The following is a 144179-nucleotide window of genomic DNA, read 5'->3' as shown; positions in this document are numbered from 1 at the left end:
TTAGAAAATATAGACTTCTATAGTACGCATATGCAGTATAGGATATAGTACACATGCAGTATAGGACATAGTACACATGCAGTATAGGACATAGCACACATGCAGTATAGGATATTGTACACATGCAGTATAGGACATAGTACACATGCAGTATAGGATATTGTACACATGCAGTATAGAACATAGTACACATATGCATTACAACTATGATCCTCCAACCTGAAATCATAATTTTAATTATGATCAAATGTTTAACACACATAAATGAGTAATTTTCTTGTTTTACTGAACAGAGAGAGTTGTAAGAGAAATGCTGAATTTAGTGTCTTTAGAGTTTCCATTTTCCTCTTTCATTGCAGTCAGACACCAGGCTTTATCTCACCTGAACACCAAAACACGACACAGAAATAAAAATCAGTAGAATAAAACACAAGTTTCTATTCCTGCATATCCTTGTCTTTCTCTTTTCCTGCTTTTTCATTCTATTTTTGATTAATATCCAGGTAATTTTTGCATAATATTTAAAGCTTTTGTGTTCTGTTTGTATTTCACGCTCTTTAACAAACTCTTGATTCCCATCTTCACACCAGACCTTTGTCAAATATAACAGAAAACAAGATGCCAAAACGAGACAAGCTTGTTTAATAAATTTAAGTTTTTGTACTTTTTTATTGTAGTTATGACCAATAAAAAAACACTCCTCAATGCATTTCCTCAGTTGGACGTGGCACTTGAGTACTTTATAAAGTAGACTGTGACTCTTTTAGTACTTTCACTGTCCAAACATCCACGTATTCCTTCCTAGAGCACAATATCCTGAACGAGTCGTGTTTCCTCAGTGGCGTTAGTCACATTCCTAGTGACTTGTTCTCATGCACACTTACAATCGTAGCTGCCAGCTGTCCTCCTCTCGTTAGCTCTATCCCGACCACACACAAACAAGTCTGCTCCATCATTGTTTCTAATATTACCCACACAGGCCTGCTGTGGCTTAGAGCGAAGGGGTCATTTTGACCCTCTGCAGCTTCCGTAACTCACCACATAAAGCCATGCTGGGGCACATAGAATAGTGGGAAGGGGAACTTTTGCTGTAAGGACACAAAGTGAGAGAAAGTAGCTTCCTTGAACATTTAAAAGGGTACTTTCAGGTAAAATGTCTTATTAATATGAGAAAGGAAGGTTCCAGAGTAAATATTTGTCTCTTTGGCTGGAGTTCTTGAGTCCTACAATGCTTCCTCAGGTAATACTATTATCCAAGCAGAACTGTCGTCTTGTTTTGTTAAATTTAGTCAGTTGAAAATGTTGTTAAAGGTTGCTAAAACTGAAAGCAAAAACATAATCGAACACCTCTGCGTTTGCCCGTTCTTTAACACGTCCTTTCTGTGTCTATATTTGTGGCTGTCTCAGGAGAGACAGCGGCTCGAGACCATCTTGTCCCTTTGTTCTGAGCTGGGACGGACTGAAAGGGACGGAGGTGGAACGACTCTGAGCTCTACCTCGGCTGTCACAAACCTTCAGAAGATCAACCAGGAGCTGGAGAAGCTCCAGCTGATCGACGACGACGACACGCCGTCCGTTTTCTCAGACTGTTCAGCTGTTAACGGGACATCAGGAAAAGGTCACATGACCTGCCCCGGATTGGAGAATGACTGCTATGATGATGATGAGCTGCAGGTACAACGAAGACGAAGCAGTGGACCTAGAGACTACAGAACTGAATCCCCTGCTGCCAGTCTGCGAAGCTTTGCTCCCTCCCCATCTCCACGTCCACGGAGGACAAACGAGGTATAAAACACTTACTCTGATGCTTAGTGGGCTCATTCTGTCCGAATATCTTGCTACTAATACAGTTTATCTACATTTCTAGGCTGATAAAAGGATTTCCGTCTCATCTTTTTGTACACTTTGACGTACTTTATCATTCAGGATGAATTCAGGACGTATTTATGCATCTTATTCTCTTGAAAGGCTACAGGGTTTGTTTGTGTTACCCCATGGAAAGTATTAATATCATTTACACACACACACACACACACACACACACACACACACACACACACACACACAGAGGGTATTTACAGCCCATTTATTAGATTACGGCAGTGATGCCGTTTATATTTGACAGCTGGTTCTTGTGTACATGGGAGTATTCTAGTTTGCACCAGCTTCAGGTTTGTCTGGGAACAGAAATTCATCTTGATCAAAATAAACTGGTATTTATTAATACTTGTAAATATCACAATATTTTTCCAATACAAGTAACTACACCCTGTTGTAGATTATTATAGTTCACACCCATCATGCAAACCTTTCACCTAAACTGCCTCTTTAAGTTGAATAAATCAGTAAGTATGTTGATGTTGTTGTCGTCATCAGGCTTTACAGGATGCAGGTTCGCGCTCAGTGCCGACAGAGGAGGAAGTGAGGCACGTGGAGGAGGAGAGGATTCAGGCGCTGAACAACATCGAGGAGCTGGAGCAAAAAATCAAAGACCTGGACAACCAGATGGAGGAGTCTGCCCAAGAGGTAGAAGATGGAGAATTTCGTTTATGGTCTTTATAGAGGAATGAGACTTCCTCTGAAAGTCTGTTTTTGTTTTTTTTGCAGGTAGAGGTAGAGCGAGCTTTGGTCGAGGCTGAACAGGACTCTGAAGTTGCTGCTCTCGAGCGAGAAAAAGAGGGTTTGGAAGCACTTCACAATAAAATACAACACTTGGAAACAAAGTCCCAGCAGGAAAAAGAAAAGGTATTTAGTAGGCCACTGTTTAATGGAAATGGTATTGTGAACATGTAAATAAATTGATACGGTTACCTGAAGATGCTGATTCTGTGAAGTAGAGTATTCTTGTCACACAAATGTCCAAAAACTCAAATTCAACCCTAAAACCTCAACAGAGTTTTATTTGTTATTGGAAAATGTACAAAGGCATCCCAGAGATGTTCACATATTCAGGAGTCATGTGACTAGCTAGCAGGTGTTAATCCCTCTCATGCCCTCCCCGATCCAAATATATATTTGCTAATACTACCCAGGGTGCATCCGCCACACGGTGATCCTATCTGACACACACTACCACACACACACACACAGGACATCCATAGATGTATGCAAGCAAGAGTGTGCTTTTAATGTTTAAAACCTTATTGGTAACAACAACAAACTGACTGTGTGGACTGGATTTTGATATCAACATTGAGAGGGAAAGGTAGAATGTTCAAAAAACACCCAGAACTGCAGAAACAGACCAAGCTTGTGTCCCTGTTTATGTCCCCCTTCCTCATTCCTCCAGTCATTCCCATTTAAACAACTGCAGAAACAACAGAAAACATCTTCCCAACCCTGTTAACCAGCTGTCCATCACTCCACCAGGTTTCCCTCTGCCTCCTTTTCCCTCCAGGCCAGCCATACTGACCCGATCGCCATAGTAACTAACTGTCAACCCCCCACTCCCTCACTAACGCAGCCATCCTCTCTCTGTCCTGTGTGTGTATTTGTCCTTGTCTTTGTATTAATATGTGCACATGAACACATGTGTACATGGTGTGCGGGTACATGTGCATGTGTGCGTGTACCAGGCGTGTGAGTTGCTGCTGGCAGAAAGGGGCAGAGTAGAGAGGTTGGCTCAGATTGTGTGTGAGCAGCGCTCCCAGCTGGACAGCTGCCCTGAAGCCACCAAGGAGCCCCTGCAGGAGCAGCTAGCCAGGGTCAGTAACCCACACCCACACACACACACACACTCAGAGTCATGCAAGACAATATTTCATGTCCAGGGAGCTTCAACAGAGCTGCATAGACACATAGTAAACATGGGCAGGTGTCAACAAGGGGGATTTATGTGGGAAAATAAGACACGTGATGTGTACTTTAACATGCATGGAAACACATTTCCTCAGCTATATTCCACGTAACTTCCCCACGGCCATTCTGAAGCTTCACCTTATTCCTGTTCTCTTTTCTTGCTATCCTAACACTACTTTGCTTTAATTTTTTATAGGAAGATAAAATCAGCAGTAAGGAGAGTAACACAGTTTAGTTCTTTTGTTTTTGTGTTTAAAATGCATGTTGAGAAAAAAATGTCACATTTTTTTTGCTCGTAAAAAATTAAATATTTTGCATGTTACCTTCAGCGGTTACTGTGGGCTGGTGGCTGCATGAGATGGAATATATGCCTCCTTTTTTTAGTTATTTAGTCATAAATAAGTGGTATGATGATAATGTTAGAACACTGATGTCTATGCAATAATCATTCTGTAAGAATTTACAGAATTTATTGGTCATCAAATCAAACCGGAAAATGCTATAAAGTCATTTATATGTCATGAACTGAACTAGAGGACCCATGATGACACTAAACACAGTAAGAGATTTAAACAGTCTTTATTAGCCAGAGCTATGAGGAGGTGTTACCTGAGGAATACTCAGGTAAGAGCAGAATCGAAGGCAGGAGTGGGTCAAAGCCAGGTCAGAACTAAGCAGGTACAGGGAGGAGGCTGGAAACGTGGTCGTAGACAGGCTAGGGTCGTGGTAGCAGGCAGAGTCCTTGGTGATGGTCAGGTGTGGAACAGAGGTCAAGAGACTGTGATCAGGAAGGAAGGAAGGAAGAGACTGTGATCAGGAAGGAAGGAAGAGACTGTGATCAGGAAGGAAGGAAGAGACTGTGATCAGGAAGGAAGGAAGGAAGGAAGGAAGGAAGGAAGAGACTGTGATCAGGAAGGAAGGAAGGAAGGAAGGAAGGAAGAGACTGTGATCAGGAAGGAAGGAAGGAAGGAAGAGACTGTGATCAGGAAGGAAGGAAGGAAGGAAGAGACTGTGATCAGGAAGGAAGGAAGGAAGGAAGGAAGGAAGGAAGGAAGGAAGGAAGGAAGGAAGGAAGGAAGAGACTGTGATCAGGAAGGAAGGAAGGAAGGAAGAGACTGTGATCAGGAAGGAAGGAAGGAAGGAAGGAAGGAAGGAAGGAAGGAAGGAAGGAAGGAAGGAAGGAAGGAAGGAAGGAAGGAAGGAAGGAAGGAAGGAAGGAAGGAAGGAAGGAAGGAAGGAAGGAAGGAAGGAAGGAAGGAAGGAAGGAAGGAAGGAAGGAAGGAAGGAAGGAAGGAAGGAAGGAAGGAAGGAAGGAAAGCTGAAAGGTTTACTGGCAAAAGCGTTGAATAATCTGGCACTGAATAGTTGGATGACTGGTTCTTAAGTAGCAGGGGAAGCAGGTGTGTGTGATGAGCTGAGGAGTCAGGAGCAGGTGAAGTGGATGAAGCTGATGAGATGCAGGCTGGGATTGCTGTGGAAACAGGGTTTGGCTGGGGCTAGATGAGGGGACCAGGTGTGAAGCATGAAGGCTGATTAGGTGAATGATGGTGCATGGAGGTCAAGGCATGGTGGCAGGATCATGACATTATATTGGTGTTTGAGTCTTCCATTGTTAAAGCAGCAATGCAGAGCTTTCCCCACTCCAGGAATTATTAATGATAAAAAAATGTAAAAGTGAGAGTCTTACCCTGTACTGTTATTTAATGTTGGCAATACATCCGTTTTGTGTTTGCTAAGCCCGCCCCCGTCCTGTAGAGCCCCATGAAGTTTGAACTGAGTATTGCTCAGCATTAACCAATGACATTAGACATCTGCTTACATACAGCTATCAAGCACACAGCATGCACGCTCAACTGTGGATGTATCTCTAGACTGTTGCACAGTTGGTGGCAAGTGAGTCTTTGACAGAAAGAAAATAAAGAAATATATGGGCCGGGACTCGATTTTTATCTAATTAATTAGAGGCTTTGTAATTAATTAAATTAATCGCATTTTAATCGTTCAGAAAAATGTGCCCTCAAAGCAAAACTTTTAATTAAAATTATGAGAAAGAGAATCAAACATTAGACATGGTTATTACTGTAAACTAAAGCTTTTAAATAAAAAAATGCATTTTAATTATTCAAATGTCACTGTGTGATATGAAACAAGACCCAAATCAACTAAAATCAGAGTAGTGAGAACAGGAGCGTTCTCCCAGTGGCAGCCAGGTGCCTCTCGTTTGTCTGACTACTTTCATAAACTACTGTTGGGGCAAATCATTATTCTGTCTGGTGCTTTCAGCGCTGCACAGGTGTCACGTAAATGTTTAAAATATAGATAACCGCAACTTTTGTAAAGGTTCCGGTGCCACTGGGCAGCTGCAGCAGAGACGATCTCTGAAAAATGTCCGCGACACGGACTCCGTTGTTGTCTGGCAGTTTATTTTTTCATAGTTAAGAAAAGAGGCGGACGTGTTTTCTAAATCCAGCATCAGTCCAAGCAAGGCGACTTCTTTCTGTTTTTATTCCGTTTTAGTAGCCATTAGCGCTGTGCATTGTTGTGTGCGTCAGTGATATTCGGTCTACGAGGAAATCGTGCAATGACAAAGGTTCCGCCTTGCTCGAAATACAAGCTGTGCTTAAATGCGTAAAAAATTTTTAACGCGTCTTTTTTTCTAATTACGTAATCAATTAACGCGTTAAAGTCACAGTCCTAAATATATATATATATATATATATATATATATATATATATATATATATATATATATATATATATGTGTGTGTGTGTGTGTGTGTGTGTGTGTGTGTGTGCAATCTGAATACACAGCATAAGGTGAGAATACCTGTAAATCATTGTATTTTAGCTCTGTTGATCGGCCAGAGGTGCTCATTCATGAGACATTTCTTTCTGCCGTAATCACAGAAATAGGGGGAGGGGCTTAAAGTGCAATACATTTTTCCGCCTCTAGATGGTGCCCTTTGAGAAAAACATCCATCTGCTCTCTGAAATGAACCCATGTGCATTATAGTAGAACTTGTTAATTTAAATCAGAAGACATTTGTTTTCAAAAATGCAACAATTATTCATAGTTTTATGATTTGTCCTGTCACTGGCAGCACAACAAATTCTGAATTATTACAGGTAAATCTGAGGGAATTCTGACCATGAGCATCATTAAGTAACTAAAATAATTAACAGTTTGATATTTTGTATTAGTTGTTTAGTTAATTCATACCAAACTGAAGTTTTTTCTAATAGAATCTAAATCTAAATGTTGTCGTAATTATGCATAAATATAACAAAAGACTTTCAGCAGCTGTAAACTTCCTACTTGTGCACTCAGTGGTATGTTTCTTTAACTGTTATATTTCTCTTTTGAATATTTTTGATCACTGTGTGATTTAGGACTGTGAAGTGCTTGAGGCAGAAACGAAGCGTTTTGAAGACCTGGAGTTTCAGCATCTGGAGAGGGAGAGCAGGCAGGACGAGGAAAAGGAGCTGGGAACGCAGCAGCTCCTCCGGGAAGTGGCAGACTACCAACGCAGCACCCTCACTCGCAAGGTCACACTTCTGCTTTTGCACTTAAAAAAACAACAGAGCAACAAATGATTAATAATTCAACTAAAGATAAAATAATTAGGCTTATTTATCTGAGTTTGTAGCACAAGGGGGAACTTTTCTGTCCAACTTTGATCCGTAAAGGAATGTAATCTGTCTTATGTTCACCTTCAGGAGCGGCTGCTCACTCTGAAGAAGCAGGTGGAGCAGATTACCCAGCAGGCCCAGCAAGAAAAGGATAGCTTCTTAAAGGAAAGGAGCAACCTTGAATCCATGCTGCAAAGAGTATGTGGATGATTATGTTTGCATTCACGTGTCTGAACAAAATGGACGTTTCTGGTTTTAACTAGAATTTTGTTTTCTGTCGGTTAGGAGAAAGAAAACCTCGCCACACTGGAGAAAAAATATGCCGACCTTACCGGCGGCCGGACTTTTTCCCAGAGGGAGGTGGGTGTGATGAGCAGCTTTCAGACAAAAGTCGAACAGTTCTTCTCTTTGAACTCAAAAGTGGTCGATTATTCGGGTTTCCTTCTCTGCCTGCTAGGACTCAGCCTCTTTGGCTGATGCGTGCCATGCCCTCCTTTATTCTGTTTTTCTCAGGAATGCTGAGGTACTTTTGTCTTGTTGGACCTCCACACGCCTCATTCCCCTCATCGTTCAGATGCACTTTTGAAGTCTTCCTTCCTTTCTGTCTCTTGTGAATTATTGCTGCATCATTAAGATGTCTGTTAATGTTAATAATCACGAGCACAGCTTTAATAACTGGTGTCATTATAAATGTGTGTTTTAACAGTTCTGTGTCGGATTCTAATGACTAATATGCAAAATGTGGCCGACCCACTTGATGCTTTGCCTCACCCTTTCTCTCTCTCCCCTCTTCTCCGCCTGACACCCTCCAGGGCTATGTCACTGTCAGTGAAATCACTGAGCTTTACTCACGGCAGGGGCAGGACCCCAAACCTGCCCCTGCCCCCCCGCCTCTGACCAAAGCCCTCCCTGAGTCCCCGGAAGACGACACTCCCAAACCAGAGGACGATGAGGTGTGTGTACTGATGTGAGGTTGTTTTTTTATACTTTTTTGCGTGGATGAGATAATCGGAGTACTTCCCCCTAAACTTTCTTGGTATTTCCCTCTTTCACACTTTTCTGACGGTGTTTCTTTCTTTTTTCCCCCAAAAGCTCTGTCACTCTTCTTCACCTGCCGACTGTCACTTTTCCTCCTCCTCTTCTTCCTCTTCCTCCCATGCAAACCCCCATCCCCTCCCAAAACCACCTTCGGTGCACTGGCCGGAGATCATGGTAACATATCGAGATCCCTCCCCCCTCCCCGATTCCCCCCCACCCCCTCTTCCTGTCAAAAACCATCATCAGCGACACAGGCAGGTAACGTGTGTGGTTATGTGTATGTCACTAGTTGTTTCATTTACATTAAAAACAAATTGAATAAATTTTATTTATTTAGAGATTACTTTTATCAGTGTGGTGGCAACTGCTTCTACTGCCACTAGGTGGCACTAGAGTGAACAAAGATATCAATCAGAATGAAAGACTAATAACCATTTACATTTTTTTGCTTGTTTGAGCAGCATTTCTGTTTGCTGGAGGAGAAGAGGCAGTCTGAGAAAGATGACGGGTCAAATCTGAGTGATACTTTACCCAGGAAGAGAGCCGTTCCTCCTCTGAACCCCCAGTTCATGTGTGCAACTCTTGGCCGCAGCCTCCAAAACAAGGTACCCACAGGTGCATGACAGAACAAGCCCTACTCAATGACAGCATCATACTTCATAGCTCCTCGTGTTTGTACACAGACCCATCCGCCCTTGGTACAGAGCACAAGCTGCGGCAGCATTCTTCCCAGAATTATCTCTTTGTCCAGCAAAGAGTGCGAAGCTCGACGTCTGCCAAAAGGTACCAACACAAACAAACAGATTTACAAAGTAAAGCTAAGTACCGTTGTTGGTTCTTTTTTAAAACACAGATAAGGTTTCTCTTTACCTTGCTGATGGCTTTGTTCGCGGCTGCAAACATTCTCAGAGCTGACGCTGATGTTGGCGTTGCTTCCTACTCCGTTTATCCGCGGGCAGCAGAGGACGTTGTTGCCCTCTGCTGCCCGCTCTCCCCTCTCCGATGATGCAGTCCCGTGCACGATCCAATGAGTAAATGGAGTAGGAAGTGACGCCACCATCAGCATCAGCTCTGAAGATGTTTGCAGCCGCAAACAAAACTGTCAGCAAGGTAAAGAAAAACCTTTCCTGTGTTTTAAAAAAGAACCAACAATGTAATTAGAAGTCAAACACAGCAAGAACGTACCAAAGATGTTTAAAGCTATGTACACACATAGTCGGGTTTTTGTGAAAATGAATAGTAAGAAAGTTCACACCTCCTCGTTTTCTGCCTGTAGGTGGCAGTAGTTCCCTGAATTGTCTACGTCTGTGTCGAATAACACTCCTTGGATGAGGAATAACGAGGTCGTGGGCATTAACCATCCTTTACATCATCATTTTTGACGTGGGTGATAGCATAACCGTAAACCCTGATAATTTATGTGCACAGGAACATGCTGACAATAGAGGCGTTTATCTTTACTTCTGTGGATGGCAGGCCAAAGCATGGCCCCTGACCTTTCTATGGATACCCACCTACGTGTGTAGGGTCTATTAAAGGCGCACTTGGCAGTTTTGGTTTGCTTTAAGAACCCACTAGTGTCTATTTAGTAGAACCAAAAGTGAAACGTATCTCCTCGCTGTGCGTTTAACACCTTAAAAATGCTGAAATGTCTCCTCAGCCTTCATTAGTTTCTATAGGAGTGGTTCATCACTAAATCAAACAAACTGACATTGCAAGTGCGATATTCTGGCCACAGAGGGCATAGGGGTCTGAGTGACATTTCATTAACCCTATAAAGGGTCCTTTTAGCTTACATTGGCTCAGGAAAATGGTTTAAAAATATGAAAAAGTATGGCTACGTAGTTTCACACTTAGACTGAAGGGCTGACCTTTCTTCCTGAGGCCTTCGACATTTTTGCAAAACAAACTCAGCCTTCTTCCTCAGATGGTTCAATCAGAGCTGATCATATTATGACAAATTCACAGTGAGCCAAAATGTCTATTGCTGCTTTTTAGGCTTTTCCTTTGGTCAATGTTTCATATGCATCCATAAACATGCAGCAGATAATAAAACAAAAACAAGGTTTTACCAAACAGTTTGCTTTTTTACAGTGTTTTGAATGTTTTTAGGCTCCACGCTTGAGCTGTTAGTTGTGGGTGGTTACTTGACATGATTTAGGGAAATTGTTGCTCATTTGTTTATCAGTGGATGGAGATAGTGGAGGAATGCACGTAGAAGGGTTTCTCTTTTTATACAAATGTTTACGTTGAAGTCGTTCACTCAGTGGTACATGTCTTTAGCTGACCTATCACTAAGAGAAGTTTTGTTCATTTTAGAGTAAATTCTGTGTGCACTCGCTTTAATCCGAACCAGAGACATAGCTATTATGATCAGAACCCAAGATTTGACCTTTTAGAAGGTCACTGCAGATATTTTATACAATATAGAAAGCTGGTGAGTGTTGTTCTTTCTTGTGTCTGGTCCCAGAGTCCCTTTGGTCCCTTGATCAAGCTCATCTGATGGGTGTGTCTCATGCCTGGGTCTGATTGTATCTCTGTGTGTGTGTGTGTGTGTGTGTGTGTGTGTGTGTGTGTGTGTGTGTGTGTGTGTGTGTGTGTGTGTGTGTGTGTGTGTGTGTGTGTGTGTGTGTGTGTGTGTGTGGCTTTTCCTGTATCAAGAGGCAGAATTGGAGTTTGGTCATTTCGGCATCATCCTTTTCCCTGGAAATATCCCGCTTTTTATTCTGGATACAATTAAACCCCTTTTGCCAATTTTATTACTTTATTATTGTTTGTACTTCATCTACTTATCTATAGTCTATTTTTATGTTAAGGCGTGTAAATATTGTTTTTGCGGAATCGTGTAGAAGGACAGGTTACAGTGGCAGGGCTTTGTGAGAACGGGAGGCCGTCTGGGTCTCCTGTCCCAGAAGGAGCAGCAGAAACAGGTAACAAAGGTGCAAATGCACAGAAAGTGTAAATAATCTGTAACGCTGTTGTTGCTGTGTGTGTGTTCAGGCCAGTCAGGCTCCAGGGCAGCCTCCCAGACCAACGTTTACCTGGATGCCTTTGGTTACCGTGACAACCAGGCCTTTGATACCATGAGTGTGGACAGCAGCGACTCCATCGAAACCAGCATCTCCGCTTACACACCAGACAACGTCTCCAGGTGTGTTTGTGTTAGATTGTGTCTGCTGATGTAAAAAAGGCAATAAACAGGAAAATAACAGAGAAGTGTGTTTGCAATATTAGAAACTGGACTCTGGGTCTGGATGGGAGTCATCAGCAGACTAGAGAGGGAGTTAATGTAGAAAGCATGTGGAGAGGTTTCCCGCCTTTCATGTTCGCTTTGGAGAGTGTGGAACTGTGTGTGTTAAATGGGGGGCTGATTGGTGCTCATAGATCAGGTTACAGAAGAAATGAAGGTGTGTGTGTGTGTGTGTGTGTGTGTGTGTGTGTGTGTGTGTGTGTGTGTGTGTGTGTGTATGTGTGTGTTGTAGTGCAGACATTTGGACTAAAACCATGTGTGCTTGTTCTCCCTCTCCTTTTACAGTCCTGCATGTTTTTCCCTCTGGTTTTGTTTGTCCCAGCGGTCTGGGCCAGATTCAGCAGATCTGAAGCCGTTCTGCAGAAGGACCCGTGTTGCCTCTGCAGTAGGATCGTACCTGCATAGAGAGGCCATGCTTCTGGACGTGTATCGGACTAAGAACTTATTTAGCGATGGAAATTAGTTTTTATTCAAGGATAATTTTTGTTTTTGAAAATGCTGCGTTGGAGCGAGATAAATGAATCGGTTAAAGCTCTGAGCTGGTCTGCTTCACAATGACTATGAGTGCAGTTTCCTCTCATCGAGTTTGGTAAGATAAACAGAGCGTTAGCCAAAGCTAATTAGGAAGATTTGCTGTAGCCAGCTAATAAGGAGTTATTTGAAACGTAAATGATGTTTGAGTTCATTTTGCATACATACTTGGAAAAGTACAATTTCATTTTGAAGCTAACATGCTGATTTCTTGCTTGTGTCTGGTCTTCAGACCGGAAACAAAACAGTTGTAAAAAATACCAAAGAGCAGGAAAACACATTCATCTGTTTTCTGCACGCTTTTAATTTTGCCTCGTTTTTCCCTTTCCTCCCACTCAGTCGTTCTTTCGTTTCTGTTACTGGTTTTCTCCCTGATTTGTGTAAACTTGAGTCTCTAATGTGGACCATTCCTCCTAACAGGGGGATGACATCATCACACATCAATACAGAGTATCCATTTCCTTCTGGCTCCAGATTAGAGAAAACTGTGTGTGTGTGTGTGTGTGTGTGTGTGTGTGTGTGTGTGTGTGTGTGTGTGTGTGTGTGTGTGTGTGTGTGTGTGTGTGAGAAAGCCCCTCACACACTCAGATATGCAGACAATCTCCTTGTCTTTGATGTCTGTGAGAAATGCCTGTCATATGCAGACCATCTGCAGACCCAGAGACTCTAAAATGAGACTGTTTATCAGGAAAAATGAAACGGTACACTCTTGTAATTGCTTTGACATCCTGACTTCCTCTGCCGGTGCATTTGGAACACACACACACACACACACACACACACACACACACACACACACACACACACACACACATACACACACACACACACACACACACACACACACACACAAGCATGCATAAACAGTGAATAATCAGGGTTAATCTCTGGAGAGGGAATGCTAAACAGAACTATTTGAAACTAGAACTTACTATGACTGGACTATATTAGTTTGTTTTTTGGTGTTTTATGAGTCAATTTCCAAGCTTTTGGTCTGCAGAAGAAAAGTTTCTTTTGTAACTTTTGCTTTGTTTCCTTTTGTTTGTGTGCTGCAGTGCCAGCACGTCAAATGTGGCCAGACTGGAGGAGATGGAGCGTCTGCTGAGGGAAGCGCAGGCTGAGAAGAACCGCCTCCTGGAACACAAGGTTCATAAAAACATGACGTACAGCTGTTTATTTCCTCTGTTGTTAAAGATTTAGTTGTGACTTCCTCCTTGGAGTTCATGTCAGCATGTGTCATTTTCTCCGGATGGTTTGTATTTATATGATTTAGCTTGTATTTAATTTTTGTCTTTTAGGAGCGAGAAATGGAAATACGAAAGCAGGCCCTGGAAGAGGAGAGGAGAAGAAGAGAGGACCTGGAGAAACGGTTACAGGAAGAGACGAGCAGACGCCAGAAACTCATCGACCGTGAAGTAAAACTGCGGGAAAAACAAAGATCACAGGTCAGACAGAAAAAACTGCCTGCTTGGTTCTAGTATAATGAATGCCTTGTGAGTAATTATCTGTGGGAAAAAAGCTCTGGCGCTTCTGTTTCTGGAAGTAGAAGTTAGTCGGAGGAGCAGGGGGTCAGATATTTGAACATCTAGCTTCTGATTAGCTGATGGCAATGCAACTCTTCCGCTGCCTCCATTTGCTTTGCAACGTTGTTTTATCTCCGTAAATAACACAACCCAGATGGAGTTCTGTCATGTTGTTGCTAATTCTAACAGTTAGCTTATCCTAGCTGAGACACGCTCTACTCTCTCCTGGATACTTAATCACAGTGGTGGAATAAGTACTTGATTATTTTTTACTCAAGTAAAAGTAGAAGTATCGAGAAATGTTTTGACTTCAGTAAAAATATTAAAGCAAATGTACTTAAAAAATTTCATGTATTCAACTAACATTAAAATATGCATTGAGTGAGTAGAACTGTGCTGTTGGAATGGGGGTGGGATTTAAACAAAAAAGCTAATTAAAGAACTTTTACTTTTGAAACTTTTAAAAATGTAGTTGAGTAGAAAGTACTGATAATAGCATTATAATGTTGTAGGCTAAAGGTAAAAAGCAGGCCTCAAGGAAATGACCTAACGTAAAGCACAGATACAAAAAAATTGTATTTACGTGCAGTAACAAAGTACTTGTATTTTGTTACATCCCACCACTGCTTACAGGTAAAGTCAAAGATACAGCCCAGTAGAGCAGAAGAAGCTACAATGATCTGTGGTAGCCTCATGGAGGGGCCATCATCATGAACACTGTTGCTAACCACTTAAACCAGGGGTCCTCAATTACAATGGTCACAAAAAAGACCCAGAAGCAAGAGGGCCGGGGGCTGGCTGTAATGCACATAACACACAAGCTTGCAATATAAAGAAGGACAACACCTGTCCCCCTCCAGCTCGGCTGTGTGACTGCACTAACCAGTCCTGTGTGACCCTCACCATGTAACCCTCATGTCCATGCTGTCTCTGGAGGAGCAGATGGGAGACAAGATCTCCTGTAACTTAAAATGAACCAAAGCTTCCTCCCAGTTTCTCTTTAAGCTGAATTTAACATCAATTTATCATCATGAAACAAAAGAATGAAGTGGAACAAGAACTTCTATCTTCTATTTCTCTCTCCTTTTAACTTCTCCGTGTCCCTAAATAAAAGACACAGATGATTACGCTGCAGCCGCCGTCACTCACCCCGCTCCCTCCCCAAGACCGGATCTCCCGACATCTCAGCACTCGGTCTGACTGAGCGCTTCCAGGAGAAACAATAATGAACTTATGAAAATAATAACGTGTTTGGAGGAGCGTCCTCCGATCCTCTCTCTTGTGTGAGCAGACTCTCTCTCTCTCTCTCAGTCGCTGATCGAGCGAGCGGAGCGCGACAACCCGCTCAATTAACATAATTTACAGCCCAAATCCAACAGAACCGATCGGGCTGATTCGATTCGGGTTCGGTCTCAGGTTATAACTCCAGCGCTCAGGCCTGCAGTACCACATAAAGGCAGACCAAAGTTTCCTACCCGGTAAATGTGGAGAACTGACAGATGTGGATGCTGCGCTGGTGCCGCCATTAAAATAACACAACTACATTCCACTATAATTGATTAAGGCACTTTCCTATGATGCAAAACCATTTATGCCCGCATCTCATGCATTGATTATTTGATTATTTTCCTCATCTCTATCTAACCTACACCTCCCGGTCGGCCGTTGGGGGTGGGGGTGCGCGCGGGGTTTGGGGGCCACAAAGAGAGGGCCCGTGGGCCGCTATTTGCGAACCACTGATTTAAACATTCTCCCTCTCCTGATAATATTAACTTTTCTTGACATTGACTGGTGCTACTACTAGTTTACCCGTTTAATTATAGATTCACTAGGATTAATACAATAAAGTTTATTTCTCGCCAAATAGAATATTTACTAAGAAATCACAATGTAACCATAGAAACGTTACTTGGTGTGTGTGTGTGTGTGTGTGTGTGTGTGTGTGTGTGTGTGTGTGTGTGTGTGTGTGTGTGTGTGTGTGTGTGTGTGTGTGTGTGTGTGTGTGTGTGTGTGTGTGTGTGTGTGTGTGCTCTGTCTTCTCGATCCCCAGTGAGTCGTGGAGGATGGCTGCTTATACTGAGCCAGGATCCTCTGGAGGTTTCTTCCTGTTAAAAGGGAGTTTTCCTCTCCACTGTCGCTGCATGCTTGCTTAGTATGAGGATTGCTGTAAAGTCACTGACACTAGTCAGTGACTCGATGCAACCTGCTGGGTTCCTTATATAGGAAACTTTTTTCTGATTGGCTTAATGAACTGACCTGTATCGGAATGTTTATTATGTGAAGGGCCTTGAGACGACGCTTGTTGTGATTTGGCGCTATATAAATAAACTTGAATTGAATTGAATTGAATTGCATTTGACCCACGCCCTGGAGGGGAGTGCTCGGGAACTGTTTGGTGGTTTAACCCCCCAATCAAATCCCTCAATGCTGCGTGGAGACATTGGATCCTGTTTTAAAAGTCTTTGGTCTGACCTGATCATGGATTTGAACCTACGATCTCCCAGTCTCAGGGTGGACACTCATTAACCTAGCCCACTGAGCTGGTATAATCAACACAGCTTTTCTCGTTGTGATCCAAGATGGGTGACTCCATGAATTTTCAGTGTGACGTAGGTCTTTGGGACTTTTTCTGACCCGAGCCTTTCTATCAGCAGCTGACGCAGGAAATACGGTAGAAGACTATTTTCATGTTCAGCCAGCATGTGAAACTCTTGAGTGGCCGATCGTATTTCAAAACTAAAAACTAAAAACCGGTTTCTGGGTGAACCTCACTTGCAAATGTTTGATTTTATTCCTACAGATAACCTCCTCTCCCTATTTTCATCATGTGCTTTCTGTTTCCACTTGAAGAAGAAAGACTCACACAGCTTATTATGAAACTTGTATACGTTGGCTGAATTTCAGGAAAACCAAAAGTTCTAAACAGATGGCCGCCATTAAACAAACCCTCCTCTCGTTGGCCTTTCCACTGCTTTCCCTCCAGGCTCGGCCGCTAACTCGCTACCTGCCAGTAAGAAAGGACGACTTTGACCTGCGGGCTCACATCGAGTCAGCGGGCCACAGCGCGGACACCTGCTTCCACTTATCCATCTCTGAAAAGACCTGCCGAGGCTACCTGGTCAAGATGGGAGGCAAGATCAAAACCTGGAAGAAACGCTGGTTTGTCTTCGACCGCAACCGACGCACGCTCTCCTACTACTCAGGTGGGATAACTGTTTCATTCATGCATCGTTTAATGCACACAAAGAAGAAATGTCTCACCTAAAACTGCTGCATCTTCTGCAGACAAACATGAAGCCAAGCTGAAAGGTGTGATTTACTTCCAAGCTATTGAAGAAGTTTATTACGATCATCTGAAGAGCGCTCATAAGGTCTGCGCCATGCTGCGTTTATCTGATTTAGTCAGACAACTTGAAATTCTTTATTACGATTTTTTGTTTTTCTTTCATCTTACTTTTATCCTCTTGTTTTCCTCTAGAGCCCAAACCCCTCCCTGACCTTCAGTGTGAAGACTCATGACAGGGTGTACTACATGGTCGCCCCATCGCCAGAGGCCATGAGGATCTGGATGGATGTGATTGTAACGGGAGCCGAAGGGTACAGCCAGTTCATGGTGTAGGGAAACGCCGCTCCGATGGACTGATGCTCTAATACACTCAAACTGATCTTAATTTTATTGTATTATTAGGAAACTGATGGAATTGCTCAAAAACAAACATGTCCGATGTCTTTTTGTGACTTTAAATTCCTTTTTCAGCATCTTAATTCATACTTTTATTTTTTTAACCAAAATTTTACTCTTGTTTGAGACAAGTCCTAGATGAAAGAAAGAGGATAATATTTGCTAATAACATATGTGGCCATTTTTCTACATGAATAATTCTAGAAATGACAAAAATAAAGAGAATATTTTGGTTTTTAAATAATTCTCGCAATAAATGACATTAAAAATGTAACTTTTAGATTTCTAATTACATCTTTTATGTGTTCATGTTTATTTAGATGCTCATCTATTGCATCATGCGATACTTAAGTGCCTCTTTTCTGTGCCTCACAGAGGTAGAAGCGTGAGTTTATGCTCATCTTTTGCATCATGCGATACTTAAGTGCCTCTTTTCTGTGCCTCACAGAGGTAGAAGCGTGAGTTTATGCTCATCTTTTGCATCATGCGATATTTAAGTGCCTCTTTTCTGTGCCTCACAGAGGTAGAAGCGTGAGTTTATGCTCATCTTTTGCATCATGCGATACTTAAGTGCCTCTTTTCTGTGCCTCACAGAGGTAGAAGCGTGAGTTTATGCTCATCTTTTGCATTATGCGATATTTAAGTGCCTCTTTTCTGTGCCTCACAGGTAGAAGCGTGAGTTTATGCTCATCTTTTGCATCATGCGATACTTAAGTGCCTCTTTTCTGTGCCTCACAGAGGTAGAAGCGTGAGCTTATGCTCATCTTTTGCATCATGCGATACTTAAGTGCCTCTTTTCTGTGCCTCACAGAGGTAGAAGCGTGAGTTTATTTTGTTGCAATTGATCACTATTGTCTTTTTGAAATCAATCCAAAGTGCTGGATTTGTCACCAAAGAACTGTTCAAATTTAACAACTTTATCTTATCGACTTGAGTTACACAAGCACAAAACGATACTTGTGCATGTTGTTTCATTGCTGAAGGTAGTTTTTTATAATATAATGACATAAGATCCAGCTTCAATAAAAAGTTCGTAATTTTTGATGGTGTATTAGTATTTTTATGTGCTTTGGGAGCTTTGCGCTCCATGCTGATGAATTTATGGTACATTTATTTAAAATAATTGTTTATTATGCAGTTTTTATCCACAAGCTTTCAGTATGTGGAATTTATTACCACTAATTAAATGTTTGACTATTTTACCGTGAGCAATAAAGCTGTAAATCAGCTGATAAAAACATATATAATCTTGTCTTCTGTGTTATTTCTTGATTTTTTTAAAATATGTACCAAAATTTATGTCCTGGTTATATAATGTATATCTGAGTTGAATATAAATGCAAATCATTTTTGTTTTTACCATTTTATGAAATTGTTACTGTGGATGTTTACCTGAGTTTCTTCTTTGTTTTCATTTGTTTATGTTTCTGTATTTATGTTATCATCAGTGCATGTATCTTAATTTTGTATTTTCATATATATAATAAACGGTATATCATACCTTTTTATTGTGCAAGTCCTAAAATGTCAGTTTTGAGCTGATTGAAGACATTTTAACCTCACAACAAACTAATGCCACTATTAAAGAGCAAGTCACTCCAAATCAACATTTTTTTGCTGATAAACTATAAATGAGTGTCTGATCATGCTGTAGACAAATGTAGTCAATAATTCGGCACTTTAGTGCATCTTAGTTCAAATTTAAATTTTCTGCCTAAAACTGTCTGCGATGCACCGTCGTCAGGCAAAAACTCAGCACTGCATTTGAATTTAAATCTGCCATCGCTATTGGCTAAAAGGTACCCTATGATGTTATATGGTACATTATGATGTCACAATGTCGTGAGTGTGTGTATTTGTTAGCAACTCCACCCTCTCGGTCTGCTAGGTTACAGCATTTGTTGCATTTTTCAAACAGGAAGTGGGAGTTGAGTAAGAATCTGGTCGGGGGTGACTTGCTCTTTATACTTGGCACAAATAAACAGGTTCTTTTCTTAATCCAACATGAACATTTCTTCATTTTTGTCGTATTTTTTACACTTTCTTAGGAAGTAGGTTGATGCCACAATCTCAGCCGTGTGCAGAGCAAATCAAATTTACACTATAAAGTAAATATATTCTACCTCATTTAGATTTCTGGCTGTTTTATTAATAGAATGACAGCTATAATATGTAAATACACAGTTTAATTAAGTCAATGTTCACATCTTGACTATTTTTTTAGGAAATAAAACTTAAGCTTGTTCCAAACAAGTAACTCATGATTTATCATTTTATTTTCTTGTGTCTTTGTTTTTCTCTTAAAATAACTCATGCTTCACTGTATTTTTGTGCATTTATATTTTAAAAACAAAACAAACATAATGCATCATTTGTTTTTTAATACAGCTCATGAGATAACAAACGCTCAGATTCAGATTTGGTGGCATCTTGCGCCTCCACATGGCAGTAACTGGTAATGTCAGATGTATCACAAACTGTGTGAAAGTATTACTTTGTCACTTTGAATAAACTTTTTAAATTACATTTGGCGTCGGCGTCGTCTTCCTCCGCTTATCCGGGTCTGGGTCGCGGGGGCAGCATCCCAACTAGGGAGCTCCACTGTCCTCTCCCCGGCCACTTCCACCAGTTCCTCCGGCAGGACCCCAAGGCGTTCCCGGACCAGATTGGAGATGTAACCTCTCCAACATGTCCTGGGTTGACCCGGGGGTCTCCTGTCGGCAGGACATGCCCGAAACACCTCCCCAGGGAAGCATCCAGGACCAGGAGGCATCCTGACCAGATGCCCAAACCACCTCAACTGACTCCTTTCGATCCGGAAGAGCAGCGGTTCTACTCCAAGTCCCTCCCGAATGTCCGGCCACCCTACGGAGGAAACTCATTTCGGCCGCTTGTATCCGCGATCTCGTTCTTTCAGTCATTACCCAAAGCTCATGACCATAGGTGAGGATTGGGACGTAGATCGACCGGTAAATCGAGAGCCTGGCTTTCTGGCTCAGCTCCCTCTTCACCACGACAGATCGGTTCAGCGTCCGCATCACTGCAGACGCCGAACCAATCCGCCTGTCGATCTCCCGATCCCTCCTACCCTCACTCTGAACAAGACCCAGAGATACTTGGCCTCTGGCCTCCCTGTACTGGCTTCCGATTTGCTATCGCTCACAATTCAAAATCCTCGTCTTTGTTTATCATTTCTTCCAGGGTGGTGGTCCCCCCTATCTGGCCACTCTCCTGAACAAACATTCCCCATCACACGCTCTGCACTCCTCTGACCAAGGCCTGCTCGTTGTCCCTCGTTCTAGGTGTCGTACCCGTGGGGACCGGGCTTTCTCAGTCCTAGCACCGTTACTCTGGAACCAGTTGCCACCCTCAGTTAGGCTGTCCCCATCTCTGCCAGTCTTTAAGAGTCACCTAAAAACACACCTCCTCCGCTTGGCGTTTCCAGAACATGTTTGATTTTGGCCCTCTATTATGTTGAATTTATTTCACAGTTTTCATTGGTTCACTCAATCCATCCACTCAATCCAAATGTGTTTCACACATTTGTCCTGTACCAGAATGTTTCATCTATCTTGTAATTTGTATTTTGTAATTAGTATTTTGTAATTTGAATTGATTTTATTGTTGATTTACTCAATATATTTACCTACAACTGTACCATGTTCAGCGCTTTGGGCTTCCTGACAGGGTTGCGGAAGGCGCTTTATAAATAAAGCTTTGATTGATTGATTGATTGATTGTTTGATACTTAAACTCCTCCACTTGAGGTAGGACCTCTCTCCCGACCCGGAGTTGGCTTTCCCAGTCGAGTACATTTGGCACAATGTAAATTTAAATAAAGCTGTTTTGTTTTATCTGGAAAAATACAAATATAAATCATTTACTTTAGAAAAATACGTTTGTTGGACATAAATAAAAAACTGAACAGACAAAAGTGAATTAAAAACCCTACAATCAAGGAAAGTGTCTGGAGGCTTTAACAAAAACAAACTTCCTGTTAAATAACGTGACCATATTATCGTAAATCTGATTGGTCAGTGTAGTTACCCATAAGCCACTGCGTGCAGAAAGACGACAAGCTACATCATAAAATGTGGAATTTACATGCATTACACGCAGTACAACGGATTTTAAGGTGCACAAATGATTATGTATGATACAGTTATGAACGTAACGACACCCAAAAAAAAACGTAACACCATCACTTGAAGAAGACGAGTCTGCTGAGGCATATATATCTGTAAACGCCCCGTGCACCACCGGTTGGTCCGATGGCAGTGGGGCTTCAAACGATTGTTTCAGACAGTAACAGTTTCTCCTCTCTCTATCTCACTACCGACCTTGACTAACCTTTTGATTTGCTATGTTTTGAACGCAGCGGAGGTCAGTTTGTGTTATTAAATTTCCTCAGTGAGCGAAATAAGGTGACAGCTGCACCACTGCAGCATCCTTATGTAACCACAGCATCAGTGTGCACTTTTGCTTGGTAAGAGTTTGATCTGATGAGCAGCACTGATTCACCTAAATATTTTTATGGGACACAAAAAGCAATGTGTTCCAAAATGCACATAAACAGGGGTTTATTTAAAATTTTACCTACAAATACTTCTTTTTCACCTATTCATTACATTTAATTGGCTGAGATGGAAACAATTAGCTATTATTCAATTTTTTGAGCTTTTTCTCAAATCCCGGTGTGTTTATTTCATTTTCATTTCATTTATTTATAAAGCCCCCTCTGCGACCAATGCAGACGCCCAAGGTGCTGAACACAACACAATAAAAACCATCAGAATAAAATATAACAATCATAAAACCAACATAAAATCAATTAAAAGAGGAGTGTAAAAGCAAAAAATAAAATCCTGAAAAAGATTAAAAGGCCGGGGCATCGAAACCGGGTAAAATTTGCTAATCCTGGAATGCCTTGACAAAAAATGGGTCTTAAGGCGAGTCTTAAAAACCCCCAATGAGGGTGACTGACGCACCACCAAAGGCAACTGGTTCCAAGGTGCAGGTGCCAACACACAGAGAATGCACAGTCCCCCCGTGACCTGCACTTAGTGCGTGGAACGATCAACAGCTCCCTGCCGGCTGAGCGAAGGGCCCGCGAGGGGGCATGCCTATGCAAAAGGTTGCCAAGATATGCTGGAGCAGTTCCTTGTAAGAACTTGTATGCCAGTACCAAGACCTTGAATTTTGCCCTGTATTGAACAGGCAGCCAAAGAAGGGATGCCAACACAGCGGTGATATGTTCCCTGCACCTAGTGCATGTCACGAACCTAGCGGCTGAGTTTTGTACAAACTGCAAGCGTGCTACCGCACCCTGACTAAGGCCAGCATACAGTGCAATGCACTAGTCGAGTTTATAATTAAGTATGTCATTTTAGATTACCACAGTGACACTGATCTGTCAGCATGTTGGCAAACAAGTCAAAAACCCGATAGACCTGCAGGTTTCTGACAGGATGTTATCCATAATGCCACGTGTATTTCACTTTGAATAGCTAGCTCAGCAGCTTCTACCATGTACAACACACATATTTCTCATAAATGACCATTCATTTATATTTTTGCCTTCTTTTGTTTCATATGTTTTTTAAACTCATCCTGTTAAGTGACGTTCATGGCCCTGGATTACATTAATGATAAAGCTACATCAGATCCCAACCCTCATCTAAGTTCACACATGTTTCGGTTCGGCGCTCCACAGTATTCTTTTTGTTTATTTACAATATGGCTTACATTTTTTACACCTTAAACTGACTCTGCGTGTGTGTGTGCGTGCGCGTGCGTGCATGCGTTTGTGTGTGTGTGTGTGTGTGTGTGTGTGTGTGTGTGTGTGTGTGTGTGTGTGTGTGATAGAGAGAGAAAGAGAGAGAACGAGAGAGAGAGAGCGCGCGCGCAGGAGAGCGTGCATAACATACATTTTAGCTTTGTTATTTTATTTTACTTATTTTTACCTCCGTATGTGAGTTGTCTTTAACCCAAAGTCAATTTCGTTGTGTACAATAACAATACAATGATATTGAATCTTGAACTAGTGAAATCAGTGTTACAAACAGCTGATTTGAGCCACCATAGACTCAAAAACTCAGCTGCGCCTCTGACAGAATGTGTTTTAAGGCATCTTAAGGAGGCTTTCAGGCCCCTTTCGTGGGAAGTGTTTGATTATTCCTGCTTACAAAGAAAACATGATTTCTGTAATAACCCTTTTTCTTGATCCGTAAGTTTACAAAGGTTTAAACATGTGCAATCAGAATAAACATTCATTCATTCAAAATTAATCTCCACACAGGGCAGTGGTGCTTCTAGGTTGTCCGACAAACACTAAATAGGAATGTGTGTTGGTGAAATTTTGGCGATACGATACGTATCATGATACAGGAGAGACGTTACAATGTATCACGATATACATTCAGTCAGACGTTAGCAATTTTTTTAGACTGAATTATTGTAGGATAATTCAATAAACAGTCCAAACTTATACTTAACATGTTTAATATCTGAAGTTCATAACAGAGGGATTTACATTTCAATGGTGGAAACAAAACCCACTGTACGCTGCTGCCAACGAGTGGTCGGCATTTGAATTGCACCAAAAGAAAAGAAAATACACAAATGTTTTCATGTAAAATCTTCCAAAAATCAGATACAAAGCTTTGGAATATAAATATAATATTGCAGGAAAAAATATCACAATATATTGTCATATCGATATTTTCTTACATCCCTATAGGAAGCTACCTTTTCTTTGGGATCAAAATCTGCCGTTTGATTAGATGTAATTTGGCCTGAGTGTGTGTGTGTGTGTGTGTGTGTGTGTGCGCGCGCGCGCACGCCAATGCGTTTCTATCTAGTGTAGCTTTAAGAACTGAGATTGTAATTCGAGCTCAGAGAACCGTTCAACTCCACCCCCCTCTGCCCGTTCGACCCCCCCTCATCACTTGTGTAAATCGAACGTCGAGCTGCACGATCTGCACCTCTGCAGCATTTCTGCTCGGTTCCTGTCGGTCGGGATTCTCGGTAAACACAGCGGCAGAACCCGCCTCAGGCTCCGGACTACATCCTTCTGTCGGTTCACTGTTGGCGGTGTTTTCAGAGCTGCCGCGGAGGAGAGAGAGAGAGAGAGAGAGAGAGAATCGCTGGCTCTTCTCTATAATTATCTTCATAATAACAATAATAAAAAAAGATGAATCGAGATGATGGTTGTAGCTTTGACTCAACGCACACGAGCAGCCCTGGAAACCATAATCAGCTGTGAGAGCGAGACGCAAATTATCTGAATGAAAGTCACAGGGTGAGTGTGTGTGTGTTATATGTAAAAATGTGTGTTTTCACATCAGTCCCTGTTGTGTGGGTTGCACACAGACCCACTAGGCCAGCCTGATTCCTCCAGAACAGAACCATACGGCCACTGCGGCGTGAACTGTACCTCCGCGCGTCTATTTACACCAGAAATAAAAGATCAGAGCAGCTCCAGCGACCAGCAGGTAACGCGGATGTCTAAAGGTTGACACGTCTTACACAAATCATGAGTTATTTTCGTTCAACTGTCGTTTCCTCGTTGTGAGATCCTGCGTTACGCAAGCGCACTTCACCTTTTTCTCGTAACCACATATGAAATGTCTAAAAGGCGGTGCTGGAGAACAAACTAATTTAGTCATAAAACACAGAATCGTCTTATTTTGGGTCATTTTAATGCATTAATGTGCTTCAAATGGATGCATTGTGGATGTTTTTACTCAGTTTGCACCGTTTCACTTTTGAAGTTTTATCCACCAATCACAAAATAATCCACCTTCAAGAAAGTGATTATTTTATTGAAGCATTTCCTGCCTTCACTTTGATTTGAACCCCCCTCAGGCATCTGTGTTCACTTGCTCCTTGAACCTCCAGGACCAGGCTGTTTTCTCTCTCTTGTACCCCATGTTGACCTTTGTCACCATTTACCCTTGGCAACAAGATCCTGTGTTGCACTTGTGGGCTTCAAACGTGCAAACGTGTACGTAAAACAAGTCCTGCTCATCTCAGTCCCTCTGCCAGTGAGCCTTTAACATCTGAATCACGCTACGTTCAAATATATGCAGATGAAAAGGACATCACTTTTAAAAAATATGTTGCATCTGCAAATTCAAGTCCTGGCAATTAAATTTGATTTCATTCACCAGTGAAATGATGCAAAAACCAGAGCAAAAACTCCACAGAGCAGGTCAGTGGACTCTGTGGAGTTCAGTCTCAGGCTTACGTTTACTGACCACCAGCCAGAGTTCACACAGCTGCTAATTTTGGATCCATGTTGTCATTTGAAAACTCGCCTTTCACCCAGTTTTATGTGGTTTAGACAGGTTTCTGGTGTGCCACAACAATCCCTCCACACAGAGCTGAATTATATTTAATGATTGTGTTTTGTTGTCTGTTTTCAGCTCACTGAACACACACACACACACACACATGCTCGTGCACACACATGCACTCACCAGAGAGGATTTGCAGCCTGGCTTCTGAGTAGGTTGTTAAAATGTAACTTAACCTGATCTGTTTTATTCGTGCTCATGTACGCTCATCACAAGTTTCCTGCCTAGTTTTAAAAGACGTAAAACTCCAACTTTAATCCACACTTTATAAAGTCAATTAATAAACTCACCATACTTTTTATTGTAATTAGCTTTAGAAAAACAAACAAAAGGTCTCGATTGTGCATCGGAGCAATTAGAAAGTCATGACTTAGTAAACGTTTTGTAACACCTCTCTGCTTTCTCAGATCCAGGGCAACGAGTCGTAACCATATTTGGAGTTAGCAGAGATGGAGCAGCTGCTTCTCACTAGCATTCTTGGAAACTCTGTCTGAGCTTCTAGGAAAAAAAATGAACTAAATTTGTTCTGTAAGCCTTGCAGTTTGACGTATGTCTTGGTAAACATTTCATGACCAGTGTGGAGAGCAGGCTTAGTCGTTGTTCTTAGTTTTAGATGAGAACATCAGATAAAAACTTTAATATTCAGCTGAATGATTGTTGTCCCTTTTCCTTCTCATAAACATCATACCATGATTCATTTTTAAATTAAAATAATTATTTTATCACGATTATTTGTGTTAACTTCAAACTTGAGGCTGAAAGCAGAAAATGAGTTGTACCCAACAATTAGCAAACTCATGCTAACACACGCTAGTAATGCTAGCATATTACCAGCTGGAAATTAACCAACCTACTGTTACATTATGTTAACTCGTGATGCACCGATATTAAATTTTTGGGCCGATATTGATATACTGACATTAATGCTTCTAAAATCATCAGATTTTTTGTGGAATGAAAATTATTAAAGCTGAATTTACGTTATTATGTACACACACATTTACGCTTCTGAGATGATGACAATCACTGTCACATGACTAAACAAATACACACACACACACCCTCTGAAACAGATAAACAAATGGAAACAAGATGGAAAAAATATCGGTTATTGATATCGGCCCAAGTTTATTTATCGGACCGATACATAAAAAAAATGACTAACATCTGCCGATACCGATATTGATGCCGATATATTGGTCATCCCTAATGTTAACCCACTAAAGCAACAAGTAATCACATTAAAGTGATTAGGTTTGGAGTGTGTCACATGTAAAATGGTCCGGGTGGAAACAGCTTTTCTCCACTTATTAAGTTTGTGAATTATAAAAATTTGAAAACAAAGACTGGAAACAACAGTTGTCTTTCACACTGTCTCTGCATGCAATTGGACAGCACTCTGACCAATCAAAGCAAAAAACAACGTGAAGTATTTATAGCGAAGAAAATATACACTTCTGAAAAAGCAGATGAAGTACCTCTCATGTCTCAATAAAAGTCCAAGTCTAAATCATCCTCTGTTGATGCCAATACTGTTTCAAACGATCCCGAGTTGCTGCCATTTTTGTAGTTTTGCTGCACTGCAGGTCTGTCGTAATGGTGCTAATCCAGCCCAAAATCTCGCTACAAACATAGTGCGCTGTTACTGACCCAGCCTAAACGTACAATGGAATGTGGCTAGACCAGCCTGCAGAGCTAAATCTTTTGCTACTGCTATGGTTTGTCTAGATTTCTAGGCTAACGGGCTCAAGCAGTCAATGACTAAGAAAAATAATTGTTAAGCTCACCAGAAAAAAGTTTTATATTTTGTAATTATTTCACGGCATCAGGTTAAAGAGCAAAACTGACTTGATTAGACTTGAACTCTCGCCTCTAAGCATGACCTGGTTTCTCTGTGGGGTTGAGGTGATCCTTCATAGTGGTGACTCAGTGACACTCATAGCCGATGACAGTGACTGAGGCCAGATTCGGAAGGAAGAGGATTCACCAGCAGCTCCATCTGTGGCTCGGAGAACATTTTGGTGACATGTTGTGTTCAGGCCATCTGTGACTACACCAGTGATAACGCATTCCATTGCTGTTGTGCTCTGCTGGCAGACAGGAGCGATCACTTTTGGATTAAACTGAAAGCATCTTCCTGAGTTTACCAGCTTGTTTATAATTTCCTCTTTGTCCTCTCTCAGAGGGGTTGGGTGGCCATGGACCCATTCAGCCAGCTCATCCTCGCCATCGCGGTGACCAGCTTCTTCACCTTCCAGTGGCTCTTCCACAGAGTCAGCCCCTGGATGTCCACACACATCAGCACAGGCTTCTCGGGCCTCAGCAACAAGCAGAAGGTGGAGTGGAACTCCAGGTAAACGCACATGGGCGGAGCACCAGAAGGGGGTCCGTGTTGGCTGGGTCCAAAGTTACGCGCTGTCATTCTTCCCACAGATTTCTTGCGACACCCGTGTCTGACTCATGTGTTGGACACAGAGCATGTTTTTGCAGTGTTAGCACAGCGTACCGCTGGAAGCATGAAACCCGGTGAAGTCATGGATGCAGGATGGGAAACATTAACTAATGAACTTCTGATATTTTTAGGTGTTGCCACATTGCAGGGGAGTCACAAACGTTGCAGCTTCTTGAGTCAAAGCTGCGACTTTAAGGCCACATAAGAGTGCTCAGAGTTAACCAGCATGCACTGCTCTCCCTTTTCCTTATCTCAGTTCATTACTCATGAGAGCACTTGTGAAACTGAAATAGTCACACGGGTTGCGAGCCAATGAGAGCGGTGATGGATCCCAGCTTTGGGGATCCCTGTAGAGATGAATGGACTTGGAGTCGGAGAACTGATGGACTGTCTCGCTTCGTGAATGACTGACTCTGGGACTTTGTGCCACTCTAACTGACCCTTCAGCAGTATTTAATCTCTCTTGTCTTAATTGGTCTGAATCTGTGTGCAACCGTGACAAGCAATTAGTGGATCCACAGCGTGGGCTGAAACAAAAAAAAATCTGCTTTCAAAAGCATGAGCAGCTCCGAGGCACATTTAAAAATAAATAAAACATTTTATTTAAAAGTTATCTGACATGTCAGCATGTGTAATAGTCCCGTCTGTCATTTCAGGACAGTGTCGACATTCCACGCGCTTTTGGTGGGAATATTCTGCCTCTGCATCCTGCTCTTTGACGATGCCGTGAATGAAGACCCAGTCTGGTGAGAGTGTTTTTGACTTCCCAACATCACCTTGATCAGAATTTGATCCGTTCAATCCCAAACCGCAGCTGGTTTGGTCCAAACAGAGCGATTCATAAAGGTTATTCAACAGCTCTCCCAGATTTTAACCTTATTGTAGCGGTGTGGGCGCAGGGTTAAAGGTTAGCAAAGAACTTGGTGGTTTACATTTTATTTTCTAACTCTTTTGAAACCAAGACCTTCAGTAGATATGAGTGATGTGTGTATTTAATGTGAAATCTTACACTTTTAAGCTTATTCCCTAAAGTAAAAGAAAATGAATTTCTTTCTTTCCCTTTTCCTAACAGGGGAGATCCTACATGGGTGAAGACTAATGTTGCAATCACAACAGGCTACCTCATATCCGGTAAGTCAAACAGAAGCCATGTTTCCACTGTATGAGTTCCGGGAAATTTCTGGAAGGGACAAAAGTGACTGAGAGACAAGACGGCTCGGCCCTCTCAGTCGTTATGTCTCTATACAAAGTCGTCCTTTAAGGACTTTGCTAGGATGTCGGCGTATCTTCACTGCTTCAGCAGTAAGTGATGCACTGATCAGCACTGAAAGGCGTCCAAGGACATCAACAACATGAAAAGTTTTATTCTGTCAGAGTGCGCTGTAATTGAATCCATTCAGGGGACGGGGATCTTTGTGAGACCACACGGCTCTGTAAATAACGGCATTGGCGGGATTTCTGCTGTTAGAAGTTTAAGAACAGCTATTGTAAAGCAGTATAATTTCTGCTATTTTATTTTCCTCCGTCTCCGCTTCACCAGCAGCTTTTTCGATTTTCAAAATGCCCGCTCAGAGATCCCACCGGGCCTTTATGATTACATACCCTGGTTCTGGTGCCCTGCTGGTTCCTGAAATGACCCAGAAAAGGATCCTTTCAGACCGTCCCACTGAAATGGATACACGTGCATGCCATGAAAGTCCGGTAAAATTACCCGGGAGTTCCAATAGTGGAAACAGGTTTATACAGATTAACCAGCTATTGTGATTATAGTCACATTAAAATAACAACAGCATGTTTTTTTTGTCCTGTTTGTCTGTTTTCCAGACCTGCTGCTTATATTTTACTATTGGAAGGCGATAGGCGACAAGTTTTTTGTAGTTCACCATCTGGCAGCACTGTATGCTTACTACTATGTACTGGTGAGTGCCTTATTGTCCAGTAGCAGAACGGGCAGGCAAGATGGGAAGGAGACAACCAAGGGTGAACAGCTGTGTCCTCTTTACCCGGGTGTCTTAACTAACTTAGTCACCACACATTACTAGTCTGTGACATCATAGGGGCTCTAATCTGCGGGTGCAATGAACTTATACATCCTAGAAATCCTGTTGATGATTCATTTCACTTTAATAATTGCTCTTAGGTCAAATGCTTCAGAGTAAACCGCTCTGACAGGAAGGTTAGCATTATTGATTGAATGCAGATGAGCTAAAAACTAGCTTGAATGCAGCCAAGACCAAGGTGCATCTTAAAACGGCTCCAGTCTTTGAAGTATTACAAAGATTCCTGTGAATTGTGTTTTATAAACCTTTACGTCAGTTTTACCTGAGTATTTAGGCAAAAATAAAACATTATTCCAATGTGAAATTTATGACAGTGTAAAAGTTATAAAAGAACACCCGCAACAACCACAGCAAGCACTAAACCAGAGCTTTACTAAGACAACAGCAGGACGCTTGGACTAGCCATTAGCTCATTACTTAAATGCAATTTCTCACAACATGTGAAAAACTGGGGATGGGGATATCCTAGACTGAAGTCAGTCTTCTGGATCCTGCAGATTGTGAGGTCATGTTTATTGATTATTGCCAGATGAAGATGTCAGACAGGTGTCAGAGGTCAAAGGTAACATCCATGTGATTGCAAGGTCAGCCAATGCTGCGTTTAAAAAAATGACAAGAAAACAATGTTGATTCTTCTGGAGGTTTAATGACAGTGTTTAAAGTTAAAGTCCCATTAATTATCACACACACAGGTGTGTGTGCAAAATTTGTTCTCCGCATTTGACCCATCCCCTGGGGGAGCGGAGAGCTGCAGACACAGCCGCACTCGGGAACTATTTGGTGGTTTAACCCCCCAATCCAACCCCTTAATGCTGAGTGTCAAGCAGGGAGGCATTGGGTCCCATTTTTACAAAGTCTTTGGTATGACCCGACCAGGATTCGAACCCCTGATCTCCCAGTCTGAGGGCGGACACTCTGCACTAGGCCACTGAGAAAGGTTATTGTTATAAAACATGGCTGACACACTAATTAGTGAATCACAAGCGTTTTCATCATCGTACCTGGGCGTGTTAATGCCAGTCTAGTGTTAGCGGACAGTGCTGTTCACTCTCGGTTCAGTCTGACGCCCTCTGGGTCGATAGGATCTGTTCCATAATTAAAAAGAAATGAATGGTAATTTTTGCATGGAATGCTCTGTGATGTCACTGGCTGATGCCCCCTCCAACCCACCACCTCTATGACCCTCCTCCTCCCTTCTCTTTCACCTTTACGGTCTGTGCTTTCTGTTTGTTTTACTGACCCCCACCCCCCCACCCATGCCAGCTGAACTTTTCTGAGGGCTGAGCTGGAGCCACCGTGTTGCATGCTGAGAGCTCTGAAGCATTCTGTGCTGGCAGGGTTCCTTCCCTGTTACTGTGCATGCCAATAAATGGTTGTTAACTTTCACACGTACTCACCTGCCTATCTACAGTACCTTACACCCACTTCTCTGTTTTTGTGCCAGAGTCTAGTTCTGCCTCCTAGTTCTTCGTATTGCACCTTCTAGTCAACAATGGATCTATTCAGTTAGCTTTACTCAACACATAAATCATGCTTCTAAAGTATTTTTCATCAAGTTATTTTTGGCTTCACTATTTAGTTCAGTTTGTTCAGAATCTTTTTCGTAGAAAAAAATGCTAATGGTCTGCCACTCGCTTCTAAGACACATAGCTGTGTCCAGATCTCAGGGTATTTCAGTAATTTGTCATTTTACAGAATTCAAAACCATGAAATTATTAACATTAAAGTACACAATCTTGTGTCTTTTAATCCAAATAACAATTATTTCAATAAAATAAGTACTCAAAGTGGTCTTTAAAAGGACAGTGCAGCTCTTTGACGAGGGGTTCTGTGGAAAGTAAAGTGTCACTTGTTGAAGTTTTTTGGACACCTTCATTTAGGAGAACTAGATATTAGTTTTGATCAGACTGATGAGCTAAAAGCTAGTCTAAGTGTGGCCAAGAACCATGTTGAAACAGATAATGTCTCATTGGGATTATGTCTATGGTGAGATGTTAGGGCCAACATTAAGACTACTAGCGGTGATATGTCCTTGTAGCAGAAGGCTATATCCGTTCTGTAGCTACTGTTCTATTAGTGACACGCACACTGGAGTTAGCATCGGAGATGCTAGTAAAGATGATGCATTGGCTGGTTGCCCATTGGATTGCCTGCTCCCTCTGCTATCCATTAGCACAGAGAGGATGTCTTAGCCCAAGATTGCTCACTACTAGCATGCTTAAGCTAGTCACCTGCTGAATTAGATATGCATTTTAAAAAAGAGAAAACTTAATGAAGGAAATGTCTGACATGCAATGTCTGTTAGCAACATGCATGAAATGCAGAATTTACTATAATCCATAAATATGTGACTCAAAACATATAGACAATATTATTGTAAAGCTGACGGCCTTTACCGAGATTCGTATGTTGCTTTGGCTATCACCATGTCAAAGCTAATAGGAAAAACTGCTTCATTGGTGCTTTCTACTCTCTTCTTTCCTGTGGGATGATGAAATACCTTTTCTTTTTGTAGACAGGTTTATCAGCCTGTCAATATTCAGATCCATAGCTGGCCTTGGAGTTAATATGGTGTACTGCTACCAGGTTACAGCTACTACTGGGCAGACAATGGTCACGAGTTTGCCCCACTACTGCGCCATGCAAGCCACTACCAGAAGTGTCTGAGGAACATATAATTATTTGTTAATAACTGCAAATCATTACTCTAACAAATCGCAAAGATATTTTTAAGGCTGGAGCTGTTTTAGAACTTTTTTGTCCTCACAAAGACCAGCTTTTATTTCATGAATTCAGTCAAAACTAATCTTTATTCCTCCAAACGGAGCTAAATGTAACCTGTAAAATACACTGCCTGGCCAAAAAAAAGTCACCACCTGGATTTAACTAAGCTAGGCACGAGCCTCCTATTGGATAACTACTGCATGGGTGATATTTCACCTGGCAACAAGTTATTTAACCCCAACTGGTGCAGTGAGTCACTTCTCATTTCTTAAACAACCATGTGGAAAGACACCTCCGGTGGTCGTGAAAAAAAATGCTAGTCTGTTTGAGAAGGGTCAGATGATTAGCATGCATCAAGCAGCGAAAACGTTTGAAGAGATTGCAGAAACCAATTGGTCTAAGATCTGGCTAATGCAATATTAAAAACAGGAAGGTTAGTGGGGACCCATTATCTTCAAGGAAGAAATGTGGCTGGAAAAAAATCCTGAATGATTGTGATGGACGATCACTTAAAAGTTTGTAATCAAATTGAAGAAAAACAACAGTAGTACTCAGGGCTGTGTTTGATAGTGAAAGTAAGAGCATTTCCACATGCACAATGCAAAGAAAACTCAAGGGATTGGGACTGAACAGCTGGGTAGCCGTAAGAAAACCACTAATCAGTCAGGTAAACTGGGAAAAAAGACTTAAATTTGCCAGGGAGCATAGGACTCTGGAGCAACGGAAGGAGGTCATGTGGTTGTCATGTGGTTTGATGAGTCCAGATTGACCCTGTTCCAGAGTGATGGGTGCATCGGGCTAAGAAGAGAGGCAGATGAAGTGATGCACCCATCATGCCTAGTGTATGAGCGTGTGGGGGCAGTGCTATGATCTGGGGTTGCTGCAGTTACTCAGGTCTAGTTTCAGCAACAGTATGTGCTCCAAGAATGAGGTCAGCTGACTACCTGAATATACTGAATGACCAGGCTATTCCATCAATGGATATGGTCTTCCCTGATGGCATGGCCATATTCCAAGGTGACAATGCCAGGATTCATGGGGCTCAAATAGGTGACGGCCCCCGAAATAGTTAGAGTGGTTTAGGGAGCATGAGACGTCATTTTCACACATGGATTGGCCACAGAGTCCAGACCTTAACCCCACTGAGAATCTGTGGGATGTGCTGGAGAAGGCTTTGTGCAGCGGTCAGACTACCATCATCAATGCAAGATCTTGGTGAGATTAATGCAACACTGGATGCAGATAAATCTGGTCACATTGCAGAAGCTTATCGAAACAACGCCACAGAGAATGTGTGCCGTAATCAAGGCTACAGGTGGTCCAACGAAAAATTAGTGTGTGTGACTTTTGTTTTTTGCCCAGGCAGTGTGTTAATTGTTCCTAATCTTTATACAGAAGCCTCCTTCAAAGGAAAATGTAGAATTTTATTAATAGAAACAGATCAAATAGCTATGTTTAAAACACTGAGGTAATGAGAAAAAGTAGGCCATATTGTTACTGGACACTCGTGACTCTTTCATCAGATCATATCTGAAATTTATGTGGAATTTACTTGTCAGCTCTAAAAATAAAACACTAAAAACAAATTTTTTAAGTTCAAATGAAATAATACCCAATTGGCTAACTTCGTATGTTCTTTTAGGCCATGTACACATGTATTCTGGTTTTTGTAAAACCAATATCCTCCCCCGCCCATCTATGGGTATACACTGACTCGTTATCAGCGAAAAACTCCAGTGCATTTGGAAGCACATTCATTGGGATGCCAAGCTAGTAGATGGCTGCAGTTCCCCAAATCCTCTGTGTCTTTTCCCAGAAAACAGTCCTTGGATGTTTAATAACTAGGTGGTGGCCGGGTGATAACCAACTTAACACCGTTATTTGCCTGTGGAGTTCCTCACAGAGCAGTAATCGAGCTTGTCAAAACAAGCCTAAGTAAATACATGTCACACAGGGGATGTCAGAGTATTTTTGTCAGGGGCAGTGACGTTGCAAAACCTAAAACCTTAGTTAATGATGTCCATTAACAAATGCTGACACTTTGGTCAGAGGTTTTTAAAAAAACCGTTTTTGGTGCCATTTATCTTCACTTTCAGGTGGATGACAGCAGACATCGTAGAAAAATGTCTTCGTTTTGTGGGATACCCGGATACGTGTGTACATAGTCTGAATTTCATTTAGTTTTTTTACCCAGTCAGATTTGTCATTTGTTGTCATATTAGTTAATACGTTGAGTGTGTTTATGTTTGAGTGTTCATGGTCAAATAACTTAAACATAATAAATATGGATAATTAAACCAAAATGCCTTGATAAATTAGGTTAATATCAAGATATTCAGTCAGTAATTATTAGCATCCTATTCTGTTTTTTTTGTGTTTTAACTGTCAACGTTAAATTAGATGTTTTATGCATGCTTTTCATTCTCAGTGTTGTTCCTTATTTGCTTCCAGTTTGTTGTGGCTCTTTGTTTTCTTCTTCTAATCTATATTTATATATATAGAGAGATGTCTGTCTGTTTGTCTGTTTGTCCTTCGCTGACTTTAACACAAGCAGCTCCTCTTTAAATCCTACATGCAAAAACTACCAAAGAACTAAAGTCGGGTGGTGTGGCCTTTGTTCATGCAAAAACTACCTGGTAGAAGCACAGAGCAGCCCTCGATCTAGATGGGGATTTCCTTTTTCCTGTCTTGTCTGCTGTAATTGCTGTTGTGTTGTACTGAGCAGATATGATGCCCAGTCACAGTATGGACTTACCAGTTCCTAGAGGTACTAGCATGCTAATGCTAGTTGGCTATGCAATCTTTTTAGGATGTAGTAAGTATGTTTCAATGACCTGCTTCTGTTTCAGCGACGGTGGTGAGTATCCAAGGTGTTGTTGGTGGATGTTGTGGTGAATCATTGGTATTTTTAAATTATAACATTGATAGAAGTCCTGAAAACCACCCAGGAACATGAATTATAACGTTGGATGGGATGCAGTTTTTCAGTCACAACTAATAATTTTATTATATTTAGTTAATTTAGCATTTTAACACAATTTTTTGTTTAATTTCATTTACTGTCAGAGGCTAAAGGTATCAGGAATTGATACGTGATGTTGTGTATTTTGGCTCTTTACTCTGCATGGCTTCTGGTTTGCTTCCTGAACTAGTGGCTGGCTGAACGTTTGTATTCTTGTACAATACATGTATTATGTGCTGTATTATTTGCAAAGAATTTGATGAAACTCAGATAAATTGTATTTTATACATGTCTCTGATGGCTCTTTTATGGATAAACAACAAAATCTTTGCACATTGGAAGATATTCTGGTTTTCTTCCTAATATATGCAAAAATTACATTTTGACTGGCATACTTGAATGCTACCACTTGGAATAGGGAGCCTAAGTCATGCCCAGCACCACTCGGCAATAAAAAAAAATTAATGCAAGTCAATAAGCAATTTTCTAATCCCGTTTTATATGTGACATGGATTTCACATTTGATGATGAGAACTGACAAATTTTGATGCAGAGAAAGCGCTTATTATTATTATTATTTTTTTTTAACGGCAGAAAGTTATTTTGTTTTGTGTGGAAAACGTGTAGGACTACAAATGCGTCTCACCAAACTGACGTCATCGAATGAGGAAGAAAATGCCTGAGTTTAATGAGCTTCAAATTGTTCCAGGATGACAGAAGGAGCATTAAACGTGAAGGAAACAGAAGCAAACTATTTGGCCATGTGGTCACATCATATATGAGATGTCTGATTTGTCTTCATATTATTTACATATTTTCACAAGCTAACAAATAGTATGTGACAGAGTCGAAACTTGCACACTTTCTTTTCATTTAAATTGAAGTACAACATATGTGTGATTCAGGGCATACGGCAAAGCGGATTAGAAATAACTTCATAGCCCCCTTCACTTGCATTTATTTTCGTTGTTTTGGGGACCCATGAGCCGATCGGAAGGGGAGGAAACTTAGGCTCCCTATAAGGTAAAATTTAAGTTGCTAATTAGTTATGAAATAATCAAAACCCAGAATAAGGCAGTAATCCTTATTAAAGTGCTAATAGATTAACGTTGGATTAGATTTTCATTTATTTGTCTTATTGTTCTTGACTTGTGATCTTCTAGGCTGAAAATGAAAACCGATCAGTCTGCAACAATAAAATAAGAAATATAAATATTTAAAACAAACTCACAAAGAAAACAGTCACAGGTTGGTTTTGAACAAGCAGTCATATTCTAGTTTTGCAGGATTGTCATTTATTATTTCTTACGTATGCTCCATTTTTAGTATGTTGACAAATGAGGAAAATCAATTATGAGGGTAATTTAGTCTATTTTAGCGAGCCCTGGGGGTAAGACTATTGTTAGACCCTTCCTACGTGTAATTAGAGTAATGGGGATCGGAATGTGGATTTTCCAAGCAGGATTCTAACAGGAATTGTGGTTGCTGGAGGAGGTCTTGCATCAGCATCATGCATGCCCACTGATGCATAGCACTTCCTGTTTTGTTTTTGTCCCTTTCATGTTTTCTTGTCTTCTTGTGCCTACCTTGTTTTTTTTTCAGGGCCAAGGAATGTTGCCTTATTTTGCTAACTTCCGTCTGCTTGCTGAGTTTTCTACACCATGTGTGAACCAGCGGTATGTACTCACACTCTGGGCTTCAGATCACGCAAATATTATTCAGTCTCTTTAAATTCAGCTTTGAATGCTGGTTAAAAGGTAAATGTTGGCGTTATTATCAAATATCTTTAATCTCATCCGCATCAGTATCTAACAACTCGAATAATAACGAAGTTTAATACACCGTAATACACTACAAAGGGTAGGATGATCTGCTAATATTTGGAACAGTTTATGATTTTTGGAAGGGGCGGGGCATAATTATTCCACTTATAGCAACATTTTAGTAATCATAATCATCATGACCAATGTCACTATGGCTCAATTTACTACAGATTGTTATAAAATGGCAAAAAAAAAAAATGAAACACAATATTGCGGTCAGCTGGTTTTTTCTTGTCTTGTTATTGTTTATGAGCAGGTTACTGACTTACCCAGCCTGTTTCACACCTTCTTTGTTGAACAGCCAATCAATAGTGAATAATCATAAATCAAATGACTAAAGGTGGATAATTGTCTTTACTCTTGAATGATGCTGGTACATAATCTGGGCTGGAACAGTCCTCTTTGGCATTGCGTGTACTCAACAAATTGTATTTGCGTCTGAAATATTCAAGCACACACAAAAAATATAAATATAATTTGTATTGTCAGATGTTTAAAGTGGTCTGTAGTCTTTGTCAAAAAGATGGTTTTGGGTCCTACAAAATTGTTTCTAGTTCTACTACTACTACCTTTGAATAACTCATTTATTTCTAACTCAGTTTGAAGTGTAATCATGTTCTTTGTAATTCAACGGGGTTTTAAATGAAGGCAACTGGACTTAAATGGTGTCTTGAAGACATTTTGCTTCTCATCTGAGGAGCTTTGTCAATTCTGACTAGAATATGGGAGGGTCAAATTAATAAGCTGTAACTGTCTATTGTTGCTTAAGGAGCAGAAGCTACCTATGAATACCCCTCCCCTAGTCACTGATGAGTAGTTGGCCTCTATTGCGTGGAGGTCATAGTATTGATTAGACATAGGAGGGTGTGATCTAGACTCAAACTGTTTGGAAATTACCCCTACTGCACACTGGATACATCAACGTCATGGAACAGCAGCAGAAAGGTTTACGCACGATAATGTCTTCACTCCAGTGCACACAGAGTCTCAGTCGCGAAGCAGATTCTCTGCTGTGCTCCTCGCTCAACTCGCGAGATCACAAAATCCCTCGAGTTTATGCCACCCGCCAATAAACCAAAAAGAAGGGAACGGCGTTTGATATCGCTGTTTGATGTCATATGTGATGTTGTTCCTCTCCAATGCCAAGATTAAAGCCATGAAAAACACACCGCAGTACTTCTGGCACGATGCAGGGAGTAAATAAGCTGTTAGGTCACTTGTATTGACGTAATCTACAGAGATAGGAAGTTGCATTGTTGCAAAAGACTTTTATTATGAAAATTACCGCAGGTTTTACACTGAAAATGTGTGTGGTTTCCCGTCTAACCCTATGGTAACTGCGGGAATTATTGCGTCCCAGAAGCAGCTAATGGCAAAAATACAACCCGAACCTATCTTTAGCGGCGTGCCGCTACTGGAAGGCATCTGAAAATTGCGGCGTTGCGACTGGTTTGAATCACCCCCATAGACTCTAATGGATTCTATTTGAAGCAGTGACGTTCCACTGCCGTTCCGCGCTGCCGATGCTTCCAGTGTGCAGTAGGGGTAAGATTCAGAGCTGCATTGTAAAAGAGGTGGCTCTCCTGTGTTGTGCCATGCACACAGGAACGCCACCTCTTCAGATCAAGACTCTGCAGTCCACCTACACCTGAAGGACAAGGGACACACTTTTGAAGATGACACATTCTGGTTAGACAAGATAGATTGTTTGACCTGGATGACTGAGAACCATCACCAGCATACATGTTCTTTGTAAACTGTCAATACAGTGATCCCTCGCTACTTCGCGGTTCGTTTATCGCGGATTCACGACTTCGCAGTTTTTTTCTTTGGAGCCTTATTCAAGGGAAATTCGCCGATTCGCGGTATTTTTCACCGATTCGCGGTATTTTTCCTGTGCGAAATATCAAGAAATTCCTGTTTTTTTTATCAATTTCATCATAAAATGCACTTTTTGTAAAAATAAAACTATAAAACAACCAAGTAAAAATACAGTACTATGTAAAGGGAGGGTTTTAAAAGTCTGAATACTGAATACGTACCTGTTAAATAAATGCTGTAAATATGGTGTCCCTACTTCGTGGATTTTCACCTATCGCGGCCAGGTCTGGAACGCATCTACCGCGATAAATGAGGGATCACTGTATATTAGTTGTACATTTACAATGCTCTCATACACACCTGTTTTGTTACAGTTGGTTCTTTGAGGTACTAGGATATCCCAAGTCATCCCGGCCCAATATGGCGAATGGTGTTGCCATGGCAGGAGTCTTTTTCATGGTCCGCATCGCTGTCATGCCGGTCTACTACGGTCGCATGTATGCAGTCTACGGCACCGAAGCTTTCTACCTAGTGCCCTGGGGTGGCCGTGTGGCCTGGATCGGCTCAAGCATCTGTTTAGACATTATGAACATCATGTGGATGCATAAGATTGCACGGGGTTGCTACAAGGTGCTGCAATCTGCACGCCGGGAAAAAGGCACGACCCCTCAGGAGAACGGGAAGATGGATTAAGGGAAACCTGGGTGTCTAGAGTGGGGCGGAAAACTGCCACAGTGCGGTAGAGGATTGGACCCTCACAAATCAGGTTGCTACTACGACAAAAACTTACACGTATGACTTAAACCTGCAGGATCGAATGTAACGTGGAAAAGCTCTTTCTTCTTTTTTGTTTTCCTGGGAAAGCAGGCAGTCACTTAGATGTGCTGATGGACCAGAAACCTGGTCGTTCTTAAGCCATGATTAAGAAGATGAAGCAATACTTTGTGTGCATGACCAGTTAATGTTCTTATTGACTATTTCCAACAAGAAAAATGGTCATAGAGCCAAAAGGACTGTTAGCCCAACCCTAAATCGTCAAAAGGTTTACCGATGTTGAGATAGTTCTACTGCCCAACATAGGACTTTGTTCTTTGTTTTGTTTTTTGTATTAACAACTGCAAAAAAGTCAGTCAGATGTTAAATTTTTTAAAGTGCAAACATAAGAGGGAATATTTCAGATACACCAATGAATTTTAACACTCATCCGCAGACATTGAATGAAACCTAAGGTTGAAGGTCACGCGTTTATTTCTTTTGTCTTGCTGGAATCAAGGCAAAACGGTTTTAAAGATTTAGAGAGCACTTGTAGAAATGTAACCCAATGTCAGTGACATCCACCAAATCCAGATGAAAAGATTATTTATTGACGCCAGACGGATCTGTTAAACCAAATGGTTTGTGTTAACAGCCAGATGTTCTATAGGATGGGAGGTAAAAGGGTACTGTAATGAGTCAAATGTCGATGATGTTCTAGATTGAGACACTTTTTATCTTCGTGACTTTGTGTTCATTGGTGTTCAGATTATATTAAGGATTCTAAATTTACCCCAGAAGGAAAGATAATATAATTATTTTTGTATCTATAAAAAGCTGTAATAAGAGCTTCATTTGGTAAATGTTTTTTAAATTGTAAACTAAGTATATGTTTTTTTTTTTACTATAAGTAGTTTTTGCCTCATTGTGTGTATAATTTCTCCCTAAACTGTTAAACAAAGTTTTTTTATTCATTTTTTGGTCTTTTAACTGCATGTATCGCACAAAAACAATAAACAAAAATCTTCATTCTGATGACGAAGCAGCTTCACATAAGATCATCAGAAACTGGAGCGATTTAGAGAAAAGGTGGTACCGGGTCACGTAAAACTAAAGAATAAATACTTGAATTTAGCTCTTGAGAAACAAGGATTGTTTGTTGTTTGAAGTTATGCCTTTAGATTTTGTTGCCTTTGTAGAACCAACGTCTGATTGGATATTGTTCTGACACCTGAAAGAACAACAACAACAAAAAAAGTTTCTTATTGAGTTACTTGTGTGTTTATCCCTTTAATGTGATTTGTTTTGCCTTTGGAAAACTGAGCGTTTCGTGAAGGCTGGAATAATTTTTCAATGATGTATGTATTCATGGTAAACATACACGCACTATAGATACACACTGCCCCTTATCCCTTTTTTTAATGTTTGTTTTTCTCTAAACTTCTCTCTCTGCATGATGTAGTCTGCCTGTGTGCAGGTTCAGTTTTTTCCCATGATCCAACAGCGTCAAACGCTTCTTTTTAAAAGCTTTTTTGTTTGTTGCTGGCAGAATCTGAAGAACGGATCGCCTGTCAGCCTTCCTACTTGGATTAAACAAAATTCTCCAGACTGTTTATGGACTGCGGGCTTCTCCGGATGGAATCGGGCACCGCTTCTTGCAATTTCTACAACTGCATGTGGTATTGCATGGGGATTGCATTGTAAACAATATACATTTGCAAGGTTTTTTTTATGTTATTTTGTAGATAATGTTTACTTAAACTTTATTCTTGTACTGTGCCACAGTATTCCATAACTGATAACAGTGTGATGGTGACAGGATAAGGTGGGTATAATGTTCAGCACAGAGAAAAGGAATACTTGAAAATATATCAGCACAGTTTCAAAAATCTGGGCAGTGCAAATAAACACTTCTTATAAAAGTCTTGCATATTATATGCTGTCTTGAAGCTATTAAGTCCAACAGAAGCAGATGTAAAATAAAGAGGAGATTGTCGTTTCTCACGCTATTTTTGTTCTTAATGCCATTAGAAGAAGTCATCGGAGAAGGCGGAAGCTTTTGTGACATTCTATGAATGTATTGGAGATAGAAATGTGTCATGTTTTCATTTATTTTGGACAATAAATACCAGATTAACTCCTTTGATCGATCTCATTTATTAAAAAGAAGTCTGATCCCTGTACTTTTCGTGAAGCTGTTAAAAGTTTTGAATTATTTCCTCGCTCCATCTTTTTACTGAGAATTTATCAGTGTTGGCAAGTATTTAAAAACAAAATGTTTAGTAGAGTTTTTGTTTCTGAAGTCACTAGAGGGCAGTGTTGACCAACAATAAAAACCAACAAATTTAGTTTGAAAAAATTAAAACAGTTCTGGTTTCAGGTTAAAGCGGAATTTTTTTTACCCATCCATTTATATGTAAATCCTTTCTTCCTTCCAACCATCCATCTACCCTTTTAGCCACCCACCCTCCTATCTGTCCATTAATCTATCATCCATCCGTCTATCAATTAATCCGTCTACCCATCCATCCATTCATCTGTCAATCCATCCATCCACCCACCCACCTATCCATCCATCTGTCTGTCCATCCATTCATTCAGCTGTTGATTTATCCGTCCATCCATCCATCCACCCACCCACCCATATATCCATCCATCCATTCATCTGCCAATCCATCCACCCATCTATCCATCTGTCTGTCCATCCATCCATTCAGCTGTTGATTTATCCGTCCATCCATCCATCCATCCATCCATCCATCCACCCACCCATATATCCATCCATCCATCCATTCATCTGCCAGTCCATCCACCCATCTATCCATCCGTCTGTCCATCCATCCATTCATCATCTATCCAGCTGCCAATCCATCCATTCATCCATCCATCTTTGCCAGGTGTCATTAGAATGAAAAATACATTAATTTTATATGTAAAGCAAACTTTATCATTTGTACACAATAATACTTATGTTAGTATACCTGTGCTTTTTAAAGTGTGTTTTAAGATCTGTATGTTTACTGGAGAAATATTCACTCCTGTGTAAAAATGTGAAAAATCCATATTTTTTATTTTTGTCTTCCAGTTTCTAGAAATTAATTGATGTTAATTTATATTCAAGCACAGTTTGACACAGTAAAAACATATTCTATCACTATCACAATGATTTCAAATGAAACTATTGTTTCCTGCTATAACAACAAACATAACTTTTTGGTCACTTTTGTGTTTAGTTTTCTATAATTAGTAATGACAGAGAATGGAAAGAAATGTCAGAAATAAAGATATATTATTATTTTTAACTCACAAGAGTGAAATTCATTATTGCATGTTTTGGGCTCTGCTAAAGAAGTTCAGCGTTTCTGTTTGTTCTCAAAAACAGCTGGCACACTGAAATGCCCTGTCCTTCTGGTTAAATCCTCACTGGGTTCATCCACTTTCTTCCTACTGCACCATCTCAAAACATACCCTTGGCGAGAGTCTGGCTTGTCAGATGTGGTGAGATGAAACACTTAATCCTTCATCAAGAAACAAATAAAAGTGAAGTTACAACTTTTCTTCATTTTGCCTGCAGACCCAAACAAATAGTCTTGTGGTGGTTTCAGAAAGCGTCACGAGTTTAGAGCTGAACATGAGCAACAGTAGGTCTGTGTGTTGCCTCTGTTCACCAGAGCAGAACCCCGTGAAGAATGTTCTTAGTGTTGAAAATCAGTCGTCTCACTCAGTCACCTTCATTTAGTCCTGAGAAATTTCAAAGTCAACAGTCACATATTCACATCACAAATGTATGGTTTGAGCATTCATAAGTCTTCTCTTTATATTTATCTATAATATTTTCAGCTTTCCTTTATTATTTTTAGGAGGGATATTTGATCAGTTATTGCACTTTTACCTTGTTTAAATAAAAATAAAAAAGATACCATAAACATTGGTTGTTTTGGCATCTTAAAAGCTAGAAAAGCATCACATTTTTCATCATGAATATTTTTGACAAAAACATCTGAAATAAACAGTTCTATTTTTACGAACGTTTAAGGGGGCATGATGTGACTTTTTAACTTCAGTTACAGTAGTTCTATTGTCCATACAAAACATGTTCATCTCTCGCACATAAAGCAATTTCATCAGTTTTATTCTGCCATTTTCAGTACTTTCCAGAATGAGCCGTTTTAAGGGCTCTGTCACTTTAAAGAAACAAGCCGAAGTTGGCCACACCCACTCACCCCAGGCGGGAGCCTAAGTCGCGCCCATCTACTTCCGGACCACGGGTCCCCAGAAGAATGAAAAAAAAAAATGAATGTTAGTCAATGGGGCTATTTTCTAACTTCACTTGTTTTGTGCCATGGATTTCACATATGATGTCCGTGAATTTTAAAGACACATTTTGATACCAAGAACGCGCTTATTTTTGAACAGTGGAAATGCTATTTTAGGTTTTGTGTGAAAATAAGTCCAGGACTACAAATACGCGTCACGAAAGTGACGTCATCAAACCAGACACGTAGGAAACTGAGGGAAAATGGCTGTAAGTTCAGCAAACTTCCCACAGGAAGAAAGAACCACCATGAATCTGCCATTTGGTAAGTAGCAGCTATGTTAGGCAAGAGAAGATTATGTGGTGACGTAGGGCTGAGCAATATGGCCTAAAATCAATATCACGATAAATTGAGGATTTCACCCCAATAACGATAAATGGATAATAAGTACAGATATGTGCAGAAACAAAAGTTGTCCACTAGATGGGGCTGTCACATGTATAATGTTGAGTCACACTCAAGGTGGTACAGCTTCTTAAAGGGACATGAAGTTGCCAACATACACACATCTTTTCATTTTTTTATTGTCAAATTTATTGGCAATAAAAGTGGATCTCGATAGGAGTCAGAAATTTTGATAACGATACTTTTTCCTATTTATTGCCCAGCCCTATGGTGATGCCACATGCGCGAGGTGTAATTTCTGGTGTGTAGTCATACCAATTACGAACTTTTACAAGCTGATAAATCTCGAAGTACGTGACTGGCGTGAATTAGAAAATAGCGTTTTTAGCCCCGTTGGCTTGCATTCATTTTTGTGTTCTTCCGGGGACCCATGAGCCGACCGGAAAGGGAGGAGACTTAGGCTCCCTATAAGCTGAGAAGCACCGACATCTGGGAGGAACTCAGAGTAGAGCCGCTGCTACTCCAGCAGTAGCTCTCTCTTGAGAGTTGGTTCTATTCTAATTTCCCCATTTGTGACATCGCAAACAGGGATTTTACTAAACACCTAATTTTAGACACATAATTCCTGATATTCCTCAAACACTGGTGTGGTTTGCAAAATATGTCCCCTTAAGACCCTATTTGAAACAATATGGTATATATTGAATATTATTTCTGTTTTTTGAGATTCAGTTAACTGATCTTGTGTGCGCACACACACACACACACACACACACACACACACACACACACACACACACACACACACACACACACACACACACACAAACACACACACACACACACACAGAGCCATACTGAGTTACCCATTTTTATGAGTCACTGCAGCCACCTGATTGGATATAAAACACAAATTTGACTAGGAGATTACTTCTTTCTCAGATGTTTACAATGACCAATGGGCATTATCTGTAATAAGGTCAAGGTCAATTTTATTTATAGAGTACATCTACAGCAGCAAAGCCACACCCTAAGCGCTGTACAAGGTAAAACAAATCAACAATAAAAACCTAAAATAAGATGAGCACACAGCAGTCACAATTTCTAATAAAAACTGTTAAAAACTATTAAGATGCTCAAGTCAACCTGCTTTAAAAGCCAGGTCAAAAAATGCGTCTTAAGAAGGGATTTAAAATGCTCTAGATTCTGTGTGGTCCTGATGTTGAGGGGAAGCTTGTTCCACAGTTTGGGACCAACCACAGAGAACGCTCCGTCGCCGCGAGTCTTATGGCGGGTTTTTGGAACTGGTAAAAGAGCGTGAGAGCTGGACGTCAAGGTAAGCATTATAAAGATATCAATAAGTAATCAAATCACAAACACCTTGCACTTTGTCTTTGTTGTGAAAGCATATCTGTAGCTAGAATACTTAGCTTTAGTTGTCCATGTTATCCACGGGGAATGAAGATTATTACTGGAAACATCTCTTGCTGTAGCTGACTGCATGAAGTAACCTTGGATTTAGTGGGTGTTTGGAGACTGACAGGATGTTTTCCATAGAAGGAAATCCAAAATGGCACCACAGAGAGACCAAAGTGCATGATCATTATCAGAACAGCAGTTTGACGCCAGCACATCTTGAACCTACTGCCCTTAAGGGTGATAAAGTTCATTGACATTTCACCTAATGGTTCAGATTTTTAAACCTTCTGTTTTATCCTTGAAGTTATTGTCCCGTTTTAATGCCGGATGCGGAAGGATCTTAAGTTGATGCCTGAGAAAAAGAGGAAAATGTGCCCCCACAGGAGGCAGGATAATGAAGACAAACATCTGCTGTTGCCATTGGTGAGCAAACAACAAAACCATCAAAGAGATTTTGTTTTTGTAGCAGGATATTCTCCTCACACACATGCAGAAGGTAAGGCTTTCACCTGAGATGGATCTACGATTGAGAGAAGTTCTGAACATCCTGTAACAGTTCAGTTCAGCTGGGATTTCACGCCGTCCCAAGAAGAAACTCAGTTGTTGGGATTCAATTACGAGATCTAAGGTCATAAAACAGATAAGGCTCAAGGCTTTATAGTTTGTTTTGTGATTGCAAAATAGCAAAACAGTCTAGTTCGATTCAGAACTGATTTGTATTCAAATAATATAAAATATTCATGAAAGAAAATTAAGTTATAAAAGCTGATGGGAAGTAAATACGAGGGCCAAAGTTGATCTCAGCAACTGAAAATGATTCAGATTACATCAGAACTTAGTAATGGATTTATTCCAGTTTTTTCTACTTCCTCTTCTTCTCTCTTATATAATTGTGAATTTGCAGAATCGAGCTGCAGGATTTCCTTGACTTCTCCTAGGAGGAGGGCCATAAGGTTTTGTTGCCAAGCCTCCAAGGCTGGAGCTGTAAAAGGGAGAGATCAGCGCTGACTGTAGCAGTTCTTCTGACGCCGCTGCTCAGAACCCAGCATGAACCCCGACTTCACCAAAAATGCACAGGAGAGGCCCGAGCCCTTTAAGGCAGATGTCAAAGGTGAGTTGGTTTTAATCACAGTTACAAAATTCCTTATATTCAGCCTAATTACTGAAAAAATTCTGATTCATTTGAAACAGGGAGCATTCCCAGCTGGCTACAGGGAACTCTCCTGCGTAACGGACCTGGGATCTTCTCCGTGGGGGAGACGCGCTATGAGCACTGGTTTGATGGGTTGTCACTGTTAACCAGTTTTACATTTAAAGATGGTCAGTTGTGGAAAAGGTTTCACTAATCACCCACAAATTCCACCAGATTTTCTGTAATGAATCTTTTTTTTGTTTTGTTTTTCTGTGCAGGCGAGGTGACACATAGGTGCAGATTCCTCAGGAGTGACACCTACAACGCCAACATGGCTGCAAACAGAATAGTTGTGTCTGAAATGGGAACAATGGCCTATGCAGACCCAAGCAAGAACTTTATTTTCAAGTAAGCATTTAACTGAAATGTGCTCTTTAATGAAAATTTACTCTCAAATTCATAAATCCCTCAGCTTGTTTGATTTTAATGGTCATTTAATTTTTGTGTTTACAAACGTTTCATAGAAGGACCCACAGTTCAGATAGTTTTGTATTGGATCAGATCCTCTGCCTGTGATGTTTGCTGTCCTATTTCCTTTCCTGATCCACTTTGACCTCAAATTTGCTTTTCTCGAATGCAAATATTGTCTGAAAGCACGTTTTTCCCCCCAGGGCAATTACTTTTCTGAACCACACCATGCCAGACTTCACAGACAACTGTGCCAGCAACATCATTAAATATGGAAACGACTATTATGCCACTTCTGAAACCAACTACATTCGCAAAATTGACCCTGTTACCTTGGAAACTCAAGACAAGGTAAAACCTAGTGAAGGGTTGAGGTGACTTGCCACGTGAAGCTAACTGAAGAGCTCTTTTTTTCATACAGGTGGACTACATGAAGTACGTGCCCGTGAACTTGGCCACGTCCCATCCACACTATGACAGAGAAGGCAACGCTTACAACTTTGGGACATCAATAGCTGAGAAAGGCCGAACGAAGTACACACTGTTCAAAGTCCCAGCTGTTTCAGAGAAAGGTAGGTTATTGTTTAATAAACTACAAATCTGGGCCGGCCCAAGCATTTGTGGGGCCCTAAGCAGGTTTTTCTTTGGGGCCCCCATACCGACCCATCACCAGATAATTCATAATTCTTAGGCTTCATTAAGTGTTTAACATCACCACTATTAATAGCCTATTTTGTAATTAGCTTACATCATACTGGTTTTATAATGGCTATTCACCTTACATGAGTATCAAACCAACAAAAATGCTCAAATGAATATACCTTTTTTTATGGCTTACTTAAAGCTGTTTTCAGTTTTCCTCTTTCAGAAATTATGTACGATTTGACAAAAATCCTTAAAAGTGATTATCTCAACATGTACTGTGATATAACATAAGCAATACGTCTTTTTTATTTATTTATTTATTTTTTGCTAAGCACTCCCCCTGCCTGGCAGAGCCCCGTGCAATAGGAAACTGAACACCGACCAGAACTAACCACTACCGCTTAGACCAGGGGTGTCAAACTCATTTTAGCTCAGGGGCCACATTGAGGGAAATCTAGTCCCAAGTGGGCCGGACCGGTAAATTAAAAAAATACTTCAGATTGTTTTCTTTGTTTTAATACAATCAATATAAAACAAGGCTGGAGCCTGAGGACAGTGTAGTACAAGTACAACACCTGAAGTGTACTTGAAAATTTGAAAAAAATTAAAATAAAAAAATCAACAAATTCCTTACCCCCAAATTCCGCTCCGCTCCGCTCCGCCCCCGCCTTCCGCAGCCGCTCGCTTCCGAACTCAATTTTTACTGGTACCCGCTCTACAACGGCTCCGCTCCGGTGCGGAGACCTGAGGGGGACAAACAAGCATGCATGGGATTTTCGAGATCTTGCGATACAGTCCGAGCAATAAACGTGGAAGTTAGATCCAAACACCCGTTGTGTGGGAGAAGCATCGGCATGAACTGTTTAATCTGCCCATCATTTGTGTTGAGAGATCAGCAGTGTTTGGATCAACAAAGGGTGACTACTTTGATAGTAAAAACTGTATTTATGGCTTATTTTTGTGCATTTAAACTTCAGCCGCCATTAATAGTTGTTAAAAGCTGTTAAACCTGTGCATATGAAACAAAAAAAGCATTTTGTTTATCGATTTATTGTGAAAAACGGAAGTTGTGCTTGCTCCTTTTCCTGTTGGGCAGTTGTGATTTCTGTCCATTTACTGCAGAGGTGCTCCTGCGTCCGGCGAAAATAGGATCGATTCTATTTTTGCCGGACGCCAGAACAGAGGGCGGCGCACGGTGCCGCACTGCCGGAGCACGGCCGCAGTAGTGGAATTGCTCTGATTGACTACAACGGGACCGATTTTGCTCCGGCGTTCGTGTCGGAGCGGAGGTAGTGGAATTTGGGGGTTAGTGATTCAAAGAGCTTACAGATCACATGGCTAGATCAGTTTCATGCAGCACTTAAAGTATATTTGACTCATTTTACTTTACATCTTTTAGCTTTCACCAGCACATCAATATCAGAAGTCACATCCTGAGTGGCGGCCAACTTCAGGATGTGATTCAAGTTCTTGTGTGAGCCTTGGGTGCAGCTTTGTTTTATTTATACTCATTCCAGAGAAAACTTGCTCACACTGATAAGTTTATTTTCACTCTACATTGTAAAGTATGAAAATAAAGTTTACACATCCATCTCGCGGGCCAGATTTAACCCGCTTGCGGGCCGGATCCGGCCCGCGGGCCGCATCTTTGACACCCCTGGCTTAGACGCTTCACATTTAAGGTATACCTCGGCTGATGCAGAGTTGATGAACTTTTCACGGACAAGAAAGTCTCTAAAATATAAATATATGAGAACACAACATGACAGGAGAATATTACTCGTAAAACAACGTGTTTTAACTCCGTTTGTCGGCTGCAGAAGCACATTTATAAACAGAAACGTGAAGTCGCCATCTTAAAAAAACAGAGGAACAGCGGTTTTGTGTGATACGCTTGTCAGCCACTAGATGGTGCCATTGGATAAGAGAAATACTCCGGAAAGAAGCTTTAAGTGTGGTTTAATAATTCAAAATTTGAAAGTACCATCCGAAGAAAGAAAAAGAGTGAATTTACAATAAACAAGTTAAGCCTTTTGTTCTTAAAATTTGAAACAAATATATAAAATGTTAAATCAATCAACCACTAAAAAGTGAAACAAAATTACACTAAAAAACATCTTATTATTAGTTTTCCATGTGATTTAACTGTATAAGCATTGTTCTTTCATGCCACATTGGTGCTTTTGAGGACCCCATGGTGGTGCGGGGGCACCAAGAAGTCACTTAACCCTCTCAGGCTCAAATTAAGTTTTGATAAAAGATGAACAACTAAGCCCGTCAGGGGTACTGCTGAGTTAACAAATGCTCATGAAAAAGGTATGTGGAGTAACCAGGTAGGTAGGTGTTAACTTCAATTCAATTCAATTCAATTCAATTCAAAAATACTTTATTAATCCCAGAGGGAAATTGATTGCTGTAGCAGCTCAGAATAATAATAATAATCAAGTCATCAAAGAGTTGTTGTATATTACAATGGCTGTTGGCAGGAAGGATCTCCAGTAGTGGTCAGTGTTGCAGCCAAACTGAAGAAGCCTCTGACTGAAGACACTCTTCCGTTGTTGGACAGTCTTGTGAAAAGAATGCTCAGGGTTGTCCATAATTTTCTTGATTCTCTGGAGAATCCTTCTTTGCATTATCTCCTCCAGCGGTTCCAAAACTGCCAAAACTCTGGCTGAGTCGTTGAAAGGGCTTGAAGTTCCTCCATCTTGTTGGCCAGTGATCTCACATTGCCCATTATGATCAATGGAAGAGATGGTTTGAATTTCCTCTTTCTCTGTCTCCATTTTGCTCCCGCTCTGCACCCACGCTTCTTACGTTTTAGCTCATTTGGGATTTGTGGCTTCAGTTGAGGTATTATTTCAGCCTTTCCAATGTTAATCAGCTTGTTGCCATGGTTATGCATCATAACAAATGCTCAAAAAGTGAGAAAAGCTAAAAAATAGCAGTAAAAATCCTCAGAGCTTCACAGCACCAGAAACAGAAAAGTAAAGTGTCCAAAAAAAAAAAAAATACAGTTTTTCTTGAGAAACTAGAAGAAAAAATGCCCAAGAAAAGGCAAAACTTACGTTCTGCAAATCTGCAACGCCTGCCTCCAGAGGGTTAATTGTGTATGCCTTGGGCCGGCTCTGGTACAAATCCTTACTGTACAGTATTTTATTCTTATTATTTATGTTGTTAATTACCTTTATGGGAACACGCAACATGCTATGATCCAGAACACACACAAGCTTTCGTTGTCTTTTTCTCAGATAAAGGAAAGCATGCTCCTGCTCTGAAGAATGTGGAGGTGGTCTGCTCAGTTCCCTGTCGCTCTCTCCTCCAGCCCAGCTACTACCACAGCTTCGGAATGACCGAAAACTACATCATCTTCATTGAGCAGCCTTTCAAGCTGGACATCCTGAAGATGGCCACGGCCTACATGAGAGGGGTGAACTGGGCCAGCTGCATGAAATACGCCCCTGAGGAAAATGTAAGGAGTCGCAGTGATTTAGTTGGTTGTATGAAGCAACAGAGAAAACCTTAACTTTCATGTTTTTCCCTTTCTAATTAGACTTTGATCCACCTGGTTGACAGAAAAACCGGCAAAGAGGCATCCATCAAGTACTCCACCGGATCAATGGTGGTCTATCATCATGTAAATGCTTTTGAGGATGAGGGCCACGTGGTGTTTGATGTCATCGCCTACAACGATACCGACCTTTATGAAATGTTCTACCTGAACAGGATGAAGGAAGATGCTGCTTCTCAAGGCAGGGACTACTCTAGACCAAGTTACAGAAGATTTGTCCTTCCGCTTCACTCCGACAAGGTGGGATTGGAAAATTACAAGACTTTTAAAATGAAAGGATCATCAAAAAGACATTATGGCTTATTTTTAGTTTTTGTGTTGGGGATTTGTAGAGCAGTGCAGTTGGGGAAAACCTAGTTAAACTCACGTACACGACAGCCAGCGCTGTGAAGGAAAAGGAAGGGAAGCTGACCTGCCAGGCAGAGGTGCTCTGTGGAGGTAAAAACAACAGTCTGCAGATTTTTCTTGGCTAGAGCGCTTTCTATTTGGTTTATTTGTTGTTTGTGGTTCCATGACCTACATCCACACGTTTGTGCTACATCACTTGATTGCCCACACCCTTTTCTTTGCTAATCAGCTCATTTATTTGTTTTTATTTCCTTGAACTATGGATTCTACCTAGCCCTGCTTCATGTGCCCATCTTTTTAACTTTGAACCTTTACTTAGTGCATATAGCTCACTTCATTCTGACATATTGTAGTTTCCTAACAGCACAAAAGCAAAAGCTGTGATTTATATCCAAATAGATTTGGAATTACCCAGGATTAATTACGACTTCAATGGCAAGAAGCACCAGTTTGTCTACGGAAACATCGTGGAGAAATCTGCATCAACAAAACAGGTGATCCTTCCGTATTCCTTTGAAATGTGATTATTGCATCATTGAACTTGTGGGAACACTTGTTTTTTAATTTCTTTACAGCCTAATAGGTGTCAGTGTCTCCTCCTTTCTTGACACAACAAAAGTTTAAACGTGAACATAGTCTGGGAAAGATTGTCCCTGTCTTCATTGTTCCACAGACTCACAGAGAAATTACACACAGATGGTTTTACACCTCTGAAGTTTTAATTACCTGTTGATTAAAAACATTTTTTTAGTTACAGAAGTGAGTTGAAAAATGAACCCAAAGACCTCTGGCAGAATAGAACTAAATATAATCGTTACAGAGGCAGTTTATTACAGGGCGTCCGTGTTGGACCAAGATATTCCTGCTTTATAATATTTCAACACTTTCAAAGTTATCTGAGTCATTTAGAGTCACAAGTCCATCTCCCAAAACGGGAACTTGTTTGCAGATGATGGATACTTATTGGTTAAGTTGCAATACATGAATTGTGAAATTAACAGAGGTGTGACCAAGTCATTGCTTTGCAAGTCACAAGTCTTTCCAGTCAAGTTTCGAGTCAAGTCCATGTCAAAGACAACCAAGTCCAAGTTGAGTCCAAAGTCAAAGATCTGGAAGTCCAAGTCTAAACTTTAAAATTTCAAGTCATAATCAAGTCATCTGTCCAACTTCAATTTAATGACAACAATAGTAAATAAATTCCAGAAATAAAGCTTCTTAAAGCTTCATTTATTTGCTCAAACAAGCAGAAAGTGCAACTGAAACTGATTATAAAACAAAGTGCTGCTGCAGTTAGCAGAACAAGAGCACACTCAGAACGAAAAATGATTTATGATTTCTGTCCATGTCGGGCCACTTTTGTGCTGAAATATCAAATATGCTCAAGTCATCATCAAGTCAACAGATGCAAGTCGTTTCAAGTCGCAAGTCATTGGCGTTCAAGTCCGAGTCAAGTCGTAAGACTTTATAGATTGTATCAAGTCAATCAGAAGTCATTAAAATAATGACTCAAGTCCAGATCATGTGACTTGAGTCCACACCTCTAGAAAATAATACACACATAGGCATATTTTTACTAAAGGGTTGTATGATTTTTTTTTTCCTCTGGTTAGTCTGCCGTAGTTTATACATAGCTAAGGTATGTAGCATGCCTCCTCATACCTCAGAGGTATACAGGCAACGTGGAGTCAGCAGAGTAAAAACTGTTGGATGTAGCACAAGGTTGAATGCTACACTTATCACCTAGCTCCAATAAACAAAAATACATTTCTTTTTTGTTTCCCTACCTCCTCTTCCACAGTTAGCTTGAAGTTTACAAACTGACATCAATTCAATGCATGTCGAGCTAGCATTCAAGCTAGTGCCGTATTCGCCTACGGTAAATGCAGCGCACAACAATTATCTGAACAATTGTTTATTTTATTTAAATTCAATTTAGGTAAAAATTCTCTAACATACATTAAATTACTTAGTATTCACCCGCCCAAAAGAAAACCTGCCAACACTGCGTCAGTTTTGAGCCCTCATAGATAACGAAGCTCCCTCTACCTTTTAAAAGCGTCTCCGATGTAAATTCTACTTGACTTTCATAAACATCTCATCTGCGAGTTTTGAAGAGGCACTTTTAAACTGTTAAATTTTTCTTTGGGAAGTAGGAGGTAGTTGACGAATCTGTAATATATCGGTCTATGTTCTGCTTTTTCCACCCAGGAAGTGCGAGCTGAGACTGGGTTGCGTTCTCGTTGATTGACAGCTCCTCTTGTGGATCACAACTCTATTGGTCAATGCTCTAGGCTTGCGTTAATTGTTCTTTTTGCTTTAGAGGTTAGGCTTAGCCTGTATCCAGCATGCTTTTGTCGTTCCTCTACTCCAACACACCTGATTCAGTGGTTGAATCACCTGTTCAGCAGCTCATCAGGCTCTGCAGAAGCCTGTTAATCACCTGCTGATTGACATCAGGTGTGTTGAAGCAGGGTTAAAGCTAAAACATGCTGGATACCGACTCTTCAGGACCAGGAGTGAGTACCACTGCTGTAGCTTAAAGTGTAAAAAACTATTTATTGTAAACTAAACTAACTAAATGACTAAAAATGTGGAGGGTCGGTTACTTTGAACAGTATGAAAGAGTTTTTCACAGGCAGATTTTATTTTTCTAGATTGCAAAGTTTGACACGGAAACCAAAACCATGCTTCACTGGGAAGAGACCAACTACTGTCCATCAGAGGGAGTGTTCGTCCCCAGACCAAACGGAGAGTCAGAGGATGATGGTGAGTGCATCATAAGATGTGTCTGCAGAATCTTTAGTTTAAGTTTGTGTATATTTTATAATACCAACCTCTACTTTCTAGGAGTGGTCTTAAGCTCAGTCGTCAACTCCAACCCAGGCCAGCCTGGCTTCCTCCTGGTCCTTGATGGCAGGACATTCAAGGAAGTAGCTCGAGCTTATGTGAACACTGAGCTCTACAAGGACGTCCATGGACTTTTTATTCCACATGGTAGCAATCACTAGTCTAGCCAATAGTTTACTACCACTATGGGAAAGATATATAACAGTACAACAACAAACATAAAACCTATGTACTCCGGCTACGAAGCCTGATTTTTACTGTTACCATCTCAGCTCTATGTCTATCCAAGTTTGTATATAAATCACAGAAACATTTTTTCTTATAAATGAAAATATGAGCCACTGAAGATGTACATGCATATTTACATAAACCGAAGGTGTTTGCTTCTTATTGTATTAAAGACTATGTTAAATTGAATCGTCATTGTGTCATGTCAGTTCCTGATCAGTCAGAAAGAGGAGAAGACAGCTGTTGTGGAATTGAACTGGTTTAGATCAAACTGAAAAATCATCATTTTATTTAAATCACATGTCATCAGATGTTTGAGTCAGTGATAAAAATCTGACACAGGAGAAAACTTCAGTCAGCTGAGTTTTATTTAGGAGAAAAGGAACGACAGTCATGCCCAAAGGGCATCTTTGCATCATTTTCTCACGATAAGACAGCTTACAATTACACTAATTAGAAACATCTAAAGGTTTTCTTTTTGGAACATTGTCTTCAAAATGGCACATTTAATAAAATGCATTTCAGCAAGCTGTTGTATGAAAAAAATCATTAAAATGATTTCAAAACAAAGGATTGACAGATGCTGCAATTTCAGCTTTCTATTATGAAAATCTGCATACTATTTACTTTAAGAAAGTATCTCCATGCTTTGCTGTAAGATATTCTTAAAGGAAAAGTCACATATTCAATTCAATTCAAGTTTTTTTATATAGCGCCAAATCACAACAAGAGTCGTCTCAAGGCACTTCACATAATAAACATTCCAATTCACATTTCATTAAGCCAATCAGAAATAATGTTTCCTATATAAGGAACCCAGCAAATTGCATCAAGTCATTGACTAGTGTCAGTGACTATACAGCAATCCTCATACTAAGCAAGCATGCAGCGACAGTGGAGAGGAAAACTCCCTTTTAACAGGAAGAAACCTCCAGAGAATCCTGGCTCAGTATAAGCAACCATCCTCCACGACTCACTGGGGATCGAGAAGACAGAGCAGACACACACACACACACGCACGCACGCGCGTGCGCGCACACACACGCACGCACACACACACACACACAGACAAGTAATGTGTCTATAGTTACATTGTGATGTCTTAGTAAATATTGTATTTGATGAAAGATAAACTTTATTGTATTTATTCTAGTGGATCTATAATTAAACGGATAAACTAGTAGTAGCACATCAAAAGTCAAGGAAAACAAAAAGTTATTATCAGGAGAGAGAGAATGCATTAGTGGTTAGCAGCAGTGTGCTAGTCGATGGCCCCCTCCATGAGGCCACCACAGCTCAGCAGAACGTCATTGTCGCTTCTTCTGGGGAGAAAAACATATAGCTCAAAAAGTTGAAAATTGCTGCTAATGGCATCTGCAATCCCATTGTATGAGGCCAATTAATTTTGTAAACTTTTTTTGTATTCTGAGTCTAATATAATATCCTATATTCATCAGGGAGCGTGAACCTCTAATAAACACAGAACATGGATTCATTACATTTATAATTACTTTATTTGATCAGACTTACAAAAAAGATTTTGTCATGTAGCTAAGTGTAATGTCCACTAGAGGGCGCCAACAGCTACCCTGATTGAGGATCCGTTTTTCCACCAGTGAAATTTGAATTGCACATCAAAACAAAAGTGACAGGGATCCAAACTGCTGTCATTAAACAGAAAATACACACTCATGTGTCAAGTGCCTGAGTTACTATGTAAAATACAACATGAGGATGCATTTTATTACCATCAATGTAACAGTGCAGGTCAAAAAATACACCACACCTGAGTGACAGTAGAAAATAGTTATCTAAATACGCTGGCAAAACTCCTCTAACCTTTCTGTTAAAAACACAAGTGAGATAAATAAAACCCAACAAAATAAGCTGCTACTGTGATTTCACAGGATAAAAAAACCCACAAATACATCAGTTATCCTGGATTCATCAAAAACATTTTAGAGTGTATATTCAGTGATTTAGTGCAGCAAAACAAGGCAGGTTTCAGTATTCGTCTTTTTCCAGGAAAAGGTTCTCGAGCAGCTTCCAACTCTCATGCCACACACACGACACACGATATCTCACACACACACACACAAGTAAACTCGAGTGCTATCAATAGTGCAATAATTCTAACATCCAGCTTTCAAAAGGTGTATTTCTCTTAAGTTCCATGATGATCCATAATTTAAACAAGGGCACACATGTTTGGATGTGACACAACAGGCTGACTGTAGAGACACCAGAAATGAGTCAAATCCAGGTATAAAAACAAGATTATTTCATTTAGCTGAAAAAAATACATTTAAACAGAATTTCAGGTTGTCTAAGTAAATCCATGACTTTTTTTTTACAGTGTAAGAGAATAACGTGTAACGTGTACAGATTTAATAGAAAAGTTCAGTTTCTGACTCTCAAAATGGGAAAATTTGACTTCCGATTGTCTACGATGAGATGTAGAAGCTAATAAATAAATGACTAAGTAGTTATACACCAGCTGCGGCTGAGATTTCCTGTAGTAAGAGACAAAAAAAGGACATATTTAGAGGGATTCGGCATGATGGCTGAAAAATGTCAGTTGACAAAAGTCCTCTCTCTGAAAGGAGGTGAAGGAGCTCTCTAGCCTGGATAAGAATAAGCAGGAAATGAGTGAGAGAGCTCTGAAACAGGGAGCAGTGAAAAGATCAACGTGCTTTTAGGCAACAGCAGAAGTCGCTTTCACAGAGAAGAATTTAAGGATAAGGAACCAGATTACAGGAGGGAGACCGCACTGTGGTTTCCATGGTGTTTTAGTGGGATGGAGGCAGTGGAGGACTTTTCTGCTTTTTGTCCGTGGATGCAAACAGGTGCACCAAAATGTTCAGGGATCATTTCCACTCACGGTGCTCGCTGGTATTCAGCTGCTTTCAACTTGAGCTTCCTCTTCCTTTGCTGGAGAGTCCGGGCTTTTCTCAGCATCTCCTTCACCTAACAGACGGGGACCAGTCTCATGAGAGTAATCAGGTGAATTCATCAGAAAAATAAAAACATTCCATCTGGTTTTGTAGATGTAGTTTGTTGGACCTTGGCCGTGCGGAGCGGCAACTGTAGCATCTTGGGCTCTGACCTATATTAATGTCGATGGCTCTGACCCACAACAAACAAAGCCAGGGCTTGATTTGCTCTATTTTATTGATACATCCTGACTGTTAGCCTAGAAGCAGCAGAAAATGTCACATTGATCACACAGAAATGAATCCTGGATTTAAAACCTTTACATGATTCAGATTTTCTTCTGCTTTACAAAGATGTCCAACGTCAGTTCCCAATAATGGAAGCTCCATAATAAACAGATCTATGACTGACTCATGAGTGGAAACCCACATAAAAGACAGAAAATGTCCAACGGTTTGTCATAATCAGGAGTTTTAAAGTCTTTATTATGAGACACAAACTCAGAATTATAAGCTTGGCTAACATAATTATAATACTGTATCTCAAAAAATGACTTGATCTCATAATAATGACTACTCTTAGAAAAAATGTTGTATCTTATAATTAATTTTTAAACCATGTTTCTAAAGAAAAATTTGTGTCTCACAAAAATGACGATCTCACAACTGACATATTGTGGGACATTTTCTTTCTTTTATGCGGCGCTAATGGGTTTCCATACATGAGACCAGAACATTGGGGTTGTTTTTTTATTGTTTTTTTTTTTTACATCTGTGTATTTCTCAGCTTTGATTATTTGTATGGGCAAAGCAAGGACATGCATTATTTTCAGGTTTTGAAAAAGGTTTGTTTGCACAATAAAATCATTAAATTATAGAAACATCGTACAACATCGTCAGCAAAGAGGAAATACAACATTCTTGTGTTATTCAGTCTCACAGCACCTGCTTTATTTAAAAAAAAATGCTAACTATATTGTCAACGTGGACTTGTCAGATCCCACATAGCGCACACCTGAAATACACCATCCAACAGATGACTGTAGGTCATCTCTGCCCACCTTAAGCCCTTGCCTGTTTTCACCATTTTCTTTGTGCAAGAGGAGTTTAAAATGCACACTTTTGTTTGGTAAACACATTAAAACAACAAAGTCACTGGGTTGACAAAGATCACAACTTAAATTTTACTGCAAATGAAACATTTACGATGGAGTTGGTGAAATGCAACTGTGCCGTTTCTCACCTGATTTGTTGATACTGAGCTGTGCCAGACTTTGGGAAAGGTCGGAGGCTCCCTGCACACCCGAGCTTGCCGGGAGCTCATGGATGGCGTTTCTGCGGCCGGATCGTCGAGACGCAATGAAGTCCTCGTAGGTCGCCTCCACATCCGTCATCTCTGCCACACCTCACCATAGCATTTGTCTGTTGCACACAGCGCTGTAGCCCAGGTGCACGAAAACACAGACATGCACAAAAACTATTTAGAGAATTTGTGCTGCTTTTTAAAAAGTGTCTACGCAACAGACATATGAGAAAGTGACACTACGCAAGAGCTCTGTGCACTTATATCATACATCCCTCCCTTCTCTTATTTTGCAGCCTAATCCCTGATTAATCTATTTTAATCTCAGTCTGGGATATGGGTAACTCAGGAGACACAAAGGAGATTCATTCTGTGGAAGGAACACAAAGGAAGGGAGTGAAATCAAAGCGGTGGGTGCTCTTGAGCTGGTGCAGACAGCAAACAACAATGCACCCTCAAAGGGGTAATTATGGCACAAAGGAGGAGAGCACTGTCATCTGGAGCAGATAGGGAGCTGTGCTGCCCTGAGATTTAGGTTAAACCCTTCGGTTGACATTCTAGTTCTCCGTCTCAGTCTGGGACGATGAGGTTGCCCTTCAGCAATGAGCAGGCTCAGGCTTTGTTGTCCCATTTTCATTAATTAAAATCTGTCAATCTGAGATTTCCTCCTTCTGCGCCAGTTTGGAACTGTGAGAAAAAAAAAAGAGTCATGCTTTCCTGATCCGGTGTGTACGTTTAAAAATGATAAATAAAAGAAAAGGCCTCAGCAATTTCAAACTCATGTAGCTATTTATGTTTATTTATTTGGCAGACGCTTTTATCCAAAGCGACTTACGATTTATAACCTATAGGGCATGTTGTGATCTGTGGGGGAAACCGGAGTACCCTGAGGAAACCCACGCATGCACGGGGAGAACACGCAACTCCACGCAAAGGCCGTAGCCGAGTTTCGAACCTGCAACCTTCGTGCTGCGTGGCAACAGAGCTAACCACTGCGCCACCATGCTATTTCCATAACCGCACTCGTTGAGGTTGACCAAAGACATTTTTGGGCGTCTTATCTGTCGCCGCTTGAGCGCACGCCCACTCAGCTGTCATTCTTGAAATGGTGTCAGGATGGGAAAGAGCTAACAGATGCTGTCCATGTCCGGCTGACAGATTTAAAAACAAGAGCTGCAATACAGAGAATTGTAGCAGCATGGACCACTCAAACATGCCCAGATCTTTTCTACGGAATATAAAACATTAAAAATGTTACCAAACACGGGTTTCCTACAGTCACACCAAGAATTATGAGTTCATCATTCATAATGAGGCAGCTGTCTGCATATTACAGTAGCATGGTTGTACTCCCACCTGGGATCAAGAGCCTCAGCTGCCGGGGACAACAACGCTCTGTAGCCTGTGGGCTAACCAAGCTCCTGGAGTTTGGAAATATTTGATATGCTGTGCTGCCAAACTGGAAATTAAGAATGCTGATACTAAAATGTGTATAAATAATTACATCATTTATTATAAGATACATGAATGCAACATTGCCAAGTAGCAATAAAAATCCTGATTTCTTTCCTTGTCCATGAACTCACCATCAGCAATATTCTGGGTAGCAATAAAAGATTTTCTAGACTGAGATTTTCAGTTAGACGTTAAAAAGCAAAGATTAAACCATCAATAACATATATTCATATTCATTTTGAACGGAAGATTTTTATGGCCTGTATGCCAAAAACATTGGGATATTTTTAGCTCTTGCCATCCTTTCAAATTGATTTATTTATCATTAAAATGATCATTACATGGTTTTGTTTCGCAGGGTCTGTAAAGTCATGGACTTAATCATGTTTTTGTAAGAAATTGAGCAGGAGAGACGGAACAACTGCTCTCAAAACAGATTTCACATGTAATTAAATGGCTGAACGTGAACGCCTCTAGCTGATGTCGAAGACCCCAACAGAGCTGCTAGGTCAGAGCCAGCGAACAGCCTGCGTTACGTCCTCTGTGTGAATTACGATGTAAAATCTCTCTACGGCTCGTTTATACCTTTAAAAAAGTACCTGGTCGGGCTGAATGGCTTCCGAAAATTCCCAACAGTCAGTCACCTCAGCTTGAATCCGTCCACTTCGGCATTCTCCGGTTGTTTACGGAGTCAAGCAGAACAGGACTGGTTTTACTTCCGGAAATACATTTCAAAATAAAGGTCAATCCATGTGAAAGCTGGAAACAAATTTTTAATTAGCTGTTTTGTTATATTTTACTGATCAACTATTGTGTCATTAATGTGTTGCTCACATTATGTGTTTTCTTTTAATTTTTTGAATGATTGATGGTTCAGTTTTTAAAATGTTTAAAACCATTCAACTGATCAATCTTGTCGTAAAAGACAGAAAGTAAATGTTAATTTTTTGAGCGGACAAATACAAAACTCACCTTTATGTCCTTATGTGCTGCCATGTGGGTCTAATGCCTGTAAAAGCACTTCAAATGTGAAAAAATCCATCCATTTTATATGTCCCTGTTTGTGATGTCACAAGTAGGAAAAGTAGAAACAAACACCTCTCACTTGCAAAAAAAAAAAAAAAAAAAAAAAAAAAGAGCTCCCCACTTTTTTCAGATTGTAGTAGTCTGGGCAGGGTGTGTGTGTGTGTGTGTGTGTGTGTGTGGGGGGGGGGGGGGTCAGGTCCAGCTTGTTTACTTGCAGTGACAGAACCCTTAAATGCTCATCCTGAAATATTGAAATGTCTAAAAATAAAACTGAAGAAATCACTTTTTAGAGGTATTTGTGCAACGAAATTCATGAACAAGTTTAGTATTAACCATAAAACGATTATACCTTAAGAAAAAAGGTAATTAAATATCCTCTTTAAAAGTTTGGAATCAAGAGGTGTCTGCAAAACAGAAAATAAATAGAAACTAAACCAAACAAAACAAGCAAACAAAAAAAACAAACAAAAAACATTACAAATCTATCTACTTTATTTAAAATACAATAAAATGTGACACGTGGCAATCCATTTCAATTCCTTATGTCACTAATGTGTTTTCCTGTAGATTTATGTATGTACTGTATAAGTGAAACAGACAGAGTGGACAGTCAGAATGAGAACAGTAATGTTATTGTGATGAAAACAAATCCAGCCTTTCAAGGACGCCTTTACCAAGAGCAGCTGTTTGTGAATCACACCATTCAGATGACACATGTTACCAATCTGGGACACTTGTGAACTGCTGAGTGTTTGCTTTGGGCATGCTTGACCTAACAAAAGTCAGCCAGTGACCACAGAATTCAAATTTTAATGTTTGATATTCAGAAAGAGAACTTTTTAACACACACGGTTAATAAATTATTCCATTTATTTTGTAAGGAAAGATTATGAACACATGTTTGTGCATCAGCATTTCATTAACATATAGTGTGGGTGTGTGCACACATGGTGAACTATGAGCAGGAATGAAGCTAATTCAGTTTCAGTCTCTGAATTTCGAGTTTGTTGCTGTAAAACACAATACTATGTTACATATGTTATGTAAAACATGTATGAAAAGATAAATAAACAGATCTCAGGTGTCAGAAAAGACAGCTGTCAGCTGTAGCCAAAGATAAATTAGGTCAAGATGGTACATATCATGAGGGAGGGTAGAATGAATTATACATAGAAAAAACTGTTCAACATTTACATTTGTCTTTAAAATTTGAACAATGAAATAAAAATCTTAAATTCTGACTTACGTCTTTGTTTTTGTTATTTTTTAAATCAGAAAACAATAAAAACAAATTTCTGCTAGCTTGAGTCATAACGGTGAAACGTTACCGGAAGTGTAAGAACGAACGTTTTGCCGCTTTGGAACAGCACAGCAGCATCAGACAAGGGAATGATGGAAGAATTTGAAGGTAATTTAAACTGTTTTTTTTTGTTTTGCTGCTTATTATTTTAGATATTTATTGGTAGCGTTACGCCGATAGCTTCTCTTTTCAGACGATACCTGGTCAAAACATTACGAGTTTATTTGTTGTGTTTTGTTTCCCAGTTTTTTGATAGCGACCTCTTTTGTTTGGGATTTAGCCTAAGTTATGCTAGGTAACGTAAGGGCCAGGCTGAAGCTAGCTGGGATTCCTAGCCGGTGTAGTTGTCCTGTGTTAGCATTAGTGCTAACCAATAATCGCACGTAATGGATGAATAAAAAAAAAAACCCATTTTCACGCAAAACCTCTACCTGCTGTATTCTTTGCTGTTTTAAATTGGTTTGTTGTGCATTGAGCTATCGTTCGGACACTAGGACATGAGCTTTTATAATTCACACTCTAGATTTAGGCAACCTAAATTTACAAGAACAAATCCAAATTGATGGTGTGAGAATTGAAAGAGTGAAGGAGATCACATTTCTTGGTGTAATAATAAAATGAGTCAGCTGGAAAGCTCACATTAAACATATAAACAAAAAAATCTCAAGAAGCATCTCAATATTAAATAAAGTCAAACACATTCTGGACCAAAAGTCACTCCACATTCTATACTGTTCACTTATTTCCACATATTTAAATTACTGTACAAAGGTTTGGGGAAACACCTATAAATGTACATTTCATCATCATCTGTGTTACAAAAAAGGGCTCTAAGGATCATTCATAACACCGGTTACAGAGATCATACAAACACATTATTTTTAAAATCATAGATCTTAAAATTTCCAGATATAGTTCAATTTCAAACAGCACAGCTAATGTATTAAGTAAACAATAAACTACTTCCAGACAACATATTAAAACTATTTCATAAAAGGGAGGGGAGGTATCAGTTAAGAGGGGTGTTAAAATTCAAATATGCTCGAGTCCGAACAACATTAAAAACTTTTAGTGTGTGTGTGTGTGTGTGTGTGTGTGTGTGTGTGTGTGTGTGTGTGTGTGTGTGTGTGTGTGTGTGTGCGTGCGTGTGTGCGTGTGTGTGTGTGTGTGCGGTGTGAAACTGTGGAACAGAATGAGTGATGAATTGAGGCAATGTCCAAACACGATGCTGTTTAAAAAAAGGCTTAAACTCATGATATTTACCAAATACAAGGAAGAAGGTCCAAAAGTGTGTGTCTAAACACAAAATGTTTGTATTTATGACATGATCTTGATAAACCATGTGCCATTTGTGTGAATATGTTGCAAAGTAATTTGCCAAAAACTACCAGACAACATCAAATAACTATTAGTTATTTGATGTTGAGAAAGGGGTCGGATTAAATAAGCGGATGCTTCTTCCTACTCCCTTTTAAACATGTGTTAAAAAAAACGAGAAGGAGAACTTACTTATGTTTTGTGTATTGCTATGTGTATGTACACATGTTCAAAATAAAGACAAAGACAGTAAGGGTGCATTTTTTAAGCACCCTAACCCTGCACCTGTGCATGATCACTAAATTTCATTTAATCTGATACTCTTGCAGATGGTGAAGCCCATCTGTCTGATGATTTGACCCAGTGCAAGACCTGTAAAAGATGGTTCTTCTCCAAAGTCCTGGTAAAAGAAAAACGAATCTAAATATTCTAAATAACTCTGAAGATGTGGATTTATCTTCTTCTTAAAATGGGTATTTGTTTGGGTCCATCTTGTACTAACTAGTAGTAGGAGCTGCTTAGGATGAACCATGTTTTATCAGCTGACATGGCATCAGCTGTTTGCAGCAAACCCGATAATAACCACAGCAGCAGCTTTGTGAAAAGCAGGTGAAGGTTTTAAACCCATTCGTTTTCGGTTAATGCTTCAGATTGAAGAGTAGAAAAAGTAAAATAGATGAAAGTAAAATACAGATTTGTTGCTTATTAATAATAATATACTTATTTTTGCATTTCAAATTAGCTTTTATGCAGCATTAAATAAAAGTACAACCCTGTTTTTGCTAATTAGCCTTTTAAATACTTTATTATGCAGTTGTCTTCATAGCAAATATACAAATAGGGGTGTGTATTAGCAAGAATCTTGCAAAAAAAAAAAAAAAAAGGGAAGCAGCTGGGATGAGAATCAGCCCCTCTAAATCTGAGACTATTAGCTTGAGTCAGAAATGGGTTAAATGCCTTCTCCAAGTCAGGGATGAGGTCCTGCCCCAAGTGGAGGAGTTCAAGTATCTCTTGTTCACGAGTGAGGGGAAGATGGAGCGCGAGATCGATTGGCGGATTGGTGCTGCGTCTGCAGTGATGCGGGAAATGTACCGGTTTGTCGTGGCGAAGAGAGAGCCGGAGGAGCCCCAGGTTGGGCCAGCTTCTCCAGGTGAATCTTAAGGCAAGGGAGAGGGAAGTCTTGGCCCTTCAGCTTAGCTAACCCTGATCCCCAAAACAGCATGGTGACTACCTTTAAGCATTTAAACAGACAGACTGAATACAAAATAGAAAAAGTTGGTGAAGAATTAGTGGTATTTTTGATTATTTTTGTGATTTTACCAACAGGAGAGGCATGCAAAAATTTGCCAAAAGTCAGCAGTTAAAAGAAGGAAAGTATTTGACTCCAGCCGACAGAGAGCCGAGGGGACAGACATCTCCACTCTGAAACCGATCAAACCAAAGGTGAGTCTTCAGCTGAGGTGGAAATCCAACCCCACAAAAAACCTTCAAGAGCGAAGAATCAGCAGTTAGAATGCACTCGGTATCTTCACTCTGTTGAACTATGTGAGATGATTCTGTGATGCTTTATTGTGAAATTGTAAATCACTGTCGACTTTATTTCAGTCACAAAGCTCAGCAGTCTCAGAGAAAGTAAGTGGATTAGCCTTTTCTGTTTCTTTGCCCTCTCTTCTGTCTGCCATCTTTTAGCATTACAGAAAAATTTTGCCAGTGCACTAAAGGCGGTTTCTCACTGTTTTTGCCTTTTGTAAGTAGTTTGGAATCAAACCAACTCATGCTAGTAGGTTTAATCAGTCTGTTCTCCAACTGACAAATCCTATTGCTAATCCTTCTCGATTGCACCGCTGCACCCTTTTCACTCATCCAACAGTACAGATTACACGTAGAAGACTCCTTCTTAAAACTTCCATGCAAAGTGTGGGACTGAAAAATCCCTTTTTGTTTCCTTTGCTTTCTACTAACATGGACAACCTAACACTTTTTAGCACCGGTGTTACCAGGACAATGTGAAATGATCACACCGTAGGCAGTTAGGCAACATAAATGGATCTGTATTTTCTATACCGATGCCTTTTATCAGACCAACAGAGGTAATGAACCGGGACAATGCGACTTGGGTGAAGTAGGAAGTTGGTGGAGCTGTCACGTTGCTACGGGGAAGATCAGACAGAACTCTGTTAACTATCACCGGCTTTAGATAAGGCTCAGACCATCACAATGAAGTATTTTTTTTTAATTTCCCAGTCTTCACAACAGGAAGCAGGCGCTCTATAATCAGTGAATCAAAAGGCTTCAGTTGTATGTGTTCATGCAGAGATAACAGACTGGATAGATCCAAGTCAAATTTGGGCATCCAGTTGGCCCAGTTATGTGTTCATGACATCAGGCTGGTTGTGTTTGAGTTAGCAGCTACCAAAGTAGACTTGTGGTGTTGTCCTGTTAGGCAGAACCTCCGAAGAAGGCATCCAACTGGCGTAAGAAGCATGAGGACTTCATCGCCACCATCCGTGCCGCCAAGGCCGTCACTCAGGTGATGAAGGACGGGGGACCCTTACCCCCACCTCCTCCTCCTTCATACGATCCAGGTAACAAAAATCAATAGAAATGGACTGAATGAGTGTTTATCATGTTTATTTTTTTTATTTATTTACAGAATAAAACAGGTGTGTTTTCATCCCCACCTGTTTTGCAGATTATATTCAGTGTCCTTACTGTCAGCGGAGGTTCAGCGAGAGTGCAGCTGACAGACACATCAAGTTCTGCCAAGAGCAGGCGGCTCGCATGCCCAACAAAAACAAGCCAGGAGAAGCCAAGAAGCCTCCTGGCCGCACACAGGTACACACATGCACAGCCGGCTGGCTGCAAATGAAAACAGCTTGTTGTTAGAAAATAACACACAAGTCTGATGGCGCATAAACGTGTTCCATACTTGGCTACGTGGTTAGCATGCCAGTTGGGAGTTCTGTGTTATTGACAGTTATTAAGAGTGTTTGCACAACTGCAGACAGTGTTCCTGCAGGGCTGTCATGGCGCCCAAATCGAAAAGTGTTGATGTCCAGCGCTGACTAGGAAGCGTGCTGCCGGGTTGTAGGACTCGAGCAGGTGCTATACCAAATACAGACCATTTACCTTTTACCATAGACACTTGCAAAATGCCTAACCTCTCCTTCATGGATGACATCCCTTTTCTTCTCTGATCATTGGATGAGGTTAGAATTATAAACCCAATAAATCCTCTTTTATTGGCCAAATGACTTAACAGTTTACTGATTTTAAGGAAGTTGTCAAAATGTTTATTACTGTAGTTTCTGTTGTTTGGATGCATCAAGTAACACAGAATATGTAACAGGTTAGCATAACCACTCGCACGGACACACAATGTTAGTAGATGAAATCAACTCCAGAAATCACATATTAGATGTATGATGCTTTGTGTTTTTTTTAAATCTTGCCAGTAGGAGACAACGTTTGTTTTGATCTAGAGATAAAGATTTTTAAAGGAGTGGGTCACTTGCAGACAGTACTCAGGGCAGAAAAAAAGCCTACACACCCCTGTCTCAGCAGGCCAAGTCTGCGACGTCCCAGCTGAGCTTCAGACGGCAGAATTTGGAGTGCAACGTCAATGTTGTATCTCCACAAATTACACAAGCCAGGAGGACTTCCGTCGTGAAGTGAAGTTGCTAATGCTAACTGTTAGCGTAAACTAGCTGAGACGTTCTCTGTTGATTACCAGACGTTAAAACCACAGGAGCCTTCCCTGTCGTGAGTCAAGATTGGTGAGTTCATGAATGCTAATTCACGGTGTGACGTAGTTCTGTGAGGATTTTCTAATCCTAGAGTTTCACCATCTATTTTCTATCAGAAGCTAATGCAGGAGTTAGGTGTAGGAGACTATTTTCATGTTCTGCTTGCATGAAAAACTCAGAGTGATGAATTGTAATTAGAGAAAATATTTTAAAGGTGGTTTTTTAGTGAACCACACCTTTAACAGTAACACCACCGTTGCTGTTGTCAGCAATAGTAGTCTACTAACGCTACCATAAGGTTTTGTAAAATAACAATTTAAATGTGTTATTTTTATCCAATCTGGTCCTTTTATTGTGTTTTTTCTGCTTTCAGTACAAACCTTCTCCTGTAAAGAAGGTCAACTCCTCTCCTGTGTCACCCATCCCCTCAGCCTCTTCTCGTCTACCCCAGAGATCAGCAGGACAGCTCTCCGGTGAGGCGCCGTGGCACAGCTCCTCACTCTGTTTTAACTAAAGACATGGGATGTTTTTGTATTGTGTTGGTTTCATAATAAGAAAAAACAAATAAAGCTGTGGGAGTAGATAAGCCAAACGCCACATTGGTGAATTCAGGCAGTAGTAAACTGACCCACAGCATGTCCAGTAGGTGTCAGCAGAGCTCTTACTGGTGCTCTACAGTACTCCACGACTGCCTAAATGTTAAGGTTGGGGTTGTTCTCAATGTGTTGTTGTCATGGCAGCAAAATAGGAGGTGTTTCCTACTGCCCTGCTACTATTTTTTTCTGCAAGACACAGTTTAAAAATGTATATCTCTCTCTGGCTGTACCTTAAGGAATCCCCTCGGGTAAGGTCTTCTCATCAGGCTCAGTCAGGACTACTCCCTCTGGCCTCACCAGCCCACCATCATGGTGAGACCGCACACGTACATGCTTCCACCTATGTTTGTTTTCCCTGAGGAAGTTTTGAGTCTGATTCTTAGATGTTTAGCTGAAACCGAAATGAAATTGCATCTGGAGAGATTTCAGATCATATTATTACTTAGGTGTGTCTAGGCAGGATTATAGAGCCACAGTAACTCAATACCACCATGACTGCACTTTGCTCTGTGATCTATTCATCTAAAAGCAAAATCGTCTAGTTTAAACGACTGTGCAGACCCTCATCTGATTTAAAAACCTATCATTTAAATAGTAGTCTTGAGCCATCCTGATTCGTTCCGCTGATTACTGTGAGCATTGTGCTGATAGCCTAATAAGCCTGAGATTGGCGTCATGCTGAATATATGGTTGCTGAGTTCAAGTAATATAAAAATATTAGCTTCATCTAAACCTTCAATTTGCATTTTAGATCCAATCCCAACCAAATTATTTAAAGATGCATTTCCGTTGGTTACTGCCCCCATTCTAGATATAATCAATCTATCCTTAGTAAATTGATATGTACCACAGGATTTTAAGGTTGCTGTAATCAAACCTTTACTTAAGAAGCCTTCTCTGGACCCAGATGAACCAATGAATTATAGACCAATATCTAACCTTCCATTTTTATCCAAAGTCCTGGAGAAAATAGTGGCCATCCAAGTATGTGAGCATTTAAACACTGATGCTCTGTTTGAGGAACTTCAGTCTGGTTTTAGAGAGTATCACAGCACTGAAACTGCATTAGTGAGAGTTACAAATCATATTCTCATGGCCTCAGATAAGAATCTTGTGTCTGTTCTGGTCTTGTTAGATCTCAGTGCTGCTTTTGACACAGTTGATCACAATGTTCTTTTAGAAAGACTTGAACATGTTGTAGGGATCAAAGGAACATCACTAGGCTGGTGTAAATTCTACCTGTCTGACAGATTTCATTTTATAAATGTACATGACAAATCGTCTTCATACTCCAGGGTTACTTGTGGAGTACCACAGGGTTCATTGCTTGGACCAATTCTTTTTACTATGTATATGCTTCCAATTGGTAAAATTTTTAGACAGCATGGGATAAACTTCCACAGTTATGCTGATGATACTCTGTTATATCTATCCATTAATCCTGATGAACCTAATCGGTTAGTTAGATTACAGGCCTGTCTTGAAGACATAAAAAATTGGATGACTCCAAGCTTTTTGCCTCTAAATCAAGACAAGACGGAAGTTCTCATCTTTGGACCTGAAATTTAGAAAAGGAAATAGCTTAGTAAATCACCTGACCTGAATGGCGTTCAATTAATCTCTGAGAACAAAGTAAGGAACCTTGGTGTTATCTTTGACCAGGACATGTCATTCAAATCCCAGGTTAAACAGGTTTGTAGGATTTCCTTTTTCCACCTTCGGAATATTGCTAAAATTAGATGCATCCTTTCCAGGAGTGATGCTGAAAAACTAGTTCATGCATTTATTACGTCAATACTGGATTACTGTAACTCATTACTCTCAGGAAGTCCACAGAATGTAGTTAAAAGTCTTCAGCTTGTCCAAAATGCTGCAACTAGAGTTCTGATGAGAATTAAAAAGAGAGATCTTATCTCTCCTGTCTTAGCTTCCCTACATTTGCTGCCTGTTAAATTCAGAATAGATTTTAAGATCCTCCTCACATATAAAGCTCTTAACAATCAAGCTCCATCATACATCAGTGAAGAAGAAGAAGAAGAAAATATAATTTCTATAGCGCCTCTCAAGATAAAAATCAGGAGTGTAAAAATCACAGTGACCTGATTGTTCCATACGTTCCTAACCGAGCACTCCGCTGTCAAACTGCAGGTTTACTGGTGGTTCCCAGAATATCTAAAAAATAGGATGGGAAGCAGATCTTTTAGTTACCAGGCTCCTCTCTTGTGGAACCAACTCCCAGCTTTAGTCCGTGAGGCAGGCACCTTGTCTACTTTTAAGAATAGGCTTAAAACATTTTTATTTGATAGGGCCTATGGTTAAAATCTGATGTTAGCCTAAATCTGGACAAGAAGGGGAGTAGAGGGAGGTGGAGTGTACAGTCGGTAAAGACGACTCTCCCTTGCCCTGCCTCCAACATGCCTCCATCTAAAAGGCTAGGTTATCCAGAGTTATCTCTGTAGTTATGCTGCTATAGGCTTAGACTGCTGGAGGACACACTGACCACTTTCCACACTACTACTTTCTTCTACAATCTGCTCTTTAACTGTACTATTTCCTGCTATTTCAGCTGTTAACTTTATTTTCTCTCTAAGTGCTTTTCCCCCCAGAAGAAGCTACAATGATGTTCTGCTGAGCTGTGGTAGCCTCATGGAGGGCGCCATCAGCTTGAACACTGCTGCTAACCATTTATTCATTCTCCCTCTCCTGATGATAACTTTTTACTTTCCTTGACATTGAATGTGCTACTGCTAGTTTACCCATTTAATTATAGATTCACTAGGATAAATACAATAAAATTTATCTCTCACCAAATAGTGTTTGCTAAGAGGTCACAGTGTAACCATAGAAACATTACTTGATGTGTGTGTGTGTGTGTGTGTGTGTGTGTGTGTGTGTGTGTGTGTGTGTGTGTGCGCGCGCGTGCACGCTCTGTCCTCGATCTCCATAGAGTCGTGGTGGATGGCTGCTTATACTGAGCCATGATCCTCTGGAGGTTTCTTCCTGTTAAAAGGGAGTTTTCCTCTCCACTGTCGCTGCATGCTTGCTTAGTATGAGGATTGCTGTAAAGACTGACACTAGTCAGTGACTCGATGCAATTTGCTGGGTTCCTTATATAGGAAACTTTTTTCTGATTGGCTTAATGAACTGACCTGTATTGGAATGTTTACTGTGTGAAGGTCCTTGAGACGACACTTGTTGTGATTTGGCGCTATATAAATAAACTTGAATTGAATCGAATTGAATTGAAAACTTGAAAATATCAAAGTTGAGATCAGTCTTTACAAGTCAAATCATCCTAGTGATTTACATGTGGCACATCCTTGGTTTTCTCTGGTCAGTGTGGGCGGTAAGGCTCGGGTCGTGAGCTCTGGTTACGGATCTACGAGGAACTCTCAGCTTGGAACAGGATCCAACAAGAAGAAACCGGAGACCCACATATCAAGGTGAACTGACTCCACAGGATGTCATGGAAGGAGGAGTAGCTAACCTCCTCTGCCCTCTTGTGGTGCTTTTATGTAATGCATGCGTTTTAAATGAATGTCATCATTGTCACTGTGCAGTGATGTATTAGGTAGGCACGTTTTCATCAGTCTGACAAATGTCAAAGATCGATATATTTGACTTCTGGGCCTGACATGCAGAGATCCACCAATCACAATTGTTCTTAATCAGTTTGGGGAAGCAGATCTCAAAGAGTCATGAGGGATTGCTGTTTTCTGAATTTCAATGACTGTCGGATGCTTCAAACACCAGTATTTATCAGTAATTGGTTCCAGCTACATGTGAGAATAGGCGGCAGATTTTTACCTCGGCAGAGAGGTAACCCGTCACCTTTTGGATCAGGTAAGATGTTGATCAAACGTTTGAAGCTAATATGAGGATGCTAATGGAAGTTATGAGAAGGGTACTGTTTTTATTGGTATATTATGTTGGATTGTTGGCGTAAAACTGGTTGTGGACTTACTAACTTTTGGATATGAAAAGGTAGTTTTTGTTGGAGATGGGTGTGTTCTGTCACAAGAAGAGTAACAGAAGAAGAGTAACACTACTTTCTGAGTAGTTTGGCTGAAGTGTTTACTGTGTCTACAGTTACTTTAGTAAATTTGACTGGCATATATCATTTCATTCACAAGAATCCCAGCTTTCTAATGATGTATACGATGTATATGCACATATACGATCTTGTAAAAAAGATACTAAGTTGTCCTGGAAGTTTGCAATGTCCCATCCATGAGACTAATTCAGACATAAAAAACTGACATCGTTGGTAAAAACGTGGGTGAGGGGCTCAGCTCATCGTTGATAGTCAATAAATTTGTTCAATCGCCCAGCCTTGGAGTCAACAAATGCTGATTTATTCTTGATGTTTCAGAGAATTCCAAAAATCCTGTCATTGTTTAGACAGCCCTTTCGGTAAATCGGGTCTTCCTCCCATGCCGTAACTCTTGTCGTCTTTGTCGACCTTTCAGGGATGACGGTGACTGTGGAGAAGAAATTGGCAACGGTGGAACGAAGAGCAAGTTTTGTCACGCCTGCGGTACCAAGTACCCTGTTGTATCTGCACGATTCTGCTGCGAGTGTGGGGTCAGAAGGATGCATATCTGATTTAAATTTAGAGGAAACTAGGGACACGCTTAAAAAAGGATAGAAGAATTTCACCAAAGCAGGAAATACATTTAAGGAAAAAAAAAAACACATAATCTTGAATTTCACAGATCAGCCTCGTTTCCATGCAGCTGAGGGCAGATTAAACCCAGCATTTTCACTGATGCTAGTATAATAATCCAAAACCTAACCTAAAAGTTGCTGAATAGTTCTGTTTGAGCAATAGTTGAATTTTAGTGATCTGGTTTAATGTTAAACGTTGATGGTTTGTTGTTTTGATCAATGCCAGCTCAGTGCTAGATTTGCTCACAAGAAGCTGTTTACAGTCGCAGCCCATCACATAAAACGTTAGAAATGTTATTTCTACGGATACACACTCAGAAACAGGCTAATTGGTCCTTAGATTCACAATGCATTCCTGACCTAAACAAGAGTGTGTTCCTATTCAAGTGCAATACAGTCAACTACTGAAGAAAGCATTGTGCTTTTCCAAGTTTTAATCTGTCGGATCTTACATCTTTTAAAGATCCACGCTCCCTTTGTTCTTACTTTAAAGGCAATTTTCCCATCAAATACAAAGCAGCATGAGCTCTCTGCTTTAGAAAAGAAACTTTTATTTTACCATCCAGTTTTTTTGCTGACTATGGACTGCACCTTTCATTTTTTACAAAAATAAAATCTTTTTTTATTTAGAGTCTTTGTGAACCAGACCATTTGACGTTTTTCTGTTGCTTTTCTTGACTTTGTTGTTTTTTTAGTCAGTGTTCGACGTGTCTGTCAGAAGAAGAGTAACACTACTTGTGTTTGTAGTGTGGAGGAAACTCTGTCTAAACTATTTATGCCCTGACAAAGTTTATTTACATGGACTGAAAGGTTGCTTACATAAGTAATTTGTGTCATTTTTAATCATTACTGTTTGTTTTTGTTTGTTGTTGAGGAATATGAAATCTATCCAGGATGTAAATGCGTTCCTTGATGGAAATTATTTAAACAGATAGAAAAGGCGTGCTTCCTTAAACAGCTGTTAGCCTGAATGTGGCTTTAATGTTCTTAACGCCATGAATAATAACCATCAATAAAATTCTATGAGAAAACCCATCTTATTTCTGAATGTTTTTGAAAAAATAGACAATCAAATGCTGTTGAAAATAATGATTTAGAGCCTTCAAAATAACATAACAAACTTTAATTAGTTTTATAGTTAAATATAGTTGAAATACACATTCAATATACAGTACAATACCCATTAACAGCTGTGAAAAAGTGTTTGCCCCTTTATAAATTTCTCATGTTTCTACTTTTTGTCACACATGGATGTTTCAGATGAGCAAAGTAATTTCATGATCAAATAAAGATATCCAAGTAAGTAAAAAATGCATTTTTTATGATTTCAATAAAGTAGAAATCCAGTTTTTTTTCTGAGGGCACCCTCTTGAGGGGGAAAAATGCATCACGCCTTTAAGGCCCTCTTCCTACCTCTATGATGACATGGCTGGAAGCACCGCCTTTAGTAAGTGAACACGCATGTCTAGCCAGCCAACAGAGGTAAAAGAGTGATTCACAATTATTCTCATGTTGTGCTGTTTACACACACACACACACAACAGAGTTTCAAGACCAAACCCTCTGCTGACCTTTTAGAACACAAAGGCCTCTCACATTCACAAAAGTGTCTTCCATATACAGGTCCTTCTAAAAAAATTAGCATATTGTGATAAAGTTCATTATTGTCTGTAATGTACTGATAAACATTAGACTTTCATATATATTCCAATATTGATGATTGTGGCATACAGCTCATGAAAACTCAAAATTCCTATCTCAAAAAATTAGCATATTTCATCCGAGCAAAAAAAGAAAAGTATTTTTAATACAAAAAAGTCAACCTTCAAATAATTATGTTCAGTTATGCACTCAATACTTGGCCGGGAATCCTTTTGCAGAAATAACTGCTTCAATGCGGCGTGGCATGGAGCAATCAGCCTGTCTCACTGCTGAGGTGTTATGGAGGCCCAGGATGCTTCGATAGTGGCCTTAAGCTCATCCAGAGTGTTGGGTCTTGCGTCTCTCAACTTTCTCTTCACAATATCCCACAGATTCTCTACGGGGTTCAGGTCAGGAGAGTTGGCAGGCCAATTGAGCACAGTAATACCATGGTCAGTAAACCATTTACCAGTGGTTTTGGCACTGTGAGCAGGTGCCAGGTCATGCTGAAAAATGAAATCTCCATCTCCATAAAGCTTTTCAGCAGATGGAAGCATGAAGCTCTCCAAAATCTCCTAATAGCTAGCTGCATTGACCCTGCCCTTGATAAAACACAGTGGACCAACACCAGCAGCTGACATGGCACCCCAGACCATCACTGACTGTGGGAACTTGACACTGGACTTCAGGCATTTTGGCATTTCCCTCTGCCCAGTCTTCCTCCAGACTCTGGCACCTTGATTTCTGAATGACATGCAACATTTGCTTTCATCTGAAAAAAGTACTTTGGGCCACTGAGCAACAGTCCAGTGATGCTTCTCTGTAGCCCAGGTCAGGCGCTTCTGCCACTGTTTCTGGTTCAAAAGTGGCTTGACCTGGGGAATGCGGCACCTGTAGCCCATTTCAGTACACAGTGGCTCTGGATATTTCTACTCCAGACTCAGTCCACTGCTTCCGCAGGTCCCCCAAGGTCTGGAATCGGTCCTTCTCCACAATCTTCCTCAGGGTCAGGTCACCTCTTCTCGTTGTGCAGCGTTTTCTGCCACACCTTTTCCTTCCCACAGACTTCCCACTGAGGTGCCTTGATACAGCACTCTGGGAACAGCCTATTCATTCAGAAATTTCTTTCTGTGTCATTCCCCCTTTCTTGAGGGTGTCAATGATGGCCTTCTGGACAGCAGTCAGGTCGGCAGTTTTACCCATGATTGCGGTTTTGCGTAATGAACCAGGCTAGGAGTTTTTAAAAGCCTCAGGAATCTTTTGCAGGTCTTTAGAGTGAATTAGTTGATTCAGATGATTAGGTTAATAGCTCGTTTAGAGAACCTTTTCATGATATGCTAATTTTTTGAGATAGGAGTTTTGGGTTTTCATAAGCTGTACGCCAAAATCATCAATATTAGAAACAATAAAAGGCTTGAACTACTTCAGTTGTGTGTAATGACTCTAATATATATGAAAGTCTAATGTTTATCAGTACATTACAGAAAATAATGAACTTTATCACAATATGCACATTTTTTTTAGAAGGACCTGTATATGGAAGACACTTTTGTCCAAAGTAACTTACAAAGTAACTTGTTCGAATGCAGTTCCTGTTGAGGATAGTAATATGCTACTTGGAGGGAAGTACACTAGTCAGACCCGCCATAGGTTAATGTAGAAATAGAGTGCAATGATAGAATGAAAGTGCACCGTTATACCAACAGTTAGACATGGCGGTGGTAGTGTGACGGTCTGGTGCTGCTTTAGACCTGTTGTTCTGACAGAGCAGCATACATACAGTGTATGTGCATACGCACAAATGCGCATTCATCTAAACAACTGCTTCATTCTGAGGAGATGTCAGTTAAATGTACAGATGGCAAAGTACAAAGAAAACATTTGTTGATTGTGTTCGTGATGTTTTACTATCCACAACAAATAATTCCTGAATGTGTATCACAAACTTTTATTTTCCCACCTTCTAATTCTAAAACAATCTACAAAGCTTTAAAATATATGAAATTGACAAGTCAGGGAGTCATATAGTTTAAAAAAATGTATGGTGATCTGATGGGTAAACTGGTCCATCAGAGTGTCATACAATTGCTAAAACAAAGTGTATTAAAATCTGAGGGGTGTAACGATTAGATTTACTTATTATTTAATGAACCATAAAATGTGAGATTCCATAGGAACTATGAAATCAATCTTATGGACCTTTGGATAATTTAAACCAGAAGATTGGAACTTTTTATTGCAGGGATTATTAACTCAGACAAAAGAAAGAGAATCAAGTTTTAAAAGTTTAAAGACTTATTACTAAACAAATTAAAACTAGACTAACTTTAAACACTAAATGTATGGTGTAACTAAGGTGACGTGAGACGGAGAATGGTGTAGTGTGGAACGTTGTTCAGAACCAGCAAATCCGGAGAAATGATTAGTTCTGATGGGAGTGAAGATTATGTTTCGCGCTAAGCTTTTGGTTTGGAGATTTATAACTCATTGAGACGCCATTCTGTCGGAAGTCCCCGTTAGATCAGGAATGTCGAGGTCCAGCTTGACCTTCTCTGGAACCGAAGTCAGTAGGAAAAGCAGCTGTTTCCGACCAGACCAGTCTTGAGATACTTCCAGGTCACGACAGTTTTGTTGGCATCTAGTGAGACCCAAAAAGGGGTCGTGATGATTCAGCTTTTATTCTGAAAGGAACCGTTGCAGCAGTTGGAACAGCAACAGATTTTATCCAGGCTTGTCATTGGTTCTTTCGGCTGAAGAGGAAAGTTACGGATTGGCCACTCCGACAACTTCTCTAGAAAGCTTTGAACTGGAGTTTTAAGCTGACGTGGGAATAGTTTTATGATTTGGATGTTTTGATTTACGGTCGAATCAAAAAAGGACAGCTTTACCAAGCACCACCAAAACCACGCCTCCGTCAGATCTGGAAGATTCTGATTGGATCAGAAAAAGGAAATGTGTCATGTGGCTTAACCTTACGTGGAATCAGTCTCTAGTGGAAATATTTAAAGTTATATTACTTATTATATTCTATAGGATTATAATATCAAGTAATTAACTCAGTCACTGCCAACCGTTTCCTGATCGCTAACGGCCTTCGCTGCCAGCGTTTCTCACCGTTTTTACTGTTTTTTTACGAGTCACAGAACGTTGCGCGCTAGCATGATGTCGATGCCAAAACAACCAAAACAAAGAGACTCACCTCTTACATCAGGAAGAAGCCGTGTGTTTCGAGCGTTATCCGCTCTTTCATAATCCGTTGCCGAATTGTGATCGGCAAACGCTTCTCCGGTTCGCGCCTCACTTTTTTTACAGGAACGGCCCAAAACGATCTCCTAACACATGGATGTGTTGCTTCCTGATCATGTGATCTGTGACGTATGCGGATGAAGATCGGCATCAGGGCTGAGATGTTTGTTCTCTCAGCGCGGGGGCTCGTTCCGATGCTCAAACAGTAAAAAAATGCAAAGGACGACTTTAGATAACTTTAGTCGTCATTGGCAGTGAATGAGTTAATATTTTCAGTTTACAGATTGGTTTACATTTTATTATTGGCTAACACTTTGTTTGATTAGCTTATTAAAAATAGAATTTAAAAATAGAATTCTTCTGATTTATTAAAAGAAGGAGTCCTTTGTCTTCATTCTTATCTGGAGCTGGAAAGGAAACCGTTTAGAAGCAGTCTCATGCAGATTAGTTCTTCCTGAGGAGAGAGGGTAAATAACCTTCGGTGGAATAGCTCCTTAATCACGTTACAGGGGTAAGCCACCTTCATGGTATCACACGGTTGTACAAAGTGTATGATGATCTGATGGGCAAACTGGCCCATCAAAGTGTCATACAGCTTAAAAAATGTATGATGACATCGAATGCCTGTCTGACAGATTTGTGCTGTCAGAGTACCATATGATGTAATACACATATGCCAATCTGACAATGTATGGTGAGTGGACAGAACACCAGGAACACTTGCTGTAATTGCCAGAACCATGAACTGTGTTCCTTTTGCATATATCTGACCTTTGACCTTAAACATGCTGGAAAACCCTCCAATGTGGCTGAATTGGAACATTTCCTTAAAGAAGAGCTGCACAAAATTCCCCGCAGCGATGTGAGAGACTCACTAAGGATTACATTTAGAGGGAAATTCTTTTTTCCCCACACAGGGCTAGAATAATTTGGAAAGGTTTTTTTCCCTTAAAGAAATTCTTTTTAAAACTCATGATTTGGATTTACTCAGTTGTTTGTTGGTCAGAAAAAGTAGAAGAAAAACAGCAAAACCAGGAGAAATCTGTAGAGATACTTTATCACAGCACTGTATCAACTACAAAAATAAAAATAAAACACTAATTTAACACATTCTGTGATCCAAAAAGGACATAAGTGCAGTGTTGACAGCAGTAGTAAGTAGTAAAGGCAGCACACTCAATCTGTTCTTTCTACTAAAACGAAGCTAGTATGTAATAAATTAGGCGCACATCATTAATCACAGCACTGGCTAAATGTGGGAAATGCTTCTTCGATGTCTCCCACAAACACAATAATATCTGAACTCAGCCATCTGTCACAGAATATGCTTTTAATATATCAATCATAGCCAATGAGTAATGAGCAACATGTAACCGAAGAGAGCACCGATGACTTGACACCCAGCCTAAAACAACTGACTCCAGATAACTGAGATAACAGAAATATGTCAAGGCTCGTCAGGTCATTCTTACCCAAAGTGAAAGCAAAAGTGTATTTGAGCACCTCAGTATGTCCTGGCCATGCTTCAGTTGTCCTTTGTGAGTTTTTCAGAATTTTTTTTATAAACCATTCTCGAGCTTTAAGACCCTTATGTACATCCTTAGTTAGAATTTCTTCTTGGTTTGCATTCATAGCAGGCACCTCGTCATCAACTCGCGGTCCAGCTTGTTGGATATTTCCATTTCGTCTGGCTTAATGGCTTATTTTTGTACCGCTTGCATACTTGTTTGAAGAGTCGGTAGTCATGCAGCCCCCAAAGCAGCTGCAAGAGGGATGCACACCAGTACTTGGCAGGGAAGCCTAAACGAAGTGAAAGCTTCTTCCGGTGTAATCCAATAAAGGACTGTGAGAACTGGCAGCACATGAAGCGTTTTCATTTGTTATCCTGGTTTCATGTAGTGCTCGAGTCCAGCTTTAGGTATCCATTACCAGAGTGTTCAGCATCTCGTAGCACACAGTCATGGACGAAAGAAAGGCCTTCGCTATGCACAGTTTTTTAGTCTCACTTTTGCTTTTGTTATGCCTGTTTTGCCTGAGGTCCTTTGTTGGAAAAAAAATAAAATAAAAATGACATGCTGGTTAGTGTTGAGTCAGAAAACCGATTGCAGTATGATACATGTCTGAAACTAACGACACTCTGATACCAAACACAGTTCTCGTGCAGTTTTCTGTGGAATATTAACAAAATACAAACACTTGGCTGACTGGAGCTTAATAGACATCTCTGCAGAAAAGGGAGAAAAAGGTCTTGGACAATGTAACAGCTGAAACTAGTATTCCAAAGATGTTCTTGTTTGACGAGGCCTTCGGGATGTGATGTAATACTCTGTCCTTGTATGACTCAAACCTCAGCAATGAGCATGAATCATGGAATCTCATTCAGATCTGACGCTGCTAAAGGAGCATAAACGAGGGTGGGTATGAAGGCTCTCAATGAACAAAAAGAGTGTTATTTATGCCAATTATTACTCATTCAGATGCATTGTACTCAGTCAGACATTATGTGCAAAAACCCCAAGAGAAATGATAGGTCATGGACCCCCCCCCCCAAAAAAGTACTAGTAGGGTGCTTTGCCTGTGTCTCCCCTATTTTTTCTGACTATGTCATTTTGTGTCTTGCGTCTGTCAGACATTGGGTAAACTAGTTTTAGAAATTGCCATGTTTGCTGATAAAGTCGGCCAGCAATGTAACAGCAAAGTGAGTCACTCAAAACCTGACAGGAAGAAACACAACAAGCTGCCAACATTCTTGTAGATTATGAAGGCTGCATTTCATGAAGAAAAAAAACATTACACAAAGAGTTCCCTACACCAAGCTGGCTCTTTCAAAGACTCATTTGTCTACAGATGACTACAACTTTATCTATTATGTCTCTAAAAGTTATCCCACACTTACTTTCTCAGGACAAGGACAGTCTATTGACGTCTGGACATTTGACGCCAATCGCTCTATGTCCGAAAGTTCTAAACTCTGCATTTTGCAGGCTTGTCGGAGCAAGATTTTCAAAATATTCTGCAGAAAGAAAGATATATGAGTTTACAGCAATATTTTAGTGATGCAGCAAATGCTCTCAGTGACCACAAAAACTTTAATCCACATTCAGTCAAACAAAAAAGAATCAGTGTTGTGTTAGTACTGATGGCAATGGATGAACTAAGAAAAAGGCGGTGGTTTACTATAACCGCATTACTATTTACTTGGCTCAAAGCTGAGGCTGTTTCCAGTAAATGCATTGCGTGTCTGCACTTCAAAAGCATAGCTGTATTTTTTTTTGTTCATGATTGTATTTCTTATTATATTTTAACTAAAGATCACTAAAGTAAAGTGCCAGTATGATAAACTAGTCCAAATTTTAGACCTAGTGAACTGGCACAACGGGTAAGTTAAAAGTGGGGTGAACAGAATAAGCTTTACTCACAGCTTTATCTGCAATGCAGCTTAAATGCTTGTGTCTCCGTTCGAGGCAGGAGGAGTTTTGCAGCAGGGTTGTGACACGCTCTCTCTTAAACAAATAATAATATCAGTTAGTAATATAACAAACTGATCATTTAAGGGTTCATGTGAAACAATGACGCATTAGCAATTATTTGGTCTGTGCAATGCATGAAACTTCAGATTGGAAATCAGCTTGTTGTACTGCTTGAGGTTTCTGTGTATGCCTGTGTGTAACTTACATGACAGGCGATCAAGAACAAGGAAAACAACATGGAAAGAAAAGAACCTGAAAAGTGTCTAACATTGGGTTACATCTGCTTTTTTTGTGACTCTGACTGTCAATGGCAACACATTTGCTGTAACTTGTCTGTTTCAATTAAAAAAAGACTAGATCCTTCTTGGTGATTGGATTTCATATGTGGGACCAGTTAATGAATCTCACTGGTATTCAGTTAATAACGGGCTTTAGTTTCTTTTTGCAGAGCTAATCCAATTATATTTTGAAAAATGTCAAAATGTTATCTTGTGTGTGTGTGTGTGTGTGTGTGTGTGTGTGTGTGTGTGTGTGTGTGTGTGTGTGTGTGTGTGTGTGTGTGTGTGTGTGTGTGTGTGTGTGTGTGTGTGTGTGGTGTTTCACTCATTCACAGTATAAACACAGTCCAACAACTGATTAAGAATTCCCAAATAAACACCCACAAATGCTAATTCAGGCTCAGTGAGGGCAATGAAAATTCAAAACATGTAAATAATCTGTCAGAATGCTGGTGCCTATTGCGGATCTGAGTTCATCTAAGTTCAAGTCCACGGCCAAGAAATTAATGTGGATTAGTGGCAATTTCGGCAGAATGACTCAGATTTTTGGATTAATGTCTCCAGATTACCAGACAATGTAATGTCATGAAAACTGATTACTTTATCTCAGTTTCTCATTTCAACCTCTTCTACCGTCAGTCATCTATTTTAAATGAAAGGTTTTAGATCATGCACAAACTGTCTTTCTGTCTGTTCATGAAAAAATTGTATTTAAATGTCATTGGTTCAAATATTTTTGTTTTAAAATTAAACTTTTTGTCTAGGGTGCTTGAGAGGATTTTTTACGTCCAGCTACCATCCTTTCTAAAGGTAAATTGTATCTCCAAGAAGGTTCAGTCTGGTTTTAAGTGTCACTAAAGTAATTAAATGATAGATTGAGGTGATGCTGCTCTTTTAGTCCTGTTGGACCCGAGTGCAGCTTTTGATTTGATAGACCAAGGCATCCTCTTATCCCAGTTGTTTTGCCCATTTGGAATCACTATTCTTCAGCTACAGAATATCTTAATACGTGGAGTACCTCAAGGTTTTGTTCTTGGGCTGCCCTGTTTCCATTCTACATGCTACTTCTTGGGTTTGTTTTTAGAAAGGTTAATATCCTATTTATGTTTTGGGCTGATGATGTTCAAATGTACATGCCAATAATGATTTAAAACAACAACATTCACCCATTGAAGACTTAGACTATCTGCATGAAGGAACTCAAACTTCCTCCATTTGAATAACAACAGAAGTCGTTTTATTTAGGCGGAAGGATTTGGAAGATAACCCAAGATATTGACAATTTGGAAAAATGCTTATCACGATATCTATCTATCTATCTGTCTGTCTGTCTGTCTGTCTGTCTGTCTGTCTGTCTGTCTGTCTGTCTGTCTGTCTGTCTGTCTGTCTGTCTGTCTGTCCGTCCGTCCGTCCGTCCGTAATAAATCACAATTTTTGACATTCTTCAAAGGAGCCAGATCATGCTAATTACAATCTTTGAGAGCAAAGATAGGCACAATATATGGTAAAATTTTTCCGTTAGCACCACTGAGAGGCCATAGACTACCTGATGCTGGTGGATCTCAGTTTTAGTGCAGTGCAGTAACAGTCCTCCATGTGGAGACATTGGTATGCATGTCTTTATAATTAATGTATAGATGTATGTGTATTGTTTGTTTTTAATGTGGACCTTGGGTCTGATAATTAAGCTGATGATGACTACTGTAACTCATTGTACAAGGGTATGGACCAGGCCTCTACATCGTCAACACATGGTACAAAATGCTGCAAATGGGCATTTAAATGGAACAGGAAATGAGGAATACACAACACCAGTGCTGGATCAACTACACTGGCTCCCTGAATTGGCTTTTAATATTTAGTTAGTTTTTAAACCTCTAAATGTTCTTTTCAGGATCTTCTATAACCACACTCTCCATCTAGAACACAGAGGTCCAACAAATCGTTTCTTTTTGATGTGCCAGGTTCCAGACTTCAGAGTAGAAGTCACCAAACTTCTATGGTCTATGGAATAATTTGCCTCTATAAATAAGAGCTACTCAAAGTTTGGTGAACTGTAAGGTGCCATTAAGAAATTCTACTCTATGGCATTCGAGAAAAGTAGAGCCTGGCAATGTTGTTTATGATGCCTTTGGCAATGGTTGTTTTACTTTTCTATATTTTATGATTATGCTTGGAAAATGAGATTCTCTCCAACTTTTATTTGGGTTTGAACCATGTATGATTAGATTGTGAGACCGCGTTGTGTGACGAGTGCTGTTCTACTTACGGTGTTTCGCAGTAGCTCTTGAACAAAAGGGCTCAACACTTCAGTTGGGATCTTTGAGCTGTTACAGGACAGTGACAAAGGTAGAAGCAGAAGAACAAGGAGACTGAGGCAGAGAAGAGTCTTGAGAGGTGCAGACACAGCATGAGGGAAATGGGGAGAAAACAAGACAATTATCAGTGAAGTAAACATAAAACACAAACTCTGCTTTTGCTATTTCCATGAAATCTAGTTTTTAATTTAAATTTTATTTGTTACATCTAAATATGTTTGTGTGTTTGTTTGTGAAAATCACAATGACTTGCTTTTGTGTATAAGATGTGCTATATAAATAAAGCTGCCCTTCCTTGCCTGCCTAGAATTTCAGAAGCTATTTACTGTAGTTTGTGCACCGTGACTTCAGACAGGCAAAATGTTCTCACACAAAGTGCAGGAAATCTTTACTCATACCAAAACAGCTAGCGTGACTTTTTTGAACTGGATGGTCATCAAATGATATCTGAGTACAACAAAGTCTGTCAGTCAGTGTTTAAATGTTCATTCAGCCCTAGAGCAAGGAATGAAACACTGGTGGTGCCGCACTTCAGAGAAACGCTAATAGACAACACAACTACAATTTATGAAATCATTGTTGCAAAATGTAATTTTTATAAGATGTCAAAGAACCCTTATATAACTCAACAGAAGATTTTCATCCATTTCAATACTGCATTTCACCTAGGCCCTCTCATTACTGCAAATTAATTTCTTACTCAACTCTTCATGATTTAATAAAATTTTTAAACCATGTTCTGTATTGGCCCGTTTCCACTCTCAGACCTTCTGGGTAATTTTACCGAACCTTCACGGCATGCGCGTGTCTCCGGTTGACCAGGCTGGCTTAAAGCGACCGTTTCAGGAGCTAGCCGAGTAACTGAACTGGCATATGTGTTTGGAAATGGCCTGGTGCAGTTGCTGGGTGGGACCGGCTTTCTGAAACTGGAAGACTTTCTGGTGAAATGCAATGGAAGGAGAAGAAAATAAGTAGGGATTGGATGCACCGATACCGATACTGGTATCAGTAAAAGTGAACCGATACCAATGCAGCTGCTTGAAAGTGGCTTCACTATAACTTGTCATTTCTGTTCACCTAATATTTTAGTTTTGTGATCATTTCTATTAATATATTTTATTTTTATCTACCTCACAGTCATTTCCTGTTGAAAGCAGAGAGGAAAATTAAACCTCTATTCCAATTCATTGCATTTTTTTGGTGTGGTGTCAGTGAGTATTCAGATCCAAGTTTCGTTATCGGTTTGGAAAAAAGTGGTATTGTTGCATCCCTAAAAATAAGCAGTGTTGACTCTGCTTCAAAGCCATTCTATGAAACTCCTTTCATATTTTTAAATCATTTTCTTGAACCAGTATGTGCTAAAATCACCTTTTACATGGTTAATATAATGTCACTCAGACCCCTACTGCCCTCTGTGGCTAGAATACCACACCGGCAACTTCAGAGAGGTGGGTTGCCACCTTTAGGAAAGAGGAGCTGACATGCCTGGTGATGCAGTCTGCTTCCAGCATGTTTTAGGTCATGAGGAGACATTTCAGCAGGTAGATTTAGGTGTCAAAAAGAGAAATGCACAGCAAGGAGATAAGTTTTGCTTTTGGTTCTACTAAATAGACACTAGGGGGTGCTAAAAGAAAGCCAAAACTGCCAAGTGTGCCTTTAAAAGCCCATTTAAAAATTCCCGACACTGGAAAATACGGCAAATATCGCCCCTACAATTCACAACGGTTTGTGGTCTCATAGAAAATCGTAAACAGAACGCATGGTCTGGTCACTGAAACCCCCCATCATTACCTGACAAAAAAAGTTGTGCTATGGGATCTGTAAACAATGCAATGTGATCTGTATGCCACACAAAACATGACACAGCACAACCATGGTGGTGAGTTCAAACACTCTGCTCAGTCAGGCTTTTTGGCACACTCTGTACCCAGAAACTGCAGCAGTCAGTGAGGCAGCAACCAGAAAGCTCAGAGTCAACCAGTGATTCAAACGCCTAGTCAGTAAGTGACCGACAGTCGCTGATGTTGTGTTTCAGACCAGGTCAGCATGCTAGGAACCACAACAAAGCAGGTACTGAAAAGTGAGAGGATAGCAGACTGAGTGGGAGATGTGTGGGCGTGGCCAGCTCCAGCTTGTTTTCTTAAAATGTCAGAGCCCTGAATGGCTCATTTTGGAAGACAGTGAAAATGTCAAGAATAGAACTGCTGAAATTGTATGTGTGAGGAATTTAGTGCAAACAACAAAAAACCCATAAAACAATAATAACGTAAGAAGAAAATGCATACTATGTCACTTTAAGGTACACAGTAGGTGATCCCAACAAACAAAAATAAAAAAAATGCACAACATTCTAATATTTTGGAAGAACAGCACGACAAAAAATGGTTTAACTTAAAAAAACACACCACATATTAATAGAAAAATAATGAATACAATACAATCTTGTTATTTGTCAGTTCTGGGGTGTGGTCAGTGTGAATTTAACTTCTCCGTATGTATGAAAAATGTAAAAATGATTAATTTAGATGATAAAATAAAATAAAACGTTTTAGTGTGACAGGCATAGACTGTACATATACAGGTGACAGGTCGATGACTTTAAAGAGAATTAATGAGTGAATGTTGGACACACCTAAGTCACGGTTTTACAGTGGTAAGTACATAATGCCACACTGAAATTTAAACTGCTTCATAAAACATTATTAGTTTTTTTAATTGTACAAGTTAAAATTAAATGCGGTGTATTATTGTTCCTCTATTTATTTTTCATGTTGGCATTATATTTATAAACCCTCTGATTATTTGCTTCTCTGGATAATTCCTTGATCCTACAAACTCCAGTTTTTAAAGCATTTCTGGGAACCCAGCTATTCCTGCCAACCTTTTACGAGTTTCCGCAAATCCTGAATCTGTTTCAGTTTCCTTATGACTGGCAGATGGGAAGTTAATATTCTGGATTTCCCCCTGGTTTCAAAAAGCCATTCCAGTCCGCAACCTATAGTAATTGCGCCAGTCGCTCGGCGGAGGAGGCACGGGGACGGATGCGCGCTTTTGTCGGTTCCCGGTAAGTTTCTCTTTCTCTGTCACACTTTCCTTTCACCCCACATAGCTTTGAATAAAATGTTTTTTATTTATAATTCACTCCTTTAACATGTTGCGTAACTTCAGAAGTCACTCAGAAGTTTAGATTGAAGTTTGAGTTAAACTTGTCAGTGCGTCACGACTGAACTGGTTTCAGAGCCTTTACTCACCATACTCACTGCGATCTAAAGCTGCAAAGTGCTGAGTGGGTCTTCATTGCTGCTCACATTGTAAATTTGTACCTTTGCAGCGTGAAAAACTAACGCAGTCCTCTATGTCCCCGTATGCAGTTTAGGAATTATTGTCATTTTCTCCATTACTCAGCTCCCAAGTGCGCATGTGACTTAACTTCCGTCCTCGCCGATTCAGGACTTTACTGCCATCTGAATAAGGTTCGTCCTCCAACTACACTAATCTTTGCTGACATCACACAGCTGGCTGTGACGGACAAAACGTTTTTTAAATGCTTCCGATGTGGCGAGCAGGTTTTCTTGCTGCATGCTGCTGCAGCTCATGCGCACGTGAGCTGGTTTTGGTAGATCTCTTCTTATAACACCCTGAGGGTTCAAGGTGGCCCAAATTCTGGTGCATAACCCAAGTTCAGTTGCAGTTCACATGTATTTTTCATTCATTCAGTTATTCAGTGTGTAGCTGCAGCCTTTCCTGATGATTCAATAATGTACTCTGCAAAATAACCCAGTCTGAAATGCATCTGTTCCTCCAAGAGCCACTGGTTTAAAGATGCACTTTGTAAGAATAAAGTAAGATTTCCCCAGTGAAATAATCCCAAAACAGTCTAATGTCTCAATCATGTTGGAAGAAAGGTTATACTGAAACATATTTCTTTCTCAGCCGCCTGCGGGGTTGTCAATTTTTCTCCTTTCAAAATAAAGGAAGTACTCCATGCTTTTGTTCTTTTTTAAACACAGAAACAGTTTTGTTTACCTGTTTGTAGCTACAGTTTCGCCGACGGCTGCCGGCTTCTTCAGGCTGACGCTGATGGTGGCGCGTCACTTCCTTCTCCGTTTATCTGCGGGCAGCAGAGGACGTTGTCGCCCTCTACTGCCCGCTCTCCCCTCTCCGACGATGCAGTCCCACGCTGGACCACGCATGGGACTGCATCGTCGGAGAGGGGAGAGCGGGCAGTAGAGGGCGACAACGTCCTCTGCTGCCCGCAGATAAACGGAGAAGGAAGTGACGCGCCACCATCAGCGTCAGCCTGAAGAAGCCGGCAGCCGTCGGCGAAACTGTAGCTACAAACAGGTAAACAAAACTGTTTCTGTGTTTAAAAAAGAACGAAAGCATGGATTTAGAAAGACACAGCAAGAACACACCTAAGATGTTTAAAGGAAGGACTGTTTACCAGTGGCGTGTCCAGATCTTTTAAAATGGGGTGGCCCAGGTGAGGCACAACTTTGTGCATGGGTGGCACCAATGGTTATGCTTTTTTTGTTTTACCCCCAAGCCTTTTGTGGACAATGAAAAGCCCATTTAAAGGTAAATTAGTGTGGTGGCACCTGGGGTGGCCAGTCAGATTCCAAGGGTGGCATGTGCTACCCCAGGCCACTCCCTGGACACGCTCCTGTTTACCACCAGTGAGTGTGAGGTTGCCATGTCTCCTGCGAGCTAGCGCTGCAGCGCCGACATTTTTAGTTCGACTACGGCCAGCAAAAGGCTCCAGAGATGTTTAAAGAACCACAACCAGGAACCAGAATGACCCAAAAGTTAAAAAGCCATGGCATCTTTTTGTTTCACTCTAATAGCAAATAGCCAGTTCTAAAAATATCTCGGTAATGAATGTTGCTGCTTTTCAGTAAAAGTCGAGGAGTGCTCGCAGCTATGTTTAGTATTAAATCAAAAGCTAAACATGTGTTTTGAAAAAGATCAATATTAATATTTGAAAAAGTTTTTTGTGTGTAAATTTGATTAGTCCTCCATCTTGGCAAAAATCTTGATTAATACTTAAAAATCTGCCTCCACATGATTTTTTTCTTGAACTGCAACCAAGGGCTGCACAAAATCTCTCTGAGGTCCACAAATAGCCCACAAGCTGCACTTTGGACACTGATTCATAATTTGCCCTGACGAGTAGCAGTGACAGTAATCTCCATGCCAGCTGTTGCACAACAGGATTCTCCTCAATGGACTGTGTCCCAGTCTCTACCGTATCGGTAGCAAACAGATAACTAGTTTAGAAATACAACATCTGACAACTAATAAACAAAGAGCAGATGGTCAGATGTGGACTGGCCAGCCTGTTTATTTAAAGGCGATAGTGTCTTTGTGATTTGTTACACTTGCAATGCAGCACATTTATTCAACTTTTGTAGTTTTAATTAAGCTTTATAAAGATATTTCCATTAACACAGATGTCTTGTTTTAGTATAAAAACTGTTGTCCTAATCTAATTTTTTTATTTATTTCACTGGAAAATTCCTCTAGAAAAATTGTTGGCACATTAGTTGGTGATACGCTTGGTATCATAAGAGCGTCCACTAAAAGGCTTGGTCTTCCTGAAGCAAATTGTGACTCAGCACTGGTAGTCTTACTTCCTTCGACAGTCACCAGTCAGCTGCGAATCAGCATGGATAAAAGCGATTGAGAAATACATTTTTACATCATCAGTCAATGATAAAATGTCCCGAGATTTAAGAAATCTCCGTACATGAAGTCTGATGTTGAGGAAGTTTTTGGTTTTGTCCTAGATGGTCAGAGAGACACTAAACACATGTTCTCTGATCAGATAAACCTTGCTTTCAAACCAAAACAAACAACATAACTGTCATTGAGTTCAGCTTTGCAAAGATGAACAAGATTGTCAAGGCCTGATGAAAATGGCACGAGCCAGTATGTGTGAGGAAGTCCATCAGTGCCAGTGACATGGACTGTCCGGCATGTTTACCATGTTACCCTTTCAAACACCAGTGTTTCCCTGCTGCCACGCACCTGACTTCAATGAATGAGTGATTAACTGGCACCTGCAACACTTGATGTCTTTTTGAGGAGGCAATGCAAATATTTAAACCAGGTGGGCTGAAACAGAGACATTGGAAACATCCATGAAAGTGGGCCCTGAGCAGGAGTGGACTGGGACCAAAATTCGGCCCTGGCATTTTTACGAATCGTTGGCCCTCCCCATTGGGAGAGCGGTGGGGTTGCTGCCGCCTGCGGACTCGTCTAGGCCGAATGTGAGATCTAATATGGGCTGTTAAATTACAAGCAGGGCCGGACCGCTGTGACCGGGAGCCCTGGCCTTCCAGATCAGCTCATTCTCCATGGGCGGAGATCAGCGGAACATTAGCTACATGCTAACGCAGTAAAACAACTCCTACATCATCGCTCTACCGCATTTTTCTTGCTAAAAACGCCTGGAAAAACTATTAGCTTTGGATTACCATGTAGCTAATGTTCTGCAGATCACCAACTGTGGAGTAGTGTCGGCCCAAGCTGGGCAAGCAGCCCACTTCCCTAAGTGGCCCACCGGGACAGTGCCAGAATGCCAGATAGGCCAGTCCACCCCTGGCCCTGAGGACTGGGGTTGCTACTATCAAGGCTTCATCTTTTACCCAGAGGGCCATGATTATTCAGTAGGATGATGTCAGACTTCAATCACAGTTCCTGTAGTAAAGACTCGCCTCCTAATCAAACATCACAAAAACAATAATCAAAAAATGACAATCTCAAACTGTTAAGCAACTGGCTTTAAAAGGCACAGCTTCTTTCTGTAACTTGGCACATTTAGTATCCTCAGTTCTCAATTAAATTAGAATAAATGAAAAGTTGGATGTATTGAAGCTGTTGGGTGGAGATCCTAACAATCATAATCTTGGTGAAGTCTTCAGATCCATATTGAGAACACCTTCGGCTCTCTATTGACTAACTCTGGTTTTGAGTATGCACTGTAAAACCCGTTGCGAAGGCTCGATGGTGGTTGCAACGAGGTGTTTGCCGTGTGGTGAAAGAACATGTTGATCAGCATGACTTGATCATCAAGAATCTGAGGTCGCACTGGCCTGATGCCCAAGTTTCAACCCCATCATACCATTGTTTTGTTCTAGTGCTCTGTGATCTTATAGCATGTAGCTCTAGCCTGATATCTGCCAAGATAGCTGTGCCATGGCAAGGCCCAGGGTGTGGTGCAATCATGGGTGCAGGTGGTAAAGTGTTTGTGGGAACTTGCTGCTGATTTAGAGAGTGCATTGAAGCTGCAGAAGAGTGTCACTGGGGTGCAGGAAAGGGGTACGAAACTCAGTGCAGCAGCTCTATGACTAACTTCACACCAGAAAAGGTACAATAAACAATAACCCAGCCACTCTTTAACAGTGAGGTCATTGGGAGGGGCAATGTCTTTGTGTGTTTTTAAGATGTTTTAACCTTTCTGTGAATGGGATTCAAATATATACCTAATCAATAACCTTCAACCTTTTATGCATTCATCTTATAAACTTGGACTTTGGAATAATATAAATAGCACACGAGGAAAGGATAACACCTGATCCTCGTGACAGCTCTGAACAGTGAGCCAATAAATGCCAGTTATACATGACAGTTATTGATGTCAAAAAGATGAGCTGTTTGTATTGGACACATTAGGGAATCGGCGTACTAGAGTGGTATTTTATCAGACCATACTTAAAGGTGTGGTTGACTGAAAAACATTTTAAAAAATTCTGATTATAATTGGTCACTCAAGAGTTTTTCATGCAGGCTGAGCATTAAAGTTTAAGTTAAAGTCCCATTAGTTGTCACACACACAGGTGTGTGTGCGAAATTTGTTCTCCGCATTTGACCCATCCCCTGGGGGAGCGGTGAGCTGCAGACACAGCCGCGCTCGGGAACTATTTGGTGGTTTAACCCCCCAATCCAATCCCTTAATGCTGAGTGTCAAGCAGGGAGGCATTGGGTCCCATTTTTTCCAAAGTATTTGGTATGACCCGACCAGGAATCGAACCCCTGATCTCCCAGTCTCAGGGCGGACACTCTACCACTAGGCCACTGAGAAAGAAATTAAGACTCTTACACCTATCTCCTGCATTAGCTTCTGATAGAAAATGGTGAAACTCCAGGATTTGAAAAGCCTGACAGATCTATGTCACACTGTGAAGTAGCATTCATGAACTCATGAATCTTGACTCACAACAGGGAAGGCTGCTGTGGTTTTAACATCCGTGAATCAGCAGAGAACGCCTCGCCTAGTTTAAGCTAACCATTAGCATTAGCAACACCACCACACAGCAGAAGCTTCTCCAGGCTTTTGTCATTTGTGGAGATGAAACATCCACGTTGCAAGTCAGTGGTGGAGTCATGTTGCTTTTATCCAATCCAAACACTATTAGAACATGTCAGTGGCTGAAGGACTATCAGGTATCAGATTTCTTGGATGAATCTGTCGTTGCGTACCAATAATTAGTAGAATATGTAATGGTGTTTTAAATATTCTAACATTTCTAAAAACCAAAGTTGGTCACTTTGAGTCTCTTTCAAACTTTCATGACTTAGAAGAAACTTTAGAAGAAAATAAATTGTAAGGACTAGCATTCCTAAAATAATCATATGTTAATAAATAATGGAACTATAGCAGCTTTTGCTTGGTATCTTCTCAGTGGACTAGTGATGGAGTGTCTGCCCTGAGAGTTAGAGATGGTGGGTTCGAGTCCACGGTCGGGTCATACTAAAGACCATAAAAAAGCGACCCTATGTCTCCACGCTTGACACTCAGCATTAGGGGGTTGGATTGGGGAGTTAAACCACCAAAGGGTTCCTGAGTGTGGTCACCGCTGCAACTCAACGCTCCCCACAGGGATGGATCAAATGCAGACAGTGGCAGATTTAGCAATTTGGGGGCCCAAGGCAAACAGACATGGGGCCCCTTACACAAAATTTTCGACAATCTTACCTTTAACTGGATTTGCGAAACTCTCCCCTCTTCTGCCCTGAGTTATTTTCCCTTTTTATTAGTCCTCCTCTTTTTTTCCTGTCTTTCTCTCCCATTGAGCGCTTTCAATATTTGCACTGCTTTCCTTTTCCTGTCAGTGCTCCTGTGATTTTGCCCTTGTTATTTTTTTCTATTTTCCATTTTGGTCTATGTTTTCCTCCCTTTAAACATTTTCCATTGTCTTTCCTTTCTGCTTCCTTTGATGTTTACATTGAAAAACAACGTCATTTTCGGAAGTGAAGATAAAAGCAGCTTGCTTGAAAAAAGCTTTTTTCTCTTATTGGAGCCACTAGGATAACTCCATTTCATGCTTAATGTTTTTACTACTGCTTCGAGTTTGTTACAAACGCTCCCGCCTCTCTTCTTCTTATTTGTGATCTTATGGCACTTGGCAAACAACAATTTGGTGCATTACTGCCACCAACTGGATTGGAGTGGAATGACTACCAATCACTTCCAGTTTGTACATCGGCGTCTTAAACGAATAGCCCATTGTGGCATTAACAGAGGGGTGCTGGCGGTCAGGGCTAGGGGGCCCCAACACAATTGGGCCCCAGGCGGCCACCGACCTATGCCTAATGGTAAAACCGCCACTGAATGCAGAGCTAATTTCACCAGTGTGTGACTGATGGCTGATGGGACTTTAACTTTGGTTTGTTGTGGTGGCCATCTTGAGTTGGGTTGGCTCTAAAAGTTGATCTGTGATTTCCAGAGAGTTTAAATTAGATCTATCCAGTGATTGATGATAAAAACAACATTCACGTTAAGAAATGGACAATCCCTAACAAGAGGAAATGACAACGTAAGAAACTAATTACAAAACAATTAATACCATAAACATCAATGGGCTCATCTAGACCAGGGTAAAAAAAACATGAAAATTTTGTTCGTTTTCACCTAATCTAATTCTTGAGAACCAAAAGCAACCTAATGTTTAGGCTTCAGAGCTTGAACAGCTGGGAAAAACACGCTTCATCCGCAGCTGATTCACAGCAGACTCACACTCCTGCAAAGTTGTTGTGAAGCTGAAATCTTACGAGGCTGTTTTGTCTCCTCATGTTTGTGAAAGATATGTGAGAACTCCAGAGCTGCAAATGAGAATATTTTCATTTTAACTGATGCAACCAGATTTAAGGTTATCAGAGTAATCTATCTTTTTCTGAAACCACACACATTCATTTAGTGACGAGGCACAGCTTTTGTTGGCTGTGTTCTCATGTTCTTCAAACTAACGAAACGGCCAAATAAGGTCAGTTTGGTTCTTGCAGTTAAAGCAACACATTAAAGCAAATTAAAGTTTCTCTCAGACTGATTATGTGTTTTAGGGTTTCAATCATTTTTGATTTGAAGTGTGTGTGTGTGTGTGTGTGTGTGTGTGTGTGTGTGTGTGTGTGTGTGTGTGTGTTACAGTGCCTCTCCACCGGCAGTAATTAAAGACATCCATCGGATTATGACAGCGTTGCCATGAATTCACCGTGGGACTCGGGAACGTGATTGGTGTTCCCAAGGCCACAAATCAAACTCCCCGGTGATGTTACCCAGCAAGATTTACAGTATTTCCTTGTGATTCACTTATAAAACGTGTGGGATTCAAATTCAATTCAAATTCAAAGATACTTTATTAATCCCAGAGGGAAATTAGAGTTTCAGTACACACTTCTGAGATCAGACATACACACATACATAGATACATGACAAGAATGTCAAAAACTGAATGTCAGAAGACTTCTCTCTAGGTTCATATATTTACAGACTTTAAAGGTATTTCAGGATTGCTGCACACCTTTCGTGTTATAGTTGTGTCTGCGTGCCGATTCAAACTTCTCTCTAGGTTCATATGTAACTTTTCACCTATTTGATATTTTTCTTCCGTTGCTTTAAAGCTTCACAACAAATACTTTCCAAGAACTATAAGAACTAAAAGGGATGTTTGTTGTGAACACATAAGTGTTCCCGATGCATGCGTGCATACTATCTATAAGTTAGCACATTTACACATGCACGTTTTCTCCATCTTCACACATGCACTAAATGTTTGACTCAAGCATTAGAGGGAATTTACAGATCATTAAAGAAGGCTGTTTCACCAGAAAATTTAAGCAAACTGTGCACAATAGTATCACGGTAATCTAAAATCCAATGCTTATGAAATGTTTGTCAGACTTCTAATACTAGAGAGCTTTCAAGGAAATCCGGCCCACAACAAAGGAGACAACATTTCTAAAACGTGTGACAATCATAACTGTCAGGCTGCGTTTTGGCTCAAAGCCATTATTTTGAGCAGTCATGTTGCTGGGAAATGCCTAATGTGAAACCTAAAACGTAGGGATAGTCTGATCAAATATTCTTACCCCCAGTCCGAGTCATTTGATTTTGAGGATCTGCCGATACAGAGTCCTTATCCGATACTTCAGCAATGCATTAAAACAAAAAAAATCCAAGTTGTACTTCAAGTGTTTTAATGATTAGTCATGTATATCTTTCTTTCTGTGTTTATGTCATATTCTTAGTTTGCACAAAATCATCACGTGTTTTGGAAGTACATTTATAAGAAACTGTCTGCTTGGATGTCAGCATCAATCTGATTATTAAAGAGCAAGTCACCCCTATCAGAGTATTACTCCACTCTCACTTCCTGTTTGAAAAATGCAACAAATGCTGTTTCCTAGCAGACTGAGAGGGCGGAGCCGCTCACACACACACGCACACACACACACACACACACACACACACACACACACACACACACACACACACACACACACACACACACACACACACACACACACACACACACAGGCTCACAACATTGTGACATCACAGGGTACCTCTTAGCCAATAGCGATGGAAGATTTAAATTCAAATGCAGTGCAGAGTTTTTACCTGACAACGGCCCAACACTGACAGTTTTAGGCAGAAAATTTAAAATTTTAACTAAAATGCACCAAAGTGCAAAACTATTGACTACACATGTCTGCAGCACAATTAGACACACATTTATATAGTTTATCAGAAAAAAATGTTGATTTGAGCGTGACTTGCTCTTTAACCCTCTGGAGGCAAGATTGCAGATTTGCAACAGTTAAAACCTACCTACCTGGTTACTCCACATACCTATTTCATGAGCATTTATTTAAACTCAGAAGTACCCCTGAAGGACTTAGTTGTTTGTCCTTTTATCAAAACTTATTTTGAGCCTGAGCCAGGGATGTTTAGCTTGTTGGATTGTCATGGTCTGATTTTGAGGACAAAGAAGTGTGCTACCTGTTGACGTACAGCCAATCAGAAAGCAAGGTGAAAGAAGCATGCTGCACTGTGCAAGAGGGAGCGTCTTCTTTTCCGCCATCTTTGTTCACTTCAAAGTCACGTTTAGCAAGATTTCCCATCTGAACTGCCCACCAGTGTAATTGGTTTTGGTCCTACCACACACACCATAGGACCAAATCTGTAATTGCTTTCACTGCTACGCGTAGCAGGATTAATATCTCATGTATGTTTTTATGGTAAATTGTAACTGAAAGAAAGATTTGTCATGTTTTTAGAATTCAGACAATTTTAAAGGTGTAGTAGAATTAAAAACCATTTTAAATGTTTCTTCTGATCGGTCACCGAGTTTTTCATGCAGGCTGAACATGAAAATAGGTGTAGAAGACTATCTCCTGCATTAGCTTCTGATAGAAAACAGACGGTGAAAATCCCGACAGATCTACGTCACACTGTGAATTGGAATTTATGGACTCACCAATCTTGACTCATGACGGGGAAGGCTGTTGTTGCTTTAGCATCCAGGAATCAGCAGAGAATGTCTCGGCTAGTTTAAGCCAACTGTTAGCATTAGCAACTTCCCCACACAGCAGAAGCTCCTCGAGGCTTGTGCTTTTTGGAGATAAAACATCCATATTGCAAATCAGTGGTAGAGATGTGTTGCTGTTATCCAGTCTGAGGCGAGATGTCCAAATATCAGGAAAAAAGACTCCAAAACCTGCCGCCTGGAGCTCAGCTGTGATGTGGGCAACATTTAGGTCCGAGAAATTGTGCACCGGTATATTTTTTACCCCCCCCCCCCCCCCCCCCCCCCCCCCGACGATGACTTACAAGACATTTATTCCTATGAGAAACCACTTCAAATGTATTGATTAAAAGAGTGAACCAATACTTTGAAATCTTGCCATGTGAACCGGGCCAAAGGCAAATGTTAGACATGTCAAAAACGTTAAAAGTGTTTAGCTGAGCAAAGAAAAACAGATCCGATGTCCAAAATCTAAAGCTCCTTAGGACATTTTGCATGACAGCATTTTCTATTATGAAATGTTCTAATTATAAAGAACCAAAGCAATGGTGGGTTTTACTGGGGCAGTAGATGGGATTTATAAGGATCCAAAGACGTTGCCTTCATTCAAACCTACCATAGGATAAATGCAGTTTCTTTATTTACTTAGTTCTTTTTTTTTTACCCCAAATGCAAAAATGTATAAGATGCAAAATTTTAAATTGGACTAAAACAGTATATTTATGCAGAAATGTCAACTAAAATAAATAAAAACTTGTGATCCCACATAATCAACTCCATGCTTTTCATATTTTTTTGGTTTCTTCCCAGAACAAAATAATGTTTTGGGTCAGTGATGCCTAAAATGATACATGTATTTGTTTTGACAGCATTTCTGAGTAAATTCTGAGCTGCTGGTGTTATTTTATCTATTCACAGAAGTGTACGGGACAGCAAGTCCATTCCACTCACCTTTCTGTACCTTTGGTCCTTTTTCTGGGTGTTCCAAAGTACATTAATATAGATTTTACCTAGAAAAAGTATGCTATAGAGCTCTAGACGTCACGTGACTCTCAGAGAGTAGATGCCATGTTGGCAGGCAACAAATGTAAACAAATTGAACGGGATCGGCGTGGATTTTACTTCGTCTGAGTTTACTTCACGCTTTCAAACCAAAGAAATCGATTTATATAGTCAGAAATTAAATAGACTGAACATCTCAGACCCTTACCGTGCCCCTTTTTAAAAATGCCAGAAGCTGTCGTAGCGGACTTCGTACCAGACCTGGCCGGGCATGGACGTAATTTTCACTTTAGAAGTGGGGGGGGGGACACGGAGTGGGGAGGGGGGGAGGTGAATCTTTACAGTATGCTCTAATGGGAAACAGGCTTCAACACAAACGGTTGTTTTCTGCTTGGTCCTAGAGCTCAACTAGTATCAATTTAATATAGCGTAATATTGTTTTTGGATGGTAAAAAGTGCAGGGGTCAAACCTTGACTTTGGAAAAAGTGTGTGTGTGTGTGGGGGGGGGGGGGGGGGGGGGGGGGGGGGGGACATGTCCCCCCTGTCCCCCCCCCCAAAATTACATCCATGTGGCCGGAGGAGCTGGCCCAAGTGGCTGGGGAGAGGGAAGTCTGGGCCTCTCGACGCTACTGCCCCCGCAACCCGACTCCAGATAAGTGGATGAAGATGGATGGATGGATGGACGGATGGATAACATAGATGTACATGTAAGTAGTTTAAATAGAGTGCTGTGCTGTTTGAATGTATAAACTGAACGCCAAGAGAAATAACTATTTTGATTTTTTTTCTGTGAATAAAGTAAAAATGTCAGTCAGGAGCGTCTCAGGATCTGTCTGAGATCTGTCTCGGTGAGACAGATAATAGCAATCCAAAGTGCTTTTTATGTGTGATCTGTCATTTGATCAACCACTGCTTTAAAATTCAATACAGCTTAGCCGGTTAATTGCTGTGATCATAAAACACGTAAACGGCAGCACGCAGAACTCACGAGGCAATGTTTTACGTGATGTTTACTTGTTGCTATGAGTAATAAGACAGAAAAAGCCACGCCAAAATAAGTTTAGGAAGCCCACTAAGAATTGTAATAAAAGCATTAAAAATAAATACCATACACAGCTGAGGAAACGGTGGTTTAAGTACCTGATATGAAGTGGTCGCTGCATAAGTGAAAACCTTTACTCTCGGGGTCCCACAGCTTCATTTTAGCCCGGTCACTAGTGCGTTTTATTACAATGATCCAACGTTTGCGGCGCTCCGGATCTTGGGGAATCCTGTAGATGGCTCACTCCTTGTGTTGTCCGCGTCCTGCATCCTGGGGCACAACAGGAATCTACCATATTTCCTGTTTAGTTTTCTGACAATAACAAATAGTCCAGCTGCGGGCTTCTGCCTGCCAATATGGCGCCGTTTCGATTTGAACTATTGCATGCCGGGAGAAGTGATGTCAACTCCCGGAGCTCTATAATGCAAAACACTTGAGTTTTACGCTTGTGTTGTGTCTGCCTGTCAAACACGAAAGACGTTTCATGTACCGGCAGGAGGGCTGGGGTGAGCCGCCGGCCCATGTCCTAGGTCCAGCTGTTTGGTTTCTGACCTGTCTAACTGAAAAAGAGCTGAAAAAGAAAGGCAGGGGCCAGAGCAAACGCTACCGGAGGAAGGTTGTAATGAGGGCTGTGTTAGCGAACACGGTCCGACCCACCGCGGCTCAGGTGGGCAGTAATACGGCTGAAAGTGCAGACTAATGGTAGAAAAGCCAAAAAGCTGCACTTAAAGTGGGCTGGCTGATTAAATAAAAGATATAACAGCACCGCGTTAAAGCTGTCGCTATATAGACGCAGCGCAGGCTGGCAGCCGTGTGCTAGCGTTTGAGGGTTAAAGGAGTTTTCAGTAATCACACTGTCGCTTGGATTGTTAAATATTTCATGGTGCTGCAGAGGTAAAAAGTTCAATCACCGCTACGTTTGGCTTAAAAGACTCAAGTCGTTCTAAATTCACCCTTATTGTTTCATGGTTTGTGAGTCTTTTGTTGGTTCTTGTGGTTTTGTTTATTGTGTTTAAGAAAGTTGGTTTTGTTTTGTCACATTGTGGTTTTAATCTGTGACTGTGTTTAAGTCCAGTTGTGGACTCTGGTCTCTGTGTGTGTGTGTGTGTGTGTGTGTGTGTGTGTGTGTGTGTGTGTGTGTGTGTGTGTGTGTGTGAAAAGTTCGGCTGCAGTTCTGCTCTGTCTGTGTGTGTATATGTGTGATTCTGTTCTGTGCTGTGTGCTGGTGCGTGTGGCTGAGGCTTTGAGTGTGTGTGTGTGCAAGGAGGAAGAGGGGAGTGTCGATTTGTTTTGGTGGTTGACCGTTTGACCAAATGTCTGAAAAAAAAAACATTTTGATATACGCTCTCGTAAGCAGTCTGATTCTATTTCTAATTATTTTCATATTAGAAATCACCGGTGTTCTCCCAGCTTGTTTTACTAAACCAGTGAACACCACATCTTAAGTAAACATGGGAAACACTGTGTCTGTAGAAAGGCTGGAGGGAGACTTGAAGTAAATGCATCGTGTCCACCCAGGTAGCTCAAAATTTCTGGAACATTGGCACAAAAAATACAAGGTCGACGGAAAATTGAAGGGTCAACAATGGCATGATTTAGTCAGTGTCTACAAAGTTAAAGCAGCAGCAGCCACCGGAAAAAATAAATAAATTAAGGAAGAACAGTTAAGGGTGGCGACTTTGTGGCGAGATGAAACAGATAAAAGACGGGCAGGCATTCAGAAACATAAAGACAGAGAGAAGGACAAAAAAGGTGAAGCAGGGAAAGAAGTTTATGTGTTAAAAAAGCTGTACGATGAGTTATCCCTTGGACCACCTCCTCCGCCTTATCAAGGTGCCGAGGCTGCTCCCCACCGGAGCGTTTCGTGCCCGCGGCTGCTCCTTCACTGGAGCCTCCCACTCCGTTTGCGAGTGGAACAGCTGGAGCGCCGCTCCACACAGTTTCTGCTCCTCCTGTGGAGGGCAAGGCTGATGATGTAAAGCTTTCTACCCCACCTGCTCCTTCAGAGGAAAAGGAACTCCCGCTTCCTGTTCAACAGCTCTCAGTCAAACATGAAGAGCAGCCAGTTGTTAAACCTAAAACAAGAAAAGTGCCCCAACCATCCTAGAGGGTGACACGACAGCAAAAAAAGGCTAAAATAAAACCTGACAACTTGCCTCCTCACAGAGAGGAGGAATCTGACTGCTCTTCACATGAGGGGACTACTGATGGGGTTGACCCCATGATTCAAGTCCCCACAAATGACGGGTCCCATCAATATGTGTTCAGACCCTGGTCCCTTAAGGACGCAAAAGAGGTCGCTGAGCAGATTACACCTCACACCGATGATCCAGACAAATGGGTTTCAGACATGACGGCTGTGATCATCCTGAACCCTGCAACTTTGTTGCCCACCCAAGCTGATGGTGACCCACACAGCTGTGTTAAAGCCACTGATCATTCACAGCTGCCCAGACCTGATCTCAAGGACACACCGCTCCCTGATGGTTTGATGTGGTTTGTGGATGGTTCTCGATCACACTGTTTTAGCTGACATGCAGACACATGCCCCAGCTGCTGAAAAACAACTTTGGAAAACTAAAGGTGCAACTTTGTCTCAAGATGGTCTCTATGTTACACATGGTAAACCTGTTCTGCCCAAGTCTCTGTTTAAGGCTGCAGCCCTGGTGGCACATGGCCCTTGTCATGTGTCAACAGGAGGGATGAGTCATTTAATCAAGCAGCATTTTACTACATACAACCTTGAAACTTACCTCAAGAACTTCTGCAGGTCATGTGTGATATGCATGAAATGTAATCCTCAAGGGAATGTGAGACCAAAGAGGGGACAGTTTCCCCAGCCAAATTCTCCATTCCAGATGTTGCACATGGATTTTATTGAATTAACGCAGAGTGGTTCTTACAAATACTGTTTAGTCATTGTTGATGCTTTCTCTAAATGGGTTGAGATTGTCCCAACAGCTAAGAATGATGTCCTAACAGTAGCCAAAGCCTTATGCAAAACCATAATTGCTAATCACGGCATTCCAGAAGTAATCTGCTCAGGTAATGGACCTCACTTTGTGAATGAGGTCATTCAGAACATGGCAGCTCATTTGGGAATCAAATTAAAGAACCACTGCGCATATCACCCTGCCTGTGCTGGCCTGGTTGAGAGGAATAACGCTACCATAAAGAGCAGACTCAGAAAGTGCATGGAGACTAAAAGGCCTTGGCCAGAATGCCTAGACTTGGTAAAGCTCTAAATGAGAATAACATCTGGTGTCTTTTTAAACATAGCTTCATCCATTTATTTTACTCTGTGTTACGTTACCCACTATTGTGTGGCCGTAAATGTGCAGTTTTTCTTTTTTATTATTGTGTTTGTTTAAAATGGCGCATTTAAGTTCTAACCAGATAAGGACACACGAGTTGACGGACAGACAACATGGCTACAAGACATCGCTGGAGGGTGGCGTCCCCGTTGCTGTGGAGACGTACCGGGATTCCCTCACTGCGGACGTTCTCTCAGATGACGTCATTGGGAAGTCCCTGCTCCGAATTGCTGCAGCCACACCTGCAGCTCATCTTGGACTGAGTGCGTTTGTTCTCGTGAGGGGATGAAAGGAACATTAGATACACACCCGAGGAGCTACTCCTAACCCATGAGTAGTCTCCATTTCTGCTTCGTTCTGGACACTCTTACTTTGTAGAATACGGTTGTGATTACATGCGCGTGGTTAGAGGAAAGCCTCTGCATGGTATTCTACTTAAGCCTGAGTCAGTGGTTCCTAGTATCTAGTGCCAATCGCTTCATACTGGTATCTTTACCTTGACAGAAAACTAATAATTCTCTGTTCTTTAAAAGGCTCGTTTTGTTTGGCTTCAGAGAGCCTTTTAGCTTATAGACTACGTTTACATGCAGCCAATATCCGGGTTATGATCGGGTTAAGGTCGGTATTCGGGTTTCTGAGTTGATCAGAATAACCCGTTTACAAGCATAAATAGAAAGAGTTACCTCTAACGTGCATAACCCGATGTAAATGCAGACGTTGGGGTAGCGTCAGGACGTATGGACTACGTCCAGACGCAATATGCGTCATTTCCGGTTCTTCTCGTTCCGGTATCCGTGAAAACAACAACATGTTTCCCAGTTCAGAAGAGATAGCGACCGCGTTTGTTTGCGCTTTAGTTTCCTCGTCACTCCAAAAGTGTGGTGCTGTGCCGCGACTCGCCATGTTGCTCCCAACTTGTTGTTTACTTCCGGTGTTCTGGCGCATACAAGATGTCTCGCTACTCAAAAGACCAAGATTCCTTGCGAACAGAGCATGCGCAGAACACACGCTTTGATGGGGATATCCCGATATGCGTTTACACGACCAAACATTCGGGTTAGAAAAGGGTTACCCCAGGTGTAGTAACCGGGTTTTTAAAAACCCGGTTATGAGCATATCCGGGTTTCTGGCGGTGTTTACAAGGACCTGCGGAACCGGGTTATTGTGAATATTCGGGATTTAAAAGGGTTACTGGCTGCATGTAAACACACTCATAGAAGCCCTTAGAAACCCGTACCAGCTCAAGTAAATATTTCATTTGAAAAGCTACCAGAGATCTGTTGATTATAGTCTGTTTTCCAGCTTTTAATTAAAAGCTGTGATTTTTCTTTAGTACCTTTTTTTGTCTCAGGAGTTTTCTTTGTTGGGCTGTGTCTAGTGGTATTTGTTAGAACCGCCAGCCCCAAGGACAAGTGTAATCTGTGTAACAAAAATAATGTGTGTTTTAATTAAATTAGGAACATTTTTTTATACCCAGGTTTCTTTCTCATCTGTTCTTATCTTTTCTCTGTCCTCTTAGCTTCTTAAAGTAAGGGGGAAAGCATAGTAAGTTAAAACCTAACACTCTGTTGATAACAGGCTCCTGCAGGTCTTACAGGGAGGAGTAGGTTTTAGGAGGATGACCTTGCCTTGGAGCCGACCTTTATCAGTAAAACTCCCTTGAGAAAGTCCAGCAACTGCTTTGTTGATTTAGGGTGCACCTGGAGTTTTAGAGTTTAGACTTCCTTCACAGCTTTCCCGCCTGAGAGACTAGCCCCCAAGATTCCACTACCTCCGCTCCGCCCCCGCCTTCCGCAGCCGCTCGCTTCCGAACTCAATTTTTACTGGTACCCGCTCTACAACGGCTCCGCTCCGGTGCGGAGACCTGAGGTGCGCAAATAGGCATGCGCGGGATTTTCGAGATCTTGCGATACAGTCCGAGCAATAAACGCGGAAGTTAGCATCGAAATGAACTGTTTAATCTGCCCATCATTTGTGTTGAGAGATCAGCAGTGTTTGGATCAACAAAGTGTGACTACTTTGATAGTAGAAACTGTATTTATGGCTTATTTTTGTGTATTTAAAGTTCAGCCGCCATTGATAGTTGTTAAAAATTGTAAACCTGTGCATATGAAACAAAAAACGCTTTTTGTTTATCGAGTTATTGTGAAATAACGGAAGTTGTGCTTGCTCCCTTTCCTGTTGGGCGGTTGTGATTTCTGTCCATTGACTGCGGAGGTGCTCCGGCGTCCGGCAAAAATAGAATCGATCCTATTTTCACCGGATGGCGGAATGGCGGGCGGCGCACTGCGCCGCACGGCCGCAGTAGTGGAACAGCTCTGATTGACTACAATGGGACTGATTTTGCTGTGGAGTTTGTGCCGGAGCGGAGGTAGTGGAATTTTGGGGTTAGGAATGGGAAATGTGTGTGTGTGTGTGTGTTAATCTTTGTGTGTGCTTGTGTGTTAATAAATACTGTCGGAGGACTTCCAGTCCGATGAGAGTGAACTGCAACCCTTTGACTGGTGTGTATCTTTTCCTCTCCACTTTGCAAAGTCTATATTGATTGTTTATGATTAGTATTGGTGTTGATCGATTGATTACTATAACCCCCTGTTGGGGTTATAGGGTCAACGACTAATTTGTAAGCTTTTACTTACTTTTTGGATTCTTCAATAAATTCGTAAATATGGAAATATTTACCGATTTATTAATTAAGATATCCTTAGATATCTGCGGGGCACCATCCATTTAATAGGGGAAATTAAACCCAAAACCTCTGGTTAGTCTGTCTGAAGTTCGTAAAATCCGTTTAGGAGCAGAGATTTTCAGCCAACACAAAAAGTCGCTTGACACAAAACAGAAATTTAACAACATTTATTAACCAACCTATGTTATCAAACAAACAAACAACTACAATAATGAATAATAATAATGTGATGTAACAATCTGATATGGGTAATAAAAATGGTGTTCAAGGTGTGTGTTTGTGTGTGTGTGTGTGTGTGTGTGTGTGTGTGTGTGTGTGTGTGTGTGTGTGTGTGTGTGTGTGTGTGTATGTGTTGAGATGATGCCCAAAGTGGAGACTTGAACACAAAATGTCTGACTCCCTTTTGTCTAACCACTTGTGGAATGCGGGGGAGTGTGTGTGTGTGTGTGTGTGTGTGTGTGGAGACTTTTTCTCTCTCTGTAGACACAAAGATCTAGCTCTCACAGTGATCTTAGCATTTCAGTAATGTGGCACGTTTCATGCATAGTGACTTAAAAAATACCAACTTCCTTCACAAAACTCAGAAAAACAATAAACCAAGAGACACACAAAAGGTCACTCCCAGGCGATATCTAATGATCTGTTTTATGCTGTGGCCACAGCTTAAAAACTTAGATATTAATAAAAGAAACGACCTTACTTTACGGTGATCCGGATGGCGTTTTTGGTCTGGAGACCAAACGCCTCTGCATTTTTTCTGGAAACTGGAAAGTATTAAAAATGGACCTGGTCAGTTGGTCTCTCAACGTGATTGACAAAATTTTTTCATCGATAGAATGGGAGAAGGGGCTCCCGGATGCCCCTCTGGGACAGAGGCAGCTGGGCATATCATGGACTCCTGGAAACAGTGGAACCTGATCTGCCTCTCAACTGTCTGTAGAGGATTCTGAAGACGTCTGGATATTCGTGGTGTTGGTGTCAGGTTTCTTGCTTTTGGCCTGAGTGGTTACCTGGCTTACCGGAAAATTAACGAGCTGTCGAGGAATATTGGCTCAATCCCGGAGCTCAGGGATGGATTACACCGTGCTGTGAATGCACAAACTCATATAATTGTCGATGAGTCATAAGCTTTGGCTGAGATTCAGACTGACACAGAAGGTGGATTTGATCAAGGAGAAAGTTGATGTATCAGCATGGATTGGGATAGATTAATTTACGCCATTATTGGATTTAGAGGGGTTGAGGACCAACAGAACTTTAAGACAGAGAGGAAATTATCTCTGTCTGGCCCCAAAACAAGTTCTTATCTTAATCTGGTGCCCTTGAGCCTGTGAGGCTGAAGAGATTACTCTTCCTCAGAAGGAATGTGGAATGCTGCCATCGCCATGGCAACTGTCTCCCTATTGACCCTTTGCACCGACATCACCTAATCACGTGAGTCCACCATGGTGGACGGCAAAAGCATGTAAACAGTGAGTGACACGATTACTAAACAAAGGGAAAAGTAGAGCCTGAAATTGTTTTTGCGATCAAAACAAAAACAAAACTCCTCCAGTGTTCCTTCAACTAGTTCATGCCCAGTTCAGTTATCAGAAGAAGTAGCGTATCAAGCGGGGGCTCATAGAGAGCGGTATGTCAACTAGCTTACCAAAGTTAACTTACGTTCTCTCTGCAGCTGTTCACTGATGTAAACATGTTGCTGACTTTGCCTAAATTCACCCCTCTGGATTTATAACTTTATGTTGTAAACAGCGTTTCACTTTACACCAAAGCTGACTTTTAAAAAGTCCAGATCCCTGCCAGCTTCTGTTGCTGGTGTTGTTACCGGGTTCAGCTGCTGCTCTCACACCGGAATGAGAAGATCTCTGAACACCGACGCTCATACAAATAAATAACGTAATTTTAACACACGTAATCATACATCAGAGCTTTAATATTGTTAATAATTGTCTCGCTTTACACTACAGTGGACGGAGCGCAGCCTCCGTGGTGAAATGCCCATCCATCAGGATAATCAATAACTTGTATTAACACATCGCATTTATCCCTGCCCGTCTTCCTCGTGAAAAAAATTAATGTTAATTTTATCCGGTAAAAACATGTTCACTGCAAATCTGAGGCGTGCTAGTCCGCTTGATTGATTGCTGCAGTTCATCTCTGTCCTCCGTCTCCATCAAAGTTATTTAAAAGAAAAAACTAGTTGAGTTTACATTCATGTCTCTTAGTGCAGCCAACCACGCAGCAAGCTAAAACCATTTTATTGTAAAATCAGCTAAATAAAAGTGATAAAAGGCTACAAACTGGCTTGTTTTGACTACCTTCACTGGAGTTTCTACGGGTGTGAACGGACTTTTTGCCATCCATCATGGTGAAGGGGGCGTTCACATGAGTGGCGTGACGTCACGTGCAAAGGGTCAATCCCAGCCTGGGCGGGACTGCGACCGGTGAAGGCCGTTGAATCGTTCCAGGAGTCACTGTGCTCTCTAAACCCAACTACCTCCCTCCCCTGTCCAAACGGAGGTGATGAGCGCTGCTTATCGTGGCTGCAATCACTGACGTGTGGAGACTCCCCAACCCTACCTCCCCACCTAGTGGACACTCATGTTGTGTTATGTCTAAAGTCTGTTGCATTTCTGTCTGAGGTGTTTTTTGCAAAGCAAAGCTGCCCTCCCTGTGGGGAGTAACTCAGAAGTGCCTTTTTTCCTCTACCTGACCCAATCCTCATTATAAACCCTCTGATCTCTAATAAGGTAGCGCGACTCGGGTTGTGAATGACCACAGTCACCAATTCTTGTCATGTGTCTTTGCCTATGTATGGCTGATCTCAGAATTGTGTGTACTGAAACTCTAATTTCCCTCTGGGATTAATAAAGTATCTTTGAATTTGAATTAGAATTTTGAATTCAAAATTCTAATGACAGAAGTGAAAGACCTTTTAAACACACCAGATTACATTCAATAATTATAGTCCTTAATGCTTTTATTTCTAGTTTCCTTAAGCATTCATCAGCTGAATTGAAAACAATGATTGTAATTTCTGCAGCATGCACGGTGCCCAGTGTTTGACTTGGAGGTGTGACTTTACTGGAAAGCGCTGTTGCCCAAGAATCTAAAGTGAAAACGACATTACTGTGAACATTTCATGTAAGATGTGTCGCAACATATTTTATGAATGGGAAAAAATTGGGATCTTTTTTCTCAACGTTTTTGCCAAACCACACTTTCTCAAGACTCTTATTTCAGCTTGTGTACTCCTGCAGTTTGGGTGTCTAGATTTCATGCTAACCATTCAACAGGAAAGAAAATGAGAGGTTCTTCACAAGTTGATAGATGATACTCAGGACTTATGTGTCATCTGTTTCCTGGGGGTTCATTTAAATAGTTAATGTACAATAGATATAAATCTTTGTTACATAAAGTTTAGGATTATTGCATTTTATCAAAAGTCTGAGAAATCTGCTTCATATGGCCACTTAGTGCATGTTGCCTTCCTGCTGCTGCTGCTTATTGTGGCATTGGCTTTATTGGTGAAAAGCACACGGACTGCTCTTTTCATTTGACCTGCATTCATACCGCAGGGAGTTATTTTACATAACCCATACAGGCATCTCAAACTTGAGAAAGTAAAGAAAATAAAGATATGTTCCTCATTCTTGTTCAAGACTAGCTGGGTGAAGACACACCTTCACGTTTTTGCTGTGTAACAATTAGTATCTTTCTGTTTTAAAATAAACCAGGTGTGTGAACTTCACCTGTTTTTGCATCATATTTTGACTAAATTCATTACAGAAATCTACTGGTTTAATGAGCAATCTTTCTCTACTCCACAGTTTAGAACTAGATGACAGATGTGACAGGTTCAAGAGTCTTTTGTAAATGTGGTGGCTCTAACATATTCCACAGACATAAAGCATCTCCAGGGAAACGGCTTTGCAGCATTTTGTTGCTACATCTGACAAGTGTTTGTTGATGTGACTTCATAAAATTATTTCAAAGCATGTCCTTCAAACTGAATACACACACACACACACACACACACACACACACACACACACACACACACACACACACACACACACACACACACACACACACACACACACGCCAACACTAAATTACAAGGGAGTGTAACATTTACGATGCACAAGTTGTCTCAAGGGGATCTACATTATATTTTATAACAGGTAATAAAATCTCATAAGCCTAAATAATTTATTTATTCATGTATTTTAATAGTGAAAATATGAGGTCTGGTTGACATTTATTTATAAAAACACAAAAATGTTTTGAGTCCAACTGTATCTGGATTTTAATACCAAGTCATAACAGCTCAGTAGCACCCTCTGGTGGCGGATATTCAAAATGCAAACTTCATTCTCAACATGTACAACAGAATTAAGGAAATTCAGAAGGATTGCCATTATTTATACTTCTACTACCACTAACGAAAACAATAATTCAATTCAATTCAAGATTATTTATAGCACCAAATCACGACAAGAGTCGTCTCAAGGCACCTCACATAATAAACATTCCAATCCAGGTCAATTCATTAAGCCAATCAGAAAAAGTGTCCTACATAAGAAACCCAGCAAAATGCATCGAGTCACTGACTAGTGTCAGTGACTTTACAGCAATCCTCATACTAAACAAGCATGCAGTGACAGTGGAGAGGAAAACTCCCTTTTAACAGGAAGAAACCTCCAGAGGATACTGGCTCAGTATAAGCAGCCATCCACCACGACTCACTGGGGATCAAGGGATAATATTACCACTAAAAATAATAATTACAAAACATATCTTGTAACTTTTTACTGAATCAATCTGTAAATAAATAAAATAGAATATAAAAGTTGCACAGAAACAGTGTTGTTGATATGCTTCACTGTTTTTCATGCCTTACATGGAACTGAAATGATTGGTAATCATTTCCAAATAGCTGAATTTCTACAGTAGCCAGTTTGCAACAGTGTTGGAAGCATGCCATCAACACCTTTTGACTTATAAAGCTCTAATACACAAAGCTACAGGACACAGCTGTTGACACACGTAAACACACACTTGTACAAAGTGGGGACCTTGTATTTTTTTTTCCTTTTGTAACACAAGTGGCCATGTAATGCTTCCCATGTTTTCTTTTCAGAGACTATGCAGATTGTCTGTTTGTTGAAGGGATACTATATATATATCTTCCTCAGGGTCTGGTCACCTCTTCTCGTGCAGCGTTTTCTGCCACACTTTTTCCTTCCCACAGACTTCCCACTGAGGTGCCTTGATACAGCACTCTGGGAACAGCCTATTTGTTCAGAAATTTCTATGTGTCTTTCTTGCGGGTGTCAATGATGGCCTTCTGGACAGCAGTCAGGTCAGCAGTCTTACCCATGATTGCGGTTTTGGGAGTTTTTAAAAGCCTCAGGAATTTTTTGCTGTTGTTTAGAGTTAATTAGTTGATTCAGATGATTAGATTAATAGCTCGTTTAGAGAACCTTTTCATGATTTTTGAGATAGGAATTTTGAGTTTTCATGAGCTGTATGCCAAAATCATCAATATTAGAAACAATTAAAGGCTTGAACTACTTCAGCTGTGTGTAATGAATCTAATATATATATATATATATGTTTATCAGTACATTACAGAAAATAATGAACTTTATCACAATATGCAAATTTTTTTAGAAGGACCATATATATATATATATATATATATATATATATATATATATATATATATATATATATATATATACATACATATATATATATATATATGACCTCAGACGATCTTGGAGAGGAACCTGCTTGATGTGGAGGTCCTGGGCTGGTGTGGTTACACGTCGTCTGCAGTTGTGAGGCCGGTTGGATGTACTGCCATATTCTCTGAAATGCCTTTGGAGACGGCTTATGGTGGAGAAATGAACATTCAATGCACGAGCAACAGATCTGGTTGACATTCCTGCTGTCAGCATGCCAATTGCACACTCCCTCAATGCTTGTGGCATCTGACGCATTTTGCTGTGAGACAAAACTGCACATTCCAGGGTGGCCTTTTATTGTGGGCAGTCTAAGGTACACCTGTGCACTACTCATGATGTCAGCTCAGCATCTTGATGTGGCACACCTGTGAGGATGGATTATCTCAGCAAAAAACAGGTGCTCAATATCACACATTTAGACTGATTTGTGAACAATGTTTGAGAGAAATGGTGATATTGTGTATCTGGAATGAATTTTAGATCTTTAAGTCCATCTCATGAAAAATGGGAGCAAAAACAAAAGTGTTACATTTATATTTGTGTTCAGTGTGTGTGTGTGTGTGTGTGTGTGTGTGTGTGTGTGTGTGTGTGTGTGTGTGTGTGTATATATATATATATATATATATATATATATATATATATATAACATTCATGCTCAAGAAAATATAGTATATATATTATACTATAAAATATATACTATATTTTCTTGAGCCAGAATGTGCTAAAATGTGCTAAAATTACTCTTTACAGGGTCAGACCCCCACTGTCCCCTGTGGCCGGAATATTGTCCTTGCAGCTTTAGAGTGCCGGTCCGGTCCCTGTCCGACTTGGTAAACTGGAGCTCACATGTTGGCACTAGAATCTGCTTCCAGCACATTTCCTGCATGTTTTCTGCCTGTTTTAGACCATAAACACAGCTGCTGCCTGCAGATAATTGGAGAAGGAAGAGACGCCACCAACATCGGCACAGCTCTGAGGATGTCTGTAGTAATTGGCTGAAACGTTAGCAAATCAGGGTAAAGAACAACTCCTTTTTTCAGTGTTTTAAAAGAACCAAGCAGTGCACAAGTGATTTGTTTGATTTAGTGATTAACTGCTCTTGTAGAAACTATACATCCAAGGGGACATTCCAGCAGTTAGATGAAGGTGTTAAAAAGATGAATGCACAGCAAGGAGAAAAGTTTCACTTTGGTTTTACTAATTGGACACTAGGGGGTGCCAAAAACAAATGCAAAGCTGTAACGTCTCCCTTTAATGGTTTACCAGTTCAGCAAACCCTATTGTTTCTTGTCTTAAGATGGATATGGTTTGAGTGAACATGAATGTGATTTACTAGGGAGGTGGTGATGGTCTTTCTTCTGGGGGCCAGTGGGGTGGCCAACAATTTCCAGGGGTGGTCATGCCCCTTCCGACCACCCTATGGAGACACCACTGCCTCAACAGTGTTTAGTCCTTGTGAGATGTCCGGGTTAATCTGGAGGACACCAGCACCACACTCCTTCTTCATTTTTATTGTTATTTATAAAGTTTCAGGTTTTACGCTGAATATCAAGTGATAGAATGTGCCATTATTATTTGGCGCTCTCTGAGCTGTTGCAGAAACTGTCAGATTGCCTTTCTGTTTTTTTCCAGAGCTCAACTCTGCAAGTGTTGCACTATTCATAGCATCGTGTCAGCACAATTCCCAACATGGCTTTATTAATAATATGATGGTTGATTCCATGCCTCCTCGTTGCTTTTTACCACTGTTATTTTCTATTTGGGAGCAATTTATCCAATTGATATGTATTATTTGTTTCAGCTGATCTGTTAGATGTGTGAAGCCAAAGCAGGAACACCCTAAATGACCACGAATGAACTTTTTTTTTAAAGGGAGATAAAACTCAGACAATAGAAGGAAGAACTGTCTTCCGTTCGTGTGATTCAGCAGCACATATACTCAGCAGTTCTTGGTGTTGAGAAGCCTGATGAATGTGTGAAAAACAGAGAAACAAAGTAATTCACAAGTGCAAGGGCGTTTAAAGAGAGATGATGGAGCAGATCAGGTGATCTTCTCATCATTAAACCCCCCAACAGGGATCTGGTTGCCATGGAGTGTGAGGGGGCTGGGGCTCCTGCTACTACACGGGTGGGGGTGGAAGATGTGATAGAGGTTTAGTGGAAATCAAATGGGATCCATCTCCTTTAATCACCTCTATAAAACGTGATTGTATTTCATGATTTCAGGTGTGTGCGTAAAAACAAAATCTTTGTATCAATGTTTGGCATAAAGGGTAAAACTATATTTTGTCTCCTGTGGAGCAAAAACTATAGAAGGTTGTCATGTTCTGAGCCCCTTTCATCCCCAGCTCCCTCCTGGTTTCCCTCATGTTCTCCATTCTCCCCACCTTTTGGTTTCGTGTTTCAGCTCTCCTGTCTCCTTTAGTGTGTGTGTGTTTCCTTTCCTCACTTAGATCATTTATTTTCTTCTTTTTAGATCACCTTGTGTCTTTGTTTCTATTATGGTTTTAGTTTAGTTTGGTTATTTCAGTAGCTTTGGTTTTCAGGATTATATTTGGTTTTTCCCCTGCTTATTTCTGCTTCTCCTAGGTTCATTGTTTACACCTGTGCCCAATTCCCACACACCTGCCCCACGTCTCCTATCACCCAGCGTCTGTATATATACCCTGTCTGTGTCTATATGTTGTCGGTCCATTGATGTGGTCAGCGTTGTTTTTGTCCCCTCAGGTTCTTCGTGCCTTTTGGGTTTTGCTTACCTTCCTTAATAAAAGGATTATTTTTAATCTTACAACCTCTCCTGCCTCGAGTCGTTCTGGGTTTCTGCATTTTGGGTCCGACCTCCTCCTACCTAATCGTGACAACGGTGCATGTAATCCGGATAATTGAGGATTTTTATCAGCTGGGTGAGGCGTCTCCCGCCCTCCACCACGCACCGCCAGAAGATGTCGCTCCACGTCCGCTTACGGACATCTTTACTGCACGCGCGTGTTTGTGCGTGAGTAAGGAGAACGAGAAGGAGACTGAGCGCTGCTGCCTGCCTCCTTTCTGGTGGCTCAGTGTCGTTGCAGGGCTCTGCTGCCGCTCTCCCACCTATCTGCGTTTTCCCTTCCTTCCCTCTCGCTTTTCTGAACGTCGCACGTCTTTTCTCACCCCATCCGCGTCCTCCACATCCTCCCCTCCTCCTATTCTTTGCGGATGCCTTGTAGCCTTGAAACCCCCGCCACAGCATCTCCGGCAAATGGTCGTTCCATCCACGGCGACTGTGGACTCAGGACGCAGCGAGAAGGCGCACCTCTCCGTTTTGATCTGATCCGAGCGCAGACTGCGGATTGACTTGGAAAAGAGGGGCGGATCGGGGACAGGAGGAAAACGAGGACGGACACAATCTCATTTCGGTAAGTCATCGCGTTTTTCCTCCAGCTGGAGACTTCTTATGACCCGGGAACGGGAAAAGCACGCCTGTTTTTGTCTTGGAGCGTGTGATTGAAATTTGAGCATGAGCTCTGGATCTTGAGGGTTGAATTTAGGAAACACTCGGTTGGACATGTGTCCAGTTCGTTAAGCACTCAAGATACTTGGCTGCACATGACTGCTGACCTAAATCTACAAAGGCTTGTGCGTAAAAGTGCAAACAAAGGTGCAAAAGGCACCTTTGTAAACAAAAGCCTCTGGTTGTGTTTTCTGGACAGTAATAAACTTGTCTTAAATATATCAATAAAAAAATTATTTAAGTCACAAATGAAGTTTAATGTTCCTAAAAATTAGTTTTAGAGAAATGTCTGTTCTTACTGAAAATTATACTTTGATCAATAGGCATTTCCTGGAGGGAAATAAAGCACTAACAGTTTGTCAAGGGCACATAACAGGGAGATGATGAGGAGTAGAGGAGGAGGAGGAGGAGGTTTGGGCTGCTGTGAAAGCTTGCTGCAGGTCAGGCAGATGCATGACTGACAGCAGCTAACACCAGGAGTAAAAAGTGTGTTAGTGAAGTGCATGAGATATCAGATCAAACTCTTTGATTCTTTTCTGTTACTTCAAACTTTCAGCACAGATTTGCAGATGTTGTCATTTCCCCCCTGAGCCAGGTAAGCAGCCTGGAAAGCAATCAGAAGGAATTCTCCTCAAACTGACCTCTGATGGAGGAAGATGGGAGGGGGTATACTTTCCCTAACAGCTGCCAGCACTTGTCCAGGACATGAGGAGATGAAAGTATCATCCTCTTCAAGAACTTCACCAGATTTTACTTTTTCTCTTTAGAGGATAAGGAGCATTTAAAAAAGACCTATCACTGTGGGTACTGTCTCAACAATTCTTCACTCGCACTCACAGACACACTTCATCTGCTCTCTATATTTCCTAAAGATTAGTTTCTTTTATGCCCAGTGAATGTCTCCAGTGGGCACGAAAAGCCTCGTCCTTCTTCGCGGACACGGATTAAGCTAATTCACACAGCAGTGCCGGCCTAATGCCTAATCACTGTGCTGTGCTGGCAGAACAGAGCAGTCTTTATACTGGGGGCTGCCAGGAGAGGAGAAGCTAGCCGCCGGTTCCTATTGATCGAAGAGCGGGGATATGGTCAGACGTCCACAGGATGGAGTGCTGACGACAGTCCAGCAAGCCGCCCTGATGAGCTGGCATGGAGGTAGCTTTACACGCAGAATAATGCTGATGCAAGGGAAGAGTGTGAGTTATTGTTGTCCTCTAGAACAGGGTCAGAGATGCTGCATCCATGAAGTCTCACAAATTCTGTAAAACCTGAGTGAATACAAAATGTAGTTTTCACATGATTTCATTCCTCAAAAGAATAAAAACTGATCCAAGCCAACATTGCTCTGTGTGGAAAAAAGTAATTGACCCACCTATTAAGTCCTAGACTGTGATTAACCACATTATGTGGAAAGCTACACCAATTTTGCCAACAGACCTGTTTTTTTTGTCTAAAATTTAGATTTAACTCTTCTTTAATAAAAGCGAGCTAAAACATCTCAAAGTAACACATCATGGCCCTTTCTGTTCAACAGACCACCTTTTAAAGCACTGCAGGTCCTCATGGTTAAGGTCAGAGTTCCAATCATTAAATAAAAAGCACAAATCACATTTGCCAATAACATGGGGACCTCCAAAACCTTCAGTTATCTGTTGTAAATCTCACTGCATTTCAGGAAAAGAGCATCACTACAATAATCCAACATGGGGATGGTAGTATTATGGTCTGGGGCTGTTTTGCTGCTTCAAGACCTGTAACAGAAGGAACTGTGAATTCTGCTCCTTAAGTAGAATGACCTTTGATCTTAAACTGGCTGTTCATGCTGGAAAACCCAATGTGCCTGAATTAAATAAATTCAGTAAAAACAAAAAAAAAGAGTGGAACCCCCCCACAGCGACATGGGCCAAGAATACTAACATTAAACAAACGCCTTTAAAGCATGAAGAGAGTAAAGCAGACAGATAAGTAAACATTTAACATTTTGCTATCCCTGAGCTCTATTATCTCCTCTATGCTCTTGTTTCTTTCGAGGGTTTACTATCTGCAACGTCTCGTATAGCCTCAGGCAACGAGCTGACAATTGATCCATACTCGTAGACTTTTTGATTGCATATTCATGGGAACGAGGAAGATGCTAATTGGCAGCCACAGTGTGCTCATCAATCAGATAACTTGGCGCATGTGTTCGTGACGAGGTAGTTGTAAAGCTTTGCTGAGAGACGATGCCAGCATTGTGGAATTAACAGTGAATGTGTTGCCGGCATTTCACAATGGCGAACGTGTAATGCCACTCATTTTATCTTGATGTGTAGAGGCATTTTTGTTAGTTGTTGAAAGTAAGATCATCATTAGAATTATTTCTTCAGTGTAAAACCAGACAACTTTGGAACTTTAGTTTTTTTTTTATACAAATACTGGAAATACAGCGAACCTTGCTTTACATCAAATTGATGAAGTTTTCAGAACTTGAAAATATCTCAAACTACCATACCATACTAACTTTATTTCTATAGCACAATTTAAAACACAGCGTGAGAGCTGACCAAAGTGCTGAACAGGCAGGATAAATAAAAAAAAAAAAGAAAAAAAACCATAAGAAGATAAAACACTACAAGAAAAACTATAAAATCATAATACGATAACATGAATCTCTGTCCAAAAGCAAAGTCATAAAAGTAGGTTTTTAAACGAGATTTAAAAACAGGCAGAGAGGATGCCAGCCTAACTGTAATGGGCAATGAGTTCCAGAGCATGGGGGCAGCATGGACTAAACACATTTAAATCTTTGCATCAAATATGTATCAGCATTGATGAGTCAGGCTAACAACCAGATGTTCCTGTAGACCAGAAGTTTATTTATTTAGTAGGTACTTTTACCCAAAGCGGCTTATAAATTAGCGAGGTAAAAATGCAGTAAATCAACCTAACTTGCATGTTTTTGGTTTGTGAACCAAAACCACCAAAACCACACATGCAAGGGGAGAACATGCTAACTCCATGCCAAAAGGCTGCATCAGACATTCAAACCTGCAACCTTCTTGCTGTGAGAAAATAGTGCTAATGTAATAGGTATATAGAAATGAGCAAAAATAGGTCTGCGATCTGTTATGTCTGAGGAATGATTCCTGTTTGACTGATCGTGCCTTAAAAGGACAGGAGTGGGAGCTTTCCACACATTTCAGTCTTGCTAACTCTGCTGCTAATGTAGCATTGTGTCTTTTTTTGATTTTGTGATATTTCTTGGTTCCAGGTATGAATTGTGATTTTAATTTTTTTGCTCAAAATCTTTCTTAAGCTCCATGTCATTTAGTGTTCACTGACTGGGTGCTTAAGTATTTGGTGGAAGATTTATTTCTGTAGAACCAGTGTGGTTATTGTTAATTTTCAGAAGAGAAACTACCTACAGTTGGATACACAAGTTTTCTTCTTTTTGTAGCCTCAGTAGGTCAACCATTGGCTCGAACAATTTTAGACCTGGCCAATCACAGCGCTTTGTAGAGTGATGTTGGGTGGGCTTAGCTCCAGAGCTGAATCAGAAGAACTATGAAGATGGCAGCGGCTCACGAACAGCACTAGTTTGAAATGGCTTTGGCATCAACTCTGGACGATATAGACTTAGGCTTTAAGACATGAGCAGATAGATACTTAAGTCTTTTATTTAAAAAACATATATATGGTAAATGGCCTGTATTTGATATAGCGCCTTCTAGAGTCCTGGAACCCCCCAAGGCGCTTTACAACACAATCAGTCATTCACCTATTCACACACACATTCACACACTGGTGGGGATGAGCTACGATGTAGCCACAGCTGCCATGGGGCGCACTGACAGAGGCGAGGCTGCCGAGCACTGGCGCCACCGGTGCCTCCGACCACCACCAGCAGGCAAGGGGGTTAATTATACCATCAGCAGCTGATGTTCCTCTTGGCCCGTAAATGTTTATGAAATATATATCAACATTGAGCAAATACCTAATTTGAAAATAGGTTTGTCAAATTTTTCATATTAAATCTCAGTTACATAGCCTATAGGCTACATAGGCTATTTAATAATGATATAAATCATGTCCATAGTTAACTCATGATTAATCACAAACAGCCGCTTATTTAAAAATAAAACTTCTTGCTTTACCTTGATGGTGTTTTTGTCCTTCCTGTTATTGTAATATTTAAGTATTTGGGTGGACAAATTTGATTCATTTGTTTATTTCTGTTTCAAAACAGCACAGATGGGCCTATCTGACCTCACAGAGGAAACTTTATTTTACTTGAGAAAGATGTTTTAAGATGAACTTATTAAAAAAAATCTTAAAACTCTTCAATGTTTATTTTTAGATGAACAACCTTTAACACTGTTCAGACTTAATTGTTGATCCAAGTCGCATGAACAGGCTGAATAAAAGGATTTTTCCCTTTGTTGCATTTAACTATTTCTTCTTTAAAGTGCCGATTCAGAAGAGAATGACTGCATTTAGGAAGATGATGACTTGCTACGTTTTTTCTCCAGCAGTAAAAAAACTCTAAAGCTTCTGAGTTTCTCTCCCTCTCAGCCTCTCTCACTCAGCTACTAATGAACGCCCGGTAGGCAGGGCCAGATTAACACTTTGTTGTACCCTGGGCAACAATATTCAAGGACCCCATCATCACGACCCAAGGATCACCATAATGTGGTCACATACAGAATATTTTACTGTAATATGCAGTAAATATACTCAATACTTGAATGCCTGACTTCACGTAACCCTCTCAGGGTAACCTTTGACCCACCTCGTGTGGACTGACCAATGAGGAGAGAGTCTTAACTTGAGGCCCTCTCTTCATTGGTCAGTCTGCATGAGACTGACTCTCAACTGACGTTCAGTCATAGGCAGCGAAGCGTCTCTGTGCAGCGCAAAAGCCCAGGTGGACAGTTTGTTTAATATAGGGTGACCATATTTCCATTTCCAAACAAGAGGACAGGGGATCTGTGCCTATGATGTCACACTATGGCAACGCCACGCAAACCATGTTGGGACCCATTTTTTGTAAGAACTAAATTAATATCAGATTCTGCCAATAAAAGGGCTCTAAAACAATTCACATGTAAATATTTAGTATATTTATTGCAAAATCTCATTTTTCTGCTTTAATGCTGCAACAAGGTTTTATTAATAATAAATTAGTTTACCTTTTGTTTTACTACAGCATCGGTAAGCTTCCTGTGCACAGATTATTAAGGATGCTTGTTTCAGATGTGAGATTAGACGATAGGATCAATGATAAAATAAGTTGTCACACACTCCATGGAAACTTTCAGAGAATCCACAAATAGTGGCTTTCAGACGGTTTTGTTACTTTTAGGAAGTTTAGAAAAGCAGCAGATGAGACAGCATGTCTGATAATTTAGTTTTTCATCTGATAATATTAGAACATGTCAGTGATGTCTGAGGGGCTTTTATAAACACCGTATAACTAACACTACTGGAGAGGGTATGAATTACACAGAGGCTTCTGGGGAGCCCAGTTTTGGGGTGGTGGTGGTGGGATGTGTGTGTGTGTGTGTGTGTGTGTGGGGGGGGGAAGTCATTTTGCCTTGGCCCCCAAAATGTCTTGAAACGGCCCTGGGTGTGTGACTGAGTTTTGAAGGTGATCTGAATTGTATCAGATGTATAAATATTACAAGTGTATAACTTATTGTTTTATACAGGAAAAAACGTGTAGTGGAAATAAACCTACATTTTACTTTTCAACACTTTGTTTTGTTTTCTTGTTTTTATGCAACTATTTTCCTGTCCTGTCTGTCTCTCATCTTCCTGCATCTCCTCTAAACTCTCCAGAAAAACTGCTGCCTGGATTATTACTTTTTCACCTCATCAGTTACTTTTGAGCAGATCAAAGGGATATCCTGACCGGCCGCAAAGCTGGAGTGCGCGATTCGATGCTGCGTCAGTGAGGTGAAATCACCGCAGCACAGGTGATGAGCTCCGCAGCAGAGCGCTTCAGGCACAGATAAGACAGAAAGTAGAGAACATGTGCGGACATGAACGATCGTGTGTTAATTATAGTTTTTTGGTTGTGCCACTTTGAGAATGGACCGTGCGCTGGAAGCAGCCGCCTGGAGCGCTGCGCAACAACGCGCTGTGCCGCTCTCTGCTCAGAAGAGTCCAAAAATGAAGTAATATAGGTAGAAAACTTTTTTCCGGCTCCCCTGGATGTGGGATATACAGCTCCCCCATAATTCAATCCCTGCTCCTGGATGAAAAGCCGGATATTTTCATCAAAACAAGAACCCCCAGTCCGGACATCCCGGTACCGGACAGAGTGAAAAGTGGACACGGTCCATCTCTACTTTTTGTATCGTTTTCTCTCTGTAAACATGCTGTTAACTTGCTTTGCACATCTTCTAATTGAAATCTGTCTTTATCATATATATTTTATCTTTTCATAAGTTTGCGTTTGGTGCCCCTCCCCCAGCGTGGTGCCCTACGCGCTATGCGTGGTGTGCGTGTGCGGAGCGCCGGCGCTGCTCTGATTGGTTCTAGCACTGTCCAAATGCGTGCAGAGACAGACGGTTGTAGATTCCACCCCATGACGGGATGGCTTGCCAAGCTAGGAAACTGTTGAAAAAATTGAGAAAATCAATTACAGTCTTGCTAGTGCTGCTGCAAATGAAGCAGTGTTTTTCGTGATAACTTCCGATTCCAGCTCCGGTCCTTGTTTAGTCCAGTTCAGCACCATGGTGTAATGCTACCAACCGTGCAGCTGTTGTATCAAGGCACCTTACCAGCCAGAGGAGCATACCAGCAGATAATGCGCATGCACATTATCTGCTGGTATGCTCCTCTGGCTGGTATGCGTTTGGGTAAGAGTCAGGGTGCAGAGTAGGATTACAACAACGTCAGTCTGACATACATTGCATGTCAGACTGGCATGCGCTGTAATGTGTTTGCTAATCTGACAAGGTATGGTGTTTCTACAGAACACCGCCATTCAGCTCGTAGCTTTTTGAGACCATTTCCTGCCTTAAAACATCTGATCTGAGTGCTGATACCTGTTACACTAACACTCTGCCTCATGGTAGAGGGTTTCCTGATTCCCAAAGTCATTGATCACTTCATTGCATCAACATACATATATATGGACAATGGGTTTCCATAGGCTCCAATAATATGCTTGAGTTAAAATGGGAGGTGGCCATCACCGCAATTTTGACCATGTCACAGGTTCCGTCAAGCCCAGACAATTCCACGAAAGGGAAGAGAGGTGGAGCTGAGGGTGGGGCTGTAAGGCTGGGATCAAATGATGACACCCTGTCAAACTGAAGCTAATGTAGCTACAAGCTAACCTGAAGCTAACCCAAAGCTAACGCGGAGGTGGGAGCTAAGCTAATGGAGGTAGCTACCTAGCTACAACCGGAGCTAACTCTGTGGAACACTAGTGACCTGAAGCTCACATGGAGTTTGTGTGGAGGTTTGTGGCGCTTTTTCATGAAAACTCTTTCTGTAAATAAAAAAGTATTAAATCGGTAAGTTTATAAGTTATTTCCTTAATGAAAATATATTTTGCTTTGAGCAAGTTTTCAATATTTTAATGTACTGTATTTTCTGGACTATAAGTCACTCCGCAGTATAAGTCGCACCAGCCATAAAATGTATAATGAAGAAGAAAAAACATATATAAGTTGCATTTTGGGGGAAATTTTATCATTTTTCTTACAAAATCTGAGACCAAGCGTTTCACATAGCAAGACAAGTACCAGTAACAATAACAGAATAAACAATGCAGGTGCAGTAGCGCGCCACGGCCTCCAGCAGAGGATGGCAGTGTTTGATACCCTCCCAGCGGGACAGGGGAGCTCATTGGGTCGAAGCCGGCCCGCAGCAACGTGCCACAGGCTGCAGCAGGTTATGGCGGGGCAGAGGAGCTGAAACCTGGGCCAGATCCAGTGTGCAACAGGCTCCAGCAGGTGATGGCTGTGTGTTTTTTATTCCCAGCGGGGCAGGGGAGCCCATTCCTGGTCCGGAGCCGGCCCGCAGCAGCGCGGTATAGCCTCCCTAATTTGGTATATAAATCGCTCCGGAGTACAAGTCGCAGGACCAGCCAGACTATGAAAAAAGTGTGACTTATAGTCCGGAAAATACGGTAGTTACTAGTATTTGAGATAAATTAGCAGGCTTAATACATTTCATATATTTCTAAAACGTATTGTTTGTATCTTGTACAGCCAAGTAGCCTTTATTCTGAACTCAGTACAATTCACCAAAAGTAAAGAGACATTATACAGATGAAGTAAGCACAAGATGACTTACTGGAAGAAATGAAATTATCATGAGAACCAGAACAAGAAAGCCTGATAACAGTCACATGAAAATAACAGTTAAAAAGTATGTATGTATAATAGAAATAAAAATATATTAGAATTAGTGTAACTCACTGTGATCCAAACAATAAATCAGCCATAGCTGATTAGCAATCATGAAATGAGGTCTGGGAGTTTTTAAGTTTCATTCTTTTATTACATTTTTTTCTTTGATCTGTTAAAAGGTCACCATGGCAGCCTCTGTGTCTTCAACGTCGGCTACACAAAGCAGCAAGTGTAAGTACCATGTACCTGTCTTGACCACTTCAAGAATGATTTTGTACTTTAAACAGCTAGGCCAAACCTGTTATTTTTTCTCCATAGCCATTTAGACCATTGGAGACACTATGTGAGGCGTGGTTCCCAGAGAGCTACAGAGACCCTTGGAGACAACCTTGGCCTCCCTGACGTCCGTGTCTCCTGGTTTGGTTGGGGTGGACTGAGGTGGAAAGACCTTCTCCCCTTCTTTTTCCACTTCCTGCGAAGAAGAGCAGCTCCTGATGTCCTTCTCATCCACTGTGGCGGCAGTGACATGGGGGTGGTCAGCAGTGTGAAGCTGGTCAACATGATGGAGGATCTGCACCAGCTTCACCTTCTAAACCCTCATATGATGATCATCATGTCATCCATCACCCTAAGGTGTAGATGGAGGGCAGGTGTAAAACCTGCTAAAATTGAGAAGGCCAGGATGTTTGTCAACAGTGTTATGGCTACACTTATTTCTAGCTTAAATTGTACAGTTGTTGTGCATCCTCACATCAGACATGACAGTCCATGGATATTTTTTGTCAAAGTTCATTTCACAAATAGGGGAAATTATATATTTTTTTACCTAATATTGCCAATGTTCTTAATGACCAGCTCCAAAAGCAGTGAAAGACTTCTAGGTAGGACTCTCGCTGCTTTTGAATTTGGCCTTTAGGACAGATTTATTTTCAGGCAAACAGGATAACCGCATCCCTGACTGTTATAGATAATGTGTTGTTGATATAATTTATCTATAGCCATAACACTGTTGACAACTCTGTTCTTCCTTCACAACCCAATGTTCCACTCACTCTGCATGTCTGGGGCCCTTTGATTATTTTAAGTTTTTTTTTAAATGTATCAACACTTTGTGTCCTGTTATTTTATAAAATGTAATGTAAAAAAATAAATGTTTTTGCTCAATTACTGGAATTTCTTTGGTTAAGACAAAAAAGGAGGGAATAATCATTTATGCCAAGTTGTTTCTACAACAGGCCCATTTTAAATCCAACAGTTTCTTAGCAGCCAATAGAAACGTGTTCTTTACTAACTTTACTTGGTTTAAAAATCTTACTAAAATAAACTTTAGAGGCTGCCGTATTGCAAAACCCAATCATACCTGTTATGTATCCAAGTAAACATTAGCTTTGTAGATATTTTTACAGATTGATATTTGTGTGCAAGAAAACCCGATAAACTTAAATAATTTTTTCATTCTTTATTGAAAAACAATAAAATACAGGTGTACAGAAAGTGTGGGAAAATTATGTGAAAGTATTGCTCTTTAAATGTAATACTATTATCTTCAAAAAGAAAAACTCTAAAAATGTCCTGTACAGCAACAGGACAGACGAATGGTGGTCTGTCTGTCAGAATGTGCTGAACAGATTTGCTCTATCAAGAGGAGCCTTTTGTGTACGAGGTTCCCCTTGAATAAAAAGTTATGTTATTGTAATATTGCATTGGGTTATGTATCGCCTCATTGGCACGAAAATGCTGAACCAATCTAGAATAAAGAGGGTTGATGGAGGACAAACAAGTAAATAAGAGAGGAAAAATAAAAACAACTAGGAAACCAACATAAAAAAAACAGCAACCAGCTGCTGCACCTGTAAAGAAACATTTCTAAGAATCATCAAGAAAACGTGGGATGAACAACTTTAAACATGTAAACAATGAACAACAAACATCAACAAGCATGTGCTTGTGTGTGTGCTGGGATGTAAAGTGTGAGACCTCCAAGGATCAGGTGCACTCTGGAACCGCCCCAAGCACCAGGAAACCAGCAGCCACCACAGAGCACCGAATCAACTCAGACCACCTCCCAGACAGCCGAGCACGTTGCTACAGATAACTCAGCAAGGCCACATCCAGAACCGGACTGACACAGGTCATGGGCCACATGACAGGAATCACACAGCAATTCCACTTGAAACAGAATCATTAAAATTAGAGTCAAATACAACTGTTGTTCAATATGACATCACTGTCATGATTATGAGACAGACTAAACAGACTTTTAGCCAGACTGAAAAAATGTTGCCATTTAGCCAAAGGTGGACAGTTGAGAGCTTCCGGTTGAACATCGTGTGTGAGAATGGCCAGAAGAGTAGCAGTAGAGAAGAGTGGAGACTCTGCACAGGGGTTTCTTTGGAAGTAGGGATATGAATAAAGTTATAGAGGTCAGCAGGTTAAAGATCAGCTTAAATTAATTTTGCCATTAGAACAAAGGATGTGTTTTTATCATCACCAAAGATGATAGGATCTTTTAAATCTTACTTTCAGATAAGCCAATGACATTTAGCAGCCAAAACTGGGGGTGGTGGCAGGAACTCAGCTGCAGAGAGAAAATAAAAACCTGCTAGGAACAAAATAGAACTAACAAACCAAAAACCCCATACTGCTGGGATTCAACAGTACAGCTTATCTGTGCAATAACTTATTAAAATTATTTTAGTTTTAAGATAGTTTTTGTTTTTCTTCAATGTAACATCAACTTATCAAGAAATATGTCATCAAATATAAACCAGAAAACTGAGAAGGTTGCATATGCATTTTGTATGTTGTAACTTTTACTCAGAACTTTATCAAGTGTTCACTTACATAGATGTTAGAATATCACCTCAGGTCCCGTTCATGCAGACTCTCTTTCCACAGGAGCCATCAGCAGCACTTTACTGCAGCAGCACGTCATAGCTGCTGATAGGAACCGCTGTGGTCAACAGAACCTTTTCCACTGGAGCCGTCAGCAGCGTGAGTCGGCCGCGTCTCAGGAGCAGCATGTCGCGGCCTTTACGCGCCGGTTCTATTTTCTACGCGCGACGCCTCTGAAACGGGTCAAGTTCGACATTTTTGGGGAAGGAAAGACAGGAAATCGGACGCGGAAATGGAGAGAAGCTCCCGAGATTTTCAGAATAAAGAACGTACTGCCTTCCGGTTGCTTTACTTTTAAGAAACGTTACTAACTGTGCGTCCCCGTGAGAAGTTATCACCTAGCTAGCGGTCTCCTTTGTTTTTCAGGTCCGTATTGGTGATTATAAAACGGACAGAACATAAAACACAAACCATGTTGTAGTTTTCTCCTGCTTGTTGTTGTGTTTACTGACGAAGTCACTCGTGTGACTTCGTGCTCGGTCGGTGACAGCTGCTCCCCTGCTGCTTCGCGTCTCGTGGGAAGGGCCAAGCAGCAGCTTACGCGAGCAAGACGTGCTGCTGCAGTAACGTGCTGCTGACGGCTCCCGTGGAAACCCGGGGTTAGGGATAGATGGTAACATACATGTAACAGTAAATGAAACAGTGCCTGACTGTTTAAAGTCCATTTACAACTTAGTGTAGCATCCTGTGTGTTGGGGTCAAACTTATGGAATAATGAGCTTCGTCAGTGTATATAGGCCCCATCCATGCAGGCTCCAAGGTAATGTTGATCAACTGATGACATCTCAGATAAGTGCTTCCAACATTCAGTAATGAAAATGGAAGTGCTTTTTCTCTGTGGACATTGAATGTTACGTAGTACGCGTTACGAACCTTTTAATAATCAATTTTATTAACTAATTTCCTTTGATTAAACAGCACTAGTTCCCATGAGAACAGGGCACTTGGTAGCGGCTCTTTGTGGACAAATTTCTTATTTAGTCGCTCCCCGCCACCGCTATTTTACAAATATGCAAAAAATTTAAAAAATGAGCGAGTTTATCTGATGGCATACAGACTTCTGGAGAATGACATCAAGCACTATCAACCAACTCACCGAGCTGAAGTATTTCTGTGGTCAGGTCTCTCTCCGAGTCCGAGAGCTCCACAAGCAGTCAGCCCGCGCAGCAGACAGGCGCCGAAGCGGTCAGATGCGCCAGGCTGACTGCTGGGGAGAACCAGGTGGAAGGATGGAACACAGAAGTGTCCCTCCGAGCGCTCCACCAACATGTCATATTTCAATCCATTTTTATGTTAAATGCACTGGGTTTTACACCCATCGACAAATACCCTATTAATTATTTTACCGTATTACATCTAAATTTCATGGTTAAAAAGTACATGTTAAAATGGTAGTTAGCTAGCTACTGTGATAAGCTCAGCTAGTGCAAAAGCGGCAGTGACCTAAAATACATAAATATAATTTTACTTACCGAAAAAATGAAGTGGAGACTCCTTGGACGCTCTATTAGTGCAATTAATACCACAGCAAGTCACTTTGTCCAACAATTGCACAAATAATATCCAAAAAATAATACACAAACGCTACAACTACTGGTCTAAGTTCAGAGACTAAAAATCGCGGAACAGTTTTCAGGCGAGACTGAGGCTACTGAGGCCTTTCCACGGAGCTAGCTCTGTAGTCACGCGGGTCTGATGCTTATTAATTAGTCAGAATTTTAGGCTTTTAAAACACTTTAACAGAAGAGTGACAAAAAATTCACCCCCCTCAGAGTTGTCATGAGTGTAAACTAGATCATTTAAACCTAAAACATGTTTTGGAACCAGGCTGTGAACATGTTTATTTCTGCTGTGAAATTGGTATTTTTAACATGGGAGTCGATGAGGAATTGCTCGCTTCTGACACCAGCCCCTAGTGGATGACGGTGGAACTGCAGTTAATTTCACTTCCACATTGGCCTCACTTTCAGACCCAAATTGTGGGGGCTTGCTTTACTGCACTGTGGCCTTGCAGCAAGAAGGTTGCAAGTTTGAATTCCTGCTGTGATCTTACTGCATGGAGTAAGTATGTCTTCTCATGTGTGGATGGGTTTTCTCTGGGTGTTGATTCTGCCTTCCTCCCATGAACCAAAAACAACCATGCCAGGTTACTTTGAGACTCTGAGGAGTTTGGAACAATCAGCGCTCCCATTACAAGATCTAAATACATTCAAACACAACATGAATGTAGTTTAATCATATTCACAAGAAACAAAAATACATTTACAATACTTGTGATCTTCAGTCACAGCTTGTTGAACATTATTTTTATCATTCTGGCTGAAATTTGTATAAATAAAATTTATTATATATTTTTTCACTTTTGTCTAAATATTTGAGTTCAGAGTGACGTTTAGTCTAACTACACGGACCTAAAGGAAAACACAAAGTCTCCTTTGAAGCAAATGAAACCATTTATTTAAAATACAGAAAATACCTTCCAGAGGCTTTTCCACCGATCTGACATGAGCTTCTTTACCCCCTCATTGAGTGTCTGCTCCATTGATGTTTCCTCACCATCTGCTGACCTTTACATTAAAGCCAGAGAAGATAGGGAAATTGTTTGTCATTTAAAGGTCAGTGGAAAGTGTTATTGCATTACAGCAGCCCAGAATGGATCATGTAACTGGCATATTGTGTCCGTTAGATCCTGCACTTTTCCTTTTCAGAGACCGCAAATGGAAAAGTTTTGTTTTGACAAGTAAGGTTGGGTGAGCAATAAGTTAAGAGCTTAGAATGAAATTAAGTATTTCGTTTAGCTATGTCCCAAGTTTCTTGAGCCATCTGTCTCCTCATGTCAAACTTGTTCATTGTAGGAGAAAAGGGAGATGTCTGACGTTAACTACGATGCATTTAGTAAAAAAAGAGCTTGTATGTAGTGAAACTATTTAGTTGCTCTGTATTGTGTTTCCTTGTGATTAATGAGAGGGGTACTTTAAGGGAAGAAGAAGCAGAGAGAGAGAAGAGGTAGCGATGTGTCGGAACGAGTTCCGAATAAGTAGCAATGTGTGTGTGAGAGAGAGATGGACACAGAGAGGGGTGTGTGTGCAGGCCTTCTAGTGTCTCTGCTGCTGACTCTCCTACTGTCGCCTAATGAGCTCACTGCAGATGGGACTCCCTCTGTCAGCCCGCTGCCCTCCTCCTTCTCCCTCCGCGCCATTATCCATCCTCCATCCCTTCACTCTCCAGTATGATTAAACAAAGAGATGAAATGGAGAAACGAAGATGGCAAAGCGAGACAAAAGGTGATGTGACAAGAACTGGGTGGGGTGGTGGTATAGGATGTAGATGAGTGAGGGGAGTGAGTCACTGGAGGTGGTAAACGGTTAAAACATGGGGGGGGGGAAGCAAAAACGGGAGTGAAAGATGCATTTATGCAGCGAGGAGGAGACGAGGCAGAGGGTGGATGCGAGACCGGGAATCATCGATATCAAGAAGTGACAAAGATGTGTGAAGCAAACGCTGCACAATAGGATGTGGGAAGGAAATCCACAGAATTGTGTTCTGAAAATCCAATTGCTGGATTGATATGAGTTGAGAGGAGGCCTTAGAGGCAGAGCTGCATGCATGTGGTTGCATGGCCACGACACCATATTTGTGTGTCACTCGATACTCGCAAATCTGAATTAATGACGGGCTCAGCAAGCTCTCTGCCAGAGTTAATTGAGCATCAAAGCTGAAGTGCAGATCAACTTGATTTCACAGGCAAACACTGGCACGTAGCTCAGGCTTAGCTAATCACATTTTCTTCCTCTGCTTCATGCATATGCTTGTGACCTTTATCAATGAGGTTTGCAATCAGATTTATCATGTAACCGGAGGTTCGAGGCAGTTTAATTTTATTTTGTTTTATTGCAACATACACGGAGGGGTGTAGCTACATTTTGCACCACCTCTTTGACATTTCCTGGACTCTGATGTCTGCATTACCTCACTTCTACCATCATTTTGCTATACATGCTAACATTGCTTTACAGATGAGCAGTCCAACTCTTTCTTACAGAATTGTTTCATTTCAGTCACATTGGCAAGGCATCTTTATTTATTTAGAAAATTGGAACTTGGAACTTTGGCTGAGATTCAGGTTCTGGCACAAAGGATGGATAAGCACGGATTGGGATTGATTAATTATGCCATTATTGGATCTAGAGGGGTTGTAGACCAACAGAACGTTAAGGCAGAGAGGAAAGTATCTCTGTCTGTCCCCGAAACAATTTTTATCTGAACCTGTTACCCTTGGAGCCTGTGAGGCTGAAGTGATAACTCCCCCCTCAGAAGAAATGTGGAATGTTGCCATCGCTATGGAAACTCTTTCTCCCTATCCCAGCCTGGGCGGGACTGTGACCGGTGAAGGCTGTGGAACCGTATCTAGGAGTCACTGTGCTCTCTAACTCATTATCTCCCTCCCCTGTCCAAACAGAGGTGATGAGCGCTGCCCCATGCAGCTGCACGCACTGATGTGAGGAGAGTCCCAACCCTACCCCCCCACCTAGTGGACACTTATGTTGTGTAATGTCTGAAGTCTGTGTGCATATTTGTCTGAGGTGTCTTTTTTGCATAGCACGGCTACCCTCTCTGTGGAGGGTAACTCTGAAGTGCCTTATTTTCCCCTCCCCCTGACTCTATCCTCATATAAACCCTCTTAATAAATACATGAACGTTTTCAATTTTGATTTAAATGTTACTAGAGTTGGGGCACATTTGAGGTCGTGAGGAAAGTGATTCCATCTGTGTGCAGCATAGTAGCTAAAATCAGCTTCACCCTGTTTGGTTCTGACCCGAGGTTCTACCAGCTGACTGCTTCCTAAGCATCTCAGAGCCCTGCTGGGCACAAATACCTGAAGGAGGTCTGACATGTATTCTGGCCCCGTGCCACTGAGTGATTATAACCTAATGGAAGCACTTTCGATTCTGTAGTTTACTGGTAACCAGTGTGAGATTTAAGAGCAGGAGTGATGTGCTCGGTTCTCTTGGTTCCTGTTAAGATTCTATCAGCAGCATTCTGAATAAGCTGCATTTGCTTCACAGCAGTTTTGGGATGACCAGCCAGAAGACCACTGCAATATTCCAGTCTGCTGGAGGTGAACGCATGAATGACTTTCTCTAGGTCTTGTCTGGACATGAGAGTCTTGCTATTTGATGAAGATGATAGATAATGCACTGATCTAGTTATAGCCTTAATGTGACCAGTTAATGACATAATGATCAGTTATGACACCAAGAAGACATTGGACCTTTTTAAGGCCAAAGGTCAGACAGTATCCTTGACAATTTTCTGTTAGAATTCATGCTTCAGTCACTTACAGCAAGTGGTCCAGGTCCTAAGGTCGCAGAGCTGGGCCAGACCATCATACTGCCACCACCATATTTGACTGATTAGCTTTTTTGTTAAATGCTGTGTCATTTTTACTCCTGATGTTACATGGATGTAATTTTGTTTCTTTTTTGGGATGTGTGTGTGTGTGTGAGTGTTTTTTCATAAAACAGTTTAGATCCATTCATGATTTAAACTTTTTATACTTCAATGAGGTACAACTTCATGAAAATGAGATTTATTGATCATACATTCCAAAAAGAAGTATAAAATACTGATATCCCCCTCCTCTCTACACACACACACACACACGCGCGCACACACACACACACACACACACACACACACACACACACACACACACACATGCACGCGCACGCACACACGCACGCACGCACACACCACCTTAACTCAAGTCTTTTGTGTCATGTTACATACTCGGGGACACACCACATAAATGACACTTTTGTCCTGTAAGTCCATGTAATATTTTTCCAAAGGTCTTGAAGATCTTCAATGTGTCCTTTGGCCAATGTGAGAAAGCCTTTGTGTTCTTTGTTTGCTAATCTGAAACAGTAATTACGTGACAAAAAGAGCAAAATCAAGTCATCTTTAAGGAGGTGAAGACTTTTTATAGCTCTGTAAATAAAGCTAAAACAGCAAAACGTGCATGAGGAACAGAAAAGCTGGCATGACAAGTTGTTGCATGGTAAGAAGCAGGATGGGTGTATTATTGTTGGCCTCATCTTTCATCTCAACAACAGAAACATAGTATTATCTCTCTGACTGGTCAAGTGAGTAATGATATGTTAGATGGGATACAAACACCTGTGCCTGAGCATATGGGAGTGTGTGGGCGAATATCTGTGTCAGCCTTCCATCTTCTTTCAACTCACACTTCTGCACTACTGATCTGTACATCTGTACTGTCTGATTACACCCAGAATAAAACTACATTGAGTCAAAACGATATATTCTAGTTGTGGAAACCGAGAGTCCTCAGATCTGCTACTCCTAACATCATGTGCCACCTGCAGGCTAAAAGCATTAGCTGCTACGGTGCTGAGCTAGTGACACCTGGAGGAAATGATAATGGGTAATATCATAATTCAGCTCCTAGCTGCAAAGGTTGGATTATCTAACATACTATAAATTAGCATTGGAAGATAAAGCAAATGTGTGTAAGTGTTGTAGAAAGAGTACATATGAGTTTTAAATTTAAGGTGAAGAGGAGAGGCTGTGTTATTATATCAGTGGCTCAGAAGAGAATTCACTTGATCTTATATTATGTTTTCCTTCAGAGACACGACCACAGTAATCGGACTAATAAACTCTAAACAACCTGCACATAAATCAGACTTGTGACATGAGCTCAGAGAGGAGAGAGGTGGTTAGTGGACGATAGCACTACTGCAGCTTCTACCTGAAACTTGCTCTGCAGTGAGTAGAAACAAAACCACTGAGGATTTATTTCTGTCAGCCACGCTTGTGTACTCTTACATTTTCAAATGCACAAACCTCATTTAAATTGACAGCCATGGAAGCAACACCTTAACTTTCTCCAGTTACAGCAAATGTGGTTTTTGTGTGTTACTGGTGACCTTTAGGAAATCCCCACCAATATGTGGTGCGATATGTTACAGTAAGACAGAATTAGGCCTTCCTGTCAGTTTTTACAGCTGTTAACACAATAATTCGATGCTGTCAGCAGCAAAATGTGTCCTGCTAAACTGCTTGCCCTCTTCACCACAGATAACCACTTTATTTCAGATTGGCTGAACAGAACCATTTAATGAAGTAGTTGACAACACTGAAACTAGTAGTTGTATCTAATAAGATCTATTTCGTGTTCTGTCTCACAACTTGTGTCTCCATTTTACCGGGTCGGCCCGAAAGGACCACTTTCCGGACCATTTCAGGAGCCACTGGAGTACCTGAACTGGTGTTTGTACTCTGAAAAGGCTCGGTAGAGTTGCTGGGCGGGACTCATGCTGATTGGTTGCAGCTCAGTAGGAAATGACATCGCCAGACGTAGCCAAACGACTGGTACATGCAAAATTTGAAATGTGTAAAGAAAGTTAAGCAGTGTTCACACGGCTTTGAAATTGTTGTTTCTAAACTCCCAACAATGGAAAAAATGCGACGGTACCCCCACCACAGTCTTTAGTAATTTTTTTGTCTCGTAGAGCTTCTTCTAGGTTTTCAGTGACACTTCTTACATCACACAGCTGCTCTCCCTGTCCACCAATTAGATTAAATGATGGTTTTATATTAACTTTTAAAGTTAATAATGTCCGTGGATGCTTTTTAGTGCTGATCAGTGATGTCACTCACTGCCAAAGTCCTGAAAAGGCCGATTTTGTTATGGAGACACAACGTATAAAAGGACTAAGACGTCGTATCTCCTGGTCCGTTTCCCCCCTCCCAGAAATTTCCCAAAATTCCTACAGTGGAAACACGACTATTCATAGAGTGGCCTCCTTATCTTAAGATCTTCAGGTCAGCTGAGTGGGATAAATGCCCAAAACGGCTGCTTGAGGTTGAATCAGCAACCCATCAGCTGCACTCTCTGATCTTTATCAGCTGGGACTACTTCCATCTGCCAGTCAAACCCTTCCTCACATCTCTGGAAACAGATTTGATGGGAATGATGGAAAAGACAAAGGAGATAAGGATCAGACCAATTCGGCCTCTTTATGGATCGGCCCTTCTGTGTAGATTCACATCTGCTTGGTTCAAAGGAGGAGAGGAAAGAGAAGGGGTCATCAGAGAACAAAAGAGCAGGTAAGAGGGGGAGGGTTGTTGGACAAAATGGTGTTTGACACCAACAACAACAATCATCACCCGTAGAACACAGTTTAGAAAGGTGAGCACAGATTTAGCTGTGAGACTTTCGGCGTGTCTGAAAGAACAGCCAGTGAAATAATGTTTTGACCACGGGGTGAATTATTAGTTTGTTTATTGATGTGTGTTGACAGTGGAGAGAGATCCACCCGAAGCCAGGCCCCAGCTCCTGCTGTCCACATTATTCAGTTTCATTTCACAGTCCCTGAGCTAACAAAGGCAGGTTTTCTGTTCAGCCACACAATGTGCTTGTTCTGAGCAAAGCTCATATCAGTGGAAACCGCGTACGCTCCATCCCGCCATTCAGGCGGTTTTATTTACTCCCAGCTCCTCCAGAGGCATCCTTTTGTTACACGCAGTTGCTCACCTGACAACAGAAATAGTCTTTTTTAACCAGACGGCACGAGAACAGAAGTCTTATTTTGCATGCGTTATGATAAAAATGCGAACAAATCTCTTTTAGGCTGCAGAGCCAAAAACCTGAAGTTATTGTTGTTAGAGAGGCTTGTTTAGTTGTGTCTCTGCTGCTGGGCCATGAATTCTAAATCTGATTGCAGAAATTTTAGAGTTTGAGATGTGCAGTTCAGCAAATTAGTATTTTACTAAAACAATGTACGTGACTAGGGTTGTCACGGTGTGAAAATTTAACCTCACGGTTATTGTGACCAAAATTATCACGGTTTTCGGTATTATTGCGGTATTTAAAAAAAATGTTAAACCCTGTATATCAGGAAAATATTGTCCTCAGTTTGTGTCTAAATTTTGCCTACAATTTGTTATTTTGTAATTATGTTGTTTATTTGTTTATATTTTCCCCCTTTAGTCTTTAAAATACCTATATTTGCCCATAACTTCTTATTTTTTGTCTGTTTGATGTCATCATTTAAAAAATATTACATCAGATGATACTCGGTACTCGAGTAGCCTTCTAATCAGGTACTTTTTTACCCTTACTTGAGTAATAAACCCTATATCAGGAAAATATTGTCCTCGGTTTGTGTCCTTCCAGTGAGCTTTGCAGATGTGGGAAAATGTCATCAGGCAGTAATCGTTGTTAAATTCATAATTATTCTTGGAGAGAGACCAACTCTTATCTGCCCCTGGGTGCCCCGTAATGCATAGCATCATTTCAACATGGCGGTGTCCGCGACACGGTTTATATGCAGGTAGCGGCGCTGCGGCTGCTTTATATAGCGACTCGTTGCATTCTCCCTCAACCCAAATCCTCAGATCACGCATTTTAGCTAAAACGCTAACGTTAGCTTGCCTTGCGTTGGTTGACTGTAGAGTTGTGGGTGATGGTCACGCAGATGTGTCATGAGATTTGAAGCGTTGCTGCCTTTCACAGACACTTTTTCTGCACGTGCTGCAAACAGGATAGCCGTCTTCTATCAACTATCCCTCGGCATTCTTCAAATATCCAAAAAATGCCCGTACTTCCCACTTAGTCTTCTTTGAGAGATAATAATTGTCCTGAGCGCTGCCGTCTCCTCCTTTGGCCATTATTTCAGCTTTAGCTTCAAGAAAGTTTTGGTTGTAAACAACAAAGTGCGCATGTGCCGCCGGCAACTTCAGCAGATGATACGGTGGCTGGTAAGGGTCACCGCGCCTACACCGCAGCCGCGGTAATCCACCGAGATAATATATTTTTTAAAAACAAGACGGTTATTATTATTGCCAACTTTTTTACCGGGGTTTACCGCTACACCGGTTACCGTGACAACCCTATAAGTGACAAAGAAAATTGTTTTAAAATTACTGCCACGATCCGCCGTGCAAGCATGCATGCAGGTTCATTAAACTTCTGAATATCTTTGTTTTTGTGAATTCTTAAATTATTCAGCACAATGAATGAATGAATCACCCCAAATTACATTGACCAGATTAGAACTTTTTTGTTTGCGTTGCAAGACAAAATAAATGACTACAAGGAACTTGAATTATGTTATGATAAACATAGTTTTAATTATTTTCATAACTTGGCCGATATAATAAACTTAAGTGTTTTAAGGTGTGGTCTGTAGCATGACATCATCGAGGAAAGGTGGAGGAGAGTTAGAAGTTTAGTACTGCAGACACAGAACAATTTCACTAATTTGTCTTTTCATGGACCACATCTGAATTATGTATAAGTCACTGAATAACTGTTGATTTTGTCTGCATATGAATAAAATATAAAATGAAGCAGATCATAATATTCTAATATGTACACCACAGCACACCAGACAGAGCTACTATCTTAAATAATGAAGGGACATTTAAATAGTTGTAAAAGCGAGTCCATGGCAAAGCTATATTTGCTAAAATCAAGGTTTTTTTATTTTAATAAATTTTAAGACAAAATTTATTCTGCTTGTTTACATTTTCATTTGCTAAGACAAGACACCACATGCTGTTTTAAAGACCAATTAGCCTCAAAATCTGCTGCGTTTGGGCTTTTGCCAAATATATGACGTAAAACCTCCAATCTGTCAAAGGGTAAAAAAAAAAAATGAAATGAACTTGCCAATTCTACCCCAAAATGGAGTGAAATTGCAACGCCTCACACAGACACACACTCACGCACCATTTTGGTCTCTTTTCTTCCCTGGCTTTTCCTCTGAGAATTCAAACGGACAAGTTGATACAAATTCCAAAACCATAAGAGACAAACAATTGATCATAAGTACAACAAAAACCCACTCAGCTGCCAAGGGATTGCACACGTGTCACACGTCTCCAGACTGCATTAGAGAAAGAGCCAGAAAAGTCCGAACTGAACAGGATTTTAGCAGATATGGGGCAGATTTTTATTAAACCCCTTTGCATTTTCCACATTGTGTCTTAGGACAACCTTGGCTTTAAATTGATGTATAAATTAAATAATATCGACATTAAAAGTAAGGAAATCTGAACTTTGTGATATAATTTCTGCTAATTCCACCCGAACTGCGCAGACGTTAGATGATGGAAGATGTTATCTCAGTAGAGCTGCTCTTCCTCAGAAAGCGGTTTTTACGAAGTGGACTATATATATTCTTCTCCATTAGATGAGAGGAAAAAAAAGATATTGATTTCACAGACACAGCGTAGAAGGCTGGGGGATTGCATTTATTGCAGGTGGGCCACCTAATCTGTACCATTACTCTCTGTAGATGGTCAGTATTAGTGTTTCCAGAAAGGCTCACTCTGAAATGACAGTCATTTTCCCCGTGTGCTGTTTGCCATTTATGAATCCCGTTAGGTTCTGGGTCAAAGACCGCTCTAAAATGATACGTTTTTCACCCGAGTTCTGCTGCACTTGCTGTCAAGAGGTTAAACGTCAGACACGGCCGGAAAAGGGAACTGTAAAGTGCGAGCTGGGCTAATCTATCCACAGATTATTTCTCATTACATAGTCTATTTTGATATTTGTGTTGTACTGACTTCAAATATTTAAAAGAACTATGTTTTAGGGTTTTGTTACGGATTTTAAGGAGCAAGTTCACTGAGAAACTTTTTTTCATTGTTTTTGAAATACGATCGGTCACTCTAAATTTCACACGCAGGCTAAACGTGTAAACGGTCATCTACCCCTTTGTCCTTCGTTAGCCGGCAATAGAAATTAAACGGGGAAATGCTCGAATAATTAAAAGCCACACGGATCTACGTCTTGCTGTAAATAAGCATTCATGGACTCGCCTATCTTGGCTCGCAATCAGGAAAGAATGTGTTGATTTTTGCAGTTGGAAGAGAGCAGAGCACGTCTCTGCTAGTAGAAGCTAACTGTTAGCATTAGCGACTCCTCAACCCAGCAGGACTCCTTCAGGCTTGAGTTATTTGTGGTGATAAAACATCGTTACAGAGCGAAAGGAAGCAGTGGAAGAGTCAAGTTGCTGTTAGCCAATCAGAGGTGAGACGTTTGAATTTCATGAATAATAATGAGTAAAACTCCAGATCCTGCCCCCCCACCCCCACCTCCTTACTCCGGCTAACTTCTACTTCCTGAAACAGGACCACCAGAGCTTTTTTCCACAGAAAACAACTCACAAGTCATTTATACACAAGATCACTGCAGATTGATTAGCCTGGCCTGCCGGACTCCTCCTCTGTTTAATTCTGCACAGAGAAAGGGTCTGGGAACTCTCCTATTCATATAACGCCACCCTGTGAGAATTCTAACCGAGCCAATCAGCGCTGAGTAGCGTACGTCACACACCATAACGCCAAGGTTGTCAAACATGGCGACTGAACCGGAGTTTGCTGTGGCCCTTTCCCCTGTTCTAAATGACTTGGACATGTCTTTAAAACAACAAGTAGAAGCGCTAAAAGCATTTCTTCCAAAGAAAGATGCTTGCGCTGTCACCAGACGCCATTTTTGACTACAGCAAAAAAAACTACAGCGTCGTGGACGTCACACACAGCAATGCTCAGTTTCTCATAAACAACAAAGACAGCGGCGGAGTTCGCTACAGCTCTTTCCTCTTCTGAATGACTTGAATGTCTTTAAAACCACAAGTAGAAGCACTAAAAACATTTCTTCTAAAAAAAAAAGATATTTGCACCGTTGCCAGATGCCCCCTTTTTTTAACTACAGCTAAAAAACTACAGCGTCACACGGTACAGGCGGCATTTCCGTCTTTTTCTGATTGGTTAATTTTTGAGCTGCCTAGTCCCGCCCCTCAAGTGCCTTTCTGCCTGTGAGTTACCAGACTCTTTCTCTGTGCAGAGTTAAACAGGGGACGAGTCTGGCAGGCCAGGCTACAGATTGATTGGCAAGTGTTTTAAACAATTAAATTATCAAGAATAAAAGGTTTTAATGAAACCAGCAGCAGTTAGGTGTCCGACTTTGATGTTCTGGAGATTTTTAGCATTCAAAGTCTCACTTGTCATGGAGAACAGGGGAAGAGGGTGTGGCGTGGAGTGAGGCTTCAGATCTCATAAAGTGTTACAAAGGGTTTCATCAGTAACACGTCCGCCACCAGGAGAGCATTGCAGCTCTGCTTTAGGAAAAAACTGTTCCCTTTTCCTCCATTTGATTTGGATGGGCTGCTAAAGTGAAGACAAAGAGGAAAACATGCACAAATATGCTACATTTGCACACAAACATAATATTTTTTCCCTGTTTTGTGTACAATATGAGATGTTCTGCTGTCATGCTGTGCAGCAAATAGATTTTCCATTTTCTCATGGGAAGTCAGGCGGTGTTACTTTTTCTCCCATTAGGGCACATTCACTGAGACAGCGCTCGGCCAGAGACCGACGAGGTCTCCACCAGCTTCCCCAGCAGAGACCTGCTGTCTCAAGCCTTCTGCGCTGCCCTGGACACTCTTTGTCAGCCGACCGCTGAGGCTGAATGAGATGGCCCCATGCTGCGTCCGGCTCAGACGGATGTCGTCCGTGCAGATATAATGTACATTTGTGCGCAAACACAAAGAGAGAAATGTTTTCCAGCGTAATCAGTTGAGAAAGACAGACACCCACCATCTTTGTCACAAACACCACAGGAACAATTTGGGGTCAGCAGGTTACAAGCGAGAATCTGTGGAGCAATGAGGCTCCATTCGTTCAGAAACCATGGTAACGATTAGCTTTGTAGCTTTGGTTACTATGACAGCATGTGTTGCAAAGAAGTAATGTGATTTAACGAGCCAGTAAGAAGACTGAATCGGACTCTGGGGTTTTTCATCAAACTGCATGAGCAGAAGAGCTGATTCTGTTTGATTAATAATAAACTAACAACTGTAGGAGCTGTGCAGGTGTGAGGAATCAGCTTCAGATCAGAATTAACAGTTAACACTTAAAAACACCTTATTAGGTTAGGTTTGAATACTTGTCAAAAGAAATTCCTCTGTTGAATTTGTATTAAGTCATGTGGTGAAGGCGTACGAGGATACGCAGACAGGTGAAGTGACTGAGTCTTAAAGCAGGCTGAGAGTATTCACTCTGCAACGTACAGACTCACCGTAGACTCACCGATCTTGGCTTGCGATGGAGAAGGCTTTTGTTGATTTAGCATTCAGGAGAGAGTAGAGCACGTCTCAGCTAGTAGAAGCTAACTGTTATCGTTAGCAACTCCACAACATGGCCGAACTCCTTCAGGCTTGTGTTATTTGGGGAGATAAAACACCAATGTTGCAGAGCGAATGGAGGAAGTGGAAGAGTCGCGTTGCAGTTAGCCAATCAGAGGCGAGATGTCTGAATATCATAAATAATGATGAGTAAGACTCCAAATCCCGAATCCTCTGGCTAACTTCTACTTCCTGAAACTGCAGCACCAGAGCTTTTTTTCCACAAAGAAAAACTCACAAGTCATTCGTTTTTACTAGAGACATCAGAACATATATGCAAAAAGACAAAAAAAAATATATAAAATACAAGCTTTAACTATGTTTTATTTTTTCTTGTTGGGTTGACATTTAGACATTTTTGCATAGTTCTTTTTCAGTATTGTAACAATTAATTTTTAAATAAAAATTGTATTTCCCCCAATTATCATGATACTTTTGTTGTAAAACAAATATATAATATTTAATATAGCTTATTTATGAATTTATAATTTGACAATATTAAAGAAATAGTTCATTAACCAGTTGATGCATGACTTATGACAACTTCATTTGAGATGTTTTTGTCTTCAAAATTCATTTTGAGTATGAAAAACAAACTTTCTCCTAGAAAAAATGTAGTTGACAAACAAATATATACTTTATTGAAATGATATATTAAAATGTATTTGTGTCACACTATGCATACCCAGAAGAGTACAGAGTGAGTTTTATATTTTAGCTTATGTGCATAAACCATCAACATCTATACGCAGATAAGAAAACATCTTGATTGGCCATCCACTGTAGCTGATATGCATGAAAGGGTTAAATTAAAGTAGTAATAGCAACAGCCGATCATGCATAGTGGCAAAGGAATAAGAGAAGCCTGAGTGTGTTACAGAGTCACATGTGAATGCTTATTATCACAGAAGCAGCTGTGGGATCTAAGCAAAATCAATAATGCCGTTTAACAGCAGGCCACAAGTGAAAAGATGGTTAGTCAGATGAATTTGTCACTGAGACACATTTGTAGTTATGCATGCCGCTCCCTGGGCTGCCATCTTACCGTGGTGGAGGGGTCTGAGTGTCTCAATGATCCTAGGAGCTAAGTTGTCTGAGGCTTTCTGCCTCTGGTAGGGTTACCCATGGCAAACAGGTCCTAGGGGAGGGATCAGACAAAAAGCAGCCCAAAGACCTCTTATGATGAATTATATAAATGGAAACCGTGTTCTCTCGCTCGGACATGGGTCATCGGGGCTCTCCTCTGGAGCCAGGCCTGGAGGTGGGGCACGTTGGCGAGCGCCTGGTGGCCGGGCTTTCACCCATGGCCCATATAGTGGGGACGGTGTTCTGCTGACTTCTACTCAGAACGTTGTGGATTGGTGGGCAGAATACTTCGAAGACCTCCTCAATCACGCTGACACGTCTTCCAGTGAGGAAGCAGAGTCTGGGGACTTTGAGTTGGCCTCTCAAATCTCTGGTGCTGAGGTCACTGAGGAGGTTAAAAAGCTCCTCTGTGGCAAGGCTCCAGGGGTGGATGAGATCCGCCCAGAGTTCCTTAAGGCTCTGGATGTTGTGGGGCTGTGTTGGCTGACGTGGCTCTTCAATGTCGCGTGGACATCAGGGGCAGTTCCACTTGACTGGCAGACCGGGGTGGTGGTTCCCTTATTTAAAAAGGGGGACCGCAGGGTGTGTACCAACTACAGGGGGATCACACTCCTGAGCCTTCCTGGTAAGGTCTATTCAGGGGTTCTGGAGAGGAGGGTCCATCGGATTTTTGAACCTCAGATTCAGGAGGAGCAATGTAGCTTTTGTCCTGGCCGTGGAACACTGGACCAGCTCTATTCCCTTAGGGGGATCCTGGAGGGTGTGTAGGAATTTGCCCAACCCGTCTACATGTGTTTTGTGGATTTGGAGAAGGCGTTTGACCACATCCCTCGGGGGGCCCTGAGGGGGGTACTCCGGGAGTATGGGGTACCAGGCCCTCTGATACGGGCTGTTAGGTCCCCTTATGACCGGTGTCAGAGCTTGGTCTGCATTGCCGGCAGTAAGTCAGGCTTGTTCCCAGTGAGAGTTGGACTCCGCCAAGGCTGCCCTTTGTCACCGATTCTGTTCATAACCTTTATGGACGGGATTTCTAGGTCCAGCCAAGGTGTGGAGGGCAGCCGTGGTGGCCCAAGGATCAGGTCTCTACTTTTGCTGGAGCGGTTCGCAGCCAAGTGTGAAGCAGCTGAGATGAGAATCAGCTCCTCTAAATCTGAGACCATGGTCTTGATTCGGAAAAGGGTAGAATGCCTTTTCCGGGTCAGGGATGAGGTCCTGCCCCAAGTGGAGGAGTTTAAGTATCTCAGGGTCTTGTTCACGAGTGAGGGAAAACTGGAGGGTGAGGCGGATTGGTGCTGCATCTGCAGTGATGCGGGCGTTGTACCGGTCTGTTGTGGTGAAGAGAGAGCTGAGTCAGAAGGCGAAGCTCTCAATTTATCGGTCGATCTACGTTCCTACCCTCACCTATGGTCATGAGCTTTGGGTAGTGACCGAAAGAATGAGATTGCGGATACAAACGGCTGAAATGAGTTTTCTCCGAAGAGTGGCTGGGCTCTCTCTTAAAGAGAGGGTGAGAAGCTTGGTCATTCGGGAGGGGCTCAGAGTAGACCCGCTGTTTCTCCACATCGAGAGGAGCCAGTTGAGGTGGCTCGGGCATCTGGTCAGGATGCCTCCTGGACGCCTCCCAGGTGAGGTTTTCTGGGCATGTCCAACTGGGAGGAGACCTAAAGGTAGACCCAGGACACGGTGGAGGGACTATGTCTCTCACCTGGCCAGGGAACACCTTGGGATTTCCCCGGAGGAGCTGGCCCAAGTGGCTGTGGAGAGGGAAGTCTGGGCCTCTCACCTTAGGCTACTGCCCCCGTGACCCAACTCCGGAAAAGCGGATGAAAATGGATGGATGGATGCCTTTGAAAAATCCATCTGCTTTCTGATAAAGATCTAGCAAATAACTGAGAAAACTTGATGTTAAACAATTTCGCAGAGAATCCTGCAGCATTTTAGTCAATTTTACTCAAAACTCAGAGCATAGGTATTTATTAGTGTTAACTCAACGTTACTGTGGAGGTTTTGTTGTTAAACGTAGAATAGCATGCTTCAAATTGATCATGCTGCGTGTTTTGGTAATTCGTCTTCGTTGCCTTTATCAGATGTTTCCCTGCAGCGGCTGGTGAGTGCACTTTTGTGTGCAACATGTTTGTGAATACAAATGCAGACAAGGAAAGTAGAACGAGTTTCTAGAGATAAAAAAAGTTTCCTGTTTCTTCTCCACATAAATAAAATGACAAATGGCAGAATTTACTGATTTATCTTCATCAAATGAATAAAAAAGTTATTTAATCCTTTTAGTGTTTTTAATGCTTCTAATTCTTCTATTTAAAAACAATGGTGCCTCACCTGAGTCAAGTTAAATAAATATTTTCTAAATGGCCAATGTCCTGCTTTTGATGAAGCCAATTCCCACCACTTGGATGAAAAAAAAAAATAAATAAAAAGATTCAATAATTGTTTTTATTTAAGTGGCAGGAGTGGGCTTCCATATATTTTAGAGCTTCTTTTTAAGAAAAGTTTAAAAAAGA

General features: G+C 41.0%; 5 protein-coding genes across 11 annotated transcripts in view; all 5 read left to right on the top strand.

The window, feature by feature from the left end:
- The window catches only part of phldb2b (pleckstrin homology-like domain, family B, member 2b), a 39869-nt gene extending 22444 nt beyond the window's left edge, over window positions 1–17425 (top strand). For 2 of the 6 annotated variants that reach the window (XM_070553377.1, XM_070553379.1), the window contains 17 exons: window positions 1408–1785; window positions 2377–2526; window positions 2608–2745; window positions 3576–3704; window positions 7189–7344; window positions 7516–7626; window positions 7714–7788; window positions 7886–7951; window positions 8241–8381; window positions 8928–9071; window positions 9150–9249; window positions 11467–11617; window positions 13303–13393; window positions 13546–13692; window positions 16754–16973; window positions 17056–17141; window positions 17249–17425. In XM_070553377.1, coding sequence (XP_070409478.1) covers window positions 1408–1785; window positions 2377–2526; window positions 2608–2745; window positions 3576–3704; window positions 7189–7344; window positions 7516–7626; window positions 7714–7788; window positions 7886–7951; window positions 8241–8381; window positions 8928–9071; window positions 9150–9249; window positions 11467–11617; window positions 13303–13393; window positions 13546–13692; window positions 16754–16973; window positions 17056–17141; window positions 17249–17389 — 2424 coding nt within the window. In that variant the 3' untranslated portion in view covers window positions 17390–17425. The other 4 variants (XM_070553378.1, XM_015955414.3, XM_015955416.3 and 1 more) reach the window with 4 other exon arrangements.
- Window positions 17426–24537: 7112 nt separating this feature from the next.
- Window positions 24538–40517, top strand: tlcd4a (TLC domain containing 4a). The gene is made up of 7 exons (XM_015955413.3): window positions 24538–24752; window positions 27993–28162; window positions 28918–29007; window positions 29334–29392; window positions 30086–30180; window positions 37610–37683; window positions 40026–40517. The coding sequence occupies exons 2-7, from the start codon at window positions 28008–28010 to the stop codon at window positions 40342–40344; spliced, it is 792 nt and encodes a 263-aa protein (XP_015810899.1). The 5' UTR covers window positions 24538–24752; window positions 27993–28007; the 3' UTR covers window positions 40345–40517.
- Window positions 40518–47431: 6914 nt separating this feature from the next.
- Window positions 47432–55909, top strand: bco1 (beta-carotene oxygenase 1). The gene is made up of 11 exons (XM_015955412.3): window positions 47432–47595; window positions 47676–47804; window positions 47895–48024; window positions 48288–48435; window positions 48506–48656; window positions 51978–52198; window positions 52280–52537; window positions 52630–52735; window positions 53045–53139; window positions 55300–55411; window positions 55493–55909. The coding sequence occupies exons 1-11, from the start codon at window positions 47532–47534 to the stop codon at window positions 55651–55653; spliced, it is 1575 nt and encodes a 524-aa protein (XP_015810898.1). The 5' UTR covers window positions 47432–47531; the 3' UTR covers window positions 55654–55909.
- Window positions 55910–63740: 7831 nt separating this feature from the next.
- Window positions 63741–74217, top strand: zc2hc1a (zinc finger, C2HC-type containing 1A). 2 transcript variants are annotated; one of them, XM_015955410.3, is made up of 10 exons: window positions 63741–63845; window positions 65384–65457; window positions 66381–66497; window positions 66660–66686; window positions 67498–67639; window positions 67747–67889; window positions 69174–69273; window positions 69633–69708; window positions 72735–72839; window positions 73866–74217. In XM_015955410.3, the coding sequence occupies exons 1-10, from the start codon at window positions 63827–63829 to the stop codon at window positions 73999–74001; spliced, it is 939 nt and encodes a 312-aa protein (XP_015810896.1). In that variant the 5' UTR covers window positions 63741–63826; the 3' UTR covers window positions 74002–74217. The 2 variants fall into 2 exon arrangements, with proteins under 2 accessions (XP_015810896.1, XP_015810897.1); XM_015955411.3 differs by lacking the exon at window positions 66660–66686.
- A 39860-nt stretch (window positions 74218–114077) lies between these two features.
- The window catches only part of ctnnd2a (catenin (cadherin-associated protein), delta 2a), a 379177-nt gene continuing 349075 nt past the window's right edge, over window positions 114078–144179 (top strand). The window contains exon 1 of the mRNA XM_054751079.2: window positions 114078–115019. The gene's annotated coding sequence lies outside the window, so the exon portion shown is untranslated. The remainder of the gene's footprint in view (window positions 115020–144179) is intronic.

This window comes from Nothobranchius furzeri, chromosome 7 (assembly GCF_043380555.1).
Source record: "Nothobranchius furzeri strain GRZ-AD chromosome 7, NfurGRZ-RIMD1, whole genome shotgun sequence".
Taxonomy (NCBI): domain Eukaryota; kingdom Metazoa; phylum Chordata; class Actinopteri; order Cyprinodontiformes; family Nothobranchiidae; genus Nothobranchius; species Nothobranchius furzeri.
Note: the sequence above shows the minus strand (reverse complement) of the source record. Positions and strands in the feature narration are given on the sequence as shown.

Excerpts from the sequence above, each read along its gene's own strand:
- tlcd4a (XM_015955413.3), top strand. The coding sequence starts at position 28,008 with ATGGACCCATTCAGCCAGCTCATCCTCGCCATCGCGGTGACCAGCTTC. Across the intron at positions 28,163-28,917 it reads AAGGTGGAGTGGAACTCCAG|GACAGTGTCGACATTCCACG; the intron begins GTAAACGCACAT and ends CTGTCATTTCAG. Across the intron at positions 30,181-37,609 it reads ATGCTTACTACTATGTACTG|GGCCAAGGAATGTTGCCTTA; the intron begins GTGAGTGCCTTA and ends TTTTTTTTTCAG.
- bco1 (XM_015955412.3), top strand. The coding sequence starts at position 47,532 with ATGAACCCCGACTTCACCAAAAATGCACAGGAGAGGCCCGAGCCCTTT. Across the intron at positions 52,199-52,279 it reads AATACGCCCCTGAGGAAAAT|ACTTTGATCCACCTGGTTGA; the intron begins GTAAGGAGTCGC and ends CTTTCTAATTAG. Across the intron at positions 52,538-52,629 it reads TTCCGCTTCACTCCGACAAG|AGCAGTGCAGTTGGGGAAAA; the intron begins GTGGGATTGGAA and ends GGGGATTTGTAG.
- zc2hc1a (XM_015955410.3), top strand. Across the intron at positions 67,890-69,173 it reads AGCCTCCTGGCCGCACACAG|TACAAACCTTCTCCTGTAAA; the intron begins GTACACACATGC and ends TTCTGCTTTCAG. Across the intron at positions 69,274-69,632 it reads ATCAGCAGGACAGCTCTCCG|GAATCCCCTCGGGTAAGGTC; the intron begins GTGAGGCGCCGT and ends CTGTACCTTAAG.